The sequence below is a fragment of the Giraffa tippelskirchi genome, chromosome 14 (assembly GCF_054371585.1).
Source record: "Giraffa tippelskirchi isolate mGirTip1 chromosome 14, T2T-mGirTip1v1.2.pri, whole genome shotgun sequence".
Classification (NCBI taxonomy): Eukaryota; Metazoa; Chordata; class Mammalia; order Artiodactyla; family Giraffidae; genus Giraffa; species Giraffa tippelskirchi.
Window position 1 is genome coordinate 61455058 of NC_137288.1, and position 107333 is coordinate 61562390.

The 107333-nt window shown below is 43.5% G+C and overlaps 2 protein-coding genes and 1 long non-coding RNA gene across 18 annotated transcripts; 1 reads left to right on the forward strand and 2 right to left on the reverse strand.

Annotated features, from left to right (window-relative positions):
* Window positions 1-502: 502 nt before the first annotated feature.
* On the reverse strand, window positions 503-12759 carry CXXC1 (CXXC finger protein 1). 4 transcript variants are annotated; one of them, XM_081562099.1, is made up of 16 exons: window positions 12616-12759; window positions 6501-6577; window positions 5014-5132; window positions 4811-4911; window positions 4291-4526; window positions 4007-4201; window positions 3589-3615; window positions 3267-3512; window positions 2751-2858; window positions 2447-2631; window positions 1984-2191; window positions 1791-1901; window positions 1612-1661; window positions 1394-1490; window positions 1038-1190; window positions 503-922 (listed from the first exon to the last, which is right to left on the reverse strand). In XM_081562099.1, the coding sequence occupies exons 3-16, from the start codon at window positions 5016-5018 to the stop codon at window positions 776-778; spliced, it is 1869 nt and encodes a 622-aa protein (XP_081418225.1). In that variant the 5' UTR covers window positions 5019-5132; window positions 6501-6577; window positions 12616-12759; the 3' UTR covers window positions 503-775. The 4 variants fall into 4 exon arrangements, with proteins under 4 accessions (XP_081418225.1, XP_081418226.1, XP_081418227.1 ...); XM_081562100.1 differs by having other exon boundaries at window positions 4007-4192; window positions 12616-12720; XM_081562101.1 differs by lacking the exon at window positions 3589-3615 and having other exon boundaries at window positions 12616-12753.
* SKA1 (spindle and kinetochore associated complex subunit 1) lies at window positions 1912-87582 on the forward strand. Of its 13 annotated transcripts, none has more exons than XM_081562110.1 (9): window positions 1912-2223; window positions 23139-23240; window positions 25979-26236; window positions 30339-30434; window positions 33126-33250; window positions 34782-34879; window positions 38602-38739; window positions 43319-43488; window positions 44342-45180. In XM_081562110.1, the coding sequence occupies exons 4-9, from the start codon at window positions 30350-30352 to the stop codon at window positions 44488-44490; spliced, it is 765 nt and encodes a 254-aa protein (XP_081418236.1). In that variant the 5' UTR covers window positions 1912-2223; window positions 23139-23240; window positions 25979-26236; window positions 30339-30349; the 3' UTR covers window positions 44491-45180. The 13 variants fall into 13 exon arrangements, 12 of the variants coding, with proteins under 12 accessions (XP_081418236.1, XP_081418237.1, XP_081418238.1 ...); XM_081562111.1 differs by lacking the exon at window positions 1912-2223 and adding an exon at window positions 13285-14036; XM_081562102.1 differs by lacking the exons at window positions 1912-2223; window positions 23139-23240; window positions 25979-26236 and adding exons at window positions 28803-29012; window positions 82494-82615; window positions 85330-87582 and having other exon boundaries at window positions 44342-44451.
* On the reverse strand, window positions 25922-28824 carry LOC145534497 (uncharacterized). The gene is made up of 2 exons (XR_014074668.1): window positions 27226-28824; window positions 25922-26203 (listed from the first exon to the last, which is right to left on the reverse strand). It is a non-coding gene; the product is annotated as an uncharacterized LOC145534497 (long non-coding RNA).
* Window positions 87583-107333: the final 19751 nt, after the last annotated feature.

Below are 107333 nucleotides of genomic sequence, written 5' to 3' on the forward strand. Positions count from 1 at the left end.
CCTGGAAAGGCAGTGCCTGGGGTTGACTGGCCTTGACATTTGGCGGGGAGGGGGGGGGGTGCTCCCGGTGTATGTGCACCCTGAGAGGGGGGTTTGCAGGGAAGAGAGAGGGGTTTGCAGGGAAGAGGAAGGCCTTGTGTCCATCATTTAATACAACTCTGGTCTGGAGAATATGTGTAACAGTAAAAACACTCCTGTTCACAAGGAATGATAAATCAGCCATTCACGGAATGAGTGCTGATCAAACACCTAGTCTCACAATGACAGGATGGCAGTAGAGGTCACTGGGCTCTCATTCAGCAAGCCAGATCCCGACGCCCAAGGTGGGGCCTGCAGAGCACCAGATGGGCGCCAGCTGGATACGGGCAGCCACGTGCAGCCTACACCTGTACTGCAGCCTCTCTGGAGCACAGGTGCGCCCCTCTACCCTAGGGCCCTCTACCCTAGGGCCGTGGGAACGTATTTGCAACTGAAAAGTTTGGAGACCACCAACAGTTACCTCTTTTGTTTCATCAAAATTTTATTAACAAAACCAGAGTTCGGGAGGCACGGGTGAGCAGACTCCACAGTCCCACCCAGGCACAGAGAACGGAGAGACAAAGACGTGAAATCCCGAGGCCCTCTGGTAAGGGCAGACAGGCAGTCAGACGGTGGACGGATGGGCACAGGGACTCAGGGACCGTCGGAGAAACATGAATGGCAGACTAGACAAACGGGGGTCCGGGGCCGGGCCAGCCCGCAGCGCAGGGAGAGAGAACACGTGGGCCGCTGGGGCTCAGCGCTCAGCGTTGGAGCGCAGGTCGGTGGTGAGCGGGTCGTGCTGGATGGTTTGGTGCAGCATCAGGGCCAGTAAGCCCGCCCGGTTGGTCATGGCTGTGCGGACGTTGCGCTCCTGCTCAAACAGCTCGTCCAGCTTGTACCACTGCGTGGGCAGCAGAGACCTTAAGAAGCGGCCCTGGAGCTCCGCTCCACGCGACTCCGGCCGCATCCGCATCGGCGCATCCGCGGTCAGGACCTAGCACGTGATCAGGACCTACCACGCGCACACGCTCCAGGTCCACCTCGGCACGTCGCAGTTTCTCCCAGCAGTAGTGCCGGTTGCACTGGCGCTTGGGCAGGCGGCAGAAGTCACCCGTGAGCTCGAAAACATCCCTTACGAGGGGGCACCCGCATACCTCATCAGCTGGCACCTGCAGGGAGGCCGGGGCGGGGTGGGGGGGGAGTTGCAAGTTCGGAGGAGAGTGGGAAGGAACCGAGAGGGGAGGCGGGGCAGAGGGAAGGGAGGAATGCAAGGAAGGGGTGCCCCAGAAAAGAGGGGGTGACGGTGAGGAGGCCGGGCAGCGGAAGGGGTAAACATGGGCGGAGGTAGCGAGCGGGGGTGGGAAAGCCTTACTTTGGGGTCCCGTGAGTGCTCGGGGCATAGCACCTGGAGCCGCTTACAGTACGTCTTGCTCTGAGGGTTGTAGACGTCGCAGAAGAGCCGTGTGGCCCTGGGGGTGTGGAGCGGAGGACGTGGAAGAGGAGGACGGCGGCGCCCCCGCTCACACTGGCCGGCAGCCACTTCTGACCGCGCCCTAACCCCGCGCTCACCCCTCACGTGCCCACACTCACCCCTCGATGCGGGTGGGGTACATGGACCCAAAGGACGTCTGGCTCTCGTACTGGAGGGGCGAGCACAAACGGAGGGAACTGTGGGCGTGCGCTGCGGGCCCTCACCAGACGGCACATCTGCCCCCCAGGGAGCCCGCGATGTCCCCTCACTGTCCACCCCCTCAGGCCGACACCCTGACCTTGGCGTAGCATCGCTCCATGTGGCGCAAGGCAACACGTGGGTTGATGGGGTGCCCGCAGGAGACGCAAAAGATCTGCAGGTCTGTGTCGTCACTGTCGCCCTCATTGCTCTGCGCGGGCAGAGGGGAACATGAGGCCAGACAGGGCCAGGAGCGGAGCCCCGCGCCGGGCTGCCCGGGCCGCGGCCCTCACCTCCTCGTCCTCCCGCACCGCCTGCTGCTTGGCGCGCAGGATGATGGCCTCCAGCTCGTGGAAGCGGCGCTCCATCTCCTGGAGGCGGGTGCGCGCGCTCTGCTGCTCCCGGCGGATGCGCTCGAGCAGCTTCTTGCCGTGCTCTTCGGCGATGCACGGGCTCTGCTGCCACTGCTGGATGCGCTGCGGGAGGATCTCGTAGATGCGGCTGCGCGGCGGAGGAAGCCAGCAAGGAGGCGGGTAAGTGGGTGCTCCAATGCAGGATGGAAGGGGAATCAAGGGTAAAAGGGTGCGGCATAACCAGGTGAATGAACGGGCAGACGGAGGATGGGTGCGTGAGCAGGCGGACGGATAGGTAGGTGCTTGGTTGACGGAACGGTGGCCACGTGACTGACTGGGGGCTCCGGTGATGCCCTACCGTGTCCTCCCCGACTACTCTCCTGAGACCCCCAAAATGACTCACTTGGCCGCCAGCTTCATGCCGCAGTCGTCTGAGCAATACTTGGAGCCGGGCTGGGCGGCGCGCACGCAGCCAGGCCCCAGGCACTGCGGCAGCGACGCAGGGTCCTTGGCGTCGGCCCGCTCCGGGTGTTTCCATTTGTCCTTGTGCTTCTGCTTCTGTCGATGGCGCTTGTATCTTTCGTCCTTCTGTGGGACGACACGCGTGGGGTCAGGGCAGGGCTGAAACCATCCCCAGACCCCTGACGCCCCCGGCGCCCCAGCCTGTCAGGCCCTGACCTTTCCCTCCCCACACCCACCACCGTCACCTTCTTCTCTGACTTCTTCTCCCGCCGCTTCACGTGCTTCACTTTCACCGCCCTCTTCCGCAGCGCCGGGTCCAGGAACGGGGACTCCTCCGTGTCGCTCATCCAGGGCTGCCAGTGAGGCAAATGCTGATTCTCCTGCGCTCCTGGTGACCTCCCCACGACCTACTCAGTCCCCACATCAGCCTTCCATACCCTCTGCCTCCTCCTCTCTCCTCATTATGGATACTCTCTGCTTCTGTAACCTCTACTTGATGCGAAGAACTGACTCGTTTGAAAAGACCCTGATGCTGGGAAAGATTGAGGGCAGGAGGAGAAGGGGACGACAGAGGATGAGATGGTTGGATGGCATGACCGACTCGATAGACATGAGTTTGAGTAAACTCCGGGAGTTGGTGATGGACAGGGAGGCCTGGAGTGCTGCTGTCCACGGGGTCGCAAAGAGTCGGATGCGACTGAGCGACTGAACTGAACTCAACTGGACTGACCCTTCCACCACGGGACGCTCTGCCTGCTTACCAGGCTGTGGTCATCGAAGGCCCCTGCACAGAAGTCCTGGTACAGTTCAGAGTCCAGTGGGAGGTCCTCGTCCGAGAGCGGCTCGGGTGTCGCCGTAGCCTCTGGTGGCTCCTTGACTGCCGCAGATGCCACTGCCCCCTCGTCCTCTCGGAGGCGCCCCAGCTTCTGCGACGGCTGTGGCTGCGGTTGGGTGGGCAGGGGCCGGCGAGGCCTCGGCAGGGACTCTGAGGGCGTCACCGGCGAGAGCTGCGGGGCAGAATCTCAGGACTGGCCCTGACCGCCCTGCCCGCATGCCCCGCCCGCCCTGGGGGGCTGGACTCACCGAGGAAGGGAAGTACTTGTACGATTCCTGTGCCGGCAGGAGGAAGGCCCAGGTCAGCCCCAGGTGGAGGGAGGGGGGCCTTGCCCTCGCCCTGCCCACAAGTGCCTGACCCTACCCACCAGCCCTGCCTCACCTCCCCAGACACACCAGCCTACCCGCAGCTCATCACCAGCACACGTTCAGCCCTGCCCCAGCCAGGCCCGACCACCTAGAAATGCCTGGCCCTACCCTGTCCACCTGGGGCTGCGGGCTCCCCTGCCAGCCTGGCACATCTGGCCATACCCCGCTCATCTGGACAGGCCAGGCAGCTCGCCACCTGTCTGAACGCAGTTAGACCCCACCCCGCCTAGCCTCCGGCGGCTCTTCCTGGACACGCTGGCCCCCCCGCCTGACCCCGCCCAGCTCTGCCCCTGCTCACCCGGGCCCGAAGCTGGCACTGACGCAGCCGGCACTTCTGCCGGATCTTGTTGGGGCCCCCAAACTTCTTCATGTCTCGGCAGAAGTCGCAGTGGCCACAGTCCTCCGTGCGCCGGCAGGCCTCGCACTCGCCACACATGCGGGCTGATCGTTTGATCTGCTGCTGGTGCTGGTGCTGCTGCTGCTGCTGCTGGTGCTGGTGCAGGAGCCCGCAACAGAACTCAGGAACCGAGCAGGGCCTCTGAGGGGCGCCCCCCACCGACCCCAGCCGTCGCAGTCACTCACCTGGCTGGGCGTGGCCACCAGGGGCTGTGGAGAGGATTTGTGGGGCGAAGCAGATCCCCGAGCAAGCACGGCCCCAACCCCTGTCCCTGCCCCTGCCTTGCGCTGCAGGTCCGGATCCGGGGCAGGCCTCTTGCGCCCTCCACCTTCATCCCGGGGCTCACTGCCGTCTCGCTCGGAGCTGTCTCGCTCCCGCGACTTCTTATGCCGGTAGCGGATTTCCAGCTTGGGGTCCTTCTCTGTGGGGCAGAGGGCAGGGCCAGTGGGGGTTGGCATGGGGGGACCTGGAGGGGCCCCAGAACTCTTTCTTCCTCTTCTGGCCCACCCACTGGCTCTGTCTCCCTACTCCAGGGCAGAGCTGCCCCTTCTATCACACGTCACAGAGCGGGGGGAGGGCCTCCATTCCAGCTCAATGCCGACCCGCAGTCACTCTACCCACAGCCGCCCATCCACTGCTCCCCACGACCCACCCTCCCATGAAGGCTCCTCTTCCTCCCTCGAAGCCCAGCTGCCTGCCCCTCACCTCGGCACTCCCGACAGTACCACTCCCGGATGGCCTTGGCCATCTTCTCAGTGATCCGGATGCAATCCCCGTGAAACCATTCATTGCAGTTGTCACACCCGCTGCGGAGTATGGGGCGAGTGATGGGAGATGTGAGGGGCGGGACCCACTGGCCTCACCCCACCTGGCCAGGTGTCCGTCCCGCCCGCCTCTCCCGGGCTCACATCATGAAGCAGTTGATGTCTGGTTTGCGGCAGATGCAGTAGATGGGTGCATTCTCCCCATTCTCGGACTTGCTGTCCTCCGCAGCGTCTGGAGGCTCTGGATCTGAAGCGTCGCCCTCCTGTGGGACCCGCCCCCCCAGCCCCATCACGGCTCACCACACATCTTAAGTCTCCCAATGCAGACTTCCCACCGCGACTCCTCATTAAATCTCTCCATCGTAGTCCCCGTAGACCACTCCCCATCGCTCACCCCTGACACCTCATTACTCTGCTTCTTCACTCTTGTCTCAGACTTTCCAATCACTTACCTCACTGACACCCCATCACTAGGCACCCACTCATATAATGGCTCGCTGCAAACACCCCGCCACTCCCCACATTTTGCCCCTGTCATGACTCTCCACGGGCTCCCCATCACAGGCTCTCATAGGCACCACTTAATTCATTCGGCAGACTTCCCACCACGGTGCCCTTCAGATTCCGGAGTGATCAACCTCACCGGCAGCCCCGCCCCCCTGGATCCCTGATACGGACTCATCACGGCTCCCTCCAGACTGCCCCAACACAGCTCTTCGAAAACCCCCCATCACTCTGCACAAAGAATCCCCCATCGGGACACTCAAGGCACTACCATCAGGGATCCCCGCTAAACTTCCATTACAGACCCCCATGATGGCTCATCAGAGAACTCCCTGATGGTTCCCCCACGAGTAAAAATTCGGACCATCAGACTCCCGTCATTCTACCCAGGGACCCGGGTTAAGGCTCACAACAGACCCTCCCCCCACCCCCATTCTGCCCACAGTCTCGGGTTATGGATCACCAAAGACCCCCACGAGCCTGCCAATGGACTCCACCATTTCCTACCTCACTGACCTCTAACCGCCGACTCCCTCCTGGGACCGCGCACTTACCATCTCTCGGCTCCCGACGCACCCGTTCGCGAACCCCGCCAGCGACCCGCGAACCTGCACAGACCACTCGGCGGCGTCCGCAGCAGTTGCAAAGGCGCCCACAAGCACTTCCGCTTTTCCTGGTGCCTCCCAGGCACCGTACTCCTACTGCGCAGGCCCAGTGCGTCGGTTCTGCGACACACAAGTTGGTGTCGCCCGGCTAAAGGTCGGACGGTCTCTGAGGTGCCGCCATCTTGACTACTGAGACCGTACGGCGGTCGAGCCCGTGTGTTCTCAGGTGTTCTCGGGAAACATGGCGGCTCCTATAGTTCGGCTTTACCAAGGGCGCCGCCATCTTGATGGTCGGCCTAGTCCGTACACTCACTACCTGTACGGCCGACAAGTTTAGGCAATATGGTCGCGCCTACTGAGCGACTTCCATGCTGACGCCGCCATCTTGGAATCGTACGCTCAGTGGCAGAGTCCTAATCGGCCACCGAGAGGGCGCCGCCATCTTGCCGGTGGATTCTGGCGCCAGCAGCCTGATACTGCCTAGATGTCTATAGGGAAGGGGCCCGCTTTTAGGAACACTACCTGGATTGAGTCGCTCTTTCCACTATTCTGTCGTTTTTCCTTTCCGCGTGTACTAATGGAGGTCCGTATACTGTGTGCTGGGAAGGAAAGCAGTCCCTTCGTTATGCCTCCCACACACCTCAGACAGGAAATTTTTGCCTATTAGGGGCAGAGGAAGCCCAGTCAGGCTTATATCTGACTTGGCCTAAACTTTATGTAAAACTGGAACAGCCTGATTTATGATCTATCAAGTACACGTTGTACATTTCTTCTAACCACGACGATTGAAGAATGCCCACTTTCCGAAAGGGAGAAATGCCTCCCTTTTGTGGTTAAGCAAACCTGCTTTCTCCAGTAATTATTAACTTACAGGAGTTTCCCATATTTTTCTACTTAGAATCCCCTAGGGGGGATTAACTACGTAATCACCTATTTTGTCCCTTCATTCTGTCCCTTATTATTCCTGTGACACCAATGCCAGTACTCTTTGGAGGATAAGGTTCCTGTCCCACATGCCAAGGTCATGCTCACTCACTATGTGTTTGCTAATTTGTAACTACACATCGCTGTTGAAACCTTGAAGGAACGTACCTCTGCCATGTTTGGTGTATTAATACGTTCTTTGTTCTGATGCTATATAAAACTGTTGAAAACTATGCTTCTCTAGAGGGCTTTCTTCCTTGGTGGAGGCTGCACTCCTGGGCCAGTCCTCAGCTTGGTTCAAATGAAACTCTCTTCTATTCTTTAATATAGATTGTTTATTGATTATCTGTGTTTACACTTCCCACCACTGTTTGCAGCTGTCACTCCTCCCAGCAGTGCCTTAGCCAGGCCTACCTGATGATTCAGCCTCTGGGCCTCTACAATAGCACTCATCCATCAGAATTAGGCAACAACTGAAGGCCATACATGATGGTGACCTGACCATCTCTGGTGAGAATGGCTGGACCAAAGTATTTTTAAATCAGCAACCACCAGCTTCATCAAGTCTTCCCTTGACCAGACACAATGGGTCTGTCATTTGGGTCATTTAGCCAATGAACACATCAAGAACTTCCTTGTCACAAGTAATAAATAATAAAGCAGAAGCATTTATTATTTGTTACTTGTGACAAGTAGGAGACAAGGAGATAATTCTCAAAGCACTGTGTCCCTGGGGGCGTTTTAAGTTAAGCTGGTGGGAGGCATGATCATTATAATGAAGCAAAGGTTATTCTAGTTTGCCCAAAACTGCAAGTAAGTAGGCACTTGGTTACTTGCTCTCACTGTAGTATCTTGTTGACCGGAATGCACTGTAACCTTTTTGGAACATCTAGTGGCTGCAACTTTCTGCAAAACAAAACTCACTTTGATTTAAACACATCCTATCCCTACTGCTCCCTAGCTAACACCCACCACCAGAGTGTAGATTATGCCCACTTCCTGGTGATGTCCACTTGGGTTCTCTTGTTTCATATGTATTCAGTTTTCTCTCCCATAAATTTAATTTTAAAGTTTAAAACAAATTTTTGTTATATATAACAAAAAATCCTCAGACTGGAGAGCCAGAAGCTTCCTCAGGGTAACGCTCTAAAGTGGGCAACCATGAAAAGCAAGTAAGATACAAAGTGTCAGTACAACACCCCACCACCACACACACACATACTGAAAGGGGAGGTTGTGTCATTGTAAATGTCCTCATGTCCACATTCAAAGTCAGAATGACTTTGATGTTTCTGGTTTAAAAATAAGTTTAAGGGAATATAGATCAGATTTAAATTAAATTTAATTGCATGTATGCATGACAGAGGATGAAATGGTTGGATGGCATCACCAACTCAATGGACTTGAGTTTGGGTAAACTCCGGGAGTTGATGATGGACAGGGAGGCCTGGCATGCTGTGGTTCATGGGGTCAAAAAGAGTCGGACACGACTGAGCAACTGAACTGACTGAACTGAATGCTCAGTCACTTCAGCCTGTCCATAGGACTCTCTAGGCAAGGATACTGGAGTGCATTGCCATGCCCTGCTCCAGGGGATCTTCCCAACCCAGGGATTGAACCTGTGTCTCCTGTGTTTCCTGCATTGCAGGCTGTTTCTTTACCCACTGAGTCACCTGAGAAGCCCTAAATTTAATTACTCAAACTAAATTTAATTTAATATAACTGAATTTGGATTTATTCATGTACACAATTTGCTTTAAAATAATTTAATATTAAATTAATGTATGAAATTCAATGTTTTATGTATTATTTAATTTCAATTTAATTTTAATTCAATTTATTATATTACATTTTATTTAATATGGTTTAATTTATCCAAATTTAATTTTACATATTTAAATTTTAATTCAAATTCACCTTAATTCATTAAACTAAAATTTAATATCATTGACTGAACTAAATTTATAGTCAATTCTATATTTTTGAAATATATTTTATTAAAATGTGATTTATTTAATTATTAAATTAAATATGTATTTAAATATGATTTATTTAATTAATAAACAGTGAAAAAACAGAAATTACCCCCATGATGAATGAAAACAGAGCCATCAGTACAGATCCTACAGATATTGAATAGAGAATATTACTCACACACCTATACCAACTTAATACATTTGACAACTTAGATAAAATGGACAAATTTCTTGTCTTTAACAAGACAATTTACCAAACTAACAAATGAAGAAATAGAAAATATGAGTAGCCATATTGATATAAAATTATTTGAATTTATGATTAATGACCATCCTACAAAGAAAACTTCAAGTCCAAATCAATTCACCAGCAAATTCTGTCAAATATTGAAGGTGGAAAAATAGTAATCCTAAATAAACTTTTTGAGAAAACAGAAGAGGAAGGAATATTCCCCAATTCCTTTTGGGAATCATTTCTCTGGCACCAAACTAGAAAAAGACATTACAAGAAAAAATAATAGACAAATAGACCCCATGAACATAAATGCTGCAAAATTTGAGAAATGGTCTCCAAGAGACCACCTTTATTTCTGACATCATTGCATGGTTTAAGGGTTCCCCAAAACCATTTTTACTTCTGACACAAACTGCAAATCTGGGGATCCCCAACTAATTTGCAAGAAGGACTTACCAAACTCACTGAAAGTTGTTACACCCATAGTTATCCAGGAAGAAGTTACAGATTAAAATCAGTCATAGGATAGAGTCCAGGAGGGTTCCAAATGCAGAGCCTCCAGTTATCCTCTCCCTGAGGAATCACGGATAGGCCTAGCTGCTCCCAGGGATGATATATGACAATACACATGGAATTGCCAACCAGAGAAGCTCGCCTGAACCTTGGCATCCAGAATCTTTACTGTGGTTCCATTACATAGACACTGTTGACTGCCCATGTGCCTGATCTCAGTTTTTAACCCCTTAGGAGGTTGAGATAATACCATGTGACCCAAAGTCCTCATCTTAAATGACATTGTTAGACTTTCTGACATGGCCAGCCCCAACCTAAATTACTATATTGACTATCAGTTCAGTCAGTTCAGTCGCTCAGTCGTGTCCAACTCTTTGCAACCCCATGGACTGCAGCACACCACGCCTCCCTGTCCATCGCCAACTCCCAGAGTTTACTCAAACTCGTCCATTGAGTCAGTGATGCCATCCAACCATCTCATCCTCTGTTGTCCCCTTCTCCTCCTGCCTTCAATCTTTCCCAGCATCAGGGTCTTTACAAAAGAGTCAGTTCTTCAAATCAGGTGGCCAAAGTATTGGAGTTTCAGCTTCAGCATCAGTCCTTCCAGTGAATATTCAGGACTGATTTCTTTTAGGATGGACTGGTTGGATCTCCTTGCAGTCCAAGGGACTTTCAAGAATCTTCGCCAACACTACAGTTCAAAAGCATCAATTCTTTGGTGCTCAGCTTTTTTTATAGCCCAACTCTCACATCCATGCACGACTACTGGAAAAACCATAGGTTTGACTAGACAGACCTATATTGACTATAAAGTGACTAAAATATACCCAGGCAAACAAAGACACTCCTATGAGGAATAACATGGATGAGTTTAGATATTGCCACTCAAAGCCAGCTAGGGCAGAAGGCAGACCTCTCTTTGTTTAGTCACTAAGTCATGTTGACTCTTTTGTAATATTTGTAAAATGTAATATTATTCCATTACATAAAAGAATGAAGTACTCATATACCATGCTATAACATCCATGAACCTTGAAAACACTGCTAAATAAAAGAAACACACACAAAAAGTCACATATTATATGATTCCATTTATACGAAATGTCTAGAAAAGGCAAATCTGTAGAGACATAAAGTAGACATCTTTGTTTTGTTCCTGCCCTTGAAGGAAAGTATTCAGTCTTTTACCATTAAGTATGATGTTAGCTGTGGGCTTTTTTGGACCTTTTATCCGAATGATGAAGTTCCCTACTATTCCTTGTGTGTTAAGTGTTTCGTTTTTTGAATCATGAAAGGCTGTTGAATTTTGTTAAGTGCTTTTCTGTGTCTGTAGATGAGATTAATATTCTATAAATATTGATTTATAAAGATTCATTTAACGTTAAGCCATGCTTGCATTCCTGGAATACACTCCACTTGATCATTGTGTATGATCATTTTATATGTTGCTGGATTTGATTTTCCAGTAATTTATTGAGGATACTGTTTTATACTCATAAGATATCATGGTCTGCAGCTTTATTTTCCTGTGATATTTTTGTCTGGTTTTGGTATCAGGGTAATGCTAGCCTCTACCTCTGATGAGTTGGAAGTGTTACTTCCTCTTCTACTTTTTTTGGAAGAGTTTGTGAAGACTTGATATTAATTATTCTTTAAATATCTGATAGAATTCACCAATGGAGTCATGTGGGTTGGGCTATTCTTTGTGGGAAGTTTTAAAATTACTAATTTAATCCTTTTGCTTGTCATAGGTATACTCAGATTTTCTATTTCTGTTATAGTCATATTTTGTAGTCTGTGTCTTTCTAGGAACTTGTCCATTTCATCTAAGTTATCTAATTTATTGGCAGTGATTTACACTATTTTAAAAAATAGTCGTTTACTTCAGTAAAGTTGGTATTTCATTTTTGATTTTAGTAATTTGAATCAATCTTCTGTTTTTTTCCTCCTGGTCATTCTAGCTAATTCATCATTTAAAAAATCTTTTCGAAGACCTAACTCTTTGTTTTTTGCATCTTTATGTTATTAATTTGCACTTTAATCTTTATTAGTGTTCCTTCTGATTGCAGTGGGTTTAATTTTCTTTCCTTTACCTATTTATTTTAAGCTGAATAACTAGGTTGTTTATTTGAGTGTAATGGACTCTAAAAATAAACTAATAAGCAAGTGAACAATCAAAAGTCAGTTTTCCAGCAAAGCACACCATAAGATAGGCAGTAATGTGGGAATTCTAGAAGCATACCTTCAACTGATAGAAAACTCAGCCTCATGGTTGAGTAGGAGAAAAGAAGATTATATGTGATCTTTTTATGTGTTTGATAGGGGTTGTGTTGAACTGGTAGATGAGTTTGGGACAGGCCAACACAACACTTATCAAACCCTATCAAAATCCTACCTTATTTCTTTGAAAAATTAAACAAGCTTATGGAAATTTAAGGAATTCAGAATATCCAAAACAATATTTTGAAAGAATAACAAAACTGTTTGACTCAATTCCTGCTTAATAAGGGCTTCCCTGGCGGCTCAAGTCAGTAAAGAATCTGCCTACAATGAATGAGATGGCCTTCAGCACAGGGGACCCGGGTTCCATCTCTGAGTTTGAAAGATACCCTGGAGAAGGAAATCGTAACCCATTCCAGTATTCTTTCCTGGAAGATCCCATGGACACAGAAGCCTGGTGGGCTACAGTCCATAGGGTCGAAAGAGTCCGATATGACTTAAGTTTTTCCCTGTACAAACACAGGATGTCATTTTTCCTCTTAACATGAGTCCTGACTGCAGGTCCAGCTGGGCTAGGCTGGGCCTAGGAACTGGAGGCGGCTTGGACAAGTGTCTGGAATCTAGGGCCCAAGTCATTAACTCCCTTCTTTTTCCCCTTCTTCCTCCTGTGTCCAGCTCCCTGCCCTCCAACTCCTCAATTGCCCGGGGCGCCAAGAGTGTTATGCCTTTCACCTCCCAGTGTCCCAGAAAGCCAGAAAGTTCTCTTTACATTTTCAGAGTCCCGGGTACCTTCAGCTGCCACCGCCTTGGCAGGCTGCCTCAAATCGCAGCAACCAGTGAGGAGTGCTTCCAGGAGCTGCGTTCTGGTTGCCCCGGGCTATCCACTCCGCGAGGTTTGCACCTGGCCGGAAGTGGGCAGCGTGACCATGGCAACGTAGGACGCCGAAACTAGCTACTTCCTCTCGGTTGAGGCTTCGAGATTCTCTACTCCACCTCGCTGGTTATTTTCCAGTTTCTGCTCGGAAGGCAAACTATGTAGTATGCCTTTCCTCTTGGAAAAGTTGAAGGTCAAAATACAACTCTAACTTATACAGCTAGTTGTATCTTATAACGGGAATAAAGGGTTGGTTACATGCCATCTGATTCTAAGAGTGCACAATTCAGGCTTTCTTAGCACGTCGGGAAGATTTTTGTGATTTATTGTACTGGCTTAAAATGGGAGGGGGGGCGGGCAGGAGTGCCCCTGCCGATCAGGCGAAGGAGAGGGAGGTCATGGTAGTGGCCATGGCCCCTCCGCCGCCTCCCGCAGCAGCCGCGGCCCCGCCCGCGCCGGGTCCCTTCTGCTGCCGGCTGGGGCCGCGGCTTTGGCATCGGCGGCAGGGGCCCCAACCGGAGACCCCGGGCACTCCTAGAGCTCCTCATCCCGCCAAGGAGCCCCGGAAGTCGAGTCCCGCTTGAGGTCCGTCCGCCCTCTGCAGTCGTCCAACCTCGGAACCCGTTGTTGGGAGGATGAGTTTTCATAATGCAAATCCTGCATCCCTCGGCGATCAGCGGGCGCCGGGAGCTGGAGGGGCCTCAGCTCAGCAACAAGAGTCCCGTGCTGTCGCAGAACCTGGCACTCCCCTGGGGAGACTTCGCCGCACGCTACCCACCGCCAGGATGACTCTCAGCGGAGCCCAGGGGACGGGGTGGGGCCCCTGCGCCTTCTGGCCGGGTCTGAAGACTGCTGCCGGCGACCTTCACTCCCACGGGGAAACACGTGTTGACATTTGGAGAATGTAACTAAGCTACTCCTGGGTATTGCTGCCTCCTCGTCCATTTTGTTTGGCCAAGCGGTTTGCAGAGACCTTAAACTGACACGAGCCCCCTCACGCAAGCACGCACCCTCTATGGCAGCTACGGAGTCACAAGCAAACATAAGTTCCTGAAATGCCTTCCCCAACAGCTCTTGTGATCAACAGTCTCTCCTGCATCCCAGCGCCTGGATGCCTTATGCACCCCTTAGATAGACCTTCTGTGGCTTACCAAAACTCTGGTCTGAATGGATCACTGGGACCCTATCCTAGGAAGCCCAAAGCACTCCACCCAGGGACTCTTATGATAAAGGCATGTGCCCCACGTCCTGCCTCTCTGCACCCTGTCTTGACCTGAAGACCACTGGAGAGACGAAGTGTACCTTCTCCAGGACCCGTGAGTAATAAGCTTATCTATTTTAATTACTCTCGCGGTCCTGTTGCCACCATCCTGCTCCTATACTCCACTTTGTGTGTGTGTGTGTTAGTCGTTCAGTTGTGTCTGACTCTTTGCGACCCCATGGACTATAGCCCACCAGGCTCCTCTGTCCATGGGATTCTCCAGGCAAGAATACTGGAGTGAATTGCCATGCCATCTTCTACAGGTGTGTGTGTGTTAGTGTGTTAGTCGCTGAGTCGTGTCCGACTCTTTGCGACCCCATGTACTGGAGCCCGCCAGGCTCCTCTGTCCATGGGATTTTCCAGGCAAGAATACTGGAGTGGGTTGCTATTTCCTTCTCCAGCGGATCTTCCCAACTACAGGGGATCTTCCCAACTCAGGAATCGAACCCGGGTCTCCCACAGTGTGGGCATTCTTTACCGTTTGAGCTACCCGGGAAGCCCTATACTCCACTTAACAAATGTTAATTTAACAAACGCACAAGATTGGTGGCATAAGACAGGAGCCCATGGCCAAACCACTCTCATCCTCCTCAAGGACTCAGCCCTTTACCCCTACCTAGGAAGAGCCAGATCACAGAGCCCTGGTCCAGCCAGTTCATGTCCGGGGACAGGTGGCATGAACAGCATGCTGCCTGGGAACTGGGTCACCCTCAGTAAGCCAGGAAGTGCATCATGGGCCCCTGGGGACCGTGACACAAGGAAGAACAGGAGTCTGAGAAAAACCCACTGCCTTGGCAGGCTGGGGTTTGCAGACCATCAGGAGCAGGGGTCACCTGGACATGTTGTAGGAGGGGAGGTTGTGCTCCAGGGCCCAGACTGGGCTCTTGTCTAACACTCGGAAATGAATTGTCCAAGGAGACACACGTGCTGACCAAGCGAGAGAGGTTACTGGGAAGGGGCGCCCAGGTGGAAAGCAGGAGGGTAAGGGGACCCAGGAGGATCGCTCTGCCTTGTGGTTTGCAGTCTCAGGTTTTATGGTGATGAGATTAGTTTCAGATTGTCTCTGGCCAATCATTCTGACTCAGGGTCCTTTCTAGTGGCATGCACATCACTCAAGCACAATGGAGTCTAGCCAGAGGTTTTTGGGAGGTTGGTAGGACAGGCGGACTGGTGTCTCCTGCCTCCTTTTGACCTTTCCTGAATTCTTCCTGTTGGTGGTGGCTTGTTAGTTCTGTATTCCTTACCAGGATCTCCTGTCATAAAATAACTCATGCAAATAGTTACTGTTATGCCTGGCCAGGGTGGGCGGTTTCAATCCATGTTTCCCCTAACAGCCAGGGGATCTGAGACTGCTTTCTCAGGTATCTGACCGTGTTTGTCAGCCTGTATCCTCATTGCCTTTGTGGGTCTTGAGTACTAGGATAGATAGAGAAATCTCTTCAGCATCGGGAGATCTGCTGGAGCCGCTGTGTGACAATTGTTCTCTCCCAGGCATGGCCTTTCACCCCACAACTGAAGTAGAAGTTATCACCACCACTTCCCAAATTGTTTTTTTTTTTCCTAGTATTGTGATATGACTTTGTTTTCTTCCTGTGTCCCTGAATTACCCTTTCCTCCTCCTGATGATTTAGGAAGATAAAACCAATGTTTGCAATTCTCAGAATGCTTATGGTAGGCTACAATGTTACGGCTCTGTTTTGTACTATTTCAGAAACTGTAATTGTCCCAATATTCTTTTGGTTTCAAGCATAGGAGGGAACTGTGTGAAAACAAAACAAAGAAACTCCCCCAAATTCTTGTGTAGTGTTTTTGAAATTGAAATAATCTTTTAGTGTTTTACCTTAATATGGACAGTGTTTTTGTTTACATTTCAAAAAACAAATGTACCTATAAAGCATTGTATTTTTTGTTCTTAAATGTATTATGTAATCTTTATGGATTTATAATATATGTGTTTATATTTGCTCATTATATAAAGGATTTTCCTTTATATAATATATAAAGTTATAAAATTATATATATAATATATAATACATAGGGGCTTCCCTGATAGCTCAGTTGGTAAAGAATCCGCCTACAATGCAGGAGACCCCGGTTTGATTCCTGGGTCGGGAAGGTCCCCTGGAGAAGGGATAGGCTACCCACTCCAGTATTCTTGGGCTTCCCTTGTGGCTCAGCTGGTAAAGAACATCCCCTGCAAGCGGGAGACTGGGGTTCGATCCCTGGGTTGGGAAGATCCCTTGGAGAAGGGAAAGGCTACCCACTCCAGTGTTCTGGCCTGGAGAATTCCATGGACTGTATGGCCCATGGGGTCACAAAGAGTTGGTGGCGACTTTTACTTTCTTTCAAATGTATTATTTAATCTTTATGAATTTACAATATGTTTATATTTGCTCATTATATAAAGGATGTTTTCAAAAATCATTTGTAATACTACAAAGAAGAATGGCAAATACAAAGGTTATTGTTTTGATTTCATGAATGTTTTCCTTTGATCTGACAAATATGGGAGAAGAGGATTTTTTTTCTACCATTCAGTTGCCTGCAGCGAATCAGTCTCATAATCTGAAGGTCCTGAGTTCGAACCTCAGAGGGGGCAACGCAAAGCTTTGGGCTTCCCAGATGGCACTAGGGGTAAAGAATATGCCTGCCAGTACAGGTACAGGCTCGATTCCTGCATCAGAAAGATCCCCTGGAGAAGGAAATGGCAACCCATTCCAGTATTTTTGCCTGGGAAATCCCACGGACAGAGATCCTGGCAGACTACAGTCCATGGAGTCACAAAACAGTCAGACATGACTTAGCGACTAAACAACAAATTACTGATTCACTTTGTTGTACAGCGGAAACTAATACAACATTGTAAGTTAACTACATTCCATTGAAAATTAATTAAAAAAAGAAAATCCCAAAGAATTCACAAAAATAAGCTACGATATCTAATAAACAATTTAACCAAAGTTGCAAGATCTGGTACAATAAAGTGCATCCATTAAAAAGTCTATAGCTAACATCATACTTAAATAGTGAATGACTGAATGCTTTCTCCTTACGACTGGGAGCAAGGTAAGGTTGCCTGCTGTTGGGAAAGGCAGTCAAGTGCAGCTTCTTGCCCCTTGCACAGTTGCATAAGAGTGACCTTGGGTCTGGAACATTTCTTAGCAAAGAGACAAAGAGCCTTCACAGCCTGAGCTAGGCATATCGCTTTGGGAATATCTTTCCCTGATCCAGACGTAACATGTACTTCTTTGCTCTGCTTATGGGTGTGTGTCTTACAGCACCTGGCTAACCCCATTGGTATGTCTGTTCCTGGAGGGGAGGTAAAGGGGTCCTTCTGCTGCAGCACAAGAGAGTGTGTGCAGACCATCTCTCCTGTGTCAGCGGCTGGGAAAACTCTGCTGACCGTGAGGGATGACACTCAACTGTTGAAGCTCGTCTTGCTCTGTCTCTTCTCTACGTGAGGAAAGCAGGGCTCCATTCAGCACCTACGTGAGGCATGTCTTTCTTTGCTACCCTGACATCTGCAGACCATGCAGGACTGACACCCTGGAATTGTTGCTGCTAGGCAACAGATGTCACTTGTTCAACATTTGCTCTCACCTCTCCTGTTACACATCATACTTATACCTACTCAGTAAAATGAGACAAGAGAAAGAAGCAAAAGGCATACAGATTGGAACAAAAGAAACGAAACTTCCCTTATTCTCAAACAACTTGATTTTCTACATAGAAATTAAAAAAGAAAAACTTGAAAGCAAAAAGCTGCCAGAACTTATAAATACTTAGTTATGCTGCAAGATAAAGGGTCAATAGACAAAATGAATCATATGTCCATATGAACATCACACTAACTTGAAACCAGAAAAATTCAAATAATACCATTTAAATAACTTCAAAATAATGAAACATAGGTATAAATCTAACAAAATACTGTGCTGTGTCTGTATGCTGAAATCTACAAAACACTAATGGAAAAATAAAAGAAATATAATTAAATGGTGAGACGTCAGGTATATGGATTAGATGATTAAATATATTTAACATGTCAGTCATTCCAAAGTTGAATGACAGACTACACAATTCCATTCAGAATATCAGCAGAATTTTCAGTATATATATATATATATATATATATATACATATATATATATATACACACACAAGTTGATTTTAAATTTTTATAGACACTTAAGAACTAGAATACCTAAAATAATTTTTAAAAGAAGAAGAAATTTGGTGGGTTCACACGACTTCACTTTAAAATATGAAACTTCAGTGATCAAGGCAGTATGGTATTAGTGAAGGGATAAGCATCATGCAACAGAATAGAGAGTCCAGAAATAGATTCACTCAAATATGACCAATTGACTTTTTGCAAAGTTACAAACACAATTCAATGGAGAAAAGATAGTATTCTCAACAAATAATGTTGGAACAATTGGACACCCACATGTAGAGACAGAGAGAACTCCAACCCCAACCTCACAGTTTATACAAAAAGTTACTGAAAATTTACCATATATCTGAATGTAAAACATGGAACTATAAAGCTTCTAGAGAAAACACAGGGGAAACATGGGAGAAAAATCTCCATGACCTGCAGTTCAGCAAACGGTTTCTAGACATGACATCAAGTGTGATCCATTAAATAAAAAATAGATAAGCTGGACTTCATAAAAATTCAAAACTTTTCCTCTGTGAATGATACGGTTCAGAGAATGAAAAGGCAAGACAAAATCTGGGAAAATATATATTTGAGAAACACATATGCAGCAAAGGACATCTATCTAAAATGTATAGGAACTTTCAAAACTCAATAATAAAAACTAAACAATCCAATCTTAAATTTTTTTTTTTTTTGGCTGTCTGGGTTTTCATTGCTGTGTGTGTGCTTTCTCTAGTTGTGGCAAGCGGGGTCTACTCTCTAGCCATGGTGCATGGGCTTCCCATTGTGGGGGCTTCTCTTGGTGTGGAGAGCCTGTGCTCCACAGGCTGTAGGCCCTCGGGCTCAGGAGTTGTGGAGCTCGGGCCTAGTTGGCCCACATCATACGAGATCTTCCCAGACCAGGGATCGAACTAGTGTCCCCTGTGTTGCAAGGTGGATTCTTAATCACTGGACCATCAGGGAAGCCCTACAGGCAACAGATTTGAACAGACATTTCACCAAAGTCTAATTTCTCCAAGACATTTTTTCAGATGTCAGTGTTTTCAGTTCAGTTCAGTCACTCAGTCGTGTCCGACTCTTTGTGACCCCATGAACCGCAGCACGCCAGGCCTCCCTGTCCATCACCAGCTCCCGGAGTTTACCCAAACTCATGTCTATCAAGTTGGTGATGCCATTCAGCCATCTGATCCTCTGTCATCCCTTTCTCCTCCCGCCCCCAATCCTTCCTAGCATCAGGGTCTTTTCCAATGAGTCAACTCTTCGCATGAAGTGGCCAAAGTATTGGAGTTTCAGCTTCAGCATCAGTCCTTCCAATGAACACCCAGGACTGATCTTTAGGATGGACTGGTTGGATCTCCTTGCAGTCCAAGGGACTCTCAAGAGTCTTCTCCAACACCACAGTTCAAAAGCATCAATTCTTTGGTGCTCAGATTTCTTTATAGTGTTTTACCTATATTTAAAAATGACAGGTTATCAATTTTAAAACGATGCTTACCTGCTGCTGCAGTTGTCATAAGAGTTGATTTCCACGGTGGACACTGTGAATGGTGAAGGTAGCTTTTCATCTAAGAGTGCTAACAAATTTTTAAAAATAGCCGTTATACATTTAAAGGGGAGATTGTGTTTTGGGGGTTAAGATTGGGTTGGAGTTGGGATTATGGTTAGGTATGGGTGAAACTCACAGTGACTGAGGGAGGAGAAAACTCTGAGCAGAGGGTATTTTACAGAGAAAATTGGAAATGATCCACATTTACCCCTTTTATTCTAGGAGCAGCACCTGGACCCTATGTTTATTTCTGACAGGTGGAATAATGAGCGTTTTCATTTTATTCTTTGTCCTTTTCTGTGTTCAGATTTTCAATTAAAAACATGTGCTTCGTTTATAATAGAAAAAACAGGTGCTAGCAAAGAAAACAATGCGTGTGTATGACTCTTTGTGACCCCATGGACTGTAGCCCACCAGGCTCCTCTGTCCAAGGGATTTCCCCGGTAAGAATACTGAAATGGATTGTAGCCCACCAGGCTCCTCTGTCCAAGGGATTTCCCCGGTAAGAATACTGAAATGGATTGTCGTTTCCTCCTCCAGGGGATGTTCCCAACTCAGGGATGGAACCTGCGCCTCCTGCATTGGCGGGCGGATTCTTTACCATCCAGCCACCTGGGAAGCCCTTACTCAGTCGTGTCCCACTCTTTGCGACCCCATGGGCTGTAGCCTACAAGGCTCCTCCGTCCATGGAATTTTCCAGGCAAGAGTACTGGAGTGGGTTGCCATTTCCTTCTCCAGGGGATCTTCCCGACCCAGGGATTGAACCTGGGTCTCCCGCATTGCAAGCAGATGCTTTTACCGGCTGAGCTACCAGGGAAGCTTAACAAAGGAGATATTGAAGTTTAATTTCATAAACTTGTAGAGCAGGTGGACTGTGCATCTGTGGCCACAGGGGCCTGAGTTTCCATGAATGTTGCTACCCTGCCATCTAGTGGCCATGTGGGATGGGAGCCTTCCAACCAGCATTTCAATAAGGAGAAAGTCTGTCTTTGAAGAAGGCAAAAAGTGAACTGTATTTTAGGTAAAACTTTGATTTGGCTGAGTTTTAAAAAGTGAATAAAAATGATTGAGGTGGAAAATAAAGAGGGACGTAGACAAGGCCATTGTGAGCAAAGACACAGAGGGGATAAACTACAGGGACTGGCAGGGTCTATGCGTGTCTTGGCAGGGGCCATGCCCCAGGGCCCAGGTGCGTCCCTACGAGCAAGAGGTGCTGGGAGATGAAGCTGAGGGGCAGGCAGGGCCCAGGTCAAGGGTGGACTCGGGCATCAACTTCAGCATTTCAGCAGGGCAGCCTGGAGACCCACCTCGATCACCACGCTCACTCCTGACCTCGTCCCTGCCTCCCTGACTTGGCTGCCCTCCTGTCAGCCGAATCACGATTCTGATTCTACTTTTGTAACCAATGAAAAGTGTGAGTCGAATGATACGAAGGAGAATGCTGTTACCAAACCAAAGCTGCCATGGATGGCCGGGATTCAGGGCAGAGTAGAAGGGGCGGGACAACAGCGGAGCAAGACTCATGGAGCATAATCATGGTGAGGAGATCTGGGCCAGACAAACAAAGGGGTGGATGGTGCAGATATGCATAAGCGAGTGCCCTAATATAACCATATGTCCTGCCTTCTGCCAGCCCCTCAATACCCACTCTCCATGGTTTTCCATCCAGCCCTGGAGCCACATGGCCTGACCTATATGAACTGCTTCAAGAGTTTCCTTTGCCTTCTGACTTCAGGAGTGGGGAGGAGAGGTGAACAGTTGGGCCCGGGCGTTGAGGCGAAAGACATGGTAGAGGGACCCATGCTGGATACGAGGGGAAAGGCCAAGGGGAAAGTCTGGGCTAATGAGGTCCTGGGAGCAGCTTCACTGGTATGTGGGGAAGGGGAGCAGAGCCACTCGATTGCAGAATGTACACAACGGCTAAGCCGCGGATGGTGAAGGGCTGAGCTTTGCACCAGGTACTGGCATGGCGCAGGCACACGTGGGCTGGTGGGATTGTGTTGCTCACTGTGAATGTGGCGGGGAGCCTTCAACTGCGGCACAAATTCCTGAAGGCCTCAGGGTCTCAAGCATCATTAGTAACTGGGAGGGTAAAGGTGCTGGGCTTGGGTTTGTTGACTCTCCTACAACAGTATCATGATGCATCATGAGAGATTTCTGATGCAATCTTACCATTTTATAGATTATCCAGAAAGTTTATCTGGAGGTTTGGGGGGATACAGTAAATCCTAAATGTGTTCTGATTTCTGATAAATCTTTGAGGCAATGATGGAAAATCTTGCAATTTATTAAAGGCACCTTTGAAATGCATGAAAGTATCAGTTGCTCAGTTGTGTCCAACTCTTTGCGACCCCATGGACTGTAGCCTGCCAGACTCCTCTGTCCATGGAATTCTCCAGGCAAGAATAGTGGAGTGGGTTTCCACTTCCTCCTCCAGGGGATCTTCCCAATCCAGAGATCAAACCTGGTTCTCCCACATTGCAGGCAGATTCTTTACCACTGAGCCGCCAGAGAAGCCATGAACTATTATTAATTTAGCTTTAAATAAGGCTTACATGGGCTTCCAGGTGGTACTAGTGGTAAAGAACCCACCTGCCAATGCAGGAGACACAAGAGACGTGGGTTCAATCCCTGGGTCAGGAAGATCCCCAGGATCATGGCAACCCACTCCAGTATTCTTGCCTGAGAAATCCCATGGACAGAGGAGCCTGGTAGGCTCCATGGGGTCGCAAAGAATCGAATATGACTAAAGTGACTTAGCATGCACACACAAAGCTTCCACAAGATTTGTAAACATATCTGCTATACCAAATGTACTTCAGTATATTTGGTTGCATCCACACAGACAGAAGTTATCCAAAATATGGAAATTACTTCATCATATAGACTTGGACATCATAATGACAGTTAATAAAATGAAATTCTAACTGTGTTTTCCTTTTCATTGCTAAGTTTTTCCTAAGGAAAAGAACTTTCCGAAGGTAAGCAAGAAAAACACTTTAGTGCCAGGAAATGAGAACATATTCAGCAAAATGAACACCTTGATATAAATGATACCCAAACAGTCTTTTCTGGCTTTCATGTGACCTATTATTAGAGATCTGACTGGCAGCTATTTCCACAGTTAATTGATCCTGGAAAATTTGGCAAGGCTTACTCTTCTCTAGTTCAAGAATTGGACAACTGCCCACTTTGTTAGTATCAATATAATAATATCTATTAAGTGTTTTAAAAGCTTTGGGAAAAGCATCTGTCAAATAAACAGTTATGTAACTTATTATAGTAGTTGATTTCAAATATTTATATGTAAATATTGATGCCTGTTCTAAGAAATATTTTATGAAATTCACAAAGCATGTCAGTATGTGAATGCCATAATCTAACTGTGTGTCCTGGCTGCCTTCTGCTTGCCCCTCAATATCCACTCTCCATGGTTTTCCATCCAGCCCTGGAGCCAGGTGACCTGACCTATATGAACTGCTTCAAGAGTTTCCTTTGCCTTCTGACTTCAGGATGGATGTAGTCAACGGCAGTGGGAAGATCCACAGGTAGGAGGAGAGGGGAAGCGGGTAATTATTCTCTCAGCTTTCTTCCTGCTGCACAGGGACCCTCTGAACCTAACCAGAGGCCATAGCTCCTGGCAGGTCACCCCTCCACACAGCTGCCACCCCAGGCTCACGTGACCGTTAGTCTTTGTGCTTAGAGGTACTAACTGGTCATTGAGGTTGTGAACCCCAGGGAAACTCACCATCATCTGTTACCTTCTATAATCTCTGGCTGCACATTGTGGACACCCCGTTTTACTAATTCTCCTCCAATTATCCAATTTGACCTTTCCTTCTGATTCTTGCCAGGATATTGAATGATACAATGTAAAAAGTTAAGTGCAGTTATTTGATGCACCTTGACAATTTCCTTTCTTGTAGCCAATTTGCTTTTCACTTTAATGCTTAAAGAACTCTAAATTTAAAGTTGAATAATTTAACTTGAATATTTCTAGTTGTGGAGTATGTCTTAATAAATTTGACTCAAATGAAATCTAGAGGCTTAACTTTTTTCCCCCTTAGGTAATCACCTTTATTACATCTGTTGTAGTCTTCTGATCCATTTTTCATGTACTTTACATTTGGGACACCAATTATCCTCATGTTGAATCATTTCTATCCTCTATTTTGGTGGACTTCTCTGTATTTACTTTCTTTCTTTTCTTTTTCAACTGCATGTACTGTAATCATCTTAAGCTTTTCTTTTAACTTGACTTTCAATGATGTCTTTTCTATTTCTTGCCATTTGTATTATACTTCAATATACTAGTTCTGTAATGCTGCTGTTTGGACCCTCAATTTATAAGTCTAATGCTCTTCTTACATCTTTTTCTTTTGTTTATCTTCATTCTCTTTTCCTTGAGGTCTTATTTTTAATTAATTAATATGTATACAATTCACATAGATATAAAATTTCTTGCTATTCCTTTAAATATGTATCTCTGTAGATCATTTTCCTTATCAGTCTCTGCATGATTTCTTCCTTCCTTACCTTCCTTTCTCCTTTTTTTCTTCCATTTTCTTTCACTGTTAGATACCCTAAACCAATGTTCTGCTTTTCACAGTTTCAAGTAATAATCCATTGTTTTGGAGAATATTCTCAAACTTTGGATCATTTTCCAATGGGAAACTAGACCCAGTTAGAGAGAGAGCAATGGGCAAGAAGAGAGAAAAAAATAAAGATTATCCCTCAGTTGTTAATCTTCAGATTTCCTTCAAATCTCAGACGTGTGGAGTCTCCCATATGATTTCAAGGGTGGTGGTGTTGTTAGGAGCTGGGCCATTCTCTGCTTCTACTCTCTGCTCCAGAATCTTGTTTTCCTCCTTGACATCAGTTTTTAAAGTTTATTACTTTTCATTATCTCCTTTTCTTTGTTGACAATTAGTAGTGATTTTTTGGAAAGGACTTTTTTTAAAAAAAAACAAACTTATTTGAGGTACATTTGTTAAATAGTAGGGAAAGGAAAATCCATGGGCAATCTTAGTTCTCTTTTCTAACCTAAAAGTCTATTATCCTCTACCTAGTCATATTTATATTTAAAAAGCAAGTTACAGGAAGAGAGAAACATTTTTGGAGGAAAAATATCTAGTACTTTGAGCTGGATGTGATCTCAGAAGTCATTCATTTCTCAAGTTCCCAGTGCCAGTTAATGACTGAGCTGGAACTAAGAAAAGGTCTCCTGATGTTTCTGTTTTCTGTCTTCCTTGTCTTACTACTAGGTGCAATTTTACATATAGGAGGTGCGAGAGGGGGTGGGGGGAAGGAAGGAGAGAGAGAGAGGTTTTCATGCCAGGGACTTTCCTTTCCTGCCCCTAAAGATACTGCATACTTTCTGTGGTTGTTCAGTCGCTAAGTCATGTCCGACTCTTTGGGACTCCACGGACTGCAGCACGCCAGGCTTCCCCATTTTTCACTATCACTATCACATACCCCTGCGCCTTTGTTAAGAGCAGCCTGGAGGCACAGAAACTGGGGCTTGACTGTAAAATAAAAAAATTATACATAGGATAAAGACTCAATAAAGAAAGAACACTAGGGTGAAAGTGTAAGCTTTTTTCTTTCTCCTCTCCTCTCTGGTTTAAAAAATCTCCCCCCAGGTATAAATCATTTTAGGGTTTGAAATACTGTAAAAGCAAGAAGTTTGATTTTCTGGGATGACCTCAGCTGCTATGACAAATGATGAAAATTGAGGAATAATCCCTGTGAGATCTGTATGACAGGTACATGCTTTGGATTTTAATTTTTTCAGTTGGAAATGGCTTTTAAAAACAAACCAAAAGGGAATTCCCTGGCTGGTGGTCCAGTGTTAGGACTTGATGCTTTCACTGCCGTGGGCCCAGGGTTCAGTCCTTGGTTGGGGAACTAAGATCCTGCAAGCCACGGTGGGCAGCTATAGATAGATAAATAAATAGCAAAGGGAAGTCAAAGGAATGTAGTTTAGTAGGAAATGTAAAAATATAATCTGCCTCGGGTGTAATAACTCCTTAAAAGGTCAGACTATCCTGCTTGATCAGTGAGGCGTCTCAGAACACATCCCACCTATTACAGTGGGCCTTCCCTCTTCTGAAAGGAAGATCCATCAGCAGAAAGCTATGAACCTGTCCCCAGACTTACTGGACCAATTGGTTGCTAGTCACTGGAATAAATATTTCCCAAGCTGCCTAGAAATGCAGAGTTCTATTGCTTAAAGAAATCTGTGATCTTTATTCTACAGTGAAGACTTTCGTTAATTCTAATTTAGGGACATCTGGAGATTAAGCTTGACACTTAACTGCAAGAGAAGTTCAGTTCAGTTCAGCAGCTCAGTCGTTCGACCCTTTGTGACCCTGTGGACTGCAGCACGCCAGGCCTCCCTGTCCTTCACCAACTCCTGGAGTTTACCCAAACTCATGTCCATCAAGTCAGTGATGCTATCCAACCATCTCATCCTCTGTCGTCCCCTTCTTCTCCTGCCCTCAATCTTTCCCTGCAAGAGAAAGACAAAGTACAAAAAGTACAGGTAAAGTCTTTTCTGTCAGTCAACTGGGTATGAAAAGCTTGGAATTCATAAATAATCTAAAATTGTTCATGGGGTGATATGTCATGAGGGAATTAAATGATGATGGAAGTCTATAGGTTCAGAAACACAAAACATGGGAGCAATGGACCCCTGTCTCCTGGGAAGCAGCAGAGCATCATGGGAAAGAGGACCATTTCTGAGGTCAGGGTCCCATTTTGCCATCTATTGACTTGGACAAGTTACTTAATTACAAACCTCCACTTCCTCATCTATAAAGTGCAGGTCATAATCTAAGTATTCATACATTTATTACAAAGGTTAAATAGGATAATATATGTAAAATGCCTGAATTAGAATAAGTATCGCATAAATGTTAACTGATGTTATTGTTGTTATTATTTTTCCCTGAAGACTAGAATTCACATTACTTTTGCTCATATTTCTTGCAAGGAACAGTCCAGCAATTTCTTATATCTTGATCTTTTCATCTTTTTTTTCTCTTGGATATATGTGGCCATAACTCTGAAGAAGACAGGTTTTTGTTTTGTTTTATATCTCCTTGTCCCCATTGTCTCATAAATTTGCTAGATTTTCCTTTGAGAAATTACCTCTGTCCTACTCTGAAACTTTGTACGGTAAGGCTGTCCTGGTTTCCAACTCCAGGCTGTCTAGTGAATCAGACCATTTCAAATAGACTGATTGAGTCAGGACTGAGTAGATGACCCAAGTCAGGCTGATGAGATTCAGTCCTGGGGTTTTTGCTATATCTCTTAGGAAAGCGAGAACTGCTAACCCATTAGGTTATCTGGAGATACCAGCGGTCATCATAGGGAACAGGCTGCCTGAGAATGGAACCAACACAGAGGAACACATAACTGAGAGATGGAGTGGTTTCCTAAAGGTACGAGTACCTGGGTTCAGCTGTAACTAAACACACACACACACACACACTTTACAATTTTATAAGCCAAATAAAATCTTTTTCTTGCCTAAGTCAGTTTGGATTGAGTTTGTCATTGTAGCTGAAGGAGTCCTGCCAAGTCCCAGAGAGAAATCAGAAGTAGGCAGTATGATCCAGTTGCTCATTTCTGTATTTTTTCCCCACATTTCCCCCTTCTCTTGTATTCATTGCCTTTAAGCTGTCTTTTTGTTCATTTTTTTCATGGGAAATAATCTGATAATGTTTGTCCTTGATGCTGCAGGGTGAATTTGTTATTATGTTATTTTTTGTAGAATTGACATTTTAAGCTGTACATTTAGCCTTACAATGAAAGGCTTTGATCCTGCTATAGGAATTTAGCTCTAAATAAGAAGGTGTGTCCCGATCAAAAGAGATTTAAGAAATGTATCAACCAAATAACAATTTGTAAATCTTGTTTGAATTCTATTCAAAAAAACCAACAGTTTTAAAAAATAAACACTTTTTAAAAGGTTCTATCTTTAGGAGATAAACATGGAAATGTTTTTCAGTGAAAAGATACATTTGAGATATGTTTCAAAATATTCTGGGAGGCAAGGGGTGGGAGGAGATGAAGTATAGCTGAAACAATATTTGCTATAAATTAATAGTGGTCAAAACCCGATGACGGGTTGAGCATGGGGTTCATTGCACTCTCCTAATTGTATATGTTCAGAGTTTTCCGTAATAAAAGACTTTTAAAGAGTAATATGTAGAAATGGCCAAGGCAGGTGTTCACTGCCCTCAGAATCTCTGTTCTCCTCCCTTACAAAAAGAACCCCTCTATTGTTGAGGATGCAATGTAACTGTCCAGATTTTTTTTTTAACTTTTTTTTCTAGTCTCCCTTGTAGATGTGAGTCACCAATGGAAAGCAGATAGAACTCATTAGGTGTGGTTTCTAGGAATACTCTTTAAAGGTGCTGCTTCAGCTAGTTCTATCTCAAAGAGTGAGAGTTATTTTGACATCGCAGGAAAACTTTATACCAGAATGCATGATGCCATGGGGACGGTGGCGTGGAAAAGATAGACAGAACTTGGGTCTGTGATGACTGTAGCTGCCACACCAGCCCTGGGCAACTTTTCCTGTTTTTTTTTTTTTTTCCAGAGAATTAAGCTTTTTTTTTTTTTAATTTGCATTTGCCTTTACAGAGTTTGTTAACTCCATGAAAGAAGAGAGGATCTCTCAGTCTTATAGCTCACAAACTTGGCTGCTTTTTGGAAGTACCTGGTGTGCATTTAAAAATGTTAAGGTTTGGACCCCACTTACGGTGTCTGAATTCATTGATTTGGGGTACAGCTTGGGCGCTGGAATTTGTAAAAGCTGCCCTGGTGATTCTAATGTGCGGCCAATTTGGTGATCCAGTGTTGAAGCTCGCGATTTGATCCCCCGAGCGCTGGGCCCTGGCTGGGGGGATGGTTAAGATTCGGTGACCGACTGAGACCACCTGTTTGTTACAAGAAGGAGTAGGAGTGCTAAGTGTCCTGATAGTCTTTGGCGCGGGAGCCAATCCAGCCCCGCCTTTTCCCCAGATCGGCCCCGCCCCGGCCCCGCCCAGCTGTGGCTCCGGATAACCGCTGAAAAGCGTAAGCCCGCCGAGCCGCCTTCCGGGAGAGCGGCTGTGCGCCTGCGCGGCACCGTGTACGGGAGTGCGGCTGTGCGCCTGCGCTGCACCGAGTACCGGCGGCGGTTTGAATTTCGCTCCGTGACTCCGGTCTCGAGAGCCTACGCTTCCGACCGAGATTGGGTGGGGGAGAGGCGGTGTCTTGGCGCCTCGCGACCGCACTGAGTGGGCCCTTTGCTCCCGGACCCGCACGAGGTTAGAGTCTGGTGTTGAAGATTCCCCCCTTCGGAAGCGGGCACTGTTGGGGCGGGGCGGGGGTTGAGGGGCCCGGGGCGGCGCGGGCCGGGATGAGGAGCGGGCTTTCGCCGAGTTAGCTGGGAGTGGAGGCTTTATTTAGACCCTCTCACCTGCCCTCGGGCTTCCCTGGTGGCTCAGAGGGTAAAGCGTCTGCCTGCAACGCGGGAGACGGGGGTTCGATCCCTGGGTCGGGAAGATCCCTCGGAGAAGGGCATGGCAACTCTCCCCAGTATTCCTTACCAGGAGAATCCCTTGGACCGGGGAGCCTGGTGGGCTATATATATATATAGCCCATGGGGTCACAGAGAGTCGGACACGACTGAGCGACTTCACTTGCTTTTTTCACTTTCATTCACCTACCCTTGAAGTGAACGAACGGTACCTGATTTCTTTCCTTCCCCTCCTTCCGCCTCCTTGTGGGCTTTGCTGTGCTCAGTCGTGGCCGACTCTGCGACCCCATAGAGGAGCCAGGCTTCTCTGTCCGTGGGGTTTTCCTGGCAAGAATACTGGAGGGAGTTGCCATTTCTTCCTCCTGGGTCCGCCTCCTTACCGATCCCAGCAGTAAAGCCCCAGTCCCCACAGCGTAGGAGAAATACTTCCCTGGACCCGTTTCTTTAAACTTCCTGTGTTTTTCCTTAAAATTCTCGGGTATTTAAGTTTTCAAGGAAAATACTGATGCTGTCTTTATGTATAAATAGAACATTTGTCCCCCTAAATCTCTGAGGAAATGACACAGTCTTGTCTTCTGTGCCTTACTTTGGGATGCACTGACTATAGAAAGCTCTAAGACGGGTCATTACTGGACATTGGTGGTGGTTGTTAAGTGACTAAGTCGTGTCTGACTCTTTGCGACCCCATGGACTGGAGCACTGCCAGGCTTCCCTGTCCTTCACTATCTCCCGGAGTTTGCTCAAACTCATGTCCATTGAGTCAATGATGCCATCCAACCATCTCGTCCTCTGTCATCCCCTTCTCCTGCCTTCAATCTTTCCCAGCATCAGGGCCTTTTTCAATGAGTCAGTTCTTCGAATCAGGTGGCCAAAGTGTTGGAGCTTCAGCATCAGTCCCTCCAATGAATATTCAGAATTGATGTCCTTTAGGATGGAGTGGTTTGATATCCTTGGTTGGAAACTGAATTTTGTAGAATAGAAGGATATTGCTCATGAGTTTTTGTACTTCGTTTTCCAAGAGATGTGACTTACTGGGTATTTACCATTGGATTTTGAAAGTAAACAGAAATTTGTTTTTTGTTTTGTAAATGTGTTTATATTTTTTTTTCTTCAGAGGCTTAAAGGATGGCCTCAGATCTGGAACAGTTATGCTCTCATATTAATGAAAAGATTGGCAGTATTAAAAAAACTCTGTCATTGAGAAATTGTGGTAAGTAAAACAGATTCCACTGACTTTGTACATTCAAAATACATTTTGATTATTGTCCCACTTTGATATCTTATGCTTGGATAAGTGAATGTATCTTAGAAAGGTAGTTTTCAGTTTTGAATAGTGATTTTTAGAGCAATCTGCTATCTGTATTTTGAATATTGCAGAGGATACTGAAATGTAAATTACATTGAACAATGAACTAGCTAATAATTACATTTATTTATTTATTTATATGTTTTTTGGAGACACACAAGGCTGAGTAGTAAGATTTGAAGGTTATGTTGAGTTCCTGGTTCTAGAGCTAAGCAGAGATATTAAAAGATAAGGATAAAACCAGAAGTGGAAAACACCCACAGAGATAGAAGTAGCCCATAACTCATCTTGCAGACTGCTTTGATAAGGTTATCAATATATATCAATATTATCAGCATATATCAATATATATCACTAGGAAACAGCTAATTGAAAATGAAATCAATTTTTTAAACATCCAGAAACTTGGAGGTTGTGACCATCTTCCAAAATAGTTTGAAGTACTGCAGCGGAAGTGCAGAGAAACAGGGGATCCTGGAAGAATATTGTTTACAAAAATAATGTGCTCTCCAGCCTTATCTAGGAGAACTAAAGATTTGATGGGCAGAATTCCATCTGCGGGGGAGATCCTGTTGAACTTTTATTATAGTTTGTATTTTGAATGGATAATTTTTTAAAAATTCAAAAATGAAATTATACTGCTGGAATGTTCTTTCAAATTATACATGTCCTTCTGAGACTTGGATATTCTCCCTGCCTTGTCGAGAACCACTAATAAAGAGACTCATCCAGTTTACAGTTGGTGGCTATGTATTCTGTAGAAAGTTAAAGCTGAAGCAACTGTGGGTTCTTCTGTAGCCCCTAGTCTCACTCATGTGAGGAAACTGAGGCTCTGGAAGTGTGGCGACTTGCCCAGGTTCTTCTGCTTATCAGTGGTCATTTGGGACTACAGCTTTTGTGTCCTTATTCACAGTATAGTACGTGTCTGTTTCTATGCCATTTTTATTGGATAATCTAAAAAGGACATTTAAATCTTTAATAAGTAGTCTTTAGATTTTCTTTCTGAGAGCATGATTACTCTTGGATAAATATAACTTAGAGATTATAAAGCTATCAAACCTTGAATTCAAATGGCCCCACTGAAGCATGAGACCTGGCAGAAGCAGTCTGACCTGTTAGGTTACTACACACTGTGTAGCTGTCGTTTGTACGTGGGGAGAATAATTTGTCTGTTCGGTTCCATAGCCTATTCAGAAAAGCCCAGGAATATGTTTGCCACTTTGGCTGCTGTAATATACTAGATCACTACTATCAAAGTAGTGAATTTACTTAGTGAACTTATTTTACTACAAATCAGCAAACGAGGCTCTAAAATTTAGGTGACTGGGTTATTTGAGATACCAGTGTATCCAACCAACTGTTTCACCCCCTGAAATTAGTCTCAGCAGAGACATCAATACTCTTCATTTATTTGTTCATTTCTTTTAGCTGTTATGAACCTTCGGTCAAATGCAGTCCCCGGTGCTTTATTAGATTGTCGATTTGTAACAGTTTGCCTTTACTGAGTGCTTTCCTAGGTTGCAAGCAGAGTGCCCACCCCTCTTCTATGTACTTTGCTGCTTCTCAGTAATCCTCTGAGGGCAAGTGCTGGTGTCTCTAACTGCAGGCCTGGAACCTCTAGCCATTGCACTCTGCATCTGTAATCTACAGATGTGGTCAAATTTTGTTTTCACTTAGGCGTATTTCATGATTTGGTTGTTAGAAGAGAAGATGGAAAATAATTTAGTTATGAGGATGGTTTTCCCTTTTATGCTTTTGAAGTGCCCTTAAAAATTCTTTTTTTTTCACTTCTTTTATTTCTAGGGAGGAAGGTTCTCTTGTTTTCCCATCCTTGTATCTGTGAAGCTGGGGAGAGGGGCCCGGCGGTAGGGTTGGGAACTTGAGAGCAGGCAACTCTCCCCTACCTCCCCCAGACACTTGCAGGCCAGTGCAGAATGTAAGCTCATCTTCCTGGCCATTGATCAGAATTTTTCAGGTTTACACATTCACAGGATATATCCCATGAAGAGGGTCCTGGCCTCCTTCGGGAGTCTCACTTCCAGCATCCTGTGCTTTGAAGGCCCAAAGCCGTGACTCTTATCCCCATTAAAACCAAATATATTAGGTTGCCAAGGTTGACAACCTCCTCTCTCCAGCATTTCTCTGCACCTCGAGCCCCCTTCTGTGCCCCCGCCCCCCTCCCATTAGGGCTACTGCAGCATCAGCTCATACATCCTACCTGGTCTGTGGTTCTTTCTTCAAGTTGAAACCCTTGGAGATTTACCTTTTTTCTCCTAAGAGCTCAACTATGCATGCAAAAGGGTGTTTATTTTATCTAGCATTTCTAAGTGCTTTATTATAGTGGAAGAATTTTCCAGAAACAAAAGACTCAGGAGATACTTTGTATTTAACTCCTCCTTCCTTTTTTTTCACATTACCTAGTAACCAGTTCTTAAGATTATTCATGGAGACAAGTCCTAGAGGCTGAAACAGTTCTTTCTTCACCCTCAGTGTCCCTTTAAGATAAAGCTCTGTTCCAAGAGTTCCGTTGGCTACATGTAGGTTTTATGGTTTTCTGTACATTTTATTTTCCATTTTATCTTTGTTTATTAATAGGTCAAGAACCTACCTTGAAGACCATTTTAAATAAAATAGGAGATGAGATCATTGTAGTAAATGAACTATTAAATAAATTGGAGTTGGAAATTCAGTATCAAGAACAAACCAACAGTTCACTCAAGGTAATGGTTTTTCTAGTGAAGAAACAAAATCAAAAAGGCAGTTAATATAAACACCCTAATCACCAGGGAATTCTTAAGGCTTCTTTATGTTTATCATGTTGTTAGCTCTGATTATTAACAGTCAAGAGCACTATTTGCATTTTATTTTCCCAGTGTAAAGGACTCCAGAGTTCCAGAGGTGTTTCTTTCTCCATGCTGGTAGCCAATTTATTTACTGAAAAGGGAATATTTCCTAAGTAATTCTTGGGAGATTTAATTTAAATAAATCATCTCCTGGATGTGTGGTGTGGGAGGAATGCCTGCCCTGGGTTGAGGAGACCTGATTTCCTACCATGGCTCCCCCAGAACTTCTGCCACCCTAAGAAAGTAATTTTTCCTCTTGGAGTCTCAGTGCCCTTAATTGAAAAGTAATGGTCATACTGAAGTATTTCTTGGGTCCCTTCTATTCTGAATTTCTTTCTCTATTTCTACAGATTGTAATGTAAGAATTCTCAGGTAAAATAACCACTTGAGCCTCATTGACACCAACATTTTGTTGTAAATAAGCCTTCACCCAATAAAAATGCTTCTGATAGGATGGGAAAAGAGTCGGTATCATAATTACCTTGTGCTCTCAGAGCCACCGATATGTTCAATGGGATTGAACAAGGTGGCCTCTATAGTCCTTTTCAAGCCTTATAATCCTCAGTGTCTGTAAAGATTTTTCAGCTGTAGGACTGGACATGATTATGCCTAACCTGCTGTTGTTTGAAATGAGATCAGTATCTCTGAACATCATCCAGGTCTTTAAAAGAAAGATGTCATACAAATTCAAAACAGAAACCAATAATGGTTACATTTCTACCTTGCCCGATAATGCCCAGGGTTAGGTGTGGGTTTAGAGAAGGTCCAACTCAGGATTAAAGCCTATTTGGAATATTAGTTTACATGATGACTGAAAATCAGATGACAGGGATCCAAAGGTACAGAGTATTTCTTATTAAATTTCCATGCGTTCGTAACCTCAGATTCTTGGGAAAGTTAAATAAAGACAACACAAAATGAAGGCAGTTACTATCAAGTAGAAATTTTCATTAAGCTAGAATATACAAAAGCCTTCCTAAGTAATATCTCGTCCTTGCATTCCAGGAATGTATTATCATTTGGTGCTGGGGAATGCTTGCTAAGTCAACAAAAGCACTTTTACCAGAATGACAAACATAAATCTTTCATATACTTTTTAGTTGCTTCCCAAGGTTGAAGTATTTTAGAAAGACAAATGTCACCCCCACCTGTTGTAATGTTATTCTAGCAATTGTTCTCTGAACAAATCCAGTAGAGAAAAATAATGTATCACCACCCAAAGGCAGCTCTAGAAACCAAAGGGCTCTGTTTAAATATTGCATGTTCAATGCTTTTTCACCCCTTCTGCTCTCTGAACACTCAGCATTATTGTAATTGTGCTCACTCTTCCCTGCTCTTTTAACATGTTAAAACACACACAGGCAAGACAGATGCTTATTTGTGAGCTTTGCTTTTTTTTTTTTTAAAGGAACTCTTTGAATCTCTCGAAGAAGATTATAAAGATGTGGAGCATCTCAAAGAAAACATCCCTCCCCATTTGCCTCAAGTAACAGTTACCCAGAACTTGTAAGTGTGTTTATAATTATTTTTACTCTCTGGATTTATAAAACTATTAAAACAAGCATTTTAGATCTTTTTGCTTTTCGATATACTTGCAGTTTTGTTAGTGATTGTCCAGTTTTGTTTTTTTTGTTGTTTTTTTGCACTTACAGGAGAAATAGTCTTTCCCCTCTCTTTACCAATTTTCTTATCCCACTGTCTCTGGGGAAAATGTGCTGCCTCTTTCCCAAGGATCAGTCCCTCAGAGCTGCTGCTGCTGCTGCTGCTGCTGCTGCTGCTAAGTCGCTTCAGTCGTGTCCGACTCTGTGCGACCCCATGGACGGCAGCCCACCAGGCTCCCCCGTCCCTGGGATTCTCCAGGCAAGAACACTAGAGTGGGTTGCCATTTCCTTCTCCAATGCATGAAAGTGAAAAGTAAAAGTGAAGTTGCTCAGTCATGTCCGACTCCTAGCGACCCCATGGACTGCAGCCTACCAGGCTCCTCTGTCCATGGGATTTTCCAGGCAAGAGTACTGGAGTGGGGTGCCATTGCCTTCTCCGCCCTCAGAGCAGAGTTAGTTAACGTTGGCTCTGTCGACATTTGAGATCAGATAGCTCTTTTTTGTAAAAATAGCATATTTAGCAGCCTCCCTGTTCTCTTCCAATTGGAGTATCAGTAGCTCTCCTGTACCCTCTGCTCCACGGTGACGATGAAAAATGCCTTCAGACATTGAGGGGGTGTAAAATCTCCCCTGACCCTTGAGAAACACTGCCTTAGGGTAAAAATAAACTTAATGAGCCTTCTATCTTAAAAATAGCTCAAGGAACAAAGATTTAGCTCTATTTTTACCCTGAAACTCCTGTCCTGCCTCTCTGTTCACTGCTGATAGATGTTCTTGCCTGCCCTTTCTCCTGAAGCCCCTAAAACCTAGCTTTTGGCTGTTAATTACTACCATACTTGTGAACATGATTGCTTGAAGGTCACAAAGAGATAAAAACAATTACCTCTTCAGCCCTGATTCTTCTCTGATTTTATTTTGCTGCTCATCGTTTTGAAATGATGCTGTCTACACTACCACTGGGCTTTCTTAGTTGTCATCCTACATCTTTGACTAGGCTGTCCCCTTTTTCTCTGCCCTCCTTTAAGTTAAGAGTGTCTCCTAAGACACTGTTTTACCCACACTTATTTAACACCATTATTAATGCTCTCAAATGTCCAACTCCAGCCTTGACATGGCCTCTGGTTCAGCTGTTTGAGTTGCTTGCTGGGAGTCTCAGGGATGAGCTGTTCTCTCCTCCAGGTTTGCTTGCGTATGTGAGACTAAACTGGCTATCTCCTTGTTACCTACCCATCACCTGGACAAGAACACAGCATCTTCAGTCTCTCTGTCTTGTAGCCCCTTGGCCTCTGCGGGGTTTTGTCTGCCTCTGCCCTCCCTCTCATTGTCTAGCTCCATGAGATCTTTCATCATCTTTTATCTTTATGATTTGGGAGTTACTTGTGTTTTGTCTTTCCAGTATTTCTCCACTGCCATCTCTCCAGTCCTCTGCCACCAAAATTGTATTTCTTTTTTAAATTTTACTGAAGTATAGTTGATTTACAAAATTGTATTTCTAAAAGGGGCTCCCCTTGTATACCATGACTGACTTAACTACTTTAACTTTTGAAATGGATCATATATACAGAAAAATAATTGAATTATTATTAGTGTAAATTAAAGGAGACTAATAAACATCAGTGAATCTACCAGTCAGATTAAGAAGTAGGACACTGCCAGTACCTACAACACTTCTTCTGTTGCAGATCCTCCTTCTGTCAAAGAGGTGATAATCATCATGGCATTTGTGATAATCACAGTTTGACGTATGTGTTTCCACAAACAATATACTGCTTAAATTTGAAAACTAAAAGGAAAGCACAAATCTTGCTGTGTAGGAAAAGAGCCGTGTTGCTGCTGATACTTGAAGGTCTCCAGGAAATAAGCTCAACAGAGTCCCTGGCGTGCCAGGATACCTTGGAATTTCCCTCCAAGAAGAGAAAATTAGGGAGTTCCTTGGCAGTCCAGTGGTTAGGACTTAGTGCTTTCACTGCCGTGGACCAGATTTCAGTCCCTGCTCAGGGAACTAAGACCCCACAAGCTGAGCAGTGTGGCAAAAAAAAAAGAGAAAATTAGTGGGCAGGGTCATGAATGAATGGAGGAACAAAAGTCATCTTGGGATATCTGCCAGGTCTATTGGGCTGGACATTGAACACCCAGCCAGAATATGGCCCGAGGAGTAGGGGGGATTTTCTTCTAAACTCACTATGGCCTAACCTCAGCTTTCAGGGCCAGGTCACAGCAGAACCTTTGTATAGGTAGAAAAGGTTATTTTTAACTGATACACACAGCAGGGCCTGAGGACAGGCAAGTACGGGTAAGATTCAACCAGGCTCACCGTGGAGTCTCAGGTTAGGATTCATGTAAGGATGATGCTACAAGCCTTGGGCATCTTCATCTTCACAGCCTGCCACACGGTCGTCTCCTCATCACACGGCCTCCATCAGGCCCGGTGGCTCTCTGTATCTGGTACTCGGCTATCATCTTGGGACCTCACCTCCCTGTCCTTGGGATTCCCTTTGTACACTCCTGGGTTGGATCGTTTCTTTGCTGTATCCCATTTTCCATTTGGAGAAGTCAAGCCAACCTGACTTGCTGTTGGCACTGGGGTTTCTTCCTTCCCTGGCAGTTAACAGCCTAGAAGCTATAGCCTATTCCTGGACTCTGCTAATGCAGAAGGAGCTGTATTAGGCTTCTCACCCACACCAAAAAACGGAGCAGGACTGACCCTAGGGTACCCACGTTCATTGCTGGCAACTGAAATGAGTCTGCACCAGGTGGGACTGATATTAGCAACCAATGGGGTAAATTAGAAAGAAGTATAAGATGATTGACGGAGAAGGCAATGGCACCCCACTCCAGTACTCTTGCCTTGAAAATCCCATGGGTGGAGGAGCCTGGTAGGCTGCAGTCCATGGGGTCGCTAAGAGTCGGACACGACTGAGCGACTTCACTTTCACTTTACCCTTTCATGCACTGGAGAAGGAAATGGCAACCCACTCCAGTGTTCTTGCCTGGAGAATCCCAGGGATGGCAGAGCCTGGTGGGCTGCCGTCCATGGGGTCGCACAGAGTCGGACACGACTGAAGCGACTTAGCATAGCATAAGATGATTGATGTTTCCACATCCAGAAATAGGGACATCAGAAAGAGAAGTAGTTTAGAGGTTAAATTCAGCTTCACACATACTGACTTTGAGGAGCCGGTGAGATAACAGATGAAGATGTTTGGCATGTGTATTATTTGCACCATGTTTTGGGTGTATAAATAACTTAATTATGTTACTGAAGATTTGAGAACTTAATTTTTCAGTGTTCTCTCCACTATTCAAAAAAAACATGTTTTTTTTTTTTGGCTGCGCCATGGGGCCTGTGGGATCCTAGTTCCCTGAGCAGGGATTGAACCCGTGCCCCCTTCATTTGAAGCTTTTGGAGTCTTAACCACTGGACCACTGGGGAAGTCCTTTCACTATTCAAATCTTCAAAGCATTAGCAGTAGGAATAGAAAACAAAAATGTTGCCTATAAAATTATAACAAGATGGAAAAATTATAAGATCATGTGCTTAATACTGGTCATTTTCAATTGCAAAGCCTCCTACTATGCTGCAGAATTCTGACAGTTGCTTGTATGCTGTGCATCTCTATTCTGTAGTGTTAATGGATCAGATCTTGACCCTGAAGAACCGGTTAAAGTTGAGGAACATGCACCCACAAAGAAGCCTCCCAAAGAACAAAGAAGTATCAAAGAAATGCAATTTATAACTTCTGATGAGTTTAATGGGATTCCTGCGTAAGTATTTGAGATAAATTTTAACATTCAACTCTTTAGTAATCAGCATACATGATTGTTTGTCATAAACCTTGAATATATTATTTGTAACATGCTGTGTTCCAGTATTGATCTTTTCTAAAACAGTTTTACATTATGTCGCAGGAATCTTTTGTGGAAGATGTTTAAAATTTTGATTTTTGTTTAGTTGTAAAACCTAGTTATAAATCTAGAGATGGATCAGTTTGTTCCCGAGTCCTCTCAGGGTCATTTTATGATACAGATTTTTTATCCAGTTACATTTTAGAATTAGCCTCAGTTTTGCTACAGTTTTAAGGAAAGGGAGTGTGTTGTATAGATTTGGAAATTAGCACGGAGAGAGGTCTGTTTGGTTTCCATTTGTCCATTAACTTGTGCCGCACACTTGTTTGAGTCTGCTCTATTCTGGGCTCTGGGTCACTGAGGAGAAGAATACAGGGGTGAATGGGACAAGATGCCTCCCCCCAATAAGGACTCCATTGCTCTTCATAGAAGACATTAATGGGGAACCAATTATGGAAATCCATGTTTTTAAACTTATAATTCCAGGGCTTAACTTCACATCTTGGCTTTATATTGTTGCATTTCTTTTTATTTTCTTATACAAATAATGCATGTTGTTAGTGTTTATTGTGAGACTGATAACTCATCTGTATTTCTACCACTCAGACAAGATAGAGTATTTCCTTCTGTATTTTAATTTCACCTACATAACAAGTTGTTTCTGATTGTTATTACAGCAGTGTAGTTATTCTATGAATATAATTTACTTTTTTTTGTCATGAGCATTTTTCCATCATTAACTATCATCAAAAACTTGGATGTTAATAGTTGTATAATATTTTATGGTGTGGCTACTCTATAAGCTATTTAAGCATGACCTTATCAAATATTTGGGTTAATTGTGTTGTTATGAAGAATGGTACAATGAAATTTCTTTTATACAAGTCTATTTTGTAATTCTTTTATTATTATTATTTCCTTGAGATAGAGTCCTAAGAGGAGATTCCCTGGGGTTAAGGACGTGATTATTTTACTTGCCTGAGAGTTGTCCATCCGGATTTTTTTTTTAGGTTTACAGAAAAATTGAGCAGATCGAACAGTGTTCTCATAACTGAAAACAGTTTCCCCTATTACTGACATCTTGCATTAGTGTGGTAAATTAGTTACTATTGATAAACCAGTCTAGATACTATTAACTAGATATTAACTAAAGTCTATAGTTTGCAGTAGGGTTCCCTCTTTGTGTTGTGTAGTCTGTGGATTTTGTCAGATGTGTAATGCCCTGTCTCCACCATTACGATATCATACAGAATATTTTCGCTGCCCTAAAAATACCCTGTGCTCCCCACTTTCATCTCTCCCCCTGAGACCCTGGCAGCCACTCATCTTTTTATTGTCTCTATAGTTTTCCCTTTTCCAGAATGTCATACAGTTGGAATTATACACTGTTGCCTTTTTGGACTGGCTTCTTTCACTTAGTAATATGCATTTAAGATTTCTCTAGTGTCTTTTTATGACTTGATAAAGAAAGAAAGTAAAGTCACTCAGTCGTGTCTGACTCTTTGCGACCCCATGGACTGTAGCCTACCAGGCTCCTCTGTCCATGGAATTTTCCAGGCAAGAGTACTGGAGTGGGTTGCCATTTCCTTCTCTTGAGGATCTTCCTGACCCAGGGATTGAACCTGGGTCTCCCGCATTGTGGGCAGACGCTTTCCCATCTGAGCCACCAGCTCATTTCTTTTTATCACTGACTAATATTCCATCTTATAGATGTATCAGAGCTTGTTTATCCATTCATCTGTGGAACAACATTTTGGTTACATCCAGTTTGGGGCAATTATGACTAAAGCTGCTGTAAATGTTCATGTGCAGGTTTCTGTGTGGACATGTTTTCAGCTTACTTGGGTAAATACCTAGAATTGTGATGGCTGGGTCATATGGTAAAACTGTTTAGCTTTATAAGAAACTGTCAAACTGTCTCCCAAAGTGGCTGTACCATTTTGCATTCCCAGCAGAACAAGAGTTCTGTTGCTCCATATCCTTGCCTGCATTTAGTTTTGTCTGTTTTCTACTTTAGCTATTCTAGTCAGTATAATGTACTTCATTGTTTTAATTTTCAGTTTCGTGATGACATATGATGTTGAGCATCTTTTCATATACATAGTCGCCCCTTGAAAAGTATATGGCAGTTTCACAAATCTGAGACTCGAAACGAGGCTGACATTTTAGTTTTTTTGTTTGGTTTGTCTGCTTAGTCATTTCCTTTGTTGACAGCTTTATGTCGTTAAAATTGTTTGATGCTATTCAGTTTTCTAAATTGTTGTTGTTGCTGTTGTTACTTATTGGCTGAGCTGAAAGATAGAGCAAATGACTGTGAGGAACAGTGCAGTAGAAAGGTCTTTAGAAATGCTTCCTTGAGGACTTCGCTGGTGGTTCAGTGGTTAAGGATCCACCTTGGAGTGCAGGGGATGTGGGTTCCATCCCTGATAGGGGAACTGTGGTCTGACATACCTCAGAGCAACTAAGCCCGTGTGCCACAACTACAAAGTCTGCGTCCACAGCAAAAGATCCCGCATGACGCAATGAAGGTCCGCCTGCTGCAACTAAGACCTGGTGCAGCCAAGTAAATACACAGATGAAAGAAAATGCTTCCTTAAAGGGAGGATATTAGAATAGTCATGGTAGAGTATTCATTTTTAAACTAAGAGATTATTTAACGAATGAAAGAAGTTAGAAGGTTAGGATAAGAAGAATGTGTTCCAAGCATGGGACTTTGATTCTTTAAAAAGTTGATACTGAGGTACAATTTAAAGTGGAAAACGCTGGCACTTGTTTTGAGGAAATTAGAGGATAGTTTACATGATTTAAAGCAGGGGTCCCAATCTCTGGGATCTACTGCCTGATGATCTGAGGTGGAGCTGATGTAATAATAATAGAAATAAAGTGCACAATGAATGTACCACACTTGAATCATCCCAAAATCATCCCCCTCAGTCCGACCCGGTCTGTGGAAAAATCGTCTTCCATGAAACTGGTCCCTGGTGCCAAAAAGATTGGGGACTGCTAGTTTAAAGGAATTTCATTGTGTTGGGCTGTGGTATTCACTGTTGGTGGAAATTGTGGTTAAAAAAATGAGTGGAGAAAGTGAATTTAGAAAAGAGAATAATGAAAATGGATGGTTTTGGTCAATATGAGTATTTTTGTTTAAACATTTATACATTATTTTATATTAAGAAGCTTTCAATTAGAAAACTGCCCCTTTGAGCAGAGGGGAAGGTCAGAGTTTAATGTAATGAATCAACGATTTGTTGAAGGGAAAAGGGAAGCAGATCATGAAAACTTTGTTTTGGGTGTATACAGACCACTCAAAATCGAAGGTCTCCTATTATATTCTAAGACTGTGATTGGCATCACTGACTCAATGGACATGAGTTTGAGCAAACTCCAAGAGACAGTGAAGACCAGGGAACCCTGGCATGCTGCAGTCCATGGGGTCGTAAGAGTCAGACAGGACTCAGTGACTCAACAACAACAACAAGACTGGTGACTGGGAGGACAGGCAGGAGGGAGACTGCATTGGAAGGATGGGCGTTAGAGTCAAAGAGACAACGCTTAATCCACCTGCCAATGCAGGAGACACAGGAGATGCACGTTCAACCCCTGGAACGGGAAGATCCCTTGAAGCAGGATCCCAGTATTCTTGTGGGTTTCCTTGGTGGCTCAGATGGTAAAGAATCCACCTGCAATACAGGAGACCTGGGTTCAGTCCCTGGGTTGGGAAGATGCCCTGGAGAATGGGATGGCTATCCACTCCAATATTCTTGCCTGGAGAATTCCATGGACAGAGTATCCTGGTAGGCTATAGTCCGTGGGGTCACAAAGTGACTGAGTGACTTTCACATTCACTTTCAGACAATACTTAAGGCCATTTGAACGTGAAATGAGTGAGGCTGTCCATCCTGCTCTGCCAAGCAGCTGTGCAGCTTAACTTCTGGGCCTTCTGATCCCTTTGCAGCCCCTCCACCATCAATTCTTCGTCGGCTCTTCATCTCTGTTATCTTCTTTGTCATTTTCCCTTCCTCCTCTCCCCTTTTTTTCCCCCTTTATTTCTCTGAGCAGATCTGTTTCTTCAGAAAACTGAAGTGGTATGAGTTATATAATTAATTAATACTAAAATTTTTCTTCCCCTTACAAATATTTTAAAATATTTAAATAAACTGGAATTAATCCATTGGAATCAGAGTTTGAGATTAAATTATTAATTTAAATTGTTAAATTGTTATAGTAGTTCTGTAAGGAGTAGGGATAGAGATTTCTGCATCCAGATATAAGTAGGAGAGATAAGCACTAATACATTGTAGCCTCTACTTAATTTTTCAGTGGTTGAGACACATCTGGTTTATTTGGAAGTTGCTATAAAATTTTTTTCCAAAGAGTGCTAGTAGCTTGTATAAAGTAGCTTGACTGTATAAAGTTACCATATGTAAATATTTTAATTAAAAAAAACAATTTTGTATGATGATTCTTTTAAAAAAAATAATCATTTTCTTTTTTACAGGTACATGAAATCCCGCTTAACCTATTGTCACATTAATGATGTTATTAAAGAAATCAACAAGGCAGTTGTTAGTAAATATAAGATCCTACATCAACCAAAAAAGTCTATGAGTTCTGTTGCCAGAAATCTCTATCACAGATTTATTGATGAAGAAACGAAGGAAACCAAAGGTAAAATGAGTGTATATGTATGTGTGTGTACATGTCAGCTGTTTGGAGTGTAACTAAATCATGAGAAACAAAACTAATTCCAGAAAATTCTAACCCTAGAGAGGTAGTTCTCAACCAGGGGCAGTTTTCCCACCAGAGAATATTCTGCCATCTCTGGGGACCTTTTTGATTGTTTTACCTGGGGTTGGGGGTGCTCCTGGCACCTGGTGAGTAGAGACCAAGGGTGCTGCTGAAGTACCCTATTGTGCACAAGGCAGCTCCGACAAAAAAGAACTATCTAGTCTAAAACGTCTGTAGTGTCAAGCCTCAGAAACACTGCGTTGGAGTCTCTTATGGAATGATACCCAGTGTTTTCAGAATTAGAATAGTGATAACGGCTGGTCATGCTTAAGATAACACTTCCTATGTGGCAGAGAGTGTACTAAGGGCTTTAGTCCTCACAGCATCCTTATGAGTTGTGTACTATTATTACTCCTATTTTACAGACTAGGAGGACTTCAGTTACTTGCCCCAGGTCAATCAGTTAAGTGATAAAGGGATAAAGCTGTGGGTTTCTGGGTTACATCCTCTTAACCACTACCATATTGCTTCTTGAAAAGTGAATTGTTCAAAAGATACCAGCAGATAGCCAGTGATAAAATAAGCAAGGCTACACTGCTGAAATGCTACAGTAAACATTATGCAACTTCAGTTGAAAGAATAATTATTATTTTAGCAAGAATACCAGTTCTCACTTTGGTTCAATGATGATAGTCAGAATCATTAATGCCATTCATAGTCATAATGTAATGTATTAAAGACTCATCTTGAAAGTTGTCCTAATAAAAATTAGCACTAATATCTTTACTTTCAGGTCATTATTTTGTAGTGGAAGCTGACATAAAGGAGTTCACAGCTTTGAAAGTCGACAAGAGGTTTCATGTGATACTGAATATTTTACGACACTGCCGGAGGCTATCAGAGGTCCGAGGGAAAGGGCTTACCCGATATGTTATAACATAATGTCCTTGTGAGCTTTTGAACCAGCTAACAGGGTTTAGAGACTGTTCCTGTAGTTTCCTTACATGTAATTTTTTAATATATAATTTTTTTAGCTTTTTCATTTCTTCTAAAAATAAAGCTTAAAAAAATAATGTATACTTTAATATCTGCTACCTGGTAAGTACTTAGTCACCTACCATGTGAGCCTCTGTTCTAGGCATACAGTGGAACTAAGAAATGTTCATATTTAGTTTTCGTGTTCAGTGACAGTGCTGCCAGTCCCAGTAAGAGAGATGCAGATAAAAGCCAAAGTTCAAGAAGAGAAGATCAAGGATAGCCGGGCTCTTTGGAATTAAAGGTCATTAGTGTCTAAATTCCATCCTATAGATTGATGATATTTCAGGCTATAGTCAGAAGTTGGATTTGAAGGCAGCCCATTGATCCCTGGGTTGGGAAGATCCCCTGGAGAAAGAAAAAGGCTACCCACTCTAGTATTCTGGCCTGGAGAATTCCATGGTCTGTATAGTCCATGGGGTCGCAAAGAGTTGGACACAGCTGAGCGACTTTCACATTGTTCACTTTCATCCACGTGGTTTTCTGCTTTCCCATATGTGGTTAAGGAACAGCTTACCTGAAATGCATTCAGTGTAAATCAGTCTGTAAACATCGACCTGTAATTAAATTGTAATAAAAGTATATTAAGATGAAAAAGATGATAAAATATGTGCAAGCAGATTGATAGTGGTCACAGAAAGTGGGTGGTTGGATTGTAAGAATTTAATGGAGTTTTACTTCCACACTTGGGGAGACTGTTAGTCTTAGTGTTCTCTAGAGAAACCGAATCAACAGGATATCTATCTGTCTATATGAAGTGAAGTGAAAGTCACTCAGTTGTGTCTGACTCTTTGTGACTCCATGGACTATACAGTCCATGGACTCCTCCAGGCCAGAATACTGGAGTGGGTAGCCTTTCCCTTCTCCAGGGGACCTTCCCAACCCAGGGATCGAACCCAGGTCTCCCACATTGCAGGTGGATTCTTTACCAGCTGAGCCACAAGGGAAGCCCAAGAATACTGGAGTGGGTAGCCTATCCCTTCTCCAGCAGATCTTCCTGACCCAGGAATTGAACCAGGGTCTCTTGCATTGCAGGCAGATTCTTTACCAACTGAACTATCTATATCTGTGTCTATATCTATCTCTCTATCCATCTATCTGTAGTGGAGATTTATCATGAGGAATTGGCTCATGTGATCATGGAGGCTGGGGGGCCCTCCAGATCTGCTGTCTGCTAGCTGGAGGCCCGGGAAACCCAGTGATATGATTCAGTCTGAGTGTGAAAGCCTGAGAACCAAGGAAGCCAGGCCAGAGCAGGTGAGATGAGAAGTTGCAGCTCAGCAGTGAGGCAGAAAAATAAAAGAACACATTCTTCCCTCCTTCCTCCACCTTTGTTCTACTCAGGTCCTTCCTGGATGGATGGGAAGACGCCTACCCTCACGGGGAGGGCAGTCTCTTTGAGTCCACTGATCCAGTGCTCATCTCATCTCGAAACACCCTCATAGACACACCCAGAAATGATGTTTAATATGGGTGCCCTGTGGCCAGTTAACCCTCACAGTCTGTATCTGTGCCATCTGCTTGGCAGGCTGATCCTTGCAGCTGAGAAAAAAGGGGCCTGGTTAACACTCATTGTGATGACCCTAGAATACGTTATGGGCGCTACTTATTTATTGTTATTCTTTCTTTCCCCCTAATTTAAATGCAGGTATGTTTAATTTTGACTAGACGGACCTTTGTTGGCAAAGTAATGTCTCAGCTTTTTAATATGCTGTCTAGGTTGGTCATAAAACTTGTCTAGTCAAAGCTATGGTTTTTCCAGTAGTCATGTATGGATGTGAGAGTTGGACTGTAAAGAAAGCTGAGTGCTGAGGAATTGATGCTTTTGAACTGTGGTGGTGGAAAAGACTCTTGAGAGTCCCTTGGACTGCAAGGAGATCCAACCAGTCCATCCTAAAGGAAATCAGTCCTGAATATTCATTGGAAGGACTGATGCTGAAACTGAAGCTCCAATATTTTGGCCACCTGATGCAAAGAACTGACTCATTGGAAAAGACCCTGATGCTGGGAAAGATTGAAGGCAGGAGGAGAAGGGGATGACGGAGGATGAGATGGTTGGATGGCATCACCGACTAGATGGACATGAGTTTGACCAAGCTCCAGGAGTTGGTGATGGACAGGGAAGCCTTGCGTGCTGCAGTCCATGGGGTTGCCGAGTCGGACACGACTGAGTGATTAGAACATCATTTTCAAACAAAATGACAGGCTTTTTCTACTTACTTACTTTTGAAAATAACATTTTGTTAAAATCCAATTTTGAAAGGACTTTGTGGTCCTGGCCTCTTTGCACTCAGACCCGTTCCTTGCCCTTTCTTTGCCCCCCCCCCCCCGCCCCATCTTCCGCAGTAGCATCAGTAGCTCACAGCCCAGGAGCACCCGTGCTGTCCAGTGCCCCCGTAGCATGGCCCTCTCCAGAACTTTATGCCCTGAACCTCATGTCACAGCTTTCTGCTGCAGGTCCCATAGCCTGAAGGGGGGAAAAAATTCCAGCTGACTGTCTCTAGCTGAATTCCACAGAGCCTGACGCCTGGTTTACCACCTCCTAGTCCTACCAGCCTGGTGAGTCCTAGGTAGGAGAAGGGTTCACAGTAGTTACCGAGGACCTTACTCTGTCTTCTTTGTTGAGATACTCATTGTTTTTAAACATTTTATTTTGTTTTGGGATATAGCCAATTAACAGGCTTCCTGGTGGCTCAGATGGTAAAGAATCCGTCTGCAATGCTAGAGACCCAGGGTTGATCTCTGGGTTGGGAAGATCCTCTGGAGAAGGGAATGGCTACCCACTCCTGTATTCTTGCCTGGAGAATCCCATGGACGGAGGATCCTAGCAGGCTACAGTCCATGGGGTCGCAAAGAGTTGGATACGACTGAGCAACTAATACATACACACATAGCCAATTACCAAACAGTGTTGTGATAGTTTCACCTGAACAGTAAAGGGACTCAGCCATACATATACATGTATCCATTCTCCCCCAAACTCCCCTCCCATCCAGGCTGCCACATAACATTGAGCAGAGTTCCACGTGCTATACAGCAGGTCCTTATTGGTTATCCATTTTAAATATAGCAGTATGTACATGTCCATCTAAAACTCCCTAACTATCCCTTTCCCCCATCCTTCCCTCCCTGGCAATGATAAGTTCATTCTCTAAGTTTGTGAGTCTCTTTCTGTTTTGTAAGTAAGTTCATTTATATCATTTGTTTTTAGATTCCACATATAAAGGATGTCATATGGTATTTCGCCTTCTCTGACTTCACTCAGTATGAAAATCACTAGGTCCATTCATGTTGTTGAAAATGGCATTATTTCATTCTTTTTTAATGGCTGAGTAGTATTCCATTGTGCATTTGTAGCAGATCATCTTTACCATTCATCCATCCATGGACATTTAGGTTGCTTGCATGTCTTCACTATTGTAAACAGTGCAATAATGAACATTGGGGTGCATGAATCCTTTCACATCATGTTTTTCTCTAGATATATGTTCAGGAGCGGGTCACAGGGTCATATGGTAGTTCTATTTTTAGTTTTTTTAAGGAGCCTCCATACTGTTCTCCAGGCTTCCCAGGGGGCACTAGTGGTAAAGAAACCTGCCTGCCAATGCAGGAGACATTACAGACGCAGGTTCAATCCCCGGGTCAGGAAGATATCTTGGAGAAGGGAATTGCAACCCACTTCAATATTCTTGCCTGGAGAATCCCATGGACAGAGGACCCTGGCTGGCTACAGTCCATGGGGTCTCAAAGAGTTGGACACGACTGAAGCCACTTAGCACGCACATACACACTATTCTCCATAGTGGTTGTACCAATTTACATTCCCACCAACACTGTAAGAGGGTTCCCTTCTCTGCACACCCTCTGCAGTATTTATTGTTTGTGGATTTTTGATAATGGCCCTTCTGGCTGGTGTAAGGTGATAATCTCATGGTTGTTTTGATTTGCATTTCTCTAATAATTAGCAGTGTTGAACATCTTTTCATATGCCTCTTGGCCATCTGTATGTCTTCTTTGGAAAAATGTCTATTTAGGTCTTCTGCCAGTTTGTTGATTGGGTGGTTTGTTGTTTGCTGTTAAGGGTCCTGAGCTGTTTGTAGATTTTGTGATTTACAAATTTTTATGTGATGAAATCTTTAATCTGTTCCTTTACGGGTTCTGTGTGCTGGAAAAGTAGGTTATTTGTAAATTGAAACATTTTCCCCAGGTAACACTGGCTAGCTAAAAGTGGTCATGCTAGATCACCACCTTGGTCTTGTTTTACCTCTCCTAAGGACCCCCTGTCCCCTTTCACCTCTCCTGAGAATACTCTGTCCCCTTTTACATTTCTTAACTGTGTGGGTGTCCCCTCAAATTGGCCTCATCCAGTTTGAATGTCTGCATGTGGATCTTGTGTCTCTCCTACTTTCTAATTACAAAGGGGAAATGTAACTTTAAATGAAGAGATCTGACTGTCACTCCCTGTGGCAGGTTGTATTTTCCAGAATGGACGGATGGATGGGAGAATTCCATACTCCATCCCGTACGCTCTTTCAGTGTGATGTCAACACTCGTCCAACAGGAGGCAGGAGCTTTGTTCCCTCTCTTTGAATCTGGAGATATATTTGTAACTGCTTCAGCCAATAGAATTGAGAGGAATGCCACTGCCTGATTTCCAAGCTAGCTATTAAAGAGAATATGAATTCCATCTGGTCTCTTCCTTGGGATGCTTGCCTTTGGAACCCTGTCACCATGTTGCAAGAAAGCCTAGACTACATGGAGAGGTCACATTAACTGCCACTCATGTGAGCAAATTATTCCAGCCCCCAGCCTTAAAGTGTTCTTGCTGAAGTCCCAGACATCCAGGAACAGAGACAAGCTGCCCCTGCTGTGCTCTGAATTCAGGACCTGTAGAAATCATGAAAAATAAATGATTATAGTAGTTTAAATACACTACATTTTTGCATAATTTATCATACAATGAGAGATAATGAAAACACTACTCAAACTTTGCATCACCAGTAATGGGACATCCTGACATTATCTGCCTCCTCACATTAAACTGGAAAATTCTGAAAGAGATGGGAATACCAGACCATCTGACCTGTCTCTTGAGAAACCTGTATGCAGGTCAGGAAGCAACAGTTAGAACTGGACATGTAACAACAGACTGGTTCCAAATAGGAAAAGGAGTACATCAAGGCTGTATATTGTCACCCTGCTTATTTAACTTATATGCAGAGTACATCATGAGAAACGCTGGGCTGGAAGAAACACAAGCTGGAATCAAGATTGCCGGGAGAAATATCAATAACCTCAGATATGCGATGACACCACCCTTATGGCAGAGAGTGAAGAAGAACTAAAGAGCCTCTTGATAAAGGTGAAGGAGGAGAGTGAAAAAGTTGGCTTAAAGCTCAACGTTCAGAAAACTAAGATCATGGCATCTGGTCCCATCACTCCATGGGAAATAGATGGGGAAACAGTGGAAACAGTGTCAGACTTTATTTTTGGGGGCTCCAGAATCACTGCTGATGGTGGCTGCAGCCATGAAATTAAAAGACGCTTACTCCTTGGCACGGAGAAGGCAATGGCACCCCACTCCAGTACTCTTGCCTGGAAAATCCCATGGACGGAGGAGCCTAGTAGGCTACAGTCCATGGGGTCGCTAAGAGTCGGACACGACTGAACGACTTCACTTTCACTTTACCCTTTCATGCACTGGAGAAGGAAATGGCAACCCACTCCAGTATTCTTGCCTGGAGAATCCCAGGGACGGTGGAGCCTGGTGGGCTGCCGTCTATGGGGTCGCGGGCTGCCGTCTATGGGGTCGCACAGAGTCGGACATGACTGAAGCGACTTAGCAGCAGTAGCAGCAGCAACTCCTTGGCAGGAAGGTTATGGCCAACCTAGATAGCATATTTAAAAGCAGAGACATTACTTTGCCAACAAAAGTCCGTCTAGTCAAGGCTATGGTTTTTCCAGTGGTCATGTATGGATGTGAGAGTTGGACGGTGAAGAAAGCTGAGCACCGAAGAATTGATGCTTTTGAACTGTGGTGTTGGAGAAGACTCTTGAGAGTCCCTTGGACTGCAAGGAGATCCAATCAATCCATCCTAAAAGAGATCAATCCTGGGTGTTCATTGGAAGGTCTGATGTTGAAGCTGAAACTCCAATACTTTGGCCACCTCATGCGAAGGGTTGACTCACTGGAAAAGACCCTAATGGTGGGTAGGATTGGGGGCGGGAGGAGAAGGGGACGACAGAGGATGAGATGGTTGGATGGCATCACCGACTCGATGAACATGGGTTTGGGTAGACTCCGGGAGTTGGTGATGGACAGAGAGGCCTGGTGTGCTGCAGTTCATGGGGTCGCAAAGAGTCGGACACGACTGAGCAACTGAACTGAACTGAACTGAATGTGACATGATATGAAATAGCACTGCCTATGAAATACTGTCAAAAACATTCAACTTGAATCTGATGAAGACTTTAGTTCTATCATTTTTGTAGGAAGGACAAGGGATAGAGAAACAAGTTAAAAGTCATCATGAAGAAATGATCAGACAAATGCAGATATAAGTAACCTGGTCTCTTAAAATCAAGTCAATAATAGAAAAAAATAAAGGGATCCAGTTCTAGATTAAAAGAGCCTAAGATTATAGTCAACATAAACCATGAACCTTGATTCCTTTTAAAAAAAAGATAAAGGGACAGTATGGAAACTTAGGTTGTATATTGGATGCTTTGAAAGAACTAGTATCTGTTTTCTTGGGTATAATAATAGTCTTGTGGTTATGTAGGAGAATATCCCTATTTTCTGCAGGTGTGTCGGATATATTTTGGAATAAAACGTTTTTAAATGGCCAATATAATTGGATACATCCATACATAGAGCATACATGGCAAAGTGTTAGTAATTGTTCAGTCTGATAGAATAGCATTCCATTATAACATTCTTTCTAATTTTATGTGTCCACATTTTTTTCCTAATAAAATTTAGAATAGTTGTGAAACAAATACTGATTAGATATTTACATTTCATGAAAACATAGATAAGAACTTATGGGCTGGTAACTTGAAGCTGGGAAGGAAAGGTTGTTAGTGGTCCTTGTGAAATTCAGGTTCCTGTATCCATGCTTCCTAGCACTGCTCACTGAGCGTAGACTGGGTGTTTGAATTTAATGCATTAGATGAAATTTCTTGAGTTATGCTGGATGTAAACGTCATTATGTTTACACATGAAAGCAATGTGTTGGGCATCTATTAATAACTTCTGCGTGGAGAAATGATGCACAGTGTATAAAGCTTGATATCTGGAAAACATGTCACTTAATGAACCATGTTTTCACATAATCTTAGGTAGGTCATCTACTCCACGAATGATGAACGTGGACAGATGTTCATTTCAAATGCATGTTTAACTTAATGATGAGCCCACTTGCCTGCCTTTTTTACAACTGTAGTGCAATTTCAAACTAATATTTTAAATCTAAGATCAATGCACCAACTCCCAAAGCTCAAGTAATTAAAATTCCCTTTGTCCTAATGGGTCAACATGACAAAGTGGGCAATTCTAATGACAAAAGTTTTCTTGGTAGAGTGATTGTCAGCTATGCCTCAACTGCATACTAAAAATTACAACTCTAATCCTAACTGTGACTCATAAATCAAATTATTTCTTGGGGATACTCTCTTCAACTTAAAAAAAAAAATAATCCAGTAACAGGGTGCATCAGAAAGAAAACCTAAGGCACTCTGGGGCTTCCCTGGTGGCCCAGTGGATAAGAATCCACCTGCCAGTGCAGGAGACACAGGTTCGATTCCTGGTCTGGAAAGATCCTACATGCCACGGCGCAACTAAGCCGATGCACTAGAACTACTGAAGCCTACACGGCCTAGAGCCCAGTAGCTGCAATAAGAGAAGCCACTGCAATGAGACGCCCCTGCACAGCCGTGAAGACCCAGCACAGCCAAAAATAAAAATAAATACTTTTTTTTAAGGAAAGAAAACTTAAGCTTCAGAAACATGGTTCTAGTCCTACCTCTGCCGTTTTCTCTCTCTTGGTTCTACCTTCAAAAATTTGACCCTCTCTCACAAGCTACCACCCTGGGACTAGACATCTCCCTTGGATTAACTCAAAGCTTCCTGACTGGATTCTGTGTTAATTCTTGCCCTACTACTGTCTATTCTCCACATGAACTTCGGGAGCTGGTGATGGACAGGGAGGCCTGGCATGCTGCCATCCATGGGGTCGCAACTGGACACGACTGAGCAACTGAACTGAACTGTCTATTTGCCACATGAACCAAAGTGATTCGTTCACTCCGCTACTCAGAACCCTCCAATAGCTCCCCATTTCTTAACAGAGGGAAGGCTGAATTCGCATTAAGGCCTGCGAGGCCCTTCGTGGTCCCTCCTCAGCTCAGTGGTACCGTCTCCTACTCCAGCCACAATGGCTGCCATGCTCTTCCTGGGACAGGCCCAGTGTGAGTCTCCCCAGAGTGCTACACTGGCTGTGCCTCTGCCAAGAAAGTTCCTCATCCTTCACCCACGTGACCCTCCCCCCTCACCTCCTTGATATCTGCTCAAGTGTCATTTGATCCTTCAGGCCTTCTCAGACCACCTTTGATTTATATTTACAGCTGCCTCTGTAACACTTTCCCTTGCTGCTTTATTTTCCTTCTGAGCACATATGTCTGTCTCATGGTTTATATACTTTACCTGTTTATTTGTCTTTCTCTTCCCACTAGAATATAAACTACTAAGGCCAGGAGGTTTTTTTGTCCCTCTCATTCCTGGCTCAGAGGGTAAAGTGTCTGCCTGCAATGTGGAAGACCTGAGTTCGATCCCTGGGTCAGGAAGATCACCTGGAAAAGAAATCGGCAACCCACTCCAGTATTCTTGCCTGGAAGATCCCATAGATGGAGGAGACTGGCGGGGCTGCAGTCCATAGGGTCGCAAAGAGTCAGACACGACTGAGCGACTTCACTTATTTCTCTGTGGTGTCCTCGCTTTAACAGGGCTTTCCAGCAGAGGGCGCTAAACAAACATTTACTGAACATACATTAACTGATAGTTTGTGGCTCTGGGCAAGTGACTTCATCTCTCCAGGTCTTGGTTTTCTGTATATATTGAGATGGTTGAAGAAAACTTTCTCTCTGGACCTTCTAGTTTTAATATCCTATGATTTTAATATTCCTAGTTACTTCTGGGAAATATACTAATGTTGAGCTTAAAGGATATTCTCTCTGCAGGATTATAAAAATTGTTTTTAAAAAATCTACTTTACTATATGGCATCCCACTCCAGTATTCTTGCCTGGAGAATCCCCGTGAACAGAGGAGCCTGGCAGGCTGCAGTCCATGAGGTAGCAAAGAGTCTGACACACTGAGCATCTAAGCACAAACATTTTACTATAATTACATGGAACTCTCATTGTTGGGACCAGTGTGAGGAAAGCAGGAGATACTCCATCTTGAAGGCTGTCATGCATCTTAAAGACTTGATGTGAACTGGGTCTGAACCCTTCCCCAGAGTGAGGAAACCGTTGCTGGTGAAAACCAGGTCTCCTGGAGACTTCCCTCCCGACAGATGACAAATGGAGATTGTAGTTGAGGTCAGGCTGCCCCTGTTAGATTAACCATGGAGACATCCCCCCTGGGTGCATAATCATTGTTCCCCACCTTTAACCTTAATTGTTTGTTCTCCTAGCATCTACTTGTTGTAAAACAAACATATACAACAAAGAGGTTGCTAATGTGTAACCAGTCACGTAGTGGGGGGTATAAAACTGGGCCTCAGAAACATCAGCGTCTTTGTTGGGAACTGATTCCCCTTGCACCCGCTGGCAGAATAAACTGTACTCCACTGTCTTGAGTGTCCTCCGAGGTGTGTTTTGCAACTCTGGATTCTACAACATCATCTTTTAACCAAAGAATCTGTAAAGTATTAAGCTTCAAGAAATACTGAAATTCTAATTATTAGTTAAATAATAAAAAAAAGCTTTCATTGACTAAAGTGTTAGTCACTCAGTCGTGTCTTGACTCTTTGCAACCCCATGGACAGTATAGCCTGCCAGGCTTCTCTGTCCATGGAATTCTCTAGGCAAGAATACTGGAGTGGATAGCCATTCCTTTCTCCAGGGGATCTTCCCAACCCAGGGACTGAACCTGGGTCTCCTCCATTGCAGGCAGATTCTTTACCATGTGAGCCACCAGGGAAGCCCTCCATTGACTAAGGAATGTACACTTACAAAAACAAAACAACAAATCACCTTTTTTATGGGGTTGCAAAGAGTCAGACACGACTGAGAGACTAACACTGTTCACTGTTGACTAAGGACATTTACAAAAAAGTGTTTTTTCTTTTTCCAGCCAACACCTTTAGTTTTCTAATCTTGCTTATTAGAGATAATTTTCAGTTCAGTTCAGTCCCTCAGTCGTGTCCAGCTCTTTGCGACCTCATGAACTGCAGCATGCCAGGCCTCCCTGTCCATCACCAACTCCCGGAGTTCACCCAAACCCATCGAGTCGATGATGCCATCCAACCATCTCATCCTCTGTCGTCCCCATCTCCTCCTGCCCTCAATCTTTCCCAGCATCAGGGTACTTTCCAATGAGTCAGCTCTTCGCATCAGGTGGCCAAAGGATTGGAGTTTCAGCTTCAACATCAGTCCTTCCAATGAACACCCAGGACTGATCTCCTTTAGGAGGGACTGGTTGGATCTCCTTGCAGTCCAAGGGACTCTCAAGAGTCTTCTCCAACATCACAGTTCAAAAGCATCAATTCTTCGGTGCTCAGCTTTCTTTATAGTCCAACTCTCATATCCATACATGACTACTGGAAAAATCATAGCCTTGACAAGACGGACCTTTGTTGGCAAAGTAATGTCTCTGCTTTTTAATATGCTGTCTAGGTTGGTCATAACTTTCCTTCCAAGGAGTAAACGTCTTTTAATTTCATTGCTGCAATCACCATCTGCAGTGATTTTGGAGCCCAGAAAAATAAAGTCTGCCACTGTTTCCACTGTTTGCCCATCTATCTGCCATGAAGTGATGGGACCGGATGCCATGATCTTAGTTTTCTGAATGTTGAGCTTTAAGCCAACTTTTTCACTCTCCTCTTTCACTTTCATCAAGAGGCTCTTTAGTTCTTCACTTTCTGCCATAAGGGTGGTGTCATCTGCATATCTGAGGTTATTGATATTTCTCCTGGCAATCTTGATTCCAGCTTGTTCTTTCTCCAGCCCAGCGTTTCTCATGATGTACTCTGCATATAAGTTAAATAAACAGGGTGACAATATACAGCCTTGACGTACTCCTTTTCCTATTTGGAATTCAATACAATGTCAATTGAACTTTGTTCAAGTTAGGTTGACAGAAGATAAGTCTCTAAGGAACATGCAAGAGAAGTGTTTATCAGAAATTATGGTATTTAGTAAGTTGCACCTCAAATTCTTCATTGTGAGCACTCTTTTGCCCTGTTCCTTTTTAAAGAATATTTTTAAAATTTTTTATTATTTATTGTCTGTTCTGGGTCTTTGTTGCTGCTCTTGGGTTTTTCTCTAGTTGTGGCAAGTGGGGGCTACTCTCTAGTTGCAGTGTGAGGGCTTCTCACTGCAGTGGCTTCTCTTATTGCAGAGCATGGGCTCTAGGACGTGTGGACTTAAGAAGTTGCAGCATGCAGGCTCAGTAGTTGTGGCTTGCAGGCTCTAGAGCACAGTCTCGATAGTTGTGGCGTACAAGGCTCAGTCGCTGCATGGCATGGTCCAGAAAGATCCCTGTCCCTTGCATTGGCAGGCGGATTATTGAAAAGTAGTAAATGTAGCTAGGAGGCTATATCATTTCTTTAAACTTGAGATTTAGTTTACCTACAGTGAAACGCACAGTTCTTAAGGATACAAATCAATGAATATTGACCAGTGCGTCTATCCATGTAACTTATATCCCTATCATTTTTTGGCTTTTTTTTTCTTAAACTTCTTATTTTGAGATAATTATATGTTCACATGCACTTGTAAAAAAATAATAGAGAGCCCTTAACCCTGTACTCTTCACCTCAATAGCACCATCCTCCACAATTTTTGTACAATTATCAGAACCTGGATATTGACACTGATACAGTGGAGACAGAACATTCCCATCCCTCACAAAGCCCTGTTCTAGCCACACCCACTCCCCTCCCACCATTGCCTCCCCCTTAGCCTCTGACAACCACTCATCTGTTCTCCATTTCCATAATTTTGTCATTTCAAGAATGTCATATAAATGGAATGATACAGTATAAAGCCATTTGAGACTGGCTGTTTTCACTCAGTGTAATTCTCTGGAGATTCATCCAGGTGGTTGCACATAGCAAGAGTTTGTTCCTTTTTATTAGTGAGTAGTGTTCCCTGGTGTGTGGATGTACCATAGTTAGCTTCATCATTCTACCTGTTGAAGTAGAACTGAGTTATTTCTAGTTTGTAGTTCTCATGAATTTAGCTGCTATAAGCATTCAACACAGGTTTTTGTGGGGAAATAACTTCATTTATGTGGGAATACAACTCCCAGGAGTTCAATTGCTAGATCCTGTGGTAGCTGTCTGCCTAGTTTTTAATTTTTTTTTAACTGACAAATTGTTTCCCAAGTGGCTGTACTGTTTGACATTTCCCTCTGAGCACTGCTTTCACTACACCCCACAAATATTGGTAAGTTGTATTTTCATTTTTCTTCCTTCAAAATATTTCAAAATTCATCAAAATTTCTCTTGAGACTCCTTGTTTACCTAGGTGTTATTTGGAAGTATGTTATTTAATCTCCAAATATTTTGCCATTCTCCAGCTATCTTTCTGTTATTGACTTTTAGTTTAATTCCATGTTAGTCTGAGGACATACTTCGTATTATTTCTAGTTTACAAATGTGTTATTTATGACCAGGGATGTGGTCTCTCCTGGTGACTATTCCACATGAGCTTGAAAAGAATGTGTAGTCTGCTGCTGTTGGGTGAAGTATTTTATAAATGTCAGTTAAATCCAGTTGATTGATGGTGCTGTTCACCTCAACTCTGTCCTTACTGATTGTCTGCCTGCTGCGTGTGTTGACTACTGACAGAGGGGTGCTCAAGTCTCCAACCGTAAGAGCAACTTTGTCTATTTCTCCTTGCAGGTCTTTCTTTTTACCTCACGTATTTTGCTGCTGTATTGTCGGGTCTATACACATTGCTGTTGTTCAGTCCCTAAGTCGTGTCTGACTCTTTCGACCCCATGGTCTGCAGCAGGCCAGGCTTCCCTGTCCTCAGCTATCTCCCAGAGTTTGCTCAAACTCATGTCCCTTGAGTCAGTGATTCCATCTCGTCCTCTGTCGCCCCCTTCTCCTCCTGCTGTGTCTTTCCCAGCATCAGGTTCTTCTCCAGTGAGTCAGCTCTTCGAATCAGTCAGCCCAAGTATTGGGCTTTAGCATCAGTTCTTCCAATGAATATTCAGGACTGATTTCCTTTAGGATTGACAGGTTTGATCTTGCTGTCCAAGGGACTCTCAAGAGTCTTCTCCAGCACCACATTTAGAAAGCATCAATTCTGCGGTGCTCAGCTTTCTCTATGGTCCAACTGTCACATCAGTACATGACTACTGGAAAAACGATAGCTTTGGGTAGACAGACCTTTGTTGGCAAAGTGATGTCTCTGCTTTTTAATATGCTATCTAGGCTTGTCATAACTTTTCTTCCAAGGAGCAAGCGTCTTTTAATTTCATGGCTGCAGTCACCATCAGCAGTGATTTTAGAGCACAAGAAAATAAAATCTGCCACTGTTTCCATTTTTTTCCCCATCCATTTAGGATTGTTAAATCTTCTTGGAGAATTGATCCAATAAATCATTAATGCCCATCTTTATCTCTAGTAATTTTCCTTATTCTGAAGTTGGCTTTGTCTGAAATTAATATAGCTACTCCACCTTTGTTTTATTATTAACAAGGCATACCTCTCTCTATTCCCTTACTTTTATCTGTCCTCATAATAAAGTTAGTTTCCTATAGATAGACAACATATAGTTGAATCTTGATTTTTTTAATCCACTTTGTCAGCCCCTGTCTTTTAATAGGTATATTTAGAGAATTCATATCTAAAGTGATTATTGATATATTTGGATTAACATCTGCCATACTTGTTACTGTTTTCTATTTGCTACATTTGCCTTTAATTCTTTCAAAAAAACCTTCTTTGCTGCCTTGTTTGGTTTTGAGTGTTTATATGAATCAATTTTCTCTTTTCTCTTAGCTTGTAAATTATAGTTATTAAAATTTGTTTTTAGTGGTTGGCCTAACCTTTGTTAACATACATTTACAACTAAACGAAGTCCACTTTCAAATAACACTATAGTGGTTCACAGGCAGTGCAGGTACTTTATAAAAGAAATGTTCCCAGTTACTCCCTCCCATCCCTTATAACTCAGTGTTATTCATTTCACTTATCCATAAGCTGTAATAGTTCCTATTTTTATTCTGAACCAACAATTATCTATCACATCAGTAAAAATAAGAAGCAAAAGATTTTATCTTTATTTCTTCTCTAAAGGTTCTTCCTAACTTTATGTAAATCTGAGTTTCTGACCTGCATAATTCTTCTCTTTTAGCATTTCTCTCAAGGCAGGTCTGCTGGCAACAGATTCCCTCAGCTTCTGTTTGTCTGAAAGAGCCCTTTCTTTTTCAATAGTTATTGTTGTCTTATTTATTTTTAATGTTTATTCATTTATTTGGCTGTGCTGAGTCTTTGCTGAGGGATGTGGGATCTTAGTTCCCCGATCAGGGATAGAGCCCGCGTCCCCTTCACTGGAAGGCAGATTCTTAACCACTGGACTATCAAGGAAGTTTCTGAAAGTCTTTATTTTTCTTTCATTCTTGAAGGATAATTTTGACTGTTTTTTTTAAAACCCTTTACCTTAAATTAGAAGATCCCCTGGAGAAGGGAAAGGCTACCCACTCCAGTATTCTGGCCTGAAGAATTCCATGGACTGTATAGTCCATGGGGTCACAAAGAATTGGACAGGACTGAGTGACTTTTACTTTACCTTAAATAGTTCACTCCATTCTCCTCGTTTGCTTGGTTTCTGATGAGAAGTCCCATGTCATTCTTATCTTTGTCCCTCTTTAAGTGAGGTATTTTTTCTTCTGACTCCTTTCAAGATTTTCTTTTTCTTTGGTTTTCTGTCATTTGAATGTAATATGCCTGGGTGTAGATTTGGATATTTATCCCTGCTTGATGGTTTCTGCAGAGAAGGCAATGGCACCCCACTCCAGTACTCTTGCCTGGGAAACCCCATGGACGGAGGAGCCTGGTAAGCTGCAGTCCATGGGGTCGCGAAGAGTCGGACACGACTGAGCGACTTCACTTTCACTTTTCCCTTTCATGCATTGGAGAAGGAAATGGCAACCCACTCCAGTGGTCTTGCCTGGAGAATCTCAGGAACGGCGGAGCCTGGTGGGCTGCCGTCTATGGGGTCGCCGAGTCGGACACGACTGAAGCGACTTAGCAGCAGCAGCAGCAGACGGTTTCTGAGATTCTTCTGTTGTTAATTTTGAAAAATCCTCACGAATTATTACTTAAAGTATTTCTCTCCTTTCTTTCTTCCCCTTCTGGTATTCCCACGATGTATATGTTCCCCATCTGTTCACTCATTAGTCGTGGGACACAGGTTGTTTGCTCGTAAGGCTCTGCAGCCCTTTCAATGGAAAGCCAGTAATGTTTAACAAAGTCCCCTCACCTAGGAGGATTTGATATCCAACTCTGTCTCCTCTTGATGAGCAGCAGCTGATATCTTTCCTCGACTTTTCAGCAGTTGTTGCCCACGTGCCTCCTCGCAGGCTCCTCCTCCAGACCCCTCCTCCCCTCAGCGCAGCGCAAAGCAAATGTCTGACTGGAACGTTTGAGTAAATCTGGGGGCTTCTCTCTCTGTGACTCCTTCGTTTCTGGGATTCCATCCTATTTCCAGTCACTCTGGCATTCCCGAGGTCCTTCCTCTGATACCTTGAAGCAAGGTAAGGTTGAAGGTTTCTATTTGAATTTTAGTTTACGGTCCACACAGCTGGGGAATACCTCTCTAAATGTGGTAATTACCTAGCGCAGTTCCCTTTTTACAAGGGGCATATTCCTTCCAGTTCTGCCTGTGTGTAGTCATTTTCCAGAGCCTTCAAACAATAGTTTTTCTTTAAGTAACTTAAATATTGTTGACTTGTTATCTATGGGAGAGTTAGTTCATTTTATTCCTCCATCACCAGAACTAGAACCTAGGAAGCAATGTCTTCATCGTTTTGATGAGAACAGCAAGGTAACCTTTAGGATATAGACATTACCCCTTAATTCCCTAGATCACCAGTAATTTAAAAAAAAAAAGTCCCATGCTTGCTGTGTGTTCTGAAGGGTCCATTAATATTTTTCTACTGAGAGCAAAGAGTAAAGTCACCATTTTCTGGTTTTGACACGTGTATTTTGGATTAAGAAATTTCTTCCAGAAGGACATATTTATATATCTAGACTTAATCCTGGCCTGTTTCTACAGCTTGGAAGAATATGGAGAGAAGTGTTCTCTTTATACTTTTATTATTAACGATCGTCACTGAGGAATCATTGAGAAGAAGCTCTCTCTCCTTCTCTAGTCCTTTGTGTTATCAGAAGCAGCTCTTGGTATTAATAAGCTAGAAATAATGATTCACTCCTGGTTATCCTTTCCAAGTTGGAGACCGTGATAGATCAAACAATCATTTGTATCCCCAAACTGGAACACCCAAGCTTTGCTGTAGCGTGTGGGCAGGGCATGGAGGTGGGCGGTTCTCTTCTATTCGAGGTTTTCCTCGGAGGTGGGGTTGGATTCAGAGATGTTTATTCACAAACACCATTGCCATTTGTGAGTGTGAGCTGACTGCTGTCTTGGGGGAGGAGTGAGAAGGGCATTTGTTCTTTTTGCCACCTTGACCCGCTCTGAGTCAGAAGAGACTGCATACCACATGAACCCCCATATTTTGCAGGTTCTCCAGCCCAGAGCACCTTTTTGAGATGAATAAACAGCAGTACTCTGATCAGAAGTTGGAAATTCATGTGTCAGATATGATTTTCTGCTTGTCTGTACCACCAGGGCAGAGACACAATGATAAAAACAATCTTTGTGTTGTTAAAATACTTTTTTGCAACACTAAGAGGTTGAACCCCAAGAGCTTTGGTGGGCTATAATGTTTAATTTTATAAAAAGTTAAATCTCATGTTATGTGGACCTCTTCTAGGTGGCTATAAGCTTAGATGGTAAAATGTCTCCTTTGCCATAAAGGATTACGTGGATTATTTATGAGGATGGAAAGCGACTCTCAGTTTTCTTTCTTTCTTTTTTAAAAAAACTCTTAGCTTTTTAACTTATTTTTAAAAATTTTGGCTGTCCTGGGTCTTTGTTGCTGTGCAAGGGCTTTCTCTGGTTGCTGTACCTCGGCTTAGTTGCCCTTCAGTATGTGGGATCTTAGTTCCCCGATCAGGGATCAAACCCACGTTCCCTGCACTGGAAGGCAGATTCTTAACCACTGGATCTCCAGGGAAGTCTCTGCCCAGTTTTCTTAGCTACTGATTTCTCTTTGTATCTGATTGGGTCTCCTAGTTTGGCCATCTCTCAATCATCTTTTTTATCTACCCTTTGGTTCACCCTGCATCTGTTCCTAAACCCAACCTGCTTTTCAGCCTATTCTGGCTGCGTGTGATCTGAACCCTTAGCCTCCTGAGATATGCCTCCTTATGCCCCTTTCACCCAGCATGGCTTCTGTAGAAGCTCTTGGGAGAAGCTTTAACATGGTGCTCCTCCACCTTTTTTCCAGCCTGATAGATGAGATAGACGCGTTTCTCCACTTGACAAATGGTTCCTGAACATCTGTTTTGACTCAGATGTGTTAGAGCCTGGGGATCAGGGATATATAAAAAAAAGAGATACGAGTTTTTGCTTCCATGAAGCTTCTATTCTAGAAGGGATTACAGCTAAGTAAGTGGAAAATATTTGTGCCATGAATGCTTTGATGTGGGTGTACAGGATGTTGTAGTGACACACAGAAATACCTAACATAGATGTGCAGGGAGCAAGGAAGGGACTGGGAGGAGCGGGGATCCAAGCAGAAGGATCATGCCCATCCTTATTGCAGGACATATGCCCAGGAAGGATCCAGGGTTAGACCCAGCCTCCAACTACATCCTCTACCCACCCTTTTCTCTCCTGTTTTAGAGAGGGTATAGGCTACAAGGGAGCAGTAAAGTCACTGTGGGGGATAAATCAGAATCTGCTCTTTTTAAAAAGATAAATCATAAATTACTGACAAACTCTCTGCTAACTGAGAGTCCAGGTATGATCCTTAGTTAAGGAATGCACTTCAGAAATGGTTTAATGTTCCAATGTGGTGCTTTAACATAGCAATTCATAAAATAAGAAAAGTCATTAGAAGTGCACCACCTCCCCCAAAACAAGCACTGTTAAAAGTGGGGATACATTCTTCCAGATTTTTTCTTTCCAGCTGTATGGTAGGTGTGTGAAAGTCTTGTGCAGTATCATTGGTCCTTTTGATTGAATAGATCATAAACATTTTCCAGTGTCATTAAATGCTATCCTACAGCATCACTGAAGTAACTGTGTACTCTTCATACGATGTATTTATAGAATTAGTTCCTTTTTGTTTGGCATTTGGGGTGCTTCCAAATTTTTATGAGTAACATTGTAGTATCGCAAAAAAATCTGTAAGCTATGTAGCTGAATCTTTCTAGTTTTGGAACTTCTATAAAGTGATTCTTCCATTTCTTAAAGTTGAGATTCACTCAAATACAATGGGGTAAGTAATACAACAAAAGAGGTTTTTTATTTTAATAGTTTGAGAAAACTTGGTTGTGAAAGTGGCAAGAGTAAAAGGAAGCATTATAATTTTTATAATTTTCTTCTTCATAAACCTAGATAAGGTTTTCAATTTATGTTTGCATGGTTTGATGATATTATTACCAAGTTTTACAGAACTTTGAGAAATAGAATGAAAAGCCATGGATAATAGGTTTAGGCAAACAATTAAAAGCATAATATTTTCTTAAAATGTTTACCATCAAAAACATAAAGGTGTAATTAAAGAAAATTTGCTTTTATAACTTACTGCATTTGGTAGAAATCTAATACTTCATGTAAATTCATGGGGAGTGGGGCTTGAACTCCTAAGTTCAGGTTAGTTATTTAAAGTATTTTAAGCTACTTAAACTTATTATTGCTTTCCTTATTACAATACTATCATAATGATAATGTGAATTTATAGTCATTGGAGAGTTCTCAGTTGAGTCGTATGGATTTATGAAGCCTTTAAAATGTTAATTTTAAAAAGCTAAAATATTATCTTACTATCCATCTGATTTTGAATTTCTCTTAAATCTCTATTTCCCCCAAGAACTGATAAGTTTTATACCACCTTGAGATCATTAGTAGTTAGAGCAAAGAAAATTTCTTGCAACATAGATATTTGATCATCTAGAAGCATCCACCAAGAAGCCATATAAGCATACTTAATTTTGAAGGAAGTGCTAAACCTTTCCTAATTCCATCTGGTTTCACAGTTTTTCTTTCTGGAGTTAGTAGGACTGTCTGGCAGTCATAGCTGGCTTATTACGAGTCAGTTTCAGGTCAGCCCCTATTTTCTCCTCTAGCCTAATTTTCCAGACCTTTCTCTCTCTTCCCCCTCCTTCCCTCCTCCTCACTCTTCTGTGTGTTCAGATTCAGCATGGAGGCTGCCTCCTGGTCCCCTGAAGGCTGGGCTGGTTCTCAGGGATTTATGTCCCCACAGGACACCTTCCCACTTGCCTCACTGTTGTCTCTGTCCCAGGGAGCCTTCAGCCAGGAAGCAGATGACAGAGCATCCATCCTGGGTGACAGTAGGAGGCAGGACCACGTGGGCTGAGGCGCCAGGTCCTTGGCACATGCTCCCATCAGACTTCACTTACGAAACACAAGAACATCAAAGATAAAAATCATTAAGAATTACAAGATGACAATGGGGGATGGATGGGGGGGAAGGGAGGATCGGCATTAAATCCCAAGAAGGAGGCCTTCCTGAGGAGAGGGAAGGGGTGTATGAAACTATGCTGGTCACAAACCCGTGAAGCTGGCCCTGTATGTGGAGACTCATTTCGAGGAAAATACTGCACTGAAAGGCTAAGTTACCAGTCAGATATCATGCACCTGGGTATTTGAACTTGGGTTCTGCTCTGAACTCTTCGCTGGCCCGTTCCCTGTGTCATGTGAAGCCAGGGCTCATGCTCTGGGCGGTTGGAAGCACAGGGTAAGAGGGGCTGTTTCTTTGGCTTTTCCTGCATGTATGCTGCTTGGGTGAATGAATCTCAGTCAGGTCTTTGGTTTCTGTTGAGGACGGATGATGTTTTACCTATTATTTCTTCTTCTTTTTCTTTTTTAATATTTATGTATTTTTGGCTGTGTCAGGTCTTAGCTGCAGCATGCAGGATCTTTTGTTGTGGCACCAGTGTTTAGTTGCCCCAAGGCATTTGGGATCATACTTCCTGGGCCAGGGATTGAACCCATGTCCTCTGTGTTGGAAGGTGGATTCTTAACCACTGGGCCACCAGAGAAGTCCTCACCTGTTCTTTACATTGGACGATGTTAACAATAAAAGCAGTGTGTCGTCGGTCAGCGTTGTCCTGATTTTTAAAAGGCTTCTCTCATTACATGTGTCATTATTTTTTTACATATTAACTTTGCTGTTTTTGAAAACATTACATCTGTATGGCCCTCCAATGGCCGTGAAAGTGTCAAAATGGACTAGAATAGCAAGTGGAAGAGCAGCTGTGTAATAAGTGCATTCATAAAAGCATGAATCATGCCGCTACCATTTACTGCTGGTGTGCAGACACGGGTCCACAGCAACCAGATGGGCCATGGCACAGGGCCGTGGGCCGGGACAACAGGAAACTGGACAGTACTTGTCCAAAGGGGAAGCTTCCAGTGAGTTCCAACCTCTGGTTGCCCTGGGGGAAGGCAGACCGTGTTGTTAAGGAAAAGCCCCAGATCCACCTATTTATGTAAAAGTTCCCAATTTTTCAGTGCAGGCTGCTGCTGCTGCTGCTAAGTCGCGTCAGTCGTGTCCGACTCTGTGCGACCCCATAGACGGCAGCCCACCAGGCTCCCCCCGTCCCTGGGATTCTCCAGGCAAGAGTACTGGAGTGGGTTGCCATTTCCTTCTCCAGGGCATGAAAGTGAAAAGTGAAAGTGGAGTCGCTCAGTCGTGTCCGACTCAGTGACCCCATGGACTGCAGCCCGCCAGGCTCCTCCGTTCATGGGATTTTCCAGGCAAGAGTACTGGAGTGGGGTGCCATTGCCTTCTCAGTGCAGGCAGTTAGCTAAAAAAAAAAAAAAAAAAAAAAAATCTCAGTGTGGGCCATAACATTTCCATGAACTGGATTTGGGCTGCAATCACTGCTCACTTGTGACCTTTGGTTTATTGGTGCTCACTGCCAGCTGGGCCCTGTGCTAAGGCTTTCATACAGCTTCCCACTTGAGTCTACAACATGGCCCCAGGATGGTTAGTACCCAGGCATAAAAGAGTAACAGGAGTGGAGGAATGACATAAATTGTCCAAGGTCACATGGTTGAGATTTGAACCCAGCTCTTTCAAAGTCTGTGGTTTTACTCCTGTTCTTACTGCCTGCCTCTGGTATATAAGATTCATTTCATTGAGAAGAAATTGACGTTAAATCACTAATACATGCCAGAGACTCTCGTCAGTAGCAGAGATACAGCAGTGACTATTGCTCTTGTTGGGGTGTGTTTGCGTGAATCTAATGAAGTAGAGACAGGAGGGACCCAGAATTTGTTTTGAGCAACAGGATTGCTCTGTTTCCACCCCTTTAGGACCAGTTGCACGTCAGCCTCAGTTTATTCCGCCAGTTCTGTGTGTTCTGCCCCCTGTCCAGCTGGCGTCTGGATTCTCTGTCCTTTTGTCCAGCCTGGCCCACTACTTCACTTCCCACTGTTTAGTGCAGAATTTATTCCCTCATCTCTGCCCTGCACATGTGGCCTGACAACAAAGCAATGTGGCCTTCAACTTGGCCCAGGGGACATGCCCCTCAAACCCAGACCCCACCCCTTCCCAGGCACGACCACAAGAGTGTCACATAAAATGTCTTGCTTCTTAAATGTAGCTACACTTGTGCCATAAAAGGAAAGACAGTTTCATACCAACCAGCTATTATTCTGTCCAGAAAGTCATACATATTCTTACATGCTGAGTTTGGAGTTTTGTTTCACTATTAGGTGTACTTTTCTTTTTTTGTTAGTCAGGTTTGTTGAGGCAAAAATTAAATATGGTAAAACTTTCCCCTGTTAAGATATGTACTTCTTTGAATTTTGACAAACACATGCAGTCATGTAACTTTCACCACAATCAAGATATAAAACACTTCTATCACCCGCCAGAGTTTCCCCCTGCCCCTTGCAGTCAGTCTCCTGCCCTCAATTTCAGTCCCTAGACACCACTCATCTGTTTTTTGTCCCTGTGGTTTTGTCTTGTCCATGATGTCGTATGAATGGAATCATACAGTTTGCAACCTTTTAATTGCTGAATAGTATTCTAAATTGTTCTTTAAGAGAAGTGTTTCCTCACTGGCAACATTAACTTCGAAATTCTAATGAAAACCAATGGGAAATAATGGTTCCTGTTAGAAACTTGTCTTACAAACCACTTCCAAGAGCAGGCCAACGTCATTACCTGAAGCATATCTGAATTCAGAAGCATCCCTTGGTTTATGCATATAATTCATTGACATGCGAGGTCACGCCTAGTCAAAGTAATAACTTTCTTGGGGATCGCGGTGGCAATGATGTGGATAGAGACTAAGGAACCAAGGAATTACCTTGGGAATTGTTGCTGAACTTCCGTCATTCTTATCCCACATAGAGAAATACAGATATAAATGTTTCAATGCATTGCATACTGCTAGTGTTTAATCGGAAGGCAGTGGCAACCCACTGCAGTACTCTTGCCTGGAAAATCCCATGGACGGAGGAGCCTGGTAAGCTGCAGTCCACGGGGTCTCGAAGAGTCGGACGCAACTGAGAGACTTCACTTTCACTTTTCACTTTCATGCATTGGAGAAGGAAATGGCAACCCACTCCAGTGTTCTTGCCTGGAGAATCCCAGGGACGGCAGAGCCTGGTGGGCTGCTGTCTATGGGGTCGCACAGAGTTGGACACGACTGAAGCGACTTAGCAGCAGCAGCTGCTGAAGTAGTGAGACCAAGGACCGTTGGGTCTACATGGAAAATTAGTGTTTCTGGGACACCCTCATGCATAGGTTGACTGAAATTAGCTTACCTGAGTGACTCAGAGGCAAGTTTGGCGAAGAAGGGAAAGAAATCATTTCAGGCAGGGTGAATAGTACATGTAAAGGTCCTGTGGCATTGTGCTATTAGTACATCAAGGTTAGCAAAAACTCAGGGCTGATGCTCAGCTGTTTCCACTGGTCTGACCATCAAGATGGTCAGTATGCATTCTGACTGATGAGAGCATGGGCCTTACCGCTTGGTAAATATGTTTAAATTATCTTCACTAAATGCCTTTAGACCAGTTAGCCTCAGGCAGTTAGGATGTTGCACATTTGAGCCCAACTAGAAACAGGAAGCTGTGTGAAGAAACTTAAACCCAGAGACCCTTGTCCATAATACATATTGGGCTGAGAGCAGCTCCATGCTGACTTCCTAGAGAGGCCAGTTATTATAGTAACTTAACAGTAATAAGTGCCGTGAGCAAAATTGGGGCCCCTAGTTATTTTCCTGTGGCCACCAAGAACATAAGCTGAACTACAACCACTGAGGAAAGTGCCTAGCATAAAGCCGCTCATCCCTAAGGATTAATATTTGTTAATCTGTTGGCAAAGGACATTCAGGCATCTGTTATGTTTTCTTCTGAAGTCCTGTCTGATTAATACCTGTTTTACTACAATAGATTAGGTTTATTAGGTGAGAAATGGAGTATTTCCTGCCATATCAATAAACAAGGATGTCTCAGCCATCAGTGATTCCCACCTTCCAAATGTGAATTTCTGAGCCCAGAGGGCTCCCGGGAAGAGCAATACCTGCTATCTAGCAGCCATCTGCCACTCCCTACTGTGAGCACTGAGGAGTTGGAGAGGAGGATGGGGGATAAAATGTGTGGGGGAAGTGTGAAAAATGCGGGGATACTGGTCTCAGATAGCTGAGATGCATATAAAAGGAAAGATTTCAGTGAACCCAGACTTTTGCATCTTCCCATATGCAGAAAAGTGCTAAATTCCTTAACTTGAGACATCTGGTTTTTCTTAATTAACAATAATCTGTTGATATTCAGACTACCTGCCCTTTCTTGCAAACTTCTATATAACCTGACTCCTCCCTGCAGTTCTCTCAGGGTCACTTGAGATGCTATCTCCTGGGCTTGAAGTCCTAAAATTTTCTACCGAATAAAACAAAACTCTCTCAGCTTCTAGGTTGTGACTATTTTTTTTTTTAAGTCAACACAGGTTTGATTTAACAGGATTCCATTCTGATTCCTGATATTTAGAGAATATTTAATCCAACTCTAATTTTGCAAATGAGAAAGAAAGGAATTTGGCTTGAAGGACCCAGCTAGACAGTGAATGTAATGATGATTGAACTCAAGTTGACAAAATCAGTTTACTCTCCTGTTTTAATCAAAATAAATACTCTCCCATCCTCCCCACTCCCATCCCTCCCAAAGAAAAATGTGTTATGTTCCTGGAACCAAGGCAGATTCAATTGCTGTTTTCAGGTCTCAGTTCAGTAAGGTCCTGGTTTGGCCTACAGCAGCAAGTAGATCTATCACAGATGAAGTGGATACAAAAAGAAAAACCCTCACACCTCATAAAGCTTCAGGACAGCATCTCAGAGAGGTTGATATCCAGTGGTTTTATGAGGCCACCGATGGGGCAGGCCCTCAATCTGTTGCCAGAAGCTCCATGGACCTGTCAGAGGGGTGGGGCAAGGTCCGGATGCTGCTCACTGTTTTTCCAGGATAAAGAAACTGATTTAGGATTAATCTAGGTGGGTGTTGTCTCAGGTGCAGCTAGAACGTTCTTTACTGCATAAACGCCTTCCTTTTATTATGTTTTCCTCCTACCTTGGTGTCAGACATGACTGAGCGACTTCACTTTCACTTTTCCCTTTCATGGACTGGAGAAGGAAATGGCAACCCACTCCAGTATTCTTGCCTGGAGAATCCTAGGGACGGCGGAGCCTGGTGGGCTGCCGTCCATGGGATTGCACAGAGTCGGACACGACTGAAGCGACTCAGCAGCCTACCTTGGTAGGAAGATTCATTTCCAGAGGGTTACATGTCTGGGTTTTGAGACAGAAAAATGTGTGATTGCTCTAATTTCAGTAGGAGAAGGAGACAAGACTTCAGAGCATTCACTACAGGAAGCAGCTGGATTCCTTGCTGAGCACTTTTGCAGTCTAATTAGGGTGAGTTACACAAAATGTAATTTGGCCTGAACTGCCTTCATGCAAAGGTAACAGACTTTCTGCCTAATCTTAGCCTCCAAGATGAAACTGAACAGAGATTGGAAATTAGTGAATTTTAAAAAGTAGCTTTAAGCCCTTCTTGAATTAGCAAGAGTTGCTGTTGTTCAGTCATTCAGTAGCTCAGTTGTGTTGTTGTAGCCACATGTTCCAGGAAACAAACTTACTCAGAAGGACAGTGCAGATAGTGGAGTGCAGTTTATTACACAGGCGGGCCCAAGGCAGAGTCTCCTCTTAGCCAAGGACCGCAACCGACTTTTGTGAAAATCTTATATACCTTAAGTGTACTGCTCAAGCCCACATCCCCAAATTCCTTAAACCTACTGCTGCTACTGCTAAGTCACCTCAGTCGTGTCCGACTCTGTGTGACCCCATAGATGGCAGCCCAGCAGGCTCCACCGTCCCTGGGATTCTCCAGGCAAGAGTACTGGAGTGGGGTGCCATTGCCTTCTCCGCCTTAAACCTAGCCTCAGTTTAATTCAGTTCAGTCTCTCAATAATATTCGACTCTTTGCGACCCCATGGACTGCAGCACCCAGGCCTCCCTGTTGATCACCAACTCCCCGAGTTTACCCAAACTTATGTCCATTGATGATGGCATCAATGGTGATGCCAACCAACCATCTCATCTTCTGTCGTCCCCTTCTCCTCTTGCCCTCAATCTTTCCCAGCATCGGGGTCTTTAAAAATGAGTCAGTTCTTCGCATCAGGTGGCCAAAGTATTGGAGTTTCAGCTTCAACATCAGTCCTTCCAATGAACACTCAGGACTAATCTCCTTTAGGAGGGACTGGTTGGATCTCCTTGCAGTCCAAGGGACTCTCAAGAGTCTTCACCAGCACCACAGTTCAAAAGCATCAATTCTTCAGTGCTCAGCTTTCTTAATAGTCCAACTCTCACATCCATACATGACTACTGAAAAAACCATAGCCTTGACTAGACGGACCTTTGTTGGCAAAGTAATGTCTCTGCTTTTTAATATGCTATCTAGGTTGGTCATAACTTTTCTTCCAAGGAGTAAGCGCCTTTTTATTTCATGGCTGCAGTCACCATCTGCAGTGATTTTGGAGCCCCCCAAAATAAATCTAACACTGTTTCCATTGTTTCTCCATCTATTTGCCATGAAGTGATGGGACCGGATGCCATGATCTTAGTTTTCTGAATGTTGAGCTTTAAGCCAACTTTTTCACTCTCCTCTTTCACTTTCACCAAGAGACTCTTTAGTTCTTCACTTTCTGCCATAAGGGTTGTGTCATCTACATATCTGAGGTTATTGATATTTCTCCCAGCAATCTTGATTCCAGCTTGTGCTTCATCCAGCCCAGCGTTCCTCATGATGTACTCTGCATATAAGTTAAATAAGCAGGGTGACAATATACAGCCTTGACGTACTCCTTTTCCCATTTGGAACCAGTCTGTTGTTCCATGTCCAGTTCTAACTGTTGCTTCCTGACCTGCATACAGGTTTCTCAAGAGGCAGGTCAGGTGGTCTGGTATTCCCATCTCTTGAAGAATCTTCCACAGTTTGTGGTGATCCACATAGTCAAAGGCTTTGGCATAGTCAATAAAGCAGAAGTAGATGTTTTTATGGAACTCTCTTGCTTTTTCGATGATCCAGTGGATGCTGGCAATTTGATCTCTGGTTCCTCTGCCTTTTCTAAAACCAGCTTGAACATCTGGAAGTTCACGGTTCACGTATTGCTGAAGCCTGGCTTGGAGAATTTTGAGCAAACCTAGCCTGGAAAGTGTTAAAGGCAGATACACTCAGGTTACTGCCATGATTCATAATCAGAAGGGTCAGCTGGTTATACATTGTAGCCTACACCAATGGGTGCCATAAAGATTACAAAGGTGATTGACTACATAGGGGATTATTACATTCTTTTTGGCGACAGGAAATCTTGGTATGCAATTTGGTGTTTATCAGTCCAGGAGGCCAGTTCGGCTGTAGGTATGTTATCCCCATGGCTACCAGGCACATAGTCCAAAGCTCACTGAAAGTGCAAGATGGAGTTTCCTTCTTTTTCAAGATGAAATCAGCTCAGCCTGTTCCTTTCCTCCCTCAGTAACAGACTTTCTGCCTAATCTTAGCCTGCAAGATGCAACTGAATAGAGAACTGGAAATTAGTGAATTTTAAAAAAGTAGCTTTAAGCCCTTCTTGAATTAACAAAAGAGTTGAGTTGCTGTTGTTCAGTCGTTCAGTCATGTCTTACTCTTTGCAACCCCGTGGACTGCAGTTTGCCAGGCGTCCCTGTCCTTCACCATCTCCTGAAGCTTGCTCAATCTCACATCCATTGAATCAGTGATGCCATCCAACCATCCTGTCCTCTGTTGTCCCCTTCTCCTCATGCCTTCAATCCTTCCCAGCATCAGGGTCTTTTCAAAGGAGTCAATTCTTCGCATCAGGTGGTCGAAGTATCGGAGTTTCAGCTTAAGCATCAGTCCTTCCAATGAATATTCAGGACTGATTTCCTTTAGGATGGACTAGTTTGATCTCCTTGCAGTTCAAGGGACTCTCAAGAGTCTTCTCCAACACCACAGCTCAAAAGCATCAATTCTTCAGCCCTCAGTCTTCTTACAAAAGAGTAAGTGAATAAATAAAACTCAGTCATTAAAACCTTCTGACCGAAAGCATCTCCCCCGAAGCCTTTGATGAACCCATCCTAGTCTGCTGGTGCCTTTTGTTCAGTTTGGGCAAAAGTGAATAACAAAGTGGTTAAGGGCCTTGTTTGGGGTCTGACATTTAAACAGACCTTGCAGGTGCTGAAGAATCTCTAGAAGAACAATAGCATTCAGGCAGGGAGTCTTCCTCATTGTCAAGAAATGCCATGGCAACATCTCTGTGAAGCTGTGTGTGGGCGGATGGGAGGGAGCCAAATGCAAGTTCGCATGTGTGTGCTAGTGTGTTTCACATGGATCACCCTCCCTTGTAAGTTCTCATGTAACTATATATAATCAGTCACATATGCTTATATCAGCTACCCCAAAGCAGCTTCTAATTGGTACTTCAAGCTCAGAACAAGGAGTGAAACTAATAAATTTATCAGTGAGAGGGACAGAAAGTCTGCACACAATCCTGCACTGTATGAATGAACCTAAGAACAAAAAGGCACTTCTTAACTTAGAGAGCTCTCCAGGCATGGAAGTCATGTGGAGGAATAGAGAACAATCACTGCGATAACAAGCTGGGACTTTGAGAGTGACTTGATTCTTTCTGCAGGTAGAACAAAATTGAAAAGTCTTTTTCAATTTAGTGATTTAGTTTTGACTACAGCTTCCTTGGTGGCTCAGATGGTAAACAATCTGCCTGCAATGTGGGAGACCCGAATTCGATCCCTGGATCAGGAAGATTGGCAACCCACTCCAATTTTTTTGCCTGGGAAATCCCATGGACAGAGGAGCCTGGCAAGCTGCAGTTCATGGGATCACAAAGAGTTGGGCAAATTTCACTTTACTTCACTTTTGATTACAGCAGATTCAGAGTAAATTTTCACAATTTAGTTGTTTCAGTTGTTGTTCAGTCACTCAGTTGTGTCTGTAGTGATTTTGGAGTCTAAGAAAATAAAGTCTGTCACTGTTTCCATTTTTTCCCCATCTGTTTGCCTTGAAGTGATGGGATTGGATGCCATGATCTTGGAATCCCAGCATTGTCATTGAAATCAGGAAACTTATTTCCACTTCAGGATCTCTCACTAGTATCCTCAACCTGTAGAGAATGGGCCCTACCATTACTTTTGAGGATGATGGTACTACTTTCACCAATGTAATTCTCAAGAGCTTGGTAAAGAAAGCGTATCCTGGGTTCTCTTGAGGTACATAGAAGATGGATGAATGGGATGCCTGTGGTAATTCCACCTCAGCATTCAAATACCCCACGCACTGGATCCTCTCCTCATATCCTGACTGCTCAGAGTATATGAGGAGCAGGAATACTGGCATCACCTGAAGCCTGTTAGAAACCCAGAATCTTGGACTCTCTCCCAGACTTTACTGAGTTAGAATTTTAACAAGACCTCCATGCTATTTATGTGCGCATTAAAGCTTGAGAAGCACTAACCTACAGTTATGCCAGCGAATGTCTGGCATCTCAGCATCTTGCAGTGAGGCCACCCCTGAGCCCAGGTATCAGTCACCTAATTGAAAACACAAGGAAAATCATTTCCACCTGCTCAGCCTGACATGCTGAATTCAGAGTTTGGGGTACACACAAATACCAGTAATATCAGCCTGATGTAACATTATGTTTCTCTCTCCTTGGCCTGGACCCCCTATTCTACATGTTTTTGAAAATAAAAATCAGCAGTATCTTCCCCATCTTTTGGTGTGTTCACCTCCTCCTGGGTTTGTCTTCGTAATTACATTCCAGGCTAAGCAATTACTGGAAACTGGAATCTAGACAAAAGCTTGGAAACAAATAGGGGTGGCAGAACTGAATCATAAGGAGAATGGGTTCCCTTAGCAAGGTACCCCCTGAGAAATGGAATATTGCCTGCCATGTTAGTAAACAAAGGAGGTCACAGTCTTAAGGGATTGCAGCCACTACCAGACTACAGCCACCACCTGCCAGTGAGCTGGTGGGCCCTGAGGAACTCAGGAAGGAAAAGAATACCTGCCTTTTGGCAACCACCAGACTGCCATCATTCCTCATGGTGAGCCCAGAAGAAACTCAGGATGTGAAAACACGGGATCCTGGCCCCACATATCTGAGTTGCATATCAAAGGAGTGATTTCAGTGAACCCGGACTGTTGCAGTTTCTCCTACTTAGAAAAGTGCTAAATTCCTTAACTTGAGATGTCTGATTTTCCTTAATTAACAAGACTTCTGACATTCAGGCCACCTGCCCTTTGTTGCAAAACTCCTATATATACTAGCTCCCTCCTTGCCTCCTGGAAGCAGTTCTCTCAGGGTTACTTGAGATGCTGCCTCCACGGCTTGAAGTCCTAAATATTTCTGCCAAAAAAGCACATACAACTTTTAGGTTGTGAATATATTTTTAGTTGACACCACTCCAGCTATGATCTGTGGGCGTCCCCGGCCAAGGAAAGGATGACCGCATCAGGAGGGAAAGGAAAGACTCCTTCCGAGGCATTCAGACCCCCCTGTTACATAAGTTGCATTTTACAGGCCCAAAGTTTTACGTGAGAATGAATGAGGCTGTGAATTAAACCAATGCTGTAATTCAGCAACCCAGAGCTATGGCCGTGTGCCCTGATTCCTGCCAATGAGAGATGGGAGGAGACAACCTATTAGGCATTGGGGATTTCGTCCTTGCTCCCAGTAGGCTGTGTGACAATAAAACTTTATTTAGGTTGGTGGACCTATGGGGTTGTATTTTGCCCATCATGGTAATAGAGTAAAAGGTTGAAAAATTCTCGAATTAGATCCTACATTTTAATTACAAATGTCATTATATGAAATATTGACTGAATCTGATTTAAGTGTTTGCGGCAAAATGTGAAATTTCAACACAGCCAAATCATGTGTTGCATTTTTGAAAAGTTTTATCTACATCTTCCAATAGCAAGATTTGGGTCACCATAATGTGAGTTGAGGGCTTCCCGGATGGTGTTAGTAATAAGGAGCCTGCCTCCCAATGTTCTTTGCAGGAGGTGTAAGAGACAAGGGTCTGATCCCTGTATTGGGAAGATCCCATGGAGGAAGGTATGGCACCCCACTCCAGTATTCTTGCCTGGAGAATCCCAGGGACAGAGGAGCCTGGTGGGCTGCAGTCCATAAGGTTGCAAAGAGTCAGACACAACTGAAGCAACTTAGCATGCATGCACAATGTGAGTTGATTTCTAAATACAGAGTAAGAAAGGTTTGCAAGTAAAGGGTTATGACCAAGTGCCCTGATGTATTTGCAAAAGGCAGCCCTGGGAGGCTGAATGGATGTGATTCCTGCCTGAGAGTTGACTTTCCCTCCGTTTCCATCAGTTGCTTCCCTCTTCCCCCCAAGGCAGTGACTGGGAGAGTAACTCTCTAGCTGGGAGTGGTTATTGCACAGGGCACTGTGGGTGTGGTTTAGAAGTAGGGGTGGGGAAGTGGATTAGGGATGTGTGGACCAAAAATGTCACCATATTAGTAAACTAAGGATTTTGCAACCATCAAGCTACAACCACTGAATCCACCCCCGCCTAGGCATCCTGAGGGGGCTCAAGATGGAGAGAAATGGGATACTGGCTGTAGAGAGTTAAAGTGCATATCAGAGGCATGATTTCAGTGAGCCCAGGCTCTTGCATCTTCCCATACAAAGAAACGAGCTGAACTCATTCACTTGAGAGATCTGATTTTTCTTTAATTAATAGTAGTCTTTTGATGTTCAACTACCTGGGTTTTTTGGGGTTTTTTTGTTTGTTTGTGTTTTTATTTTGCAAAAACTCCTATATGTCCCTTACCTCTTTGGAGTGATCCTCTGAGCTATCTGAGAGTTTGCCTCCTGGGCTTAAATCCTCAGCAAGTGCACCGAAAAGTGAAAGTGAAGCCGCTCAGTCATGTCCGACTCTCTGCAACCCCATGGACTGTAGCCTTCCAGGCTCCTCTGTCCATGGAATTTCCCAGGCAAGAATACTGGAGTGGGTTGCCATTTCCTTCGCCAGGGGATCTTCCCGACCCAGGGCTCAAACCTGGGTCTCCCACATTGCAGGCAGACGCTTTACCATCTGAGCCACCAGGGAAGGTGTTAAGTGCACTGAATAAAACTCAGTTCTCAACTTTTAGGTTGCGCATTTTTCCCCCAGCTGACAGTGGGAATCCCTCCCATGTCTTTTCCACAGAGAATGTTCAAATAATCCTAGATAACCAGAGCTTTTGACTTGTTCTACCACGATTATTAGTGAATTAAATGGTCTTTTGGGGGGAACCTGTGAGATTTTTGGTCTACAGGAAGAGGAACATTTATAGCCCTCTTTACCTGATTTCTATCCTAGGGTTTACAACAGTAATTGAAGGGGACCTCAATGAGGGTCCGGATCAGGATGTTGGCCAGAGTTGGGGAAAGAGAGAGGAGCCTGGAAACTCTCTGAAGAGATTCAGAACAGAGCTTAATGATGTTGCCATGGCTGCAGATAACAAAAAATGAAATGCTTCCATTTGCTGCACAGTGTACATGCTCAGGGGACACACATTTTAAGATTGATTCTCTGCAGAGCTGAGAATTTAATATGTCAGCTTAGCGGTAATACCGTCAAGAGCATCACTTTTGTACCTGCCTTGATGAAGGCCAGCTCTGGCCTGGGCTCAGACAGTGCGTTTGTGCCTGGCAGGTCCTCCTCAGCCTAGGGAGCATTCGAGGTCCTGGCTCCCGCCTCAGGCTGGCTTCCTGGCACTCCCTTGGGGTTGGCTCATCTTGTCTGTTACGGCTGGAGGGCAGCCTCCTGGGGCTGTCGACCTGAGCAGAGGGGACCCGAGACACAGTGGAGCCCTTTCCTGTTTCCCGCAGGCTGGATGAAATCCCCATAAGTGCTTTTTAATTTCAGCCATGGGGTCCTCTGTTCGTGGTTCAGGAGGGAGAGTCACAAAGCGAATATGACAAGTATTTCATTTTATGGGACGCTTTCTGAAGCCCTTGTTAGAAGAAGGGATTTCAAAAGATGAAACGATGAACTGCACATCACAGGTGTTGACCAAGCAAAGCCACAGCCCAGGAACCGCCACAAAGCTCGGGGCCTGGCTGGGAGCACAGAGCAGCCGCTTTCAAAGGAGATTCTTAGACAGAAAGTCATAACTTATTCATGCTTCATAAACACGCAGAGGCATTCAGGTCCCTTAAACACAGTATGCCACTTCACTTCAATTAACAGCAAAGTGGTGCCATTTGCTCACAAATTCTGCCAGCTTTGGTATAGAGAGAGCTCCTGCAAGGAGGCGGCTAGCCATCAAACCCAAAACTCTAGCAACTGATTTGAATCCAAGAATTGCCAGCCTCCTTGGCCACAGGAAAGACATTTGGGGCCATTTCTGTTTTTTTCTTAATTTGGAATAATTTGTTGTGATTAACCAGAAAGTCTTATTATCTGAGCTTCACTTGATAGGTAAGAAGAGATACAGATTAGAAATAGCAAACCTACTAGAGAAGATGTGTGTGTGTATTCAGTTGCTCATTTGTGTCCGACTCTTTGTGGCCCCATGGACTGAGGCCTGCCAACCTCCTCTGTCCATGGAATTTTCGAGGTAAGAACACTGGAATGGGTTGCTATTTCCTACTCCTGGGGATGTTCCCGACTCAGGGATCAAACCCACGTCTCTTGTGCCTCCTGCATTGGCAGGCAGATTCTTGACCGCTAGGTCCACCTGGGAAGATCCTGAGAAAGTGAAGAAGCAGAAAACTCGATATCTAATGACTGGATGTGCTGTCTGGTCGGAATCAAGAGCTGGGCTGTCAAGAGCAAATTTTCCCAAGGCCTAAATGGCTTCAGTTCACCACTCTATGTAACTATAGGCATTTGGATGGGGACAAAACACCAACATTAAGTGGCTCAGTGGAAAAGAATCCGCCTGCCAATACAGGAGACAAGAGTTTGATCCCTGATCTGAGAAGATCCCACACTGAACAGCTAAGCCCATGTGCCACAACTATTGAGCCTGTGCTCTAGAGCCTGGGAGCTGTAACTACTGCAGCCCACGTGCCTAGAGCCCATGCTCTGCAACTCGAGAAACTGCTGCAATGACAAGCCTGTGCACCACAGCTTATAGAGTAGCCCCCACTCACTGCAACTAGTGAAAAGCCCATGCACAACAAAGATGCAGCATAGCCAAATACATAAATGCATAAAATTATTTTAAAAAAACAACAGGATACTCCAGCACACGTGACAACCAAGTAGGTCTTTATTGATAATGCTCTTGCAAGCCCTTGTTGACACAGCACACCTCAAATAACTCAGAGAAATAGCCCCTACCCTTAGTCATCATGAAAACCAAAACCACCTCCAAACATTTCTAGAATCATATGGCTGGAAGGCTCTTTGGGAGATTACTTTGTCGAGTGACTCTTGAGTATTATTACCCCGCTCTCCCCTACCCACCCTGCCATGGGGCATCTGGAAGTGTTTGGAGGTGGTTTTGACTTTCATGATGAATAAGGGTAGGGGCTTTGTGACTGCAGTTAGAGCTCAGGAATTCAGGGACCTTAAACATCTCGCCACGATGAGCAATTCTGTCCAAGAAGAATTGTCCCAACTAAAAGTCAGTAGTGTTCAATTTAGACCGATTGCCACCTTATACGGATGAGAAAGCTGAGGCTCCGGTATGGAAGATCTTTTGGCTAAGATCATCCAGGTTGTGTTGGAGCTCTTTGTGAGGAACTGGGGACACGGACCACAACTATTTCTTCTTATACCACAGTCATACTTAGCACAGTGCCTGGTGTGTCATCAACTCTCAGTAAATGTCATCTGTTACAATCATCAATATCACCATTACCTTCCTGAGTTAAGCTTATTCTCTTGCAAGTGATGACGGTTCCTGGGGTATAGATTAGAGATACAAATTATAGTTTCTAATTAAAACAGGAAAGCAATCAGAAAAATACAAAGGTCAGTACACTGAGACATGACATTCAGAATCATTCAGTTAATTCCAAGCAGACTGTCTCAGTCTGAAAGGCCACACTCAGGGCAAATGACCATATGGTGGCTTGGTTGGTGGCATCTACAGAGTGCTGAAGAACTACCCTTTGGCCCAATTGTCTTTAACTTAAATGATCTGGAAAAGAGAATAAATCACACATCATGTCTACCCAGAAGTGTGTCAAGCATTAAAAACAAGTCAGAAATAAGTTTCAAAATATTAGTCTCCAAGATGGAAAATAAAAATATGACTTCATGAAGAATGTTGGCAGTGCCACTCCATGTTAATTCACATAGACTTCTGAGTCCCTGGCTTGATAGAAATACTTTTAGGCAGGCTAAGATTTTAATTAAAATGGGAAAAGCCTCACTGCACTCTCTCTAATGATCATTATGTACAAGGCTCATAAGGTTGGAAGCAACTGGGGAGGATTTGCAGAAGAAATAACTTTGCACAGAGCTTCTGAAGGCTGGGGGAGTCCTGGGAAATTATTTCATTTAAAACCATTACTTTATAAGAAAAGAAACCAAAGCCTCAGGAGATGACATAATTTACCCACATCCTACGTAGTAATTGACATAATTCAGCACTGCCAGCCTCCATCCAGGACTGCCCTCACTATACCTCTAGAGAAACTGTAGAAACTGGTGATGGTTCCTCTTATCTTGTTTTTTTTCTACTCAGTCTTAAAAGGAGAACTTTTTCAGATACCGAGGGTTTCTGATATGCTCATTTCCTGAGCTTTTTTATGCTTTGAATATTTATATGTAATAAGACGATCTTCCATCATGGGAAATGATGTCATGTTTTTCCCCCAGAATCTCTGCAGCATTCTGGAGAGGCATTTATTTGTAAAGAGAGAGCTGGTCAAGCCTAAGGCCAAGGTCCATTCCAGTCCCACTGCTGTTCCACCTTCACATTGCTTAGAAGCCAGTCTCTGCTCTTGCAAGCTGACTGAACCGGCTGGTGTCAAATAGATTGTGCAACTGAATGAAATGTGGAATAATTGCACCTTCCCATTAATCAATTATACAAGACTCAGAGTCATCCTTCCCTTAAAAGCCAATTACTTCAGCAGTGGAGATCTCTCCCTTTCCATTAAATATGTCAGAAGTTAAGCTGGAAAGAAATCACATGGGTTCATACATCAGTGAAAGAGAAGTTCACTCACACAGAATAATGGGAGTGAGAACAACTTGAAACAGACTGAATGCTAACCGACTGGTTGCCTACTCTTTCTTGCCTACAGAAAACAAAACACAAGTAAAGCTCAGTTATTAAGGGTAGAAGAAAGAGAACAGTCAAGAGATTTCCTTGGAGAAAATGCTCCAGGTTCTTTTGCATCCCCAAGATTAAGCTCTGTCCTCATTTATGATAATGATTCAAAGTTTTTCGATTAGGTAGGACCAGTTGCTTTTCAAATGTCAAGCTCTATCGTCATCAGCAGCAGCATGTCGTGTCCATCTCTGCATCCCATGAGATGATGTTTTAGTCGATTGCGGTCCTATAACAAAATACCACAGACTGGGTGGCTTATAAAGAGCAGAAGTTTACTTCTCATAGTTCTGGAGGCTTGAAGTCTGAGATCAGGGTGAGGGCCCCCCAGTTTATGAGGGTGCTAATTTCTTCACATCCTTGCCGATACTTATAATTTTTAAAACTTTTTATTTTGTTTTGGAGTATATTAGATTAACACTGTTGTGATAGTTTCAGGTGAACAGCAAAGGGAATCAGCTGTACATATTGCATGTATCTATTCTCCCCCAAACTCTCTTCCCATCCAGGCTGCCACGTAACATTGAGCAAAGTCCAGTGTATCTGACTTTTTGATTATAGCCACCCTAGTAGGTCTGAAGTGGTATCTTGTGGTTTTAATTTGCATTTCCTTGATGCTAATAATGTCGAGCATCATTTCAGGTGCTTACTGGAAGCTTGTGTATCTTCTTTGGATAAATTTCTGTTCAAATCCTCTGTCCATTTTTAATTAGGTTATTTAGACTTCTTATATATCCTCACATGATGGGAGGGGCTAGGGAGCTCCATGAGTCTCTTTTATAAAGGCAAGAATTCCATTCATGAGGGCTCTACCCTCATAGACCTAAGCACCTACTGCCATCCCCTTAGGTATTAAGATTTCGACATATGAATTTAGGGAGAAGACAAATGTTCAGACCATAGCAGATAGTGAGAACACTGTGCTTTTTAATCTATTCTTGAATTTGAGACCAGAGTGGTAAGTAGTGAGAGCTGTTTATGGTAATGAGATGGACTCTCGGTGTGAAAATTTGAGTCCACATCTTAGTTCAGAGATCTTCATTCTCTCCTTAAGGCTTCCTGATCAGCTGGATACACTCAGTGAGGTCAGACCCAAGACCTGCTGAGGAGTCTACAGTCCTCAGAAGCCTGCGTCTCCATCTGCCATGCTGGAGTCTCGCTTCCTGGGAACCTGTGGAGAGGCCTCTAGATCCTCCTGGGATTCTCTACTTTTCTGTTTTCAGTTATTTGGGACTTAAACATACCCCCAAATGCATAGGCAGAGTCCATAGGCTCTGAGAGTAGGGGATCCTCCTTTAGTAGGAGTTTCCAGGCTTGCATTTAGTTTGGGGAACTGTGGGGATCATTTACTAACGGCTCTCAGAGTGATGTGCGTAACAGTGATATCAGAGAGTATAGGAGCAGTATTATCTGTAATACCATTGAAGCTGTTTATTGAGTGTTTACTAAGTGCTAGGAACTATGTTAAGCATTTCACAGTCTTTCTTTCTTTGTACTTCTAACAGCCCAATGAGGTGGATGTTATCCCTCTTTTACAGGTGAGAAACTTAAAACTCAGAGGTGAAATAATCTGCCTAAAGTCATACACAGCGAATGGCAAAGCTAAGATGGAAGTCTGTCTCACTCTGGGACTACTTGGCCACTACTTTCTACAGCTCAAGTAAATAAGAAATACTTCGTATTTAGAGAGTCAAGACCCATCCTTGGAAATTAGTAGGAAAGACCTACAGGCACAAGCTATCTTCCCTTAATCTGGCCCAGCTAGCTGGCCAGCCTCAGGCGGGCTGGCTTCTGACATCTGTGGGCTTGCCCAGGTTGTAAATGACACCGCACATGACTAAATGTCTAAATATTTTAAAATTATAAATCCAGCTAACACATAGTTAAATACAGTATGTTATCTATTTATTATTTAAGTATAGTTGGATTACAATATTAGTCTCATAGTGTTATGAGACTAATACTCACTAGTACTCATTAGTACTCATCACAACATAGTGATTCAATATTTTATAGATTATATTACATTTAAAGTTATTATAAAATAATGGTGGTATTTCCTTGTGCTGTACAATATATCCTTCTTGCTTACCTATTTCATACATAGTGTTAATAGTTTATATCTCTTAATTCCCTATCCCTATCATGTCCCTTCCACTATTTCTCTCCCCGCTGGTAATTATTAGTTAGTTCTCTATATCTGTGAGTCTGTTTTGTGACATACATTCATTTGTTTTACTTTTTAGATTCCACATATAAGCTATAACATGAGTATTTGTCTTTCTCTGACTCATTTTGCTAAACATAATAGTTCCTAGGTCCTTCTGCAATGTTACAAATAGCAGAATTTTATTCTTTTTATAGCTAAGTAATATTCCAATATTCTTCTTCAAATGTCAAATTTGTAGAAGCCAAGTTGCATACTGAGGTAAATTCAAAGCCTTGAGTACATGTGTGCTAAGCTATTCAGTCATGTCTGACTCTTTTGCGACCCCATGGACTGTAGCCCACCAGGTTCCTCTGTCCATGGAATTTTTCAGGCACACACACACACACACACACACACACGAAGATCCCCTGGAGAAGGAAATGTCCACACACTCCAGTTTTCTTGCCTGGAAAATTCCATGGACAGAGGAGCCTGGCAGGCTACAGTCCATGAGCTTGGTGAACAAATCAAAATGTTGGGAGGATTTTTTGTCTTGTGATTGGAGATGGCATGTAAGCTCTGAGACCACCACCTGCTCCCCCACCGGCAATACCTTGCCCTGTGCATCTTCCATTTAGCTATTCCTGAGTTTATCCTTAATAATAAAAAAAAAAACCCATAATAATAAACAAAGTGTTTCTCTGAGTTCTGTGAGATACTCTAGAGAATTGCTGACCCTGAAGAGGGGGTTGTGGGAGCCCCTTAAATAATAGCCTACAGACAGGAGTATAGGTGGCCCCTGGGACTTGCCAGTGGCATCTGAAGTGGGGGCTATCTTGTGAGACTGAACCCTTAACTTGTGAGTTCTGCACTAATTCAGGGTAGTTAGTGACAGAATTGAATCGTTGGATGTCTGGTTGTTCTCAGAGAATTGGAAAATTGTTGGTGTTGGAAAAACCACACACATTTGGTCTCAGACATGGTTTCAGAAAACACCCCACAATGTATAAAATATGCCTTTTTAAAATAATTTTTTAAAGAGAGACTAGTTTTTAATGTATTTATATATTTATTTATTTGGCTGCATCGGGTCTTAGTTGCAGCATTCAGGATCCTTTTTGCATCATGTGGGATCTTTCGTTGCATCGCACGGACTCTCTAGTTGTGGCGCATGGGCTTAGTTGCTCCGTGGCATGTGGGATCTTAGCTCCCCGATCAGAGGTTAAACCTGCATCCCCGGCATTGCAAAGCGGATTCTTAACCACTATATCACCAGGGAAGACCCAAAGCTACATCTCTTAGATAAATTGAGTGACTGAAGCACACAATTTTAATTGCAGGTGTGATGTGGATCCTGGAAAGAACAGGCCCAAGGCTGGGTACCTCTTGTCCAGGTCTAAGAGTGGTACTGGCTTCAGGAACATCAGGGATGGTCTAGCATAAATCTAACTCTTTGACTGGAAAACATGGCTCAGACAGCATCTTTATAAAAGACAACTTACTGTGAATTGGGGTGATGAATTAAATGAAGTCACAGTAAAACTTAAAATTGAGCTCTGCGATTTGATCTCATCTTTGCTGTAGTAATTCAGTTTTTAAGTTACCATTTGGCATGAAAATTACTTATCCCTAAACTTGGGCAGAATGATTGACTTTTCTTGGGTGTGTATTTAAACTCTATTAGACAATATAGGTTTGAGCTTCTAGGCTTAACAGAAGTACAGTTTATCTTTGGAGAAATGTGTTAGTCACGTTTCACCCATGTAGAAACATCCCTTGCCGTTTGAAAGGAACAGTTCTCCAAACGGAAGTAGGTTTTCTGATTTTAAACATTTTAGGTCAAAGACAAAAGGTTAAGATCCCTGGTATACAGAGTTTACTTATGAGTAAGATAAAAATGAAAATGCAGTAGAAAAAAAGGAAAAGGACACGAATCAACACTTCACCAAAGAAATATAAATGGTCAACACATGTTATAAAAGATACTCAACCTCACTAATCATTTTAAAAACACAAAACAACAGGTGTTGTTTTGTGGGCTATCTTTTTTTTTAGCCTATTAGATTGGGAGGGGAAAAGATTGCTAATATGAGAAAACAGACTTTCCCAACCTGCAGGATGAAGTGTCAAGTGGGTAGACAATTTTGGGACATGGGAACAGCATATAGTGTTTTCTGCTATGATTGGAAATGTTCAAAAACATTGATTTGACAACTGATTTCTAGGAATTCATCCTAAAGAAACACAGTCCAAACACATGAATAAGGATACGCCTTGCCACAGTGTTTATTAGAATACAAAGCTGCATATTCAAGAGTCCCCAAGTCCACCATCTGATACCAGCTGCAGATATGGGGAGCCCCAAGACTACCTTCAATTTCAGTAATTTGCAAGAAGGACTTGCAGAACTCAGCAAAGCCATCTCAACAAAGCCATTACTCTAACAATTAAATTTTTCCCAGCAGAAACATGGATTAAAATCAGCCAAGGGGAGAGGCACATAGGGCTGGGTTGAGGAGACGCCAAGCACGGTTTCCAGATACTCCCTCCTGCTCCCTCAGTGGACCAACTTCTCCCAGAAACTGTATATGACAATATGCATGGCATATCACCAACCAATGAAGATCACTTGGGATTTGGTGTTCAAAAATTTTACTGGGGCTTAGTCACATAGACCTGATTGACCACCTGCATGGCTGATTTTAATCTCCAGACCCTCCAGAGTTCGAGCTGCTACTATATGACTCAAGGACCCCCAGCCATAAATCACAAGACTATCCAGTATGGCCCAAGGCCCCCAGATAAACAAGGACACTCTTATCAGCCCAGAGCGTTTGAAGGTGTCTAATGGATTTTATTCTGTAGATGGAGAAGATTCAATGAAGAATCTTAATAAGGGGTACCAGGAGTAATGTGTGCTGTAGACAATGTTACCTATAAGGGGTACTAGGAGTAATGTGTGCTGTAGACAGAATGTTACCTATAAGGGGTACCAGGAGTAATGTGTGCTGTAGACAGAATGTTACCTATAAGGGGTACCAGGAGTAATGTGTGCTATAGACAGAATGTTACCCAGGTTAAAGATGTAGACAGGATCTCAGTGCTTGAGGTTAAAGACGTAGACAGGATCTCAGTGCTTGTTAATTCCTGCCCCTGGTAGCACTGCTTCCCACTGAGGCCCAGTCTCACATGTACATCTAAACTGGCTGCCATCGCTTCTTGGCCTTTTGGTTAAGATCAAGTGAACTGGTTGCCATTATATTTAGGTTGGTGCAAAAGGTTGGTGTGGTTTTGCCCCGTTGAACTTTGCTGTTTGATATCAGCTACATTCTTAAAGAAATGTGGTTATGTTATACATCATTTTAATGAACACTTCTCACTTTATGTTTTTTGGCTAATGGTTTATTACTTGCTGTGTATTTTATATTTATTTTAGACTAGGGAAATGATGTTAGACAAAAATCAAATTCGAGCAGTTTTCTTATTTGAGTTCAGAATGGGTCATAAAGCAGCAGAGACAACATCAACAATGCTTTTGGCCCAGCAACTGCTAATGAACATACAGAGCAGTGTGGTTCAAGAAGTTTTACGAAGGAGATGAGAGCCTTGAAGATGAGGAGCATAGTGGCTGGCCATCGGAAGGTGACAATGACCAATTGAGAGGATCATCAAAGCTGATGATCCTCACAACTACATGCTGAGTTGCCGAAGAACTTGACGTCAACCATTCTGCATTCATTTGGCATTTGAAGCAAATTGGAGAGGTGAAAAAACTCATAAATGTGTACCTCATGAGCTGACTGCAAATCAAAAAATCATTGTTTTGAAGTATTGTCTTCTCTTATTCTGTGCAACAACAATGAACCATTTCTTGATTGGATTGTGACGAGCGACTACAAGTGGATTTTATACAACAACCAGCAATGACCAACTCAGTGGTTGGACTGAAATGAAGCTCCAAAGCACTTCCCAAAGCCAAACTTGCACCAAAAAAAGGTCATGGTCACTGTTTAGTGGTCTGCTGCCCATCTGATCCACTACAGTTTTCTGAATCCTGGCAAAACCATTACCTCAGAGAAGTATGCTCAGCAAATTGATGAGATACACCAAACCTGCAATGCCTGCAGCCACCTTGGGTCAACAGAAAGGGCCCAATTCTTCTCTATGACACACTGACCACACCTCATACAACCAATGGTTCAAAAGTTGAATGAATTGGCCTATGAAATTTTGCCTCATTTGCCATATTCACCTGACCTCTCGCCAACTGACTACCACTTCTTCAAGCATCTCGACAGCTTTTTGCAGGGAAAACGCTTCCACAACCAGCAGGAGGCAGAAAATGGTTTCCAAGAGTTCGTCATATCCTGGAGCACAGATTTTTATGCTACAGGAATAAACAAATTTATCTCCCTTTGGCAAAAATATGTTGACTGTAGTGGTTCCTATTTTGATTAATAAAGATGTGTTTGAGCTTAGTTATAATGATTTAAAATTCACAGTCCAAAACCACAATTACTGTTTCACCAATCTAATATTAAAACACCCAGTTCTACTAATGAATGGGCTCTGGAATGGGACTAGTTGCCAAGAGCTTAGTGTCTGTGGTATGTGCTGTGAACCTGGGAAGCCCAAACCTTCCCCTGGGTGCATCTTTTTTTTTTTGCCTCATCTACCTGACTGTGTCCAACTCTGTATCTGCTTCCTGACATGTGCTCCAGGTGTCTGAAGGTGAGCTATCCTGAGCTGTCCACTGTTTGACCAGCTGCCTGGACTAGGCCTACTCACTCAGGCATGAAGGTCAGAACATCCTTCTTCATCCTCATGTCCAGACATGATTCTAGAAGGATCTCCTGGAACCATGATTCTGCCATTCACCTAACTCCCAGCACCATCCAGAGAAGAGTGGCTAACATACACTCTCTCCCCTCCCCTGGACCCATGCCAGCAGTGTCAGTGAGCCCAGCAGTCTTTCCCACTGTCATGGATGCAGCTTCAAGATCTTATTCTATACAGTATTCCAAGCAGCCACTCAAAGATTAGCGTTGGCTATCAAGATGAAGGCCATTTGTCATTCTTCATGGAGGGCCCTGCCCCCCTTGGATGTTAGTACGATTCAAGGTGACTTCCACTTCAACAGAATCCTCCAGTGTGGGTTGTTGGCCATGTCTGGGACCTCACCTGGCCTTGAATCCACTTGCTCCTGGCTTTTCTCTTCAACCTGGGTGTCTTAAGGTCAAGTCTACCTGAGCCACTGTTCCAAGATATGAATTATGGAGACAGTTTGTGCTTCTGGGAATCTGGAAATCTTTGGAGACCAGTCAAGCCTTTTTTCAGTCAATACGCTGAGAATTCCTACTCTCCCCACAGCACTGGGTGTGGCCAGCTTACTTCCCCAGGAGCTTACTAGCTAGTTGGAGAGATATCATGTGGGGCCATGAGATGAACCTAAAACTCCAAGCATCATAAGCTAAATGCTAAATGAGCAGAGAGGGTGACAAGTACCAGAGGAATTCAAAACACACGGGAGGAGATGCTTTCAGAAACAGCACACAGGGCTCCACTCCTGATTCATCACCCAGTCGCTGGCACTGGCCCCACAAGTGCCAGATGATGGGGAGGCAAAGCCAGATGCTGCGGAATGAGCAGGCAGGAGGAGATGGTGCCCTGCCAGCCCGGCGGGGCCCCCAGGGCTTTGGTGATGCCTCCTGGTACTGGCAGAGGTTGCAGGAGGCAGGCAGGAGTGGGTGAGCAGAAGGAACGCCAGTCACCAGGAACATTCACGTGGTTCCCTGTCATTATCTGAACTAAACTCAGCTACACCCACAGGGCCCCCAAATCCCTAGGGAGGCAGCAAGCAGAGAAGCCATTTCTGGGGGTGGGTGGGAGGCAGGTGCATGCCCTGTGAGGTTTCTCGGTGGCTTCACAGCAGCTGGTTCATGTGGGCTTAGAAAAGTGGAGGAGGATGAGGGGCTGGGGCAGCAGGAGCAGCTTGACCACTGTAACTCCATTTTGAACACTTACCATGTCTTAACATAGCTTAAATCCCATATATTTCACATGAGATGAGTAGGAATCATAACACCAAAGAGATCACATCATAACAGAAAGACTTAAGGAGAGTGCAGAATATCCTTAGAGGAGGTAACTACAGAAAACCAGGAAAGTCACACCCACGTCCTGGAGCAAACTTATTAGGAGACATGTGTGCTTTGCCTCCCACCCCCTAACCAGTTGCAGTCATCTCCATGGCCTGTTGCCAGACATTGAGGGGGTCCTTTCTGGGGTACCTTGTAAGCATCTGCCAAATCAGCCTCCTTCTCCTCCACCTCTGTTGCCTGCCCTGATGGAGGCCATGGCCTTCCCTTGCCCACACTGGCCCCTACTTGGGCTTCCAGATTCTAATCTTGCCTTATAAACAAATAACCTGGATTTTACATTTCTCTTCCGGGGAGGCAATCTGTTAGAAAAACAAAGCTCTTTGTGTCATTCTCTTATTTAAATCTGAACTCTAGATCACAGCTTTCACATCTCTAAGAGACCTGTGTTGGAGAAAAATTATTTACAACATGAGAGTTGTGAGTTAAGTTTTACTGGGGGCAAAATGAGGAATGGGGCCCAGGAGGCAGCATTTCAGATGCTCTGAGAAACTGCTCCGAGAAGACGAGGGGGGAGCCTATTGAGGTACGGTCCATGGAGTGCCAAGAGCTGGACACGACTGAGCGACCAGCACACACACACTGTGTCTGTGAAGATGCAGGAGTCTGGGCTCACTGAAATCTTTCCTGCGATAGGCACCTCAGCTGTTGGAGCCTGGGTCCTGCTTTCCTCCACCCCGAGTCCCCTCAGGGTGCCCAGTCAGGAGTGACTGCAGTGGTTGAGGGCTTGGCAGCTGGCAGCCTGTCTGTCTCCATCATTTGTCTCCATCCTGTCTTCCCTCAGGGCTGGCTGTAGTGGCTTGATGGCTGCAACATCCTTTGTTTACTAATAGGGCAGCAACATTTTTTCACTCACACCATGAACTAGTGAAGAAAGCTTTTCTCATTGTTTAGGTCCCACGGAGAAAGTGTCTTATTTCCATAAACACAAGAGGGATCCTTGCCCACTTGCAGCCCTTCAGCCACATTATCACCTTGGTTGATTTCTTCGAATTCAAAGAAATAAAACAGGAGACAATTGCAGGGAGGCAGAGAAGACCACCGCGGTATGGGCTGGGGCTACCCTGTGCTGCTTGTACCCCGACTCCACAGGAGCATTAGGGGTACATGAGATCGTAGTGGTGTTTTCTTAGCTCAGTCTCCCAAGGCAATAGAAATAGAAGCAAAATAAACAAATGGGAACAAATCAGACTTACAAGCTTTTGCACAGCAAAGAAAATTATGAACAAACAAAAAAGACAATCTATGGAATGGGAGAAAATATTTGCAAATGATGTGACCCACAGAGGCTTAATTTACTGAATATACAAACAACAACAACAACAAAAATACAAACATCCCTATCAAAAAATGGAAAGAAAATCTAAATAAACACTTGTCCAAAGACAGATAAATGGCCAAAAGGCATATGAAAAGATGTACAACATCACTAATTATTAGAGAAATGCAAATCAAAACTATTAATACAGTGAGATATCACCTCACACCAGTCAAAATGACCATCATCAAAAAATCTACAAACAATAAATGCTGGAGAGGGTGGGAAGAGAAGGGAACCTCCTCTACTGTTGGTGGGAATGTAAGTTGATATAGCCACTATGGAAAACAGTATGGAGTGTCCTTGGAAAACTAAAATTATAACTACCATATGATCCAGCAATCCTACTCCTGGGCATACGCCCAGACAAAACTATAATTCACAGAAGCACTATTTACAATGACCAAGATATGGAAATAACCTAAATATCCGCCGATAGATGAATGGATAAAGAAGGTATGGTACATATGTACTATGGAATGCTGCTGCTGCTGCTAAGTCGCTTCAGTCGTGTCCGACTATGGAATACTCAGCCATAAAAAAGAATGAAATAATACCATTTGCAGCACCATGGATATAACTAGAGATTACCATACTAAGGGAAGTAAGTCAGAAAGAGAAAGACAAATACCATATGATATCACTTATATATGGAATCTAAAATATAACACAAATGAACCTCACTGTGAAACAGAAGTGGACTCACGGACATAGAGAACAGATTTGTGGTTGCCAAGGGGGAGGGTTTTGGGAGAGGGACGGAATGGCAGTTTGGGGTTAGCAGATGTAAGCTGTTATATGTAGAATATGGATAAACAACAGGGTGCTACTGTATAGCACAGGGCACTGTATTCAATACCCTGTGATAAATTGTGATGGAATAGAATATTAAAAGAGAATATATATATATATATATACACACACACAACTGAATCACTTTGTTGTACAGCAGAAATTAACATGACATTGTAAATCAACCGTACTTCAGTAAGAATTTTTAAAATTTATAAAAATAGTAAGTGAGGACCATTCAGCATTGCAGGCAGGTGCCCACCTTCTGCTCTGTGGGGCTGAGGGGGTGTGGGCTTTCTGTCGAAGGAAGCTCCTTGGCTTTCCATGGTGAGATGATGCTCACAGGTGATGACCTATTTCAAAAGCACCTGCTTAGTTATTCTCTGGGCCATCCCAGGCTTTCTGATAAGGAAATGGTATGTGGGGACTGGAATTCCAAGGTCAACAGGAGTCAGGACATGAGCTTAGAACAAGGGGCATGTACTATGAGTCTAGAACAGGGGGCATAAACTTTTGTTTATTAGAGGCCAAATAGTAAATATTTATGACTAAATAGAGACCATGAACCATGTGATTTCTGTAGCAACCTCCCAACTCTGGCCATTGCAATGTGAAGTAATATGCAATTGATGGGCCTGGCTGTGTTCCAGCAAAACTTATTTAAACAGCAAGTGGTGGGCTGAATTTGATCTGTGGGCTGTGCTTTGCCAACCTGTGGTCTAAAATTTCACATTCAGAGATCCTGGGGGATTGTGTCTTGACGTGTTGGGCCACTTTTTGGATCACCCAGTTGCAAATGTGCATCGTGACTTACTCAAGGTCACATGGCTGGTAAACAAGGCTGGGTTCCTAGTCCAAGTCTCCTAACCCCTGTCCAGTGCAAATTTTCACTGCCCAGGGAAATGCCACCTCCTACTGTTCTCCTAATGTACCTACTATACTGACAATCCCAGACGGTGAGCACACAGAAAGGAAAATGGATTAATTTAAAAAAGCCTTTTTCATCCCCCTTTAATCAGAAGGTTTAGTAGAAAAAAAAGATCAGTCACTCTGAGTTGCCCTATTCTAGAAGTCCAGCACAGAGTGACTCTGAGCGGGGTTGAGAGTCACCCTTTCCTTCGCCTCCTGGATCCGCCGGGCTGCAGCGAATCAGCGTTCTACAGGAAAAGTTTCTGTGGTTCACTTCTCAGTCCAGGTTCCCTGGCAAGGACACTCCTACTCTAATCAGTTGAACTACTGCTCTAATCAGAGCAGAGCAGGCAAAATGAGGCTTGTCTTTGGGGAATTAACTTTAATTTGCCATGTGATTTGTTTCTGTCCACCTGACTGTAGAAGTGCTGAGATTTAACTCTGATTCTGCTTCAGGGTTCCTACAGTCTAGTTGTCAGAGTTAATTAAAATGCAACACTTGGAAAACATTTCCAATGCAATAAGAAGCATCCACATGTATATGTATGTATACATGTGCATGTGTACATACACTGTGTGTTCTTTCAGTGAGCAAACAATAATTATTAGAGACTGTGTAGTAGCATTAAGCCACTTTAGGAAAGACAAACATTTTTTGTGAGTATGCCGTAATCTATCCCTCCCCTCCTTCCCATCATGCCCTTTCTATTGCTATGCAGAGCAGTTTTAGTGTTTTCTTTCCAGCTTACAGACAATGCCCGAGATTCAGTGTGGTCTAAGAAAATGAGAGTCACTTCATTGTGTTGCCAGCCAGAACCATTCATCCCTGTCGGATGCCTTGAGTTACCTAAAACTCGTAAAAACTTTTGAAAAGTGTCCTTTCCTTTCTTTGGAAATAGAAGTTCTAGCTTTTAGGCCAGGACCATTGACTGGGTAGAGTATCCTCCTTACAGAAGAAGGGTCATCCAAGGATTTAGAATCCTCCTGGCCACACTACAGGGAAATGGGTCATTCTTACCAGCACACACTGGATGTTTCATCTGGTCATTTCATAAAAATAGATATTGAGTATTTACTCTGGGGAAGGTGCTCTGTGTTCCTAAACCTAGAACTATGAGAACAGCGACTCAAGACTTCTTTGATTTTTAACCTGACATTTTGCATTTTTCAGTTAACCACAAAATGGAATTATTAACCTTCCATTAACAAAGCAGCAGAGCAGAAACGGTGGTGAGGGTCCAGGTTATTTCCTTAGGGAACTGGGTATGTCATGCGTGTCCTGGTTCTGGGAACAGCAGCGGCCGGGGATCTGCCCTGCTGCACAGCCCTGGCCCAGGGATGCTCCTGGGCTTTGCTCACAGAGGGAGCCTTGACGACCAGCGGGCAGATGTGAGTGCTGAAAGGGGCTTCAGGACATCCCTGGTCCCTTCTCTCTCTCTGCAGCTGCACTGGAACCAGCACTGCCAGGCGTGTGGCCACTGGGTGAACCAGAGCCCGGGGCTGGCACAGTACCCATTGGAGAGTGCTGCTTCTGGTTGGCCAGCTGTGCTTTGTGCTTGCACCTGTGTCTGGGCTGCTGGAGTCTGTACCCATTTCTGAGTCTCTTCCTGATCTCTGTCTGCCTTGCCCTGGCTCCAGGTCTGCTGGCTCACCTTCCAGCTTTCCACAAACAACCCTCCTGACAACTCCATCTCCAGTTGCTTCTTTTCTAAATCTGGTGGTTAGGAAACATCTCCAGCCCTCTGGCCCCCTAAGGCCCATGGATGGTTCCATTTGTACCTTAGCTTGGAGTTATTAGCAATCACTTTTCTGGGATGGTATGAGCCTTCTGGAAACTTCATATTAACAATTGCCGTAGGAACAACCAGTTTAATAACAGCTTTAATCCTCTGAAATCCAGGTCCCCCCAAAAAGAGTATGCCCTTGCCTCAATCTGTCATTTTCAAAGCAAGTGAGTTTACTCATTAGCAATCAAAATGATTACAGTTCAGATGTCTATTTGCTAATAAACCCTAATAAACCTGATATCATTTTAAGGGCATCAGTTTTACAGTGAAACTCCTAAATTTGTCTGGAATCATGATGCTTTTGCCATTATATTTCATGGCTCATGTTTTAACTCACTGCATATCTTAACCAGCCATATTGTAACAGGGTGGTGCTATATTTGAAAAGTGACTTCACTTAGCCCAGAGATATAGAAAGACACTGACTTAAGGGGGGAAACCCTGATTTTTCCTGTCTCTGCTTAATTTGGACTTGTCATTTTGAAGGGACAGGATCTGCTAAGATGACGTCAGAGCAGTGGTCCACATGGACCTGGTTATTCCTGGATTTTTGCCACAGATTCAGGCTTCCCAAATGTCAAAAAGAATTTGATCATGGCCCTGGCTGTTCCCTTGTCTTTGGCATTAAAAACTAGCAAACATGTGTCATCTCTCAGCTTCCTGGTTACCTCCCACTCCCCCATTTCTGATGATGTCCAATCTCTTTTCTGTGGTTTGCTTCTGGATTTTATCAACCTAGCTTCCTAAGTATGATTTAATCTTACAATTCACTCTGAGCTCTGATCCCATCTAGTTTTTAAAAATGAATAACTTTATGGTTTTTTTTTAATTACACATTTTCATTGAAATGAATTCATACAAAACAAAAAGGTACCAAGAAAGAAGTTTAAATACCACCTGACCTTATACCATCCGATGACAGGCACTAACTTCTTGCTAGATACCCTTTCAGACATCTATATACAGTTTTATAAAAATGGGATTTACCTTACATTCAGTTCTATGTCTTGCTTTCTTCACTCAACCAGATGTCATCGTGGAGAGAGAGTTCCCCATGGGTCTCTTATGCTCCTACATGTTCTTTCTGGGCATGCGCAAAATTGCAAGGTCATTTTTCAGGATTGCGTTGATAGCAAACTACCTGAAGGATATCTTCCTCCTAGACAAAGGGCCGTCTTGCTTAGTGCTTGCAATAAAATGGTGGGTTCACTTGAATGTCAATGAAACCTCTAACTGAAAGGACACAATTTACATGTCTACAGACAAGAATTATTTTGGAGTAATGTCTACAATTTTTCAAGAAGTAAAATTCCATAGCATCAGAGTACTCCAGGGGTGTCCTTTATAGTCTGGATAAATGCACAGTTTCCACTGAAGCGCATTTCGCCCATTAGCACTAAGCAAACAGAGACAACGAACTCCAGTTGCCTCTCAGAGGGTGGCAAAATATTGGGAAAGATGCAAAGGCAGGGTTGACTTCAAGTTCAGCGAGAGGGGAGCTGCCTTCTATCCTTCCTGATTCAGGGCAGGGCTGGTCTCAGAGCTAGGGGGTCAAGGTGTTGAGTGCGCCGAGGAACTAGAAGAGGGGCAAAGAAGGGGAGAGAACCAGCAAAGTCATTACAAACACACCCATCATACATGATAGTAATGGATTTCTAATCAAACCCACTTGACTTCCATGAAGCAAAACTGGTGTCCCATCAGGTGTGTTAAAGCTGGGTTTTAATCAATAAATGAAAATTGAGAGTAGGGAAAAAACTAAAAATGATACAGGATTTTGGGAAAGGGACTAGAAGTAGCTCTATTTTCCCTTTTATTGCATCTCAGTTTTATTTCAAGACACAAATTTTCTCAGTGGAAGTGCCCACAGTTCAACGTTCTGAGACTGGCCATGAATCTCTTTTTAGCACCTTTTCATGGCAAAAAAAAGTCTGGGTTGTTTTCTTCAGGCTGGCCTGGAAAGGGCCTCCTGCATTTGGTGCTGCATTTTAATGAGACCCCAAGGGACGACTCTGGGGATGCAAGGAGCCAGCACTCAGTTTCATTTAAGAGACTGGCTTTTTTAATTTTATTTTTTTCTTCTGGGTCTTGGACAATGCTGAGCACTACAGCTGATGAGTTGAGTTCTCCATTCGGAAGCACCGGTACTGTGGTTCACTGAAAAGTCCTGAGAGGACTCAGGGACATAAGAATGATGTGTGTCTCATGACCACAAGGCTGTCTTTAAACGAAGAACAGTTATGTAGCACAGGGAAGTCTGCTCAATATTCTTTAATAACCTACGTGGGAACAGAATTTGAAAAAAAAATTGATTCATGTGTATGTGTGTCTAAATCACTTTGCTACACACCTGAAACTAACACAATACTGTTCATCAACTAGACTCCAACATGAATAAAAATTAAAAACATTAAAAGAACGGTTTGTTACTGAGGGAAATTCCACCTCTGCCAGCTGCCCTGTGTCAGCTTCAAGGCCCATTCAAGTATTCATCCAGCAGCACTTAATGTTAAGTGCATGTTTTAGGTTTCAGAACTTCCAAGATGAGCAAACACAGAACTCATGTCTGTTGAGGCTTGTTGTCCAGTACATGATAAACCCCCAAACAGACCATTGTAAGCAGCCTTTTTTAAAAAAGATTTTTGTTAGTTTCTCAATTGTGTCCAACCCTCTGCCACCCCATAGACTGTAGCCCATTAGGCTCCTCTGTCCATGGAATACTCTAGGCAAGAATACTGGCACGGGTTGCCATTCCTTTTTCCAGGGGATTTTCCAACCTAGGGGTTGAACCTGAGTCCCCTGCATTGCAGTCTCCTGCATTGCAGGCAGATTCTTTACCATCTGAGCCATCAGAGAAGATCCCAGGCAGCCTAGAAGTGGCCAAAGATTCATGATGAAGAGAAAAAAAGCTAGGAACAGACCACCTGACTAATACCCACTCCCATCTGAGTAACAAGAGTTATTTATACATATGGAGAGACATAAGACATATATGCTTATATATGCAGAGAACATTTCTGGAAGCATAGAGGATAACTGGTTATTTCTGGAAGTTTGGCTTTGGGGAAACAGTCAAGGGGATTTTTACTTGCCACTTTATAACCCCTCCATATGTTCAGAAAGCATTCTTTTTACAATGAACGAGCATTACTTATAAAATAAAACAACAATAACAACCCATGGCCATCAAAAAGATATAGATGGTGAGTAATGCAAGCAATGAAACAAGTTACCAGATCTAAACTTAGGAATTTTCTTGACCACCTTAACTGGGGTCAGTTTTCCTGTCTTCTGGAATCTCATAGGCTTTTGCTTACACATCTCATGCATGATACCTATCATTCTAAACCAGTACTTCCTTCCCCTTCCCCTTCTTCCTTCCCTCCCTCTCCTCCCTCCTCTCCTTCCTGCCTTCTTCCTTCCTTTCTTCTACAGATGTTGATTGAGATTCTATTATGGGCGAGGCAGATGATTCAATACTGTGTTATGATCAAGTTTTGGGGCATCCTCAAAGCCTCAGCAGTAAAGAATCTGCTTGCAATACAGGAGATTCATGAGACATGGATTCAATCCCTGAGTCAGGGAGATCCGCTGGAGGAGGGCATGGAAACCCACTCCAGTATTCTTGCCTAGAAAATCCCATGGACAGAGGAGCCTGGCTGACTACAGTCCATGGGGTTGCAAAGAGTTGGACGCAACTAAAGTGACTGAGCACAGCACATGATCAAGTTTGGCTGAATATGACAGAAAGAAAAAAAATGGTGGCTCAAATAAAAAACAGAAATTTATTTCTCTCACACATGAAAAGTCGTCCAGAAGTAAGCACTCTAGGACCTGTATGGTAGCTCCAGAGTCATCAGAAACCCAGGTTGCTGTAGCTTGCTGTTCTATCATCCTTGGCATGGCAATTCAGGGTCTAAGATGGTAGCTGCATCTTCAGCTCTAATGTCCAAATCCAAGCAAGCCAAAATGAGGACTAGAGAGTTAAATCTAATTGGTCAGAGCTTAGTCACATAGTCACATCTAGTTGCAAGGGAAGCTGGGACCTGTAAGAAAGTTGGAACATGTAAGGAAGCTGGAACATGTAATATTTTAGTGGGGTGCATTGCTGCCTTCAATAAATTTAGGATTCTTTTTCTAATTAAAGTGGAGACCAGATATTGGGAAGTCATGAGCAATCTCTGCTACACATAGGAGCCAAAACAGTCCTTGTCTTTATGATGCTATACTCTAGTAGGGAAATTAGACAGTAATCCAACAATCATGAAAATAACACTAAAATTGCATGTTGCGGTAAGTGAAGTAAAGAGAAATTTTGCTGGGTTCTAGAAATATATAATTAAAAGTCCTGACCTACTCTTGGGGGAAGACATCCCTAAGAAGTATGTAATGAGGCTGGAGAAATAGGCAGACGTCAATCATGCAGGGCCTTGTTGTCTATGTCAAGGATTTTGATCTTTATCTTAAAATAAAGTCATCCATGGAAAAGTTTTGAGCAGGTTGTAGGATTAAATTGTTATTTGTCTATGCTTATGTTATAAAAGATCTTTTTGACAGCTCAGTGCAGTATGTGCTGAAGGTAGGAAGAGTGGATGTGAGGGGGGAGATTGCACATCAGCAAAGGGATGACCATAGTCCAGTACAGAGTGTCTTCCTTTTTTGGAAATTGGCGGTGGTTGGTGGTGAGGCTGCTCAGGGTTGGGCCATTTGTCTTGCCTTATCCTACTGAAGAAGGAGGGAAGGGCCTACAGCCACAAGAGAGAAAGGTCTGCATTGAGTCATGTGGAGTCATGTGTTATTTATTTATATTTTTCCAGTGATGGCACAGCCTGGTAAATGTGGTTGGTTGCCTACCAAACAGCTATTTCACTCACCTTTTTCCTGCTGAGTGAACCCTGATATACTCAATTGCATGGTAAACTCAGTAAGATCGATCCCTCCTTTATCCCCTGAGGATAACTCATGATTGTATAGATAGGATAATCCCGTACTTCTTCCCAGATACTTTCCCAGCTTTCCTGTAGCTAGTGCTAAACTTGTGACTCAGTGAGGTTAAATGGAGTTTCTTGCCTAATTACCCTAGCTGGAGAGAGCAATGTTGAAAAAAGGTGCTGAAAGTAGGCATCGCACCTTGTTACTAATCTTAGAGGGAAAGTCTCCAGTTTTTAACATTAAATATGATATCAACTGTGGATTTTTCACAGATACCCTTTATGAAGTTGAGGAAGTTTTTTTCTATTCTTCGTTTGTTGAATGTTTTTATCATGAAAAAAAACATTGAATTTTCTCAAATGCTTTTTATGCATCAACTGAAATGATCGTGTGATCTCTGCCTCCTCCTTCATTCCATTAATATGTATTGCTTTGATTTTCTAGTGTTGAACTATCCTTGAATTCCTGGGATAGATCAAACTTAGTCACAGTTTAGAATTCTTTTTATGTATTGCCACTTGGTTTGTTAGTATTTTGTTTATGATTTTTGCATACATATTCAGAAGAGCTATTGATCTGTAGTTTTCTTGTTAGTGTTTGCCTTGCTTTGATAGGACAGGGTTATACTAGCCTCATAGAATGAGTTGAGAAGTGTTCTGCCTCCTTCTGCTTTTTGGAAGAGTTTTTGAAGAATTGGAATTAGTTATTCTTTAAATGCCTGATAAAATTCATCAGAGAAACTAGCTGGTTTTGTTTGCCTTTGTGGGCAGTTTAAAAAATATCATTACTAATTCAGTCTTTTCCCTTGCCTTTTCAGATTGTCTATTTCTTTTTAAGTCAGTTTTGCTCATTTGTGTCTTTTTAGGAATTTGTCCATTTCATCTAATTATTTTGCATATAATTCCATTCATTTTCCATACGTTTCCTTTATAATTTGTTATTTTTGTAAGATTGGTAATACTGTCCCTCTTTTGCTTATAATTTTATTAAGTTGAATTTTCTCTCTCTTTTTTCCTGGTCAATTTAGCTAAAGGTTTATTAATTTTATAGATTTTTTTCAAACAATCTACTTTTGGTTTCATTGCTTTCTGTCTATTTTTTCTATTTCCTATTTCACTAATTTCCATTCTAGTTTTTGTTATTTCTGGCTTTCTATTGACTATAAGTTTTTTTCCAGTATCTTAAGGTAGAAGACTAGGTTACTGATTTGAGATCTTTCCTCTAAATATTGATATAGCTGCATTCTCTAAGTTTTAGTATGTTGTATCTTTATTTTCATTCATCACCAAAGTATTTTCTAACTTCCCTTTTGATTTCTGCTTTGAAAGTGAAAGTGAAAGTCACTCAGTCCAAATCTTTGCAACCCCATGAACTGTAGCCTGCCAGGCTCCTCTGTCCATGGAATTCTCCAGGCCAGAATACTGGAGTGAGCAGCCTTTCCCTTCTTTAGGCGATCTTCCCAACCCAGGGATCGAACCCAGGTCTCCCACATTGCAGATGGTTTCTTCACTATCTGAGCCACCAGGGTTTATTTAGTAGGAGTATGTTGTTTTTCCACATATTTTTGAATTTGCTTAAGCCTTACATATTCTAATGAATAGAATATTTCAAAATTGAGAATATATTACTGTTGTGATTAGATTTTTAAAAGACTGGTACTTCTATATTGTTTGCACAAACTTTCACAAATTGGTACAGCCACTGTGGAGAACAGTATGGAGTTCCTTAAAAAACTAAAAATAGATCCATATGATCCAGAAATCCTACTCCTTGGCATATCTGGAGAAAAACATGATTTAAAAGGATACAAGCACCCAAATTTTCATTGCAGTGCTATTTACAATAACCAAGACATACAAGCAACCTAAACATCCATTGACAGATAGATGGCAAAGCAGATATGCTACAAATATACAATGGACTATTACTCACCCATTAAAAAAAGAATGAAACTGCCATTTGCAGCAACATGGATGGACCTGGAGATTATCATACTAAGTGAAATAAGAGAAAGACAAATGTCATATGATATTGCTTATATGCAGAATCTTGAAAAATAATGCAAATACACTTACTTACAAAACAAAAACAGATTCACAGACTTAGAGAATGAACTTTTGGTTTCCTGAGGGCATGGGTCAGGAGGAGGGATTGGTTGGGAGTTTGGGATTGACATGTACACACTACTGTATTTTAAGTGGATAACCAACAAGGATATAGCACAGGAAACTCTGCTCAATATTCTGTAATAACCTAAATGGGAAAAAGAGTTTGAAAAATAATAGATACATGCGTATGTATAACTGAATCAATTTGCTGTATACCTGAAACTAACACAATGCTGTTAATCAGCTGTGCTCCAATAAAAAATAAAGATTTTTTTTTTTAAAAAAAACCTAGTACTTTCATCTTGTTTGTACAAACTCTTGCTTTTTCTAATGAAGCAAGCTGCCATGTTATATACAGCTAGAGAGGCCCAGCTATCAAGAACTGGCCAACAAATCAGAGTCCAATGGCCCACAAGCAACTGAGCCAAAGGACCCAGCCAATGCATACTTGACTCACAGAAACTGTGAAATCGTAAATGTTGTTGTTTTTTAAGCCACTAATTTTTGTGTTAACTTATACAGAATTTCTCTGTCCACAGAATTCTCCAGGCAAGAATACGGGAGTGGGTAGCCATTCCCTTCTCCAGGGGATCATCCCTACCCAGGGATTGATCTTGGGTCTTCTGCATTGCAGGTAGATTCTTTACCATCTGTGCCATCAGGGTAGCTCATATTATATACGGCAGTAGATAACAAATATAATGTAGTTAGTTCAGAAGAAGGGTCTAGGTCCTTTGGGTGGACCAGCCATTTCTTTCTTTTTATTTCCTGTCTGCACCATGTATGAGACCTTGAAAGAACCCTAGCTCACACATTCTCTCTGCTCCAGCAGCTCTACTGAGAACTAAATGGTAAATCAAGTTGGGTCTGCTCTAAGGAACTGAACATCTTAGACTCAAGAGAGGAAGAATCAAGAGACCCTTCTGTAAGTTGAATTTTCCAATCTCTCATTCAGTACTGGGGTAAAATGGAGGTTGCTGTTTCTAAAGCATTTCTTTGTTTACCATTTGGTTATTGTACCCAGTGAATAAAGTTGCTTGTTTATCACAGTAAGGGAGGAAGGGGAATAAAAGATTGGAACTCTCAAACCTTTATATCTAACCTTCATTATGATGAAAGCAGAGTATTCAATATTCATAGTAGGTGTTCAGTAAGTGTTCATTTTTTCCCTATCATGTTCCTTTCCCTTGTATAGTCTTCCAACCCAGGAAGACTCAGAGAAAAGACTCAAACATAGAGAAAAGACTCAAAGTGTTGGCATTATACCCCAGAACCATGGTCTAATGGGAGGTTATAAAACTCCTAATTTGTCTGCTATTGACATGCTTATTGATAACCCTTGTTGAAAGGGGAATTCAACTCAACAAACATCTAGGTGATGGGTATTATTACATTGAGACCTCACAAACTGAGATGAATAGAGCATAGTTTCTGTTCTCAGAGCTTTTAGTCCAGAGCTGGTACCTATATGGGATAAGTTCATCTGTATGGATCATCTCATAATTTGAAGTTAAATTGCTAAGAATCCACTGATTTTTTTTTTTCACTGCACTTTCCGTAACCCATTCTGCTAAGTGATCATTTCAGGAAATCTAATAGTTCTTCCATTTTAGCTTCAGTCCTGGTGATGGATTTTTCCTGAAGCTATCTACCTGGGTGCCTCCCTGCCTACCACTCCTAGAACAGAGGCCTGCCCTAAAGGAACTCTACTAGCCAATATGTTAACTTTGTGTAAATTAGAAAAAAGCACCTGAACATCAAGTCACTTCACGGCCATTGGTCACAAAATGTCCACAATAATGGTACAACTCTATGATATCTATGGGGTAAATGGTTCCCCACAGTTGTGTAATGTATGCTTGCACAAACATGAGTGATATACAGCCTGTACACTTACAGGGAGCAGGAGTGGGAATATGGGGAAATGACCTGCTTGATGTGGAGCAGGAATCCAGGGATGCCGGAGAGGGATGGAGCAGGGTGTCGGAGGAGGAAGGAGACGATGGCTTTGTCCTGGGCATCTCCTCCAGATGCGCACCCAATGCTAACATTCACACAGCAATTTGCTAGCTCACCGTTGCTACCAGTACCTTTACAACCGCAGGATTTTCAATGTCCTCCAGTTAATTCTGGTCTCAGATATGTCCCAGACCAAGTTGGCTCCCTTGTTGAGCACCCCTGTCCTCTAACCACTTGAGGGCAATATCTCACCACTGGAGCTGCTGCCAAGTCTGTTCTCTGAGACCAGTGACTACCCCTTACGTAGGCGACGGGTTTCCCAGGTGGCTCAGTGGTTAAGAATCCGCCTGCCAATGCAAGATATGCAAGAGATGTGGGTTCGATTCCTGGGTCAGGAAGATCCCTTGGAGGAGGGCATGGCAACCCACTCCAGTACTCTTGCCTGGAGAATCCCATGGACAGAGGAGCCTGGAAGGTCCATGGGGTCACAGAAAGTTGGACACAACTGAGCATGCATGCACTGCACTACTTAGGCTACAGCAGCCTTCAGAGAACAGCAGAGCACCTCAGATGCCAGCACTCCCATCTGTGTTCCCTCTCGTCTCTGTCCATCAAGACCCACACTGTGTCCCAGACAGAAATCTCCAGCCCAGATCCACCCTGGCTCTGGCTCTCAGGCCCTTCAGCAACCACGCTTGTCCCCCAGACTTCATGGTTTCCCTCATGCACACAGCACTCCAAAGTCTTTTCTGCTTTAATATTTCCTCCCTTATACTTCCAACTGTTCCACCAGTTAGATACAGCCAGCTTCTGATCACCCGTCATGGGGTGTCAGAGACACTCAGAACACCCTATTACAGTCATTCTGGGAAGTGGACCTTTACTTCAGGGAAGGGATCTCCAGACTTTTTGTGAATTAAAATGGTACTGTCTCCCTTCTGCAGCCATATTGTCAGTACAAGAGGTAGATGTAGGTGAAGAGGGCTAAAATCCTTGAGCAAATTGTGTTTCATGTGACTGTATGCGTGAGATGCTGACCCACATCAGGATTAGAAGATGAGAATGGAAGCCCCTGCCAGCTTCAGTCTTTTCCCTTCTGGAAATCCCAGCACACCTCTGGCTCCAGGTTGGGGATGGATCACGGCAAGGTTTCTGAGGACAATAACCAGTTTTCAGAGCCACTGCCTGGAGCTTTGGAATCTGCCCTGAAGGGGCTTCTGTGCTGGACACAGAAGCTGTGTTGGGGGGACTAGCTTCCAACCAGAAGGAAACTCCAAGTTCAGTTTTCAGATGAGTAAATAACTACGTACAAATATCTGTCAGTCAAATGTTGACTGAAAATTTCCTGGATTTTTGCTGGTCTTCTGAATACATCCAGACCTTTCTTTGATCTTTTCTAGGAGGTGATTGTTTCTATTCTCTCACTGAGTTAACTCAATTAAAAAATTAACGAATGTTAAAAAAAATTAATGAATGAACCTGCATGGGGGGAGAGAAAGGATGGAAGAAAAGAAAACTCAGTGAAGCGCTGGGAGACCATGGCTCAGGCTTTGTCATTAACTATTTGGGTGACACTGTGCCTTAATGATCTCACCATTAAGATAGGTGGTTAAGGTAGTAGCCATTCTCGAAGGCAACCTGCAACGCAAATATGCTCTGAGGACACCCTTTCCCTCCCCCTTTGCTGTCCTCCGCTTTCTCCCTTGCTCTATTTCCCCTGCACTGTCTCCTTTCACTGTTCCTTTTCCTTTTCTCTCATGTCTGTTGTTTTTATTCCCAGGTCTTTACACAGGCTCTTTTATTTTCATCACCAGGCGATCTGTGCCAACAAGTGTGATGAAAATAAAGTTAGACAGGATTTTGGTTCTGACTGAATAAGAATTGCTCCACTTGAATTTAAAAAAAAAAAACAACCCAGTCCCTCTCAACTGATTCTATTCAACGTTTCTTGGCCTCTGAATTTAAGGAACAAGTTGTTCTCATGGGAGGTTAATTATAAAATGTTCGGTCCACCCCCTGCCCCAGGAGTGACCAACCCACAAAATGAGTCCCCAGAAGAGTGTGTAAGCTTGGAACAGTCTTCCAAAGTGAGGACTTTCCCCTCACCTACCAGGTCAGTGAATCCAAGTTCAAAATTTAAAAATTCTATGAAGCCAAGTCTGTCTAATGATAGTGAGCTGAAGAGTTTCAGGAACATTCAACATTTTCTGGCACACACACACACACACACACACACACACACACACACACATACACATCATACCGGACCATCTCTGTCAAAACATGCTGAAATTAGCAACTCTAACTTTCTAAATGGTCTCTCTTGCTTATACAAAGATGTGGCCATGGTGGGGTAGTACATTTGGGAGGAAAAAGAAAAATCACAAAAAGATGAAACATCTTGTACTTTCTAGTTATGAGTTAGGGGAGAATAGGATTCAATTGCTTGAGGTGGATGACATAATATGAATAAATCATGGGAACAGGACATAATTCTACTCTTTCCACCATTTTTTATCAAGGAGATGGAAAAATCAAACTGAATCAAGTGGAGTAAACAATACATTTGTGCCTAAAGTCTAAGATAGGTGAGAAGAAATTAAGAGAGCTCCTAGCTGCCCAGATGAAGTACCCTCCAGGCAGTTAAGATGGGCGTAGAGACGTTTTGATGCCTTGTCCCGTATCCCTGATAACCACCTGAGTTTGCAGCTAAGGTGAGCAGTTTCTGCATGCTGCCAGCTTCCCAGCTCAAGCACCTGACCCTCTCTTCTTCTCTGTGTGATGGCTTTTCCTGTCCTCACCAGGCATCATTGGACTGCTCCCAGGCACAACCCAGAAAGTCTAAGGGAGGTTAATGCCCGCAGAGGCAAGTCTCAAGCCAATGGGAAATAGGAGCCAGTGATAGATGCCGCAACCTCCCCCATTCTCCAGAGAGATGCTCTGAAGTCATGGTTCACCTGGTACTCAGGATAAGGCCACAGTTGCCCACAGATGGAGGCTGCTCCTTGGCGCTTCCTTGCACAGGTGTTTGGCTTTCTCCATCTCACTTTCCCTGTTTCCTCCCTGGAGCCTCCTGACTTCACTTCCCAGACAACCTAAACCCAAGTCCTTGAAGTCCTTGTCTCAAAATCTGCTTTTCCGGGCACCCAAATGAAGACTCCACTAGGTAATTTTTTTTTTAATTGTGGTAAATATGCATCATATAACATTTACCATTTCAACCATTTTTAAGGTTAAGTGGCTTCAAGCTTCATCCAAGTTGTGTCATGTCAGAACTGCACCCCTCTTTTTTTACAAAAAAAAAAAAAACCATTCAGATATATTGAGATACAAGTTGCATATAGAAACATTCATCCTTTTGAGCTATAAAGTTCAGTGGGTTTTGATCAGTGAACATAGTTGTGGACCTGCCACCATATATCAAGATATAGGACATTTTCCTCACCTTAATGTACAGTGGCATTAAGTACATTCACATTGTTGTGCAACTATCACCACCTTCAGAAAATTTTTACCTTCTCAAGTTGAAAGCCTGCACCCGTAATATAACAACTCCCCATTCTTCACCTCCTCCCAGCCATCGTAACCACCATTCTACTTTGTGTCTCTATGAATTTGACTATTCTAAGAACCTCATATGAATGGACTCATACATTTATTTTGTCTTTTTGTGGCTGGCTTGTTTCACTTAGCCTAGTGCCTTCAAGTTTCAACCATGTTGTAGCATTTGTCAGAATTACATCCTTTTTTTTTTTTTTTAATTCAGATATACTGAGGTACAAGTTACCATATAGTATCAGTCACCCTTTTAAGCTGTACAGCTTAATGGGTTTTGACAAATGGACACAGTTGTGGAATGGCTGTGATCAATTAAGATACAGAACATTTTTATCACCTCAAAAAGTCCTACTGTGTTCAAATAGCCAACACACACATAAAAACATGCTCAACATCACTATCATCAGTCAATTCAGTTCAGTTCAGTTGCTTAGTCATGTCCGACTCTTTGCGACCCCATGGACTGCAGCACGCCAGGCCTCCCTGTCCATCACCAACTACCGGAGTTAACCCAAACCCATGTCCATCGAGTCGGTGATGCCATCCAATCATCTCATCCTCTGTCATCCCCTTCTCCTCCCACTTTCAATCTTTCCCAGCATCAGGGTCTTTTCCAATGAGTCAACTCTTTGCATGAGGTGGCCAAAGTATTGGAGTTTCAGCTTCAACATCAGTCCTTCCAATGAACACCCAGGACTAATCTCCTTT

What these genes read in the sequence shown, in the direction of transcription:
- CXXC1 (XM_081562098.1), bottom strand. An exon ending in TGGTGGCCACGCCCAGCCAG is followed by an intron (nt 4,202 to 4,290) that starts GTGAGTGACTGC and finishes CTCCTGCACCAG; the next exon opens with CACCAGCAGCAGCAGCAGCA. An exon ending in AGCACTCACGGGACCCCAAA is followed by an intron (nt 1,191 to 1,393) that starts GTAAGGCTTTCC and finishes GCCTCCCTGCAG; the next exon opens with GTGCCAGCTGATGAGGTATG.
- SKA1 (XM_081562102.1), top strand. Translation starts at nt 30,350, where the DNA reads ATGGCCTCAGATCTGGAACAGTTATGCTCTCATATTAATGAAAAGATT. An exon ending in GAGTTTAATGGGATTCCTGC is followed by an intron (nt 38,740 to 43,318) that starts GTAAGTATTTGA and finishes TCTTTTTTACAG; the next exon opens with GTACATGAAATCCCGCTTAA. An exon ending in ACTGCCGGAGGCTATCAGAG is followed by an intron (nt 44,452 to 82,493) that starts GTCCGAGGGAAA and finishes CCTCTTTTACAG; the next exon opens with GTGAGAAACTTAAAACTCAG.